At 39.5% G+C, this 105,860-nt stretch overlaps 6 protein-coding genes across 7 annotated transcripts; 4 read left to right on the top strand and 2 right to left on the bottom strand.

Annotated features, from left to right (window-relative positions):
- Positions 1-5,978: 5,978 nt before the first annotated feature.
- Positions 5,979-11,147, top strand: LOC149068634 (uncharacterized). The gene is made up of 4 exons (XM_089250968.1): positions 5,979-6,106; positions 10,197-10,307; positions 10,404-10,660; positions 10,951-11,147. Exons 1-4 carry the CDS (start codon positions 6,052-6,054, stop codon positions 11,023-11,025), a joined length of 498 nt encoding a protein of 165 aa, XP_089107094.1. The 5' UTR covers positions 5,979-6,051; the 3' UTR covers positions 11,026-11,147.
- Positions 11,148-15,973: 4,826 nt separating this feature from the next.
- Positions 15,974-31,582, top strand: LOC149068633 (uncharacterized). The gene is made up of 4 exons (XM_089250967.1): positions 15,974-16,112; positions 28,800-28,922; positions 29,206-29,453; positions 30,226-31,582. Exons 1-4 carry the CDS (start codon positions 16,058-16,060, stop codon positions 30,298-30,300), a joined length of 501 nt encoding a protein of 166 aa, XP_089107093.1. The 5' UTR covers positions 15,974-16,057; the 3' UTR covers positions 30,301-31,582.
- Positions 31,583-34,898: 3,316 nt separating this feature from the next.
- Positions 34,899-39,248, top strand: LOC149068632 (uncharacterized). The gene is made up of 4 exons (XM_089250775.1): positions 34,899-35,018; positions 37,018-37,137; positions 38,584-38,840; positions 39,035-39,248. Exons 1-4 carry the CDS (start codon positions 34,964-34,966, stop codon positions 39,116-39,118), a joined length of 516 nt encoding a protein of 171 aa, XP_089106901.1. The 5' UTR covers positions 34,899-34,963; the 3' UTR covers positions 39,119-39,248.
- Positions 39,249-43,980: 4,732 nt separating this feature from the next.
- On the bottom strand, positions 43,981-56,762 carry LOC149068631 (uncharacterized). 2 transcript variants are annotated; one of them, XM_089251045.1, is made up of 4 exons: positions 56,651-56,762; positions 46,510-46,629; positions 45,279-45,535; positions 43,981-44,202 (listed from the first exon to the last, which is right to left on the bottom strand). In XM_089251045.1, the coding sequence occupies exons 1-4, from the start codon at positions 56,703-56,705 to the stop codon at positions 44,125-44,127; spliced, it is 510 nt and encodes a 169-aa protein (XP_089107171.1). In that variant the 5' UTR covers positions 56,706-56,762; the 3' UTR covers positions 43,981-44,124. The 2 variants fall into 2 exon arrangements, with proteins under 2 accessions (XP_089107171.1, XP_089107173.1); XM_089251047.1 differs by lacking the exon at positions 56,651-56,762 and adding an exon at positions 52,966-53,069.
- A 1,213-nt stretch (positions 56,763-57,975) lies between these two features.
- On the top strand, positions 57,976-73,963 carry LOC149068630 (astacin-like metalloprotease toxin 1). Its single transcript, XM_089250955.1, has 10 exons — positions 57,976-58,242; positions 60,157-60,183; positions 61,762-61,802; positions 61,947-62,022; positions 63,495-63,612; positions 65,625-65,800; positions 68,375-68,602; positions 68,785-68,916; positions 70,498-70,748; positions 73,836-73,963. The coding sequence occupies exons 1-10, from the start codon at positions 58,188-58,190 to the stop codon at positions 73,926-73,928; spliced, it is 1,197 nt and encodes a 398-aa protein (XP_089107081.1). The 5' UTR covers positions 57,976-58,187; the 3' UTR covers positions 73,929-73,963.
- Positions 73,964-77,306: 3,343 nt separating this feature from the next.
- LOC149068629 (uncharacterized) lies at positions 77,307-85,253 on the bottom strand. The gene is made up of 4 exons (XM_089250710.1): positions 85,150-85,253; positions 83,093-83,215; positions 81,982-82,235; positions 77,307-77,455 (listed from the first exon to the last, which is right to left on the bottom strand). Exons 1-4 carry the CDS (start codon positions 85,202-85,204, stop codon positions 77,381-77,383), a joined length of 507 nt encoding a protein of 168 aa, XP_089106836.1. The 5' UTR covers positions 85,205-85,253; the 3' UTR covers positions 77,307-77,380.
- Between the last annotated feature and the right edge of the window lie 20,607 nt (positions 85,254-105,860).

Genomic DNA, 105,860 nt, shown 5'->3' with positions numbered 1-105,860 from the left:
TATAGCCTGCATATATCGAGAGGCTAAATTCGTCATCAAAAAGATACAAAATACGTAAAAAATATTCACATAATTTACAAAAAATATTGAAGAAAAAAAGCCTTGATAATTTTAAAATTATTGAAAAATAATAATTTCATAATTGATGAAAAGTTATAGTTAATGAAAAATAGTAACAGATTCACTGAATGTAATAACTGCAGAACTACTGAAAGAAAAAAAAATTCAGAATTATTGAGAGGAATCAGAGTTTTTAAAAATTCAGGGAAAACAATTGGTGAAAAAAATAATTTTATAGTTAATGAAAATTTATAATTATTAATTATAAAGAAAGAAATATTTTCAAAATTAATGGAAGAAATAATTAATACAAAAGTGGAATTGATGAAAAAAATTATTTCAAAATGAGTGAGAGAGAAAATTCAAAATAAATGAAAGTAAATGATTTTCAGAGTAAATAAAAGTGTTCAATTATTTGTGGGGAACCCTGTTTAATAACGACGAATACAACGATAATGACGTGGTGGCGAACGGGCCTCATGGAAATTTTTTATTTGGCCCGCAATATGCCTGAGAGGGCTGAGAGATCCTGGGTTAGAGGATTTATAAATGATTTTGTGGTGCTGGATTAGCCGCTGTGGTGGTCGAGTGGTTATAGTGACGGACCTCGCGATGCGAGGATCCGGGTTTGAACCCCACAGTGGTGGTCGGCTGAAGTTGGTTTTCTGTGGTTCCCAACTTCAAGGCGCAAATGCGAGCTGATCTCCCCGTTAAAAAGTCTCGCCACAGAGAGCAACAGTACTACAACGATAAATCATTCAATCATAACACTTCACTCATAGTTATAAAAACTGGTGGCAGATGGCAGCACTACTCATAACAAGCATTATAGAGAAACAAAAAACTTCACGCCAGGTTTCACTACACGCACATTCCCGCATATACCGATTAATTGGGGGTTCCGCGGGGTGCATGTGTGGTGTAGCAGTAGTAGGTAGGGCCACCAAAAAATGGCTCGGGGATCCATGATGTTCTTAAGTCAGCCACCTCGTTGGGCAGTTTGCCTGTTGTGGCGTTGTATTTGTATTGTATTGTATTTTGTATAAATTAAAAAATGTACTCTTCGTACATTTTTTAATTTACGGTAATTCATGAATTCGGAATTCATGTGGGATATCACCAAAAAAATTGTCAAATGCAAGTTTAGATTGCTACTTAAGAGAAAAAATTGACAAAATCACCTCAAGTTGCCACCTTTAGCTGAAATTGCTGAACAATCGTCGGAAAATAATAGCGGGAAATAGAGGGCTACTGCAAGTTGCAAATGGTAAAAATTCAATTCACTACAAAAAAACCATATGCAGTAAGACCTCGGTATAACGTCGAACACCTTTTGACGTCGTTACGTCTGCACAACTTCAGCTTTTAAACATAAATCTGCCAAGGTTGTTTTAAGTAATTTAAATCGACCATCACCGCTCACTGCTGGCAAGAGGCCCATAGATTTAAATTTCAGGAAGCGTGAGTTTTTCACAAAGTCCACGGCCTATTTGGCCTCCTACGAAGGCACATACATTCGGGCATTCAAAAATAAATTAGTAAATGACAATAACTTAACACCACCGATCGCAGCGACGTGGCTTAAATTTATTACAAGTGGGAATTTTAAGAAAATTCGAATAGACCAATCGGATAGCTTCATTTCGCAAGCCGCCAATCAGGTTGTTACAAAAGACTTATACAAATAAATACAAATACAAGGCCACAACAGGCAAAATGCCCAACGAGGTGGCTGAGAAAAAAAATCCCCATAACAAATATGGATGTCATATATTTCAAAAATACTGCAAAACAATTTTAAATACAATACGCAAGCGCTTCGCTTTATTCTTGCCACGACGCTTGACTTTGACAGACATATAGATTTTTCGTTCCAGTGAGCAACCGAGATTGAAGATTTGGTAATCAGTGGCGTCGGAGCACCCATTGTATTTAGTAGTATCGGTCTGAGCACCCAGAATTAATTCAGAAATCAAAATTTCCCACATAAAGATCAAGTCGAGCACCCACAGGTCTAAAACTCTTCCGACGCCTCTGAGTGGGATACTCGGTCAGCGGGATATTTTTATCCCCAGAAGACGACACCCATAGCGTGTCGAAATGCATTAGGAGTTTTTGGTATTTCCTGGTGTTTGCCTTATTCGTTGGTGAGTTTGTTTTTAGTATGCACGGGTTGTTTCAGCTAGTTTTGTGCAGCGTGAATTTAGAAATTTTTACCTGAAAAAAAAGAAGGGTTCAGTCACTACGTTCTACGGAAGTACTACTACTAAACCATACATACACCTCGTCCATATTCCTCTGCGGAATTTCCAACGAATTGGTATATGCGCGTACGTGTTGTGAATTTGCCTTTGAAAATATCTCAACATTTGTTTTTAACCAAATTTACATCCATGTTTAACCAAAATCGAAGGCGAAAAGTATCCAAGCAGAGTAGAATAGCTCCTACTAAGTTCCATTTGCTGGTGATTTGTTTAAAAAAAGGGGACTTGGTAGCCATCGTACACTCAGACAGTCCAAATGTACGAGTTGTCATTGATCATTTTTGTCGCACCACGGTCATTTTCTGCACACGAGGGCTAATTAGACCGGGACCTACAATTTAATGTTGATTCCGAACGGCAGGCTTATTTTTTATACTCGTCGATAAGTTGGTGCGCTAACCCCTCGATGGGGGACTCCCTGCGGTAGCAATTTTTTGCTGCGGTCAAGTCGCCGTTTTTTTTTTCTTTCTTGTACCTCTGTGTCAGGAAAGTTTTCTGACAAGGACGAACCGGGTATCGAACTCGCGACACCTCTAAACATCCTTTGGTACTTTAGGCGAGCATCTTAAGTACGAGTTGTCTTTCAACCACGTTGTTTTGTTGTTTGGAATAAGTATATTTCGGCACCATCGTTCTAGAATATGCCGTCGTCTTGAGAGAGAGAGAGGAAAATAAAGTTAAGACCAAGGAAATACCAATTTCAATCAATAGGGTGTCCTATAAATTTGTAAACAGTTTAAAAATTCATAAAAAATTGAAGGAGTTCAAAAATGCAGTTTGTGTGAAAAAGTTATGCTCACGAATGTTATTTATTTTTGTTATAGAAAAAAAATTTAGTTCAAATTTTTTCGATGAAGGGCGCTGCACGAAAGCGAATCACGGGAAATAAGCAAACCAAAGTCCTATAAAATGCAAAGTGTACGATTAACAGCTCATTTCGGAATTTTCCTGTTACTGACGCTTACGTAAGCTTTCCATTATGATGTTGACGTTGGGGGATAACGCAATATTGGTGAAGTTGTTATACCTCAGCCACGAATCAACGGCGCTGAACCCTTTCAAACGTTTCGGACACAAAAGTGATTAAAGAAAGGTTTAGGTCAAATCACTTCTTATTCGATTTCTCGCAGTGCCCTCCATTGACAAAAAATTTAACAATTGTTTTGTTGCAAAAGAAAATCCTCTTTCGTGAGATTTTTTTACTGTAAATCCTCTTGAAAAACATTGATGCTTCGATAAATACCACAGAGAATGTTCTGCTGACCGCGAAAAAATATCGTTGTACATGGGTTACCGTTATATCGAGATGTAGTCTTCTCATCAGTCGCCACCAAAATTATGCTGTTGTTGGTATCTCTTATGGATTCATTTTTTAGTTAACCCATAAAAAATGCACTTGTATGTATTTATACATACCTGTGTAGCTGTGTAAAAAATAACGTTATAGAGGGATTTTCGGAGTAAAGTATGTCGTGTTGTATCGAGAGGATTTGACATTATTAGTTTAACATTGGACTATATAGGCGATTCTAAACAAGATTAAAAAAAATCATTTCATAGGTAGTTACCGTTATATCGAGTGTCGTTGTAGCGAAGTTTCATTTTATATCGATTACTTCAGTTTTTGTGAGTTTTTAAACTATTAGGAATTTATTGGATACCCTGTATTTCCATCTCAGATAAACGAAATAAATTTTTCCGGATTTCGGAAACGGATCTGGTGAATTGGTGAAATTGAAAAGGCTGAATTGGTAGGGTGACCACTAGATGAGGTGCGTGTAAAATCGGGACAAATGCCGGGAATCGTTTTCAAAAACCGAGACATCCATTAATAATAACAGGGACATTTTCAAAACTCTTATATGGTGAGCATTACAGTGTAAAATTGCAAACTAACAATGTACTACGAAAATATTATCATTATTTCTACACAGGTGAGCAAAACGAAGTAAAACATCTTGATGGTCCCGTATATACATGATTGAAAGGCATATGCGATGAAGGGTGGCTTGCGTTATACATTAGGGGTCATTCAAGTATTACGTCACCATCGGGGGGGGGGGCAGTATTTTGCTGACTTTTGCTGACAAGGGGAGGGGGGTCAAAAATGGCTGAAAATCTGCTTACGTAATACTTGAATGTCCTCTTAGTACGTGGGGGGGGGGAATTAAGTACTTTTAGTCTTTATATTATAACGTCTATGCTTCTACGAACAGTCGACCCTCGGTTAACGAACTTACTACATGTAATTCGTTCCGGAAGTCTGTCTCGTAAACCGAAATCTTTCACACAGAAACCGAAATAGTTTCTCCCTCCCCATAGGAATCAATATAAAATTGATTAATTCTCGTTGCAAGGACTCCGAATATTTTTAGTGCCAACATTCACAGCAGTGATTTGAGCTCAAGTGCATAACGTAAAACCGATTGAAATCAGTAGATTAACACTGAAAATGATTTTCCCAAGAAGAGACAATCCCAACCATACGAGATAATGGGCTTATATCCCTTATCGGAGCAAAAGCGGCGGAGGGGGGGGGCATTTCTGGTTTCTTTACGGTAAAATATCTCTTTCGTGGACACCGGTGGGACAAAAAAATTCTTCCTTAAAAGAGGGGGGGGGGCGTCCATTAACAGGGATTTCACTGCATCATCTATAATATCGGTGTCAAAGTGCTGGAAATTTCTGCCTGCAAAGCAATCTGGCCACAATTCCTTCAAAACTGAATTCATAGTTCTGTGAGTCACTCGCTTCCAATCAGTATAATCAATGTAATCAATAAGTATACTGACATATAAATAAAAGCTATCAGTAATGTGGCACCGTATTAACATGATAAAAATGTAACAGTGAAATAACAAATTCTTAGCGTAATATTTAATGTAGCTAAAAAAAGTTAAACTGGAAAAAAAATTATTCAAATTAATCCTATTTCATTGCACAAGCATAAACCGGGACAAACATGTGCCCCGAAAAAAGGGCGAAAAATAGCAAAAAAAAAAAAAAAAAAACCAGGACATCTGGCCACTGTAATTGGTAGTCAAAGATATGCTGAGCTGCTTTATATCATCCCCAAGAAGGACGACAATGAACGCATGGACTTTGCCACCAGACTCATCCCGTCGCCGACATCTCTTACATCCCAGCTTCGTGGCAAAGTCTGGAACCAAATGGAAGAACCAGTGGAAAATGTTTTTTCTGGTTCTTTATGAAAGGTACAATCGTTGAAAAAAAAGAGAATCTTATCGCCATTGGCTTTCAGTCGTGTTGGAAAAAACTTACGTAATACTACTTGCGTTTAGATAGATTCGAACATTCGACAGCGATGATAAGGACGACAATGACGACGACCCCTGATTTCGCTTCGTGGCCGATCTTATTCAATTAATTCTTATCCATCAATCTTCAGAAATAATTAATTTTAAAAAATATGCTCGGACATGATTAACTTGCAATGATTAGTACCCATGTTATTGTAACAAAGTGAAATTTCTCTCTATATAATATCTTATTTTTTCTCCCGTGGATGAAAAGATATGGACTTTTACTATGACATTAATTCATATATTTTTAAACCTTGAAGAACGCACAAGTGTCACGTTTCTCACGTTTATCTATGAACGTGGCATTTGTTTCGTTAGAACTTTTCTCTTTTATCACCTCTATATATAGTCGAGCGTCACACTATGCCGATACTCCCACGCTGCCTTGACGTTTCGTGATCGAAATGAAGTCCGTTGCCGCATTCATCACCTTCGCCTTGCTGTTCTGTCTGAGTTCGGGTGAGTACAAACACGCGAAAGTTCTTTCTTCAAAACATTTTACATTAGAGTAAACATGGTGTATCATATCTATTAGCTGAGTCGGGATATTGTTCGGTGGCTGGACGGTCCTGTTGCACACGTATATAATCCATCGAAGGTGAATATCAGTGCTCCTGTAGAGAAATGGTCTAGAGCAGGGATGAGCAACTTCTTTCTGTTCGCAGGGCCAACATAATGGTCAGCTATAGCGTCGCGGGCCGCATCAGTGGTGCAACTTCGGTGTATAAGCCGCTACATTATTAATTGAATTAATTAGTTAGTTATTAAATTAATTTCATCACAAGAACCAAGAAATTTGTAAGTAGTTTGCTAATCAAGAAATCTGCTGTTGGAACCGATAGTTCAAATAATGATCACAAATTAAAATTTTTCACGGTACTTTTACCTTGTCGCGGGCTGCACAAAATCACTTCACGGCCGGCTGTTGGCCATCCTTGGTCTAGAGCACTAGTCCGATTTGCTAGGGTCCAATTCACTTTTTTCCCCCATCCGCTTAATTCCTTGCCTTGGTCATCGTTTGAGCTATATTCAACGCTCAGAGAACTTCTCCCTTTATTACAATTTGAATTCCGGATTTATGGTCACTGGGTACGAACGTTGTGCACGCTGGTTTCAGATTCTAAACAGTCGGTGCCGTTACGAATCGGTTAAAATTTTGAATTTCAGGTTTTTAACAGATCCATAACGGTGCCAACTTGCAGAATCTGAAAACCTTCCCAACAGCCAGTTGTTAAAAACCTTCGTATGGTAACGGAGAGTGACATCATCCTTTCAAGAATACTATCACTAATTATGCATACGTGCACCTCGGAAACATTCCTCTGCAGAATTTCTAATGAATTGGTACACGCCGGAATATGTGTTCAGAGTATATGTGTGACCCCTAACGTATTTATGCTGTGGGAGTCGTGGTGCTTGTTTCGTGTTACATCTGGTGCTGCCATCTGGCTCACATATTTTGAATTGAAGATGGTAAATGATTGAATTTTTGTGTTCTGTAGATAATACTAGAGAATTCCTCCGTCCTCTCCCGACCAATTAAGTGGCGTGCGGAAGCCATGGTTATTATACAGCAATATAGTGACAATTCAAGACAATTCATCACCGCCATGATTTGATGGCAATTCACGTCATCAAACCATGGAGGTAGCTGAAAGTACATCTCAACCCAAAGTGAGTACAATCAGACTCACCTTCTCGGCAATTAACTTAATAACACGGGATAAGATATGCAAAATGCAGATACTATATCAATGCTATACGAATAAAATGCTGATATGTATATAATAAAAAAATGGCAATGATGGAATTATGACGATGAGAGTGATGCATAACATGTTGCGCAATGTGTTGCTATACATATATATTATATATATAGTATGCATTAAAAGAGCAACTGACAAAAACCAGATTACAATGAAAAACTTCAAAAGTCAGATAAAGCTTGGAGCAATGTGGGGGGACGACCCTTGAGAACGACCTCCTCATTGATCCATATTTTTTCCAATTTTTCCTATTTTTCAATTCTTTCTAATTTTTTCGCCTTTTCATAATATCTAATTTATATTTTATATATATATATATACACTGCTCAAAACAATTAGGGGAGCAAGCAAAAAAGTGAAGAAAACCGTGCGAGACAGCCACGTATTGGCATACAATGGATAGTACACGCGTATTAATGCGCAATACAGAAAAAAGACGTAAAAAATTTTGGAATTAAGCTTTAATTCTTTGAAAATATGGAAAAAAGATGATTTAGGGCAACAATTTGGTTACATGTAAACGATAAAAAAAAGTACTGTTTAGACATGATGCATGAGTTTTAATAGGGCGTGTGGTCTCCTCGAACAGCTAAGACTGCTGCACACCTGTTTGCCATGGATGCGATGAGGTTATCGATCAGAGTTTGGGGAATACTGTTCCACTCCTCAAGAAGTGCAATCTGCAAGTCTCGGACAGTAACAGGCGGCCTTGGTCGCGCAGCAATGCGTCGTCCAAGGTCAGGAGAGCACGCTGGCCATTCCATACGCTGTATTGTTTCAGCTTCAAGCATGTTCTCCACCAGACGAGCTCTATGCGGTCGGGCATTATCATCCTGGAAAACAAAGGAATCTCCAATGGCTCCAGCGTAAGGGATGACATGAGGTCGCAGTATCTCGTCTGCATACCTTCGGGCCGTCAAAGTGCCATTCCGAATGATATGCAGGTCCGTACGTCCGCCTATGCTGATTCCACCCCATACCATCCAACCAGCTCGTCTGTATTGTGACCTTTCACGAACGAATGCGGGGTTATTTCGAGTGCCCCTGTCCCTCCATACCAGAACACGTCGGGTGTCACACTCCAGACTGAATCGGGACTCGTCCGTAAACAGCACTTGGCTCCAATCATGTTGCTCCTAATCTCGATGTTCAGCAGCCCATCTTCTTCGGGCCGCACGGTGGCGTGGGGTCAACGGAATGCAGACCATTGGCCTACGTGCATAGAGCCCTCCCTCATGAAGCCGATTACGTACTGTTTGGCTGGACACCCTTCGTCCTGTTGCCAAGAGCAACCATCTTTGCAGCTGCGTAGCATTCTCTGTTCTGTTTCGACGGGCTGTTAACCGTATATACCGGTCATCAGTTGCTGTAGTGGCACGTGGCCGACATCTAACATTTCCTGTTTCTTGGAATCGATTCCACAGCCTTGCAACAACACTTCTGGCGACTCCAACAGCGTCCGCGACACTACGTTGTGTTTGCCCGGATTCCAGTCTGCCTATAACACGCCATGCCATGGATTTCGGTAAATCACGTTGTTGAGACATCCTCAAGTCACCTTGTCTCAAAAAAATAATACTGCGCAATCGAATTTCACAGTTACGGCAGTAAAACAGACGTTTCTGCAACATCCCGATTTCTGCCCTTATCTCCTTTTTCTGGTTTTTGACGTCATGAACTTTGATTTGCATATGAAGTTTTCTTCTTCCGTTTCCTGCTAGGCTTTAAATTATGGATGATTCATTTTATGTTACTTATCGGTGTACATCTTTGCGTAATTTTGTTAAAACCATGTGCTCCCCTAATTGTTGTGAGCAGTGTATATATATATATATATATATATATAGGAGATATAAGAATAATACAAAACATATTTTAAAGATAATATAATACTCATATAATCTGCTGGCATGTATTGGAGGAAAACAGAACTACCTATCATAAGCATTGAAGTAATATCGACTGTTGGTTTCAATCCGATGCGCAGAATGTAAATTGAGTATTCGTGTTTGATATGATATGATGTTTTTTATTTAAATTTTTTCGGTGTATACCGATGTATATACTTTTATATTTGCCGCAGGACAATTTTTCGTAAGCACGAAGCGGGAAACATACAAATATAGTAACAGGCATTATATGGCTCATGAAATTTACATCATTGTAAAGCATAAAAATGAACAATATGATGTAGTATTCATTTTCATTCCGCACACCGATTTAAAACCAACAACAAATTTTGCTTCAAGAGTTTAACGGGTAGTTTTCTTTTGATTTCATAGGTGGCGACACGTAACATAAAGTATGAGATATAATATTTTTCGGTAAATATGATAAATCGATTATTATGCATAATAACTGAAATTTTTGTGGGTTATTATGCATAATAGTAAATAATTTATCACATTTATCGTAATATAATACCAGGAAATATAATAAGTGGGAAGATTAGGGGGAAAATTTGTTACACGTTATTTTTTTTTCTCCGGTTCGCAAGCTGTTCCTCTCATTCATTTAGTTTTTTTCGGTCCGCAAATTATTTCTGCCGGCCCGCAGCTGTAAAAAGTTTGAAGAACACCGCTTCAGGATGAACTTTGGTAAAAAAATTCGCTAGCAGTTCAGTAAGAGTATACTTGATTGTTGCGCCTGAACTTAATTCGGCCACAGGTACAAGCTAAAACTGTCTCCTAAACGCACAAAAAACGGGTATGCAAATTGCTTGTTGACTATAATTGCGTATTTCTTGTATAATTCTTCAAGATCCATTCACTTGCTTTTTCCAGCCAATACCTGGTACGAATGCAACTTCAGCAGAGATGACTGCGGATTCATCAACTTGCCTCATTCCACCGGCAGATGGGGAAGGAGTTACGTTAACGCCGGTGGAGCACAAGGTTTGTGAAATTTAAAACCATCGTGAGCGACTTCGACACAAATTGATCTCCTGCAGATTTCTAGATCCATAATCTTGATTTAATTTTCTATAACAGGCTACGTGATGCTCTTGGAATCAAGGTCTTCGCAATCCTTGAAGGCCATTATGCAGTCTCCTTTCCTCCAGACTGGCAAGAGCGGGTACGTCATGTGCGTTTCTTATGACATCTATTTGAGTGCAACCAATGCCGAAGTCAAGGTTATAGCCTCGGATGCCTCAAACAAGAACGTATGGCTCAGCAACTATGTAGTTCAATCAGAGACCCCTTGGACGAAGCGTTCCATGAGCTTGAACGTTGACAGAGCTATCAAGGTGATTTTTATTTTTTCAGAAAATATCATATTAAAAGACAGCATATTTAAAAAAAAAAATACTCCATCATGTTTTTCAATATGCTGACAAAGTGTCTCTGACTCTGACAAAAATATTATATGAATTCAATTTTAATATTTAACATGTAAAAAATATTATTTTACATGGAATTATGTATGCGGATATGAATTTGAAATTTGATGAAATTTGATGTCCTAATCGTTCAATTTCATTGATTCATACAAAAGTTCCATTGATACTGATTTTGATATATATCTCCTCTTTTACAGCTCGCCGTCGAAGGCACTGTTAAGAATGGAAAAGTTGCCGTTACAAACTTCAGGGTCAGATTCGGAAATTGCTAGAAGAACATTTTCTACCTCTCGGAAAAAAGAATCAAACGACCAAAAATGTTTCTCTGATAAAAATTATAATGTTCTTGAGATTCTGAAGAGTTTGTTTGCGAAATAAATGTTTTAATGAAATTTGGCTTTTGCGATCATAATCAATCAATTAGAATAAAACAACATCATACACACGAAAATTCATCAAAGCGTAATATCAATATCGCTCCATATCAAATAAGCCGTAACTATGGAGGTTGTCCTATAAGTCGTAATGCAGCGTTTATCTCTTCAACCGTGCATCGTAGAGAAATGGCTCCACTTTAAATAATGGTCAAAATGCGTAATGGACTCTCCCACTAACGGACACTTTTCTGATCCCCAGTCCCGTGGAATAAGGCGTTAATGTATTTCACTGCCCGTTAGCAGACACTCTCAATAACGAACTGTAAAAAATCGGGCAAAATAATATATTTTTTTAATATTCATAATTTATCATACTCAACCAAGATCATGTTTAATCCAAAATTCGTGTTGGTAAATATGATTAATGGTCAATTAATTGCTTAATTAACTGAACATTACTATGACATAGTATTCTAATGTTGGTTTTGTTTGCTGATTGTGTGAAGAAAACCTACTTAACAAGACTGATAATGTTGTTATGAATGGTTTTCATCTTCTTCACGCTTATTTTAATTCGTTTTTTATTGCAAAATGTGTGCAGTGCACGTATCATTTGCAGGTAAACATAACTAATTGGTTTGATGAAGAGAGAACCAAAGATTACAATTTTTTTCCATAATTATCAGCCTTTCCATCCTCATATTGGTGATTTTAAATGCAATGAAATTTAATCAAAATTTCCTCATCGAGAGAAATTTCGATCTCAAAATTTGATGATGCGTAACCACTTTTACATACAATAACATATATCTGAGGATGTGATGTCACTCCCCTATTCATACAAAGGTTTTTAACAGCTAGCTGATGCGAAGATATATTTTGGAAAGAGAAAATTCAACTGCCCCTACGGTAAATCGAACCCACGTCCTTTCACTTTCCGGGTGAACGACCTAGACCACTGGACTACAGAGGAAAACGTATATCTCAATCTTTCCTTGAAGCTCGTGTGCACTGAACGGGAAAGTGAAACGACGTGGGTTCGATTACCCCGCACAGGGGCAATTTTCTCTTTTTCCAAAATATATCTTCGCATCAGCCATCTGTTAAAAACCTTTGAATAACATATATTTTTACTGTTTAATATTAAAATGGATGGGAACCGATTGCGAAAGAAACCCGACGTCGTATAAATGAGGTTTCGCGGTATATCGTACCTCCCCATTAAGGGACAAAAGTTTTCGTCCCATGGGTGTTCGTTATCGAAAGGTTCTACTGAAGTAGTTTTGAGGGTGCAAATACAATCAGTCACGAAATAAAAAAATGTAATTTTTCATATGACATCCTGTTCTAAAAACCCAATTCAAAAGTTGTTGCTCTGTCTTTCCTGAGGACAAAAAAGTTTCTTAGTGCAATATACAATGAGCTATTTGGATTGAAAAATCTGAAAAAATTTTGGAAAGAACAACATCGACACTATAAGCTCTTCTTTCCCAGGTATTCATCCTATCCTTTCCTGACTTCCCTCTGTTTTTAAATTCAAATATCTCAGGGAATATTGCACTTGGAAAAGTGATTTTTTTTATTATTATTGGCGTCAGGAGAGACAGAGCAACTACTTTCTAATCGGAAGTTGGAAGACAGGAGAGATCGTATAAAAATTTAGATTTCCCATTTTGTGACGCACTGTATTTGTACTCTCAAAACAAGTACAAGGTGATTTCTGAACACATTTTGATAATTTTTTGAACGTAAAGCATACCTCTGCATTGAATGGTTGTTGAGATGAAATCTGCATTAGGACTTACAGGACACACCATAGATATCCATAAAATGGTTATCAAAAAACAAGCGGGGCGAAGTAATTCGCTGTGTTTTTAACGTGATCATTCTGCCATCAACAGCAGAATAACTGGAGTTATGTCTTACTGTTATTCTTCAACATTTGGCGCTGAGTCTCGGTCGAGAAACACTGGATACTGTTTGGTCTGGTGTGGGACTTTCGCTGCTGTGGTAGTCGATAGGTCACAGCTACGGACTTGCACCGCGAGGACCTGAGTTAAAACCCCACAGTAGTAGCAGCCACTCCTACAAATAGCAGGTTCCCGTACGCTGCTCGTGCCGTCACGCAAGTAGTCCATCCTCACTCAGAATATTCAGAGAAAAAAAATTCCGCTGCACGTGCTAGTATCATCATTATGCACAAAGGAAAGGATTGAGCACAGAGTTGACGATTTCAATGCCCCATATCCAATTACCGTGCGGTATTTTGGAGCCAACCCAGAAATTCTACGCCAAAGAAGAAACGGCATAGAATGTTGTGACTCAAAATGTGGCAAACTTGTCAGGTAGTCTTACTGGACCACTCTCATGACGTTCGAGATGAACTTGGAAACCCGTGTGGAAGCCTTCTATCTCCATGAGGTGTTGGTAGTAGTCGGCTGAAGTTAGTTTTCTGTGGTTCCCAACTTCAAGATTCGAATGCAAGCCGATAACGCCGTTAAAAAAATGTCCCGCCGCAGAAAGCAACAGGCCTACAACGATGCAATTATTCAATCATTCGATCATTAATTACACTTCACTCATAGATTGAAAAATTGATGGCAGATGGCAGCGCTATAACAAGCATTACACAGAAACAAGTTTCACGTTAGGTTCACAACACGTACATGCACATTTCCCAGCATTGTCCAGGTCTTCGACCACCTGCTAAAATCTCTTCATTGAGACATACATAACACCAGACATGGCCCTCGCTCTGTCCCTTGCGGGATATAAGCTGATTACCTTGCGGCTGAACCATGCTGGAAGAACTCTCCTGGCATCTGGGCCCGGCGAATATCCCCCGACTCGCAAGTCCCCGCCGGGGCCCCACTCCATTGCAAGCAGCAGCAGCCACACTCCGGGAAGCTCCCGGAAACCTCCGTCGGTCAAGAAGGAGCACAGGTGGACCGCCCGCCAGCATCGCACCACCTGATCTCCGACCCAGCAAAAACATCCCGGCGGCTCTCTTCTCCACCAGCCCACGAAAGAACTTCATTGAGACAGGGCGGTGGGCCTTGATCTGGTTAGGAGGAGGAGGTCTTTCTTGGCTTTTGAATGACGTTAGGTTTATTTCCACTGTGGCCCATATCCTCTGGACCAGAACCTTTCTGAACCCAAGGACCATTAAAGTGTATTAAACAATTCGACGGGGCATTAACTTGACTTTTGATGACAAGGGGAGAGGGGGGTTTGGATAATGCTTACGTCACCAACCACCTTTTATGAAAATATGAAATATTCTTAATGGCATCTTACTCGGACCGCCAAAAATGAGAAAAACCTTTCGTTAGTGGATACATAGCAGTGGTCACAGCCGGTTTAGTGGTGGTTGATCACCGAGAGAACCAACGAGAAGTTCCATTTCGTACTAAGAGCTAATTTCACTGCAACTCCATTGTCTTTTTCTTTTAAAAACGTTCCCGCGGACTACCTTTTGGAAATCACTGACCTTTATACAACTTATTTTTGCACAATTTTATAACTCTTAAGCCGGGTTCATATCGACCGCGCTTTACGATTTCGAGCTGCACAAAACCGGTTATTTGTGTGTGGCTAGCACAGAGCCAGATTTTGCATCGTCCACCCATAAACCGGTTTTACGCAGCTCGGGAATGCGTTGCGTGGAAAGTGGGGACCCGACTTTACGATTACAAATTGAAAAATTACACTTCTGAGAGGCATGGAACTCCAAGCAAACAATGAAATTTATCCGAATTCTGGTCGATACGTGGGCTATAAATTTCCGCTAAATTTTACACATAAAGGAAAGGTTCAAAGGTGCTGAAAAATTATAAAAAAATTCACAAGTACGTTCATCTCACCCAGAAACACATATAAACCAAAAAATTAGGGGCAGAGTACAATTAATAAAGCTGCAAAAAATTTATAAAAATGACAAATTTGGCTGTTCATCGCCTCTCGTACTTCTTTTGGTGATGACTATAAAAAAATTATCTTCGCACTTTTCACTCTCTAGCTCTTCTCTTTCTACTTTGTCTTTTTCCTCCTCTAGCGTTTCTCTTCCGAAGAAAATAGTCGTTTTTCTCTCTTTCTTTGTCTGTGTTGTACCAACACTATTTATAGCAGAAGGACTCCGCGCGGAGCTCGTGACGTCATTGAAGAAGGTCATCTTACCTATAACCATTCGGTATAGCAGGCCGACTCATGTTCTATCTTTACCGTTTTTTGTAGTATGTCCAATGGATGGAGGTGAAATGACCCTCTTCAGTGACGTCACGAACTTCGCGTGGAGGCCTCCTGCTATAGATGGTGTCTTTGTACTCGATCCTGTGTTGTTTGAATGACGACACTCAAAGACTGTAGGGGGTTGTGGGATTTTTAAATTCATTCTTGGCCTTTCTATTGGCCTTCAAAATATTAATATTTTTTAAAAATTTTTTGAGTTACCCACAGTAATTTCAGTGGATTTATTTTATATTTCTGTGCAAATTCAAATGAGTACAATCAGTGGCAATTTCTTCTAAACTTTTTGAAGGGTCGGTTTCCTTGTCGGTTTTTCATTTTCTTAAGCTAATTTTGTTCATGATTAAATGGGTTATTAGGAGCCAGCCATACAGAAACTATGATTGATGATGAGATATTGCGTCTCATAAAATATTGATAGGAAGTTTAAGTATTGATAGGAATTGATAAGTATTGAGAGGAAATTTATATCGATTTTCCTAATCATATCAAAAAAACAAATTACCCCTTCCGCAGTGAAATCTAATCACATTTACCTTCAACAACAAGTGCCAGTTTTCTCACGTCTATTGCCAAACGTATCACTTCAAAAGTTAGATCGCGAACTTCATCCATTGTAAGTACAGTAAATTGCTTTCACGCACAGCCAAATCCGTTCATTCAATTGTTTTGACGTCAAAAAATGATGTCTGTAGCCGTGTTCATCAGCCTCTGCTTGATGCTCTGTATGCCTTCAGGTATAGTATAAACTAGCTAGATATCTTGGAATCAGATTAGTAACCGTTCAATGATCTCTTTTATCATGCGATCTAGAGTTCAACATGAAACTACATGCTTTTTATTGCCTATTTTCAAACTGTTTTGGTAAAAATGTCTTTTATACATGAACTTTTCCTGCCCCATATATGTCTATTTTTTACATAGTTTTAAGTTTATCAATGAATTTCAGAGGCCATAATCTGCAAAACTTGGATACAGAACATTGAAAACAAAAGAATTACTCTTTTTAACATTTTCCCAATCCCAGTATTGATTATCATCTCAGGAAGCCCCCCCCCCCTCTTCCAGCCTCATTTAAACTCGAATAAGTGATCTGAGAGATAGGGAACTTGGTGTTGCCATGCATTGCTTGGTGTACCTAACTTTGCTTTGGCCGGATGGTGTTAGACGTGAATGATTTTGTTTCAAATGAACACAGCCCATGTTAGAAAAGCAGAAGAAAATTATAAATTTGTTTCTCCACATGCTTCACATAACGTGTTTCGTCCTAGGCATCGGACTGCATTGCATATGTATAGCTCGCTGACCGATGACAGTCCCAAGAGGTCATCAGGTGACGTCGTGGCCACATTCTTTATCATTTTCTGTACGGGCTCCGAGTCTGCTATTGGTGGAGGCCTGGAATTGATACACACACAACTAACATTTTATTTTGGGCTTGAAGTCAATTTAACTTGAATGATAATAATGAAGTTATAAACTGAAGAGTAAAAAAAAACTGGTACAGGCATGCGTATGCAAATAAAGAGATATAGAACCAATCAGAGTACGGCGCTGCGGTCGGCAACGCCTATATAACACAACAAGTGTCTGGCATAGTTGTTAGATCGGTTACTGCTGCTATAATGGCAGGTTATCGAGATCTAAGTGAGTTTGAACGTTGTGTTATAGAGATGGGACATAGCATCTCCGAGGTAGCGATGAAATTTGGATTTTCACGTACGACCATTTCACGAGTGTACCGTGAATATCAGGAATCCGGTAAAAAATTAAATCTACGACATCGCTGCGGCCGGAAAAAGATCGTGCAAGAACGGGACCAACGACGACTGACGAGAATCATTGAACGTGACAGACGTGCAACCCTTCCGCAAATTGCTGCAGATTTCAATGCTGGGCCATCAACAAGTGTCAGCGTGCGAACCATTCAACGAAACATCATCGATATGGGCTTTCGGAGCCGAAGGCCCACTCGTGTACCCTTGATGACTGCACGACACAAAGCTTTACGCCTCGCCTGGGCCCGACAACACCGACATTGGACTGTTGAGGATTGGAAACACGTTGCCTGGTCTGACGAGTCTCGGTTCCAATTGCTTCGAGCTGATGGACGTGTACGGGTATGGAGACAACCTCATGAGTCCATGGACCCTACATGTCAACAGGGGACTGTTCAAGCAAGTGGAGGCTCTGTGATGGTATGGGGCGTGTGCAGTTGGCTTGATATGGGACCCCTGATACGTCTAGATACGATTCTGACAGGTGACAGGTACGTAAGCATCCTGTCTGATCACCTGCACCCATTCATGTCCATTGTGCATTCCGACGGACTTGGACAATTTCAGCAAGACAATGTGACACCCCACACGTCCAGAATTGCTACAAAGTGGCTCCAGGAACACTCTTCTGACTTTAGACACTTCCGCTGGCCACCAAAATCCCCAGACATGAACATTATTGAACATATCTGGGATGCCTTGCAACGTGCTGTTCAGAGGAGATCTCCCCCCCCCCTCTTACTCCTACGGATTTATGGACAGCCCTGCAGGATTCATGGTGTCAATTATCTCCAGCACTACTTCAGACATTAGTCGAGTCCATGCCACGTCGTGTTGCGGCACTTCTGCGGGCTCGCGGGGGCCCTATACGATATTAGGCAGGTGGACCAGTTTTTTGGCTCTTCAGTGTATAAACTGTAATTGAAACAGTATACATACAAGACGGATTAAGTGCAACCAATTTTCTTTTCAGCTAGTTTCTTTGGGCCCTTACCTTAGTTGTTACATTTTCTTCCTTCCAATAAATTATAAATGCCTTTTCTTAGCGCCTATTTTAGGCATTTTTAGTGCTTCTTTGTGCCTGCCTATTTCGACCATTTTTAGTGCCTGAACTTCTGGGCTCTACTAAATTATATTAATCTGTTTTATTATCAATATATAATCATCTAATTTTATGGATCTAATTTAAGAGTCTTTTTTTTTTTTTTACGTAATGCATCGGTAATAATGTACCGATATTCTCTAAATAATTTATTTCACCTGAAGTAAACAGAAATGGACACTTTTTGTAATAATGGCAATACATATTCAACAGCTCATGTGAGGATCCCTACTGCTACCTATCATATGAAAACAGTGCCATTTGTTATACAGTCGAATCCCGTTTTAACGAATTCCGTTATAGCGAAAATCTCGTTTCAACGAACTTTTCTAATCCCCCAAATAAGTTTACATAGGAACAATGCTAGGTGACTTGGAATTCCCTTATAACAAAATTTCGTTTTAACGAAGTGATTCCTGCGGTCCCTTGGCGTTCGTTATAACGGGATTCGACTGCAATTCTTCAAGTGATATTGGTTGGTGGTTATCAACCAGTGTGCAACATAAAAAATAGATATATATAGCACGAAATATATTTTTACTTTATATATATATATATGCTATGCACGTGTAAAATTTTATGCTTCTTGATACCGGTTACCATGTTTCTATGTTTTCTGCAGGAGACAAAAAAAACGCTGCTCTAAAATTTGCTGCCATCTATCATATAAAAACAAATATGAGAATAAATATAATTGGCATAATTAAATATTTTTTATTTTAATGCTACACGCACATAAATTTTATTCGCCTTAATACTGGTTACAATGTTTCTACTTTTTTTTTCATACGACAATAAACTTCAATTTTAATGTATTACAATTGATCTTGAAATTAGAAAACTTTCGGTCACAATCAAGAAAGATTGGTTGTTGATTTTAACCCATGCGCAACATGGAAAAGGCATGATACTGAATATTTTTATGCTGCACAAATGTAAATTTTATATGATCCCTAATATTTTATTTCGCAGAATTTGAGCAATTTCCGCACATTAACGTGCATAAGGAACCCTCGTACATAAGTTGGAAATGTAAAATGAATATGGATTCTCTATGAAAACTACGCTCTCATGGTGCCTTAATCTACTAAGGCGGCCTCTACGAGTTTCTCGCCAAACTTGATGCGTTGTATTAGAACAATTTCGAGATATCTCGCGTCCTTAACCTATTAGTTACCATTATTCTTTTTCTGGGATGTTTGTTTTTTAATTTAGTTCTACCTAAGATGGCTCATTTACTGAGGATGAAATCGATTATGAATTTTATCTGATTTATTATTGATTTCAATATGTGATTTAGGACTTTATATTCGAATTAAGATTTAATATGGAATATATAGGATTATATGTTTGATTTCCGATTGTATACGTAGATTGGTGATCTCGCAATTGATTTTACACTTAGATTATGATTTTATAGTTGTTATGATTGTAATGTATATTTTGTAATGTATGCTTTTTTCATGAATAAATTGCCAGAGGTATCCAGTCCGTGTGGACAATGAGCCGATATTGCCATATGGCGAAGTGGCCTGGGTATCTTTCGGTTTGACGGTCACTAGGACGCTCACTTTGTCATTCGGTCACTGTTTCACTCATTCTATCATCACCTCACTAAGTTGCTAACTCTGCTGCTTTCTGATTACGTTGCTCATTCTATCACCAGGTCACTCGCTCACTCACTAACATACTGTATCATTTTTGATTAGCTCGGTCATTCCTCGCTCACTTACAGGCTCACTGACTCGTGTTGAAATGTTCATCTGTGAATTTTCCCAGTAAATCTTTTGTAAAATTTTCTGTAAATCACGTGTATTTTTTGCATTAAAAGGACCGTCGTAATGAATTCGAGAAAACAGGAACTAAAACAGTTTTTGAGGCCTATGATTTTATATACAGTGTTTCAAAAGGCAAAATCCGACATCAAAAAGACACAACATATGTAAAACATATTTACAGAATCTTCCAAAATATGAAAAAAATTAATGAAAGAAATACTTTTAGAATTATTGATAAAAATAATTTCATAATTGATGAAAATTTATAATTAATGAAAAGTAGTAACGGATTCACTGAATATAGTAACTGCAGAAATACTGAAAGAAAGAATTTCAGAATTATTGAGAGGAATCACAGAACTTTTAAAAATTCATGGAAAACAATTAATTGGTGAAAAAAAAAACTTTATAGTTAATGAAAGTTTGTAATTAAAGAAAAAATAATTCAGAATTAATAAAAGAAATAATGAAAAATCGAATCGATGAAAAAATGTATTTCAAAGTGAATAAAAATTCAAATTTAATGAAAGAAATAATTTTCAGAGTAAATAAAAGCGTTCAATAATTTGGGGAACACTGTTTAATAACGGGGAATACAACGGCATGGCGTGGTGGCCCACGGGTTTCATGGAAAATTTTTATTTGGCCCGCAATACATGAAAGGTTGAAGACCCTTGGGTTAGATGATTTCCAAATGGGTTCCCTGGGAACTTACGACACCGGGAGATGGGCAGTTTGTCCCGCGAGATAAAACTATTTTCAACGTAGTAATGAAGTTGTGATTCTAAATCAGAGTGTCGAAGCACTTGGGGATGTCCTTGGAGTGTCTCTCGAGAGATACGGCATTATCTTGCTACACATGAGATTCTATTTTCTGAGTTAGAATTTCAAGAGCCTTCGTACATTTTCTAGTACTAGACTTTAGAGAAAATTTCAACCTTCTTTCATTGGGTGAGGAGCAAAGTTCTTACTGGAAATGATGGGTAGCGCCAAACGAGCTGTAGTAGTCGTGTGCACAGTATAATTTGCGTAATCGTGATCGTTTTGGAAACGTTGAAGTGTGTTTTAGTACTACGCAAAATTTTGTTCGTTGTTCGCAACTTTTTGGTGCAATACGGGACGTGTAAAATGTATTGAAAAATCTAAAATTCGTCACATCATTTGGTTCCACTGAAAATCAAGATTTAGTGCTTTTAGGGCTGCTACAGCGATAAATTCCGACTTGGGAGAGTCCACTGTAAGTGCCAGAAGAGTACGATACTGTTTCTACTATGGACAATTCCCCTCGACAATCCAGAGGGAAATTGCCCTGTGCGAGGATAAAAAGGTCGCCAGACGCACACTGACACACAAGAAGGTCATATTGTCTGTCTGATGGGATCACAGTGGAATAATCTTTTATGACTTTCTTCCGAAAAGATATTCCTTGATTTCTTTCTGTATCCTTTTTATACAAATACAAATACAAATACAAAGCCACAACAGGCAAAATGCCCAACGAGGTGGCTGATAAAAAGATGCCCATAAAAATATGGATGTCATATGTTTCAAAAATACAGCAACCCAATTAAAAATGCAATTAACACAAATTATAAACAATATATACACATGATAAATATCATACAATGCCCATAAAGAATACTTATGGTTGTCTTATTCTAAGAATGGATAGAGTTTCTCGATTTACCCCAACATGTTTATCGTATTTCTTTTTAAACGTGTCAATTGTGTTACAATTTACTACCTCCGGGGGTAAGCTATTCCATTTATTAACAACCCTATTGGAGAAAAATTCCCTGCGACACCATAACCTTGCATTGTCCCTCACCAATCGATACTGGTGTCCCCTTGTAAAAGCAGTTGATTGGCGGTGTACTAAAAGTTCATGGTCCATCCTATCCATCCCATTGAAAATTTTGAACACTTCGATCATATCTCCTCGACTCCTGCGTTCATCCAATGTAAACATATTCAAAAAATGAAGTCTCTCTTCATAACTCAAGCCCTGTGTGCCAATAAGGACACGCGTAGCTCTTCTCTGCACCCCTTCAACCAAGTCTATGTCCCTCTGTAGGTATGGTCTCCAAAACCTTACAGCATACTCCAGTCCAGGACGAACTAAGCCTCGAAAAAGCGGAAGAATGACTTTAGGAGAACGCGAAGAGACCTTTTTGAAAATGAGACCAAGCATTCTATTCGCTTTTTTGACAACCGCTGAACAATGATCAGAAAACTTAAGTCGCTCGTCAATGAGAATTCCCAAATCGGTGACTCCAGTTGCATCCGGGATAGTGACACCATTCAACCATTATTTTTATTCCAAAAAATAAATTTCTGGCAAGAACTTTGTTCCCCACCTAATACTTTGAATAAATTTGATCAGTCTCCAGTCAGCCAAATGGGAATGTACAGGGATAACAAGTCAAAACCTATTCATATCTTTTACTAATTATTGCGTAAGTAAAATATCAAGTGGGGCATTTTGGAAACGCTAAAAATGGCAATTTCTTTTCATTTTCTATGGAAGTACCATTTCTTTTGATTTTGAAACAGGCTTTTTTTTGTTTATATGATGCTTAGATTCGAAGTTACGTCCACTTTGGTGTTGCATTTTTACATACAACTAATCTGTGAATATAGACTTTAAGCGCGTTTTACGAAGAATCCTGTTTTTGACATTTTCTTGAGTTTAAACACAAATTCAAAAAATATATTTATTGGATCATTACAAAATTTCAATAGGATATTTTGCCATATATTGCTAAGGTTATGAACTAAAATCTAATGTTTATCACATGTAATGTATTTTTCTAATTACAGTGTTTTATACGCGATATATAGGGTAAAATTTCAAAAAATTCACACGTGCATCAACAGATTTGAATGTAACTTATGTGAGCATACCATATAATCCTTTAAATTTTACTTCATATAGCTTGCATCGTCACTGGCTAAATACAGGGCGTCCATAATTAAAAGACGTTATTTTAAAGTAGCCTACAGGCGAAACCAGTCATCAGAAAAGTGTGAAATTTTTTGGAAGACTTCATGAAGCGATGGGACTTTGTTTTTGGGGGGGAGGCGATTAGTTGCATATGTCGCCACCAGAGGGCGTTTCACTTTGAATACTTGTAATAAACATGTAAATTTATATGATGTCAAGCAGCAGAAATAAGTATATAAAACCTAGAAACATGCGCTAAGATCTTGTTTCTCAATGTATTTGCTGCTCACAATGATGATAAGTTTGGCATGAAACCACTGGATCGTTTTCTGTTCGTACTGGAAGAGGAAGAAAACCCGTATCTATAGACGCAGTACAGGAGGTTTCGCTTCAGGTGGAAGAGGACATCACAGGTGTTGGATAGGCCGCGTGATCATGCCGAATATCCTCCGATATTATCCGTACAAACTTTCACTTGTGCAGCGATTCGTTCCACATGATTATGACGCTCGACTCCGGTTCTCACTGTAGTTTCTGGCTCGCGTTGAGGTCGATTCAGAATGGCCTTGGAATATCCTCCGGACAGACGAAACGCATTTTCACTTGGATGGTGCAGTCAATACTCACAACTGCCGGAACCAGAAAATCATTTATTCTCGGTCTCCACTTCTACGAGGAGTTACGTTCTACAGGTCCAGTGACATGTTCGATCACCAGGAAGCGATATGCATTGCTGTTACAGAAAGAAATTGTTCCGGCTCTACAAGAACGTCGCTGCCTTCCAGACACAATCTTTATGCAAGACGGAGCTCCTCCACACATTGCAGTGAGTGTTAAGAATGTTCTTAAAACACATTTTACAGAAGAACGTGTCATCAGCCGGCACTTCCGTAATCCATGGCCTTCCAGGTCCACGGACCAATGATCTATGCGATTTATGGCTTTGGGGGCATTTGAAAAGTCTGGTAAGTCGTGACAATCCAAGAACTTTACCTGACCTTAAAGGCAGCATTTCACGTTACGCGCTGAACATTTTTCCGCGTAGTACACTTCGGTCAGTTGTGGAACATGCCATCTTGCGATTTCACATGGTATCTGAAAGTGAAGGTGGTCATCATGTGGAACATGTTTTGTTGCAGTAACAATTGTAAAACTGTTTAACAATTGTTAAAATTGTAAACTTTTGCCTAAATGTGTCACTTTTTAAAACGTCATCTGGTGGCGACATATGCAACTATTCCCCCCCCCCCCCTGAAACAAAGTCCCATCGTTTCATGAAGTAATCCACAAAATTTCATAATTTTCTGATGACCGGTTTCGCCTGTAGGCTATTTGAAAATATGGTCTTTTAATTATGGACGCCCTTGTATACTACGAAAAAAAAACAACAGTTCATTCATAGAATTTTTTGCTATCGCGTTTCAAATATGACGTGAATTTCGTTTAGAATCTGTATGTATGAAATTGATTTTCTGTCTGTGTATGCGTATGTTCTCTATACAAATCTACAATTTTAGATCTATTGACGCCAAATTTTGCATATATACCAAACAGGACACGGATTGAACGATAGACTACTTTAACAGTTTGTCAGAGCTGGGCAATTTTGCCCGGAATGGACAAAACAAATGTCGGTCAACAATGATTTCTGAGCCCCAACAATCACTTTCGGAATTACTTTGGTTACCGTGGCTCCTTAGCAATGCGTTTCAGACTTGTATATGCCTTTACAACGTCTGTCCCTTCTTTAATCTTGTCAGTGCATGTGTAATAGTTTATGCCTTAATAATGGTTTGTCACTTTTTCAATCCTCCCAGTAATTGAAGAAAACCCTGGCAGTGCCGAGTATTATAGCTATTAAACATATGTAATTAATTTACGAAGGCAAATCCAAGACCTCGAAAATATATTACAGAAGCTTTGCATAGATCTGCATATAAACTGAAAACTAAATAAATAATAATCATCAAAAATACATTTATATACGGTTCACACCGTCTGGTACTTCGATATGCCGCTGAGAAAGACTAAACAAATGCAAATAAAAATTCGAATTCTGAAGCCAAGCAAATTTCCCAATAAAGCGAATAACATATTACAACACATGCCCGTGCAAGAAATTAGAACACTCAAGAAAAAAAAAATAGAGCAGTTTCGGAAATGCTGAAGCCCAAATTAAGTGTACGGTTGCAATTTGCACTTTCATCTTCTAGGGCAATGGCTCTTAACCAGGCGTGCATTTTTGGGATTAAAAGATGGAAAAAAATCACGTGTTGACTGATTATTTAGAAGAATTGAAATCATAATACAAATTGAATTTTGTATTCTTCAAGAAATGTGTATTATACTGATATTTCGACACCCTATTTTAGCTGTCGTTTCAAAAAATGTATGAAACGAAATTTACGTTGCAAAAGTTCAGACAATCGCCCTTGTTTTCTGTTTCGATTTTGAAAAAAAAACCAATGCTATTGATAATCAATTCGTCTTAGATCCGCCTGTCTCCGCTCGATTCGCAGCTGAAGATGTCTGTCTTCACTCCATTTTAAGTTGAGGAAGTCTGCCTTCTTTCCATTCGAAGCTGAAGATACCTACCTCCCTTCCATTTACAGCCGAAAAGCTGAAGATGTTTGCCTTCACTCATCGAATCTGAAGATGCATGCTTTTGCTCTATTCCATCTGAAAGTGCATGCTTTTGCTTCATTCGAATCTGAAAATGCATGCTTTTGCTTCATTCGAATCTGAAGATGCATGCTTTTGCTTCATTCACAGCTGAAGATATCTCCCTTGGCTTCATTCACAGCTGAACATGCCTGCCTCCGTTTCATTCACCGCTATAGAGATGAAGATGCCTGCCTCCACTTTTTAACGGGGAGATCGGCTCGCATTCGCGCCTTGAAGTTGGGAACCCGAACCCCACAGTGGTGGTCGGCTGAAGTTGGTTTTCTGTGGTTCCCAACTTCAAGGCGCGAATGCGAGCCGATCTCCCCGTTAAAAAGTCTCGCCACAGAGAGCAACAGGCCTACAACGTTACAAATATTCAATCATTACACTTCACTCACAATTTGAAGTATAGATGGCAGCACTGAAATATCATACGCAACACTAGCTACACATTCAGACTGTTAGGTGTACACACTCACTTTGTTCCAGACTCTGCCACGAAGCTGGGCTGGAAGAGATCTCGGCAACGGGATAAGTCCGGTGGCAGAGACCCTGGCGTTCATTCATGCCTCCACATAATTTGCAGCTGAAGATATCATTCTCTGCTTCGTTCACAGCTAAATGCCTCCACTCCATTCACAGCTAAATGCCTCCACTCCATTCACAGCTAAATGCCTCCACTCCATTCACAGCTAAATGCCTCCACTCCATTCACAGCTGAAGATGTCTGCCTTCCCTCAGGTGCGCACAGGGCCGGCGCCAGGCATGAGGCAACGAGACGGTCGCTTAAGGCAGCATGATTACGGTGGCGGCATTTTTTATTACAGTGTTTTTACTCTCGCGAATTTTTGCACATCGAAATAATTTTCCTTGGTATACGTGCTCCTGCCTGGCATCCCAAGACGAGTTCCATTAGATGTGATTCTATTTGTGATCTTCACACTACAAATTTCTATTCTAGGGGGGGAAGTGAAAAGTCTGACCTGGGGGCCCACCAAAGATCTCAGCCTAGGGGCCATACTGTGGGATATGGGGACATGGGTCTCCGGCACGAAGAACTCATGGTGCCGGTTGAACTCATGGTTGGTACTCGCGAGGTTGGAGCCCTGTAAGCCTATTCATGAATCAAGAGCTTTTATTGTAACCATTACCACACAAAAATCACCCATACAAGAACTCTGGCATATGGCTTTAACTGAAATAATTATGATACTAATGATGAATCATGGAGTGCTCATCTGAGTTGTCGGTGAATATCTCCTGAGTGTGAAATCAAATATTTGTCATCAATGATTTGAATGAGCACTATGATCCCTACAAGGGTAGGGCTGACAGGGTTCTAGCACGGGGGGGGGGGGGAGAAACCTCGTTTTTTTACGCTATAAATTCACTGTAGAGGAGGCCCCCACCAAAGGTCTCAGTCTTCAGGGACCTAGTTCCAGGATAGAGGAGAGGTGGCATGATGAATACCGAGCTGCTCGCGAAAGAAAAAAAATATTCTGACATGAAATGTACTCCTTAACTTTTTTTTCCCCAGATAGGGGGCATATTGCCTTTTATTTAACCTGTACAGACCAGTTTCTCTGCTCACAGAATTTCGATATCTGTGTGGGATGACAAAATAACGAGCAACCTTATACAAGATGGCAGATTTTTGTTTCTGCTCAGCAAAAATGTATACGCGGAAACATTCTCAGTAATTCTCAGACTCTTAAGAGACACTTAATTTGGGCTTCAGCATTTCCGAAACTGCTCTATTTCACTTTATTGAGTGTTCTAATTTCTTGACACGGACATGTGTTGTAATATGTTATTTCCTTTATTGGGAAATTTGCTTGGCTTCAGAATTCGAAATTTTATTTGTATTTGTTTAGTCTTTCTCAGCAGCATATCGAAGTACCAGACGGTGTGAACCGTATATAAATGTATTTTTGATGATTATTATTTATTTAGTTTTCAGTTTATATGCAGATCTATGCAAAGCTTTTCCAATATATTTTCGGGGTCTTGGATTTATTTGTAGAACGGAAGAGAAGAAACATCAGAATTTTTTTTTGGGAGTTTATATGTTTTTCTAACGCGTTTGCCTTCGTAAATTAATTACATATGTTTAATAGCTATAATACTCTTCACTGCCAGGGTTTTTTTCAATTACTGGGAGGATTGAAAAAGTGACAAACCATAATGTTTCAGAGACATTTTAAATTAACAGAAATAGATAAAGATAACATGCAGTATATATATAAAAGGTATTTTCGTTCGATATTTTAACTTTTTACAAAAATATTAAAAAAAAATATTCTTAATTTTTGATAGTCTTGGTTAGGGCACGGGCACTCAATGTTCTCTTCTGCGTAAGCCTCTGGTCATAAACGTATGAATTAAGGGATGTCACTTCGCTAGAGAATTTTACAGCAACGCATAAATAAAGAAAAACTTATCTTTACGCTACGCGTGTGTAGGCAGCATAACGCGGAGAATCACGATTTTAAAAACTAGGAAATGAGGAGAGCGATTCTTGGATTTTCAATTAATAATTTTTGTCTTTCGATTTAGAAGAAATACATTAATTAATTAATTTTCTTGTTGTCTCACACACACACACACACAAAAATGCGCAAAAGCACATTTGTGATACTTGAAGATTTCTCTTGAAATTATTTTCAGTGAACTTTATGTAGAATTTTGATGCGTTATATGATATATGTATGTGCTAAATAGCTCAATTAATCCTTTGGGCAGACATTTTTCCAAAACCCATAGGAAAAATGTTAAACAGTTGCGCCCACTGTGCCCCTCACCCCCGCCTCGCCTTCAGAGAAGAGATTTGATATATTTACTCTCACTAGGACGTTTTAATTTACGAAATTCTCTCGCGACATCTCAAATCATAAACGTTACCTACTCCCCCCCCCCCCGTCCCAGAATAGTATGCCGAATAGTATGTTTTTGAATTTATTTTTCACAGAAAGGAGGCTAAAGTATTGAGATAATTAATCTCAAGTGGGTGAGGAAGGGGATGAAGGTTACGAACCACTGTTCTAAGAGGTTCTTGTTGAGCATATGGGTGAGAAAGATTGAATGCGCCTTGGAATGCCAAACTACTTTTTACTCTTAGTTTTTAAAAAAAAATTAAATTTTTTTTTGTCTTCTTCCAGTTGTTGAAATGTACAGAGACATCTTTGAATGCAGATTTGACATGAGTGACTGCGGATTCAGCAATTTGCCAGGCTCAAGCGGTAAATGGGATAGAAGATACGTTGACATTGGAGGAAGAGAAGGTATGTGTTTTTCCCTAACACGTCTTGAATTCTTGGACATTAGAATTCTCAATACATGACTATTGATTAATGAGACAAATCCATTATCTCGAATTAAAATCCCCTCCTGTTTTTCCATAGAATTCCTCATTCATACATTCGGAACAATTATCAAGCTTATCGGTATTCAGAACTATTAGTTATGACAAATAAGACACAATTACAAATTGTCTTACAATTAATTGCATGTTTTCAGGATGTAAGCTATCCTTTCACATCCATTTACATGTTTATACTGTAATAGGAAATGTAATGTTGCTGCAGTCATCGATCGGTGACGTTACGGCCACCATGCAAGCTCCGTGGCAACGAACCGGTGGATATAAGATGTTCGTATGCCTTAGTTATGACGTCTCCATGACGGGTCAAGCCGAAATTACAGTTGTGCACTCGGATTCCATGGAAAACTCTTGGACTTCCAATTATTCGACAAAACCGGAAGCTTTATGGACCAAGCATAGCGTATCGTTGAATGTTGAGAACGCTGTGAAGGTGAGATTAATTAATTTAATGATTTAATGAGTCATATATAGAATTATTCAGATCTCTGAAAGTCTGAACATTTCACTATGCAGTCACTCCTCGACTTACGGATGACCTTACGACTTACTGAATCCTAGATCGACATCCGTGACATTCGGCAAAAGATTTTCACTTGATCATTCCTCCCCCCCAATTTTGGGTCAAGATTTATGTGCTTCTAATAAATATATAATCTGCAAAACTCAGTTATGAACCGTTATAAACTCAGTTTCCCAACTTCATGGCGCAAATGCGAGCCGATCTCCCCGTTAAAAAGTCTCGCCACAGAGAGCAACAGTCCTACAAACAGTACAAATATTCAGTCATTACACTTCACCTCTGAGATATAGATGGCAGCACTAAAAAAAAATCATACACAACACTAGATACGCACTCAGACTGTTAGGTACACATACTTACACTTCCGGCACAACTCACTAGGTAGTAAATTGCCCATGGCGACATACCTGAGTTGTGAAAAAAAAAACTTAAACCCCCCTCCAATGTTTTCTTCATGTCGGTGCCTCTGGGTTCAGTCGATTTCAGTCACTGTGCGTTCTACGAAAGTGCTACTACTAAAGTAAACAAAATACCGTATAAAATGGTTTTCCACATCGGACAGTATGACCACCCTTGCGAGACTTGGATAATCAAGTAATGATGTCCAAGTAATAATGTAATGCCCCTTAATATTTTATCAATTGCCTGATTTTAATACTGATTTTGTTCTTCCATTTCATAGACCGTCTTCCAGGGCAAAGTGAGAAATGGAAAAATCGCCATCACGAACTTCAAGCTCAGAACTGGACGCTGCTGAAATCACATTTTTCCGCACAAGACGAATGGATAACTATTAAAATGTACAAATGTAAAGCCAAAATAGAATTCGTTATTTGTAATCCATTGGTTCTGTAAATTTACGACTAAATATACTGAGTTTGCACGAACGAATGACACGATTTTATAAATTTGTATATTTTTGATACATAAAAATAAAGAAAAAAACATTCAAAGTTCTTCTTCAACATAGTTCAATAGATGGCAGCCCTTCCGTAAAAGATTTTGTGCGTTAGAATATGCAAGGGTTGCTTCCTCTACTTTTGTTCAGCATGCATTTAGAAATATTTACCTATAAAAAAACAAAAAAGGTTTCAGTCATAGGCGCTGGACCTGGGGGCTGAGACCATTTGAGCCCCTCCCCAACAAATTTTGTGAGGGGAACTGAGCCACCTTAATAATTAATGGATATACACATCAATGCACCTTCCCTCTCCTGCGTACGTGCTTAAGTCCCGTAATACGGAATGACCAGCAACTTTAAACCTTCTCCAATGTTTTCTTCATGTCGGTTCCTCTGGGTTCAGTCGATTTCAGTCACTGCGTTTCACGAAAGTGCTACTACTAAAGTACACACGCACCTAATCCACATTCCTCTAACGAATTGGTACATATTAGAATGGACTTGTACGTGTTGCGAAGCTAAACTGAAGTCTGTCTCTTTGTATTGCTTGTTAGGTGTAGTGCTGCCGTCCGCCATCAATTTTTCCTAATATCAGCGCGTTGCAATGATTGAATAATCGTGCCGTTGTAGACCTGTTGCTCTCTGTGGCGAAACTTCAGACCGGTTTTTTTAAAATTTTTCCAGAACCGTATTATAACTGCCACATTGGGAATAAAAGCACACTTTCACTTCGGAATGTAAAACCATCAAGGCTCTATCCCAACCACTAGCATTTTATAGTCCCATATATAATTCATTGAACGTGACGCCATGTTGGCGTCAACCGCCGGCTTGAGCAAGACATAGGTGACGCCACCATTTCATCACCAGCAGTGGAAGTGAAAGAACCTGAGATATTTCGGGACAGAAATAAAGCAGAAAAAGTCTGACGAGATATCTCGGGAATGCCACTGTATATGTTAGAGGGGAGATAGGCTGGCATTCGCACCTCGCAATTGGGAACCTACGGAAGTGCTGCCATCTTTTGAGAGATGGTGAAAAAAAACGTTGAATGTTTCTATTTTTATGTATCACAGATTATATCACGCCCAATAGTTTCGAAAATCTAAATTATGCAATAAAAAATTATTCAAATGTGACCAGACCAGACCAGCATCAGAAATTTCCCCCCATTCCCATCGCCAAAGGGCTGATAGTGGGAATAAAGACGGGCCAAGATAGGCCTATGATATTCAAATGTGAGATTATAAAACATTACACACCGTGCATAAAGCCCGTTTCCCCCGACTTACGATAAGCCTATTGGTTACATTCACCCAAATGTAACCGATGCGCTTATTGGTTGCATTTTTCAAGTTTCATCAAAGATCTTTTATCACACTTTTATAATGTAATCCCGGCCTTAGATTTGAAAGAAAAAAAAAGTTAAATGATCAAATTTTGGAATTAGTTTCTTGTTGATTATCCCGATGTTTGCTGCAATAATTTTATTATTGATCGATCATGTGATGATTCATATTGAGTTTTAGAAAAATATTTAATTTTAGAGTCCGATTTTTTATGTATGTATCGAATGTATCGATACCGATGTACCGATATTCGATTCAAAACCATTTTTTTTCCGCCAGTAATAAACAGAAATGAACACGTTTTGCAAAAATGAAGCACATATCCAACAGATCATGTTACGGACACCCTGCTGCTCTACCTATCACATAAAAACAGCAACATTTGCAGGGGTGACTCGTAATAAAAGCCCCAAAGCAACCCCCGCCCCCTCCAGGAAGATTTCTACCCTTAAGTTTGATGCCGTAAGTTATCTGAATGTTAATTCAATTTCTCTAAAAACTATCCCGTGGGTTCAGAATCTGAAAAATTATGTCCCGTGGGTTTTATTACTGTTTGATTGAAAAAAAATATTCTGAAGCGAATTGTGGTTTCCGTCTGCAGGAGAATAATTTAGAACTTCTAGGAAGCGATTCAGTTACACGACAAGTTCAGTTCATATTTTCGCCGCTCTAGGAGCAGCGCTTTGGCTGTGAGTGCTCTGTAAATAAGGATGTAGCATTAGACAGGTAAAGAGGTCCCAGCAGTTTGGTACAGTCGAATCCCGTTATAACGAACTTCAAGAGACCGGAGAAATCTTCGTTATAACGAAATTTCGTTGTAAGGGAATTCGAAGTTTTTTGCATTGTTCCTTTGTAAACTTATCTGGGAGAATCAGAAACGTGTTCGTTAAAACGGGATTCGAGTGTATATCTTCTCTGGCGCTCTAGACCAGCACCTTCTAGAGATAGAAGTCCTCCGCAGTCTACTTATGACGTCAGTAAGTAGTCCATTTTCCCTCAGAATATTCAGGAAAAAAAAATTCCCTGCTCGTGTCAGTATTATCGTTGTGAGGAGAAGAAATTATCTGTCTCAGAATTGGCGATTTCTATGCCCCACATCCAATCACTGTGGGGTGTTTGTGAGCCAATCAGGAAGATTCTACGCCAAAATAAGAAGACACGAAATATGATACTGTGTTTCAAAATGTGGCAAACTTGCTAGGTAGTCTTAATGACGTTTATGGCAAACAGTGCAGAGGCCTTCTATCTCTAGTAGGTGCTTTCTAGACTCCACGCCCCAGTGATGGCAACAACGGTAAATTTCCCATATTCGTGATAAAAATTAGCTAAAATTGATTCGCGAAGGAACTTTCTTGACCATTTGTGGAAATTTTGAGTTCATCAAACCAAAAAAAAGTGTTCTGAATTATACACATGTAGTTTAATAATTTACTAAGCGTACTTGACTACATATTTTCACCGATAGATAGCAGCACATTTTGCAAAATGTATGAGAAAATTTTTACTCAAAACAGAAATTTTTTGAGGGAATTTTTTTTCCAATAAATATCAATATGATGTTCAAAAAAACAAAAAAAAAAAAAATAAGGAAAAATTCAGTAATTCAAATAACGCGAATGATTAAGTTTGCACAGTAAGACAGGATTTGTTTAAATAACAAAATTTTGTTGTCAGAATAGTTCGTTTATTTGCCAACAGATGTCACAAAAGTTGAAAATACTACATGGCGTCATTTGTCGATATTAACTGTAACTATCTGGTCATTGAAATTTTTCGTTATTAAAAAACGTTACGATACACGCGTACAATGAATGTTAATATCCAAATCATTTTTTTTCGTTCACCTAATTGGTTTTCCTTGTTTGGTTAAGCTAGTGATGAGCTAACTACGGCCCGCGGGACAGATGCGACCGCTTAGACGTGCTATCCGGTCGGCCGCAGATTTCAAAATAGAATATAAGTTTTCAATTTCAATTTTTTCAAAAAATTCATACAAGGACTTTTTCTATTTTTTGCTGATAGAAAATAGTCTTGAGAATTTAAATAGAAATTGATTTAAAAACCTTTGCATATGCAAAAGAAAAATTTAACAAATATGCTATTCAACCAGGTTGAGCGTGAATTTTTTTCTATCTCAACAAACGTGTTGAAAATAAAATTTCAATACACAAATTATCGAATTAATTAAAATAAAAAAAAATTTACAAGAATCATATTTGTGCAAATTGACTATTGGTATTCTTGGAATGAAATTTTGTTTCGGCGCCCCCCAGAACATTAGACTACGAGCTGCACTGAAAATTTGTTATAATTCTCCAAGTAATATTATTTGGTGGTTACCAACCAGTATACAACATAAAAATAAATGCATATAGCCGGTAAACGTGTTTAATCTTTCCTAATGATCAGTACTACTATGCATTTTTTTTTCAAGCTTAACCTAGGTCTTTGATCATCTGCTTATATCTCTTCGTTGAGACAGCGGTGGGCCATGTTCTTGTTGGAAGGAGGGTAAACTATGCACAATTGCCGGTGAAAGTGATTAATATTCAGGGAAATTATCAAACTTTCCAAAATGCTTGGAGATTATAGTAATTACCAAATTTATCGTAACATATATATTTTTACGATACCAGTTTTTTCTAATTCACCCGAGGACCCCTTGCTCGAACATCGAGGGAACAAAGAACCCCCCCCCCCTTTCCCATGTTATAGTCACTCTCTTCACTTCCATGCTATTATATTTGAGTACATCCCATGAACTACGTTTAAAAGCCACATGTGCTAACCTTATTAATTTTTTTGCATAATTTTCTAATTCTTATATGATTTAAATTCATTGGGAAAAGCTCTCTCGTATGCGTTTCATTATTTCTAGAATGGTTTTTATAATTTTCAATATTTATTCTAATTTCATCATCATTAATTTTGCTCATGAATAAATGAGTTATCGCGTCATTCATAGGTTGGACTGAAATTTTCGAAGAAATATCCTAATTTTTTTCCCCTTGTCCTTATAAAAAAGTCTAAATCGCCTAACACACACACGTGTCGGTTTTCACACGTTTATCACCAACTATCGAGTCAATCATTGTGGAATCGTCAACTTCACCTACTTAGTACCTGTCGAACCATAGGTTTTGACACATCTTTCAGAGCTCACAATCAAAATGAAGTGCGTGGTCGTGATTTTCGGTTTTTATTTATTGTTCTGCGTGCGTACAGGTAAGCACCAAACACAGTTTTAGATTTGAAAAATGTGCTGCGATCAAATTTTGGAATTAATTTTTTGATAATATTCCAACATTTCCTGCGCCGATTTGAGATTCTTGAATACTTTGATGCAGCGATTGATCTTGATTGACTCGTGGAGTTCTTTTTAATATTTGACTTCTTTGGTGGAGGTCGAGTAGAAATCTTTGTTTTTAAATTTTATTTATCAATTTGTTTATTGATAAATTTACTGAATAATTTTATTTTCCTCGAGGGGCCGCTGAGGCCCTGAAAAGTCATTGGTCAAGAACCGCTGTTTTTTAATGAATCGTATTGAGTCATTTAAAGACCTAGTTTAATCATTTGATCATTTTTGTCGCACCACGGTCACTTTCTGCACACGAGGGCTAATTAGATCGGGACCTACAATTTATTGCCGATTCCGAACGGCGAGCTTGTTTTTTATACTCATCGAGAGGTTGGTGCGCTAACCCTTCGATGGGGTCTCCGTGGAGTAGCAATATTTTCTGCGGTCACATTCACCGTTTCTGTTGTAACCCTGTGTCAGGAAAGTTTTTTGACAAGGACGAGCCAGGTATCGAACTCGCGAAACCTCTAAACATCTTTTTGTACTTTAGGCGAGTATCTTATCGACCTTGGCTACCGCGCCCGACCTTGTTGAAGAGTCTGACCTACAAAATCAGACTCTTAGACCTGGTTTAAGAGTCTGATTTTGTACGTCGAAATGAAATGTATTTGGCCAGTAACAGAAATGGAAACTTTTCGAAAGAACTACCAATGCACATGCAATTACTCTCTTGAAGGTATCCGACTACGATGAAAATGTGATTATGGCAGAAAAATATCGATTTTTTTTTTTAATGCAAGGCCTCGTTTGAGTCCAAAAGAGACCTTGTTTTGTTCATATTATGCTTAGAACTGAAGTTACGTCCATTTTATGGTTGCGTTTTTATATACATGTAATTTGTGATTAAAAACTTTAAGCGCGTTTTACGAAGAACGATATTTTTTCTCTGTCGTTTACTTTACCCAAGTTTTAAACATGATTTCAAAAAATCTATTGATTGCATCATTACAAAATTTTGATATGATATTTTTCCATATATTGTTAAGGTTATGAACCGAAATCTAAGGTCCATCACATGTATTTATCTAATTACAGTGTTTTATGCACTTTCCCTGGGCGGATCATGCTTATCCCTTGGGAATACGTGAGGATCACGTTATTATTTAAAAAAAAAATATGTATATATATATATATATATATATATATAGGATAAAATTTCAAAAGTTCACATGTATATCAACAGATCTGCATGTAAATTATGAGCATACCATGCAATCCTTTAATTTATGGTTCATATAACCTGCATTGTCGCTGGCTAAATATACTGCAAAAACCAAAAAAAACAAAAAAAAACATAACATTTAATTCATAGAATTTTTTTGCAATCGCGTTTCAAATATTACGTGAATTTCGTTTAAAGTTCGACATAAAAATGACTTTTTCGTAGAAAATGACATAGATAGATAGATAGAACCACTCACAACCCACGGACTGATGTGAAGCAACTTACTTCGTTACCTCAAAAGAGGCTGGGTTGTGTCGAAAAAATTAACAAAGATTGAAAGTTGTAGCTCTCTTTCCCCGTGCTCGCAAGTAAGAAAATGACATGAGTAGTCCAAAATCGATTATAATTTCCCCCATTCTGAGACACTTTCTATCAAAAAAACTGTTATTATAGTTCACTCCAGTACCATTTTATAGAAAAGTGACAAGAAAGGTAGTCGGATACCTTAAAATACCTTTATGAGCACTGAATCATGTTAAAATTCCATTGTTACCGGGAATCCAATTTCTAAAATTTAGTGGTTTTTTTAAACCGATATACACATGATAATCATTTTTCTATTATTGTCTGATGAAATTGACGTTATGTTCATCGTAATTTTTTATTATGTTGGTCATTGGTAATTTTGTTTTCTTTAGTTGAGATGTTTAGAGATCTCTTCGTATGCAAATTTAACAATAACGATTGCGGATTCGTCAACTTGCCTCAATCTACTGGGAAATGGAAAATTAGTTACGCAGACATTGCAGACACGCAAGGTTTGTATATACCTGTTTCCTGTCTACCATGAAGATTTAAATACTTCGGTGTAAAAATATTAATCATTAACGGAACATGGTATGCCTTTAAAAAAGAAATTCGTGGAAAACATCTCATTGTTGCTTCTGTAATGCATTATTTTGTTTACTATTCTGTTCATCATGTTTTATTTTTGCTTCTATTCAGTGTATCATGTTTTTTTTTTCTATCATGAGTGTTTTTCTTTTTGCTTGCATCGTGTTTTATTTTTGCTTGCACCATGCTTTATTTCTTTACTGCATCATGTTTAAGGTGACCATACGTCCCGTATTTCCCGGGACAGTCCCGGTATTTTCTCTTTTTTTGGCCGTCCCGACTTTTTGGCAAAAGTGTCTCGGTTTTTCCCGTATTTCACACGACACCTACTTGAATTTTTATTCTTTATTGAAGTCGAAGATTGAGGTTATTTTTCAACTCATAAATTATTTTATGATAGTTACAACTATATATGGGATATTAATCTCCCACATTTGCTTTGGTAAACGTTTTTTTTCCCCGTGGAATACATTTTAATCCACTGCAATTTGCAGTAATGCATCATTTCCCGCCATTGTGATTTTTCCGTAATTTCAACAATATTTGGCAACTTTGTTTGGTTTTGGCATCGTTTTTGGCGATAATTGGCGATGTCCCGTATTTTCCCGTATTTGGAATCCCGATGTCCCGTATTTCTCTCGAGGAAATATGGTCAGCTTAATCATGTTTCATTTTTCGTTGTACGTGTTTTATTTTTTCTATTTTCGGTGTATCATGTTTTATGACTGTTTCTTTTTCTGTATACCATCTCATACTTCTGTTTTCATCTGCATATCATGTTCGTTTTTTTTGCTGTACCATGCTTTATTTATACAAATACACACATACAAGGCCACAACAGGCAAATTGCCCAACGAGGTGACAGAAAAGTTGCTCGTAACACATAACACATTTTTGTTTGTATAATGTCTCCTTCTCACTTTATTCATGTTGTGCGTTTTATGTACGGCACTAATACTTACGGCGCTCTATTAAGCTTTTTTTATTTTTGTTTGTGCTGGTTTGTATAATAGTTTACTTCTGTTTTCATTTGTGTATCGTGTTTTCTTTTTTGCTTGTATACAATGTTCCCCTCCGAATTTTTCTTTTTCTGCGCGGACCTGTTACTCTCTGTACGCGGAACGGTAATATGCCACGAACACCAAAGGCGTGTTTAGCTATTATGCGTGCAGGAACATTTTCACGGTATACTGTGGTGTATTGTATGTATCGTTCATATTAATGTGTCCTGTTTTATTTTTGATAGTGAAGGTTTCAATTCCTGTTCGTCCAAGCTTTGCCTGCCGAAATGTGTGTAAAGTGGAAATTAATAATGACATATCTTGTCGAAGTTCCTTTCACGATTCTCTCACTATCGTCTTAAAAAACAGGTAATGTGATGCTCTTGGAGTCATCGAATGACATGGAAAGTGTTACAGCCACCCTTCAGTCACCTATGCGAGGGACATTCGGATATAGGAAGTTCTTCTGCATTAGCTATGACGTCGCTATGACAGGAAACGCAGAAATCACAACCACGTACACGGAGGAATCATCAGAAGAGACCTACACTTCCAATTATTCAACTAAATCTGAAGCTTTTTGGAGCAGAAACGGCGTGTCACTGAGTCTTGAGAACGCTGTACAGGTAGGTATTCCGTTACGAGAATACAAAGAATACATCTAGAAGTTTATCCTATTAAAAATCACATAAGAATGTTTTCAAACATCACGCTTAATTTTGACTTATATAGTAGTACTAATACTCAGCGATCCATTCGACATCAATTAGATATTCAAATATCATGTCAATTCCATAAATGGCTTCTCTTTCATTTTCAGGTCAATATTCAGGGCAAAGTCAAAAATGGAAAAATTGCCATCGCAAACTTCAAGCTTACATCCGGTCGCTGTTTAGAGCCATAGAAATGTTCTTTTCTGCTGTTGCTGTTGTTTTTGTGCATGTGTTTCTTTGAGATTATTTTGAGCTACGCAAAATGTGTAAATAAAGTTCAAATTCACGCTTTCTGCCAGTTTATCAAAGAATAAGATTAGGACTTCATTTACTTCAAAAAGTGTATTTGTTTATGTGTGTGTACGAATATGAGTAACTCATAATATCAAACAAACTAGGAAAAAAAACACAAATGAGATAGAAAGAATGATGACAGAAAATTACAGAATTTGGGGGGGGGGGGGGTTTAGATGATGCTTACGTCATCAACTACTCTTTATAAAGATATGAGATATTTGTAATGGCATCTTGTTCGGTGCTCAAAAACGGGAAAAAACCTTCCAATAATTATTGGGCACCTGAACTAACATTCTTCCTATTGATAAGTCCCCTACAGAACCATTTCAGTGATCTCTAAATGTTTCACGGATCCTTCAAGTGCTCTGGAACTGTGCCCCGTATCACTCAAATGATCCGTAATTATGCCACGGATCACTTAAGTAATCTGGGAATGTTCCGCGGGAAACTTGAGTGATGTAGAACAGCACTGGGAACCACTTAAGTGCTTAATTAATTTTAAATTCTCACAAAATATATTTTACTTGCTATGTGCAGGGCCGTCTGTATGGCCCCCCCCCCGGTCAAGTGATTTTTCTGAGACCCCTACCCGGCAAATTCTCGAAAATTTCTACTGGTTCTCATTTTTTGTGAGGCCCGCATTCTCTTGAGGCCCTCCCGGACCGTGCTCGAGTGGGCCCATGCGCTAAGGCGGCACTGGTTATGTGCAGTGTTTGTGTTCGTTTTCGTCCAGCACTTTTATAGCGATGCCACGCCACAGTGAAGATACTGAATTTTTTTAAAAATTCAAATTTTCTTAGCAGGTTTTTCGCTCATAACTTGCAGAAAATACTGACTCAAGTATTGCAAAACTCACAGAAAATTCGACCACGTACGATAGAAACATTATACTAAAATTTTAAACGGAAGCATCAAATGTTTAATGAGATATAAGAATTTTTAAAGAATATAATGCTTAACTACTCATGCGCAATTATGTCATAGTTTGGTTGTCAACGTCCATCATCATGGCCCCCTACAAGCGTGGGGCCGACAGGGCTCCAGCCCGGGGGGGGGCGAGATGATTCTCTCATAATTTTTGTTTTCACATTATAAGTTCATAACAGACGCGCCCGTGAAGAGTTTAACCTCAGGGGGACCCACCAAAGATCTCTACGGGCCCTACTGCAGGATGCGGTGGTCATGCTGCGCCCGATTGAACTCAGAGTTGAAACTCACGAGGTTGGAGCTTCGTCGGACTATTGGGAGGCATATTCCCGAATCAAGAGCTTTGATTATATCCATAAGCCGAATAAGAGCTTTGATTATATCCATAAGCCGAATAAGAGCTTTGATTATATCCATAAGCCGAATAAGAGCTTTGATTATATCCATAAGCCGAATAAGAGCTTTGATTATATCCATAAGCCGAATAAGAGCTTTGATTATATCCATAAGCCGAATAAGAGCTCCTGTACAGAACCCTGACTCATGCTTTAACTGAAATGATCATGGTGCTAATCATTGAATCATAGGGGTTCATTTCAGTCGTCCGAGAATATCTCTGCTGAGTACGAAATCAACCATCTGTCCTCCATGGTTAAAGTGAACACCCCCGCAAGGATGGGCTGGCAGGGCTCTAGCACGGGGGTCCAGGACAAATCTCATTACGCAAGGATGACGTCCCTCTCCGCTACCATACCAAGGTTTTTAACAACTGGCTGTTGCGAAGATGGGTTTTTGAAAGACAGAAAATTCAACTGAATTTGCGGGAAATCGAACCCACGTCCTTTCACTTTCCGAGTGAACGCCCTAGATTACTACACTACAAAGGCAACGAATATCTCAATCTTTCCTTGGCTCACAAGGACGGCCGGACCTGACCAACGCCATCTGTAGCTAGAAGCTAAATGCTTTAGAAGATAATGGATGACTTGACTCAAGTCAAGCTCACAACTGCTGACGCTGCCACCAGATGGCGACTTAAGCAACGATGACGTCACTCTCCACTACCATACGAAGGAGTTTTTTTAACAACCGAAAAAATTCATCTTCGCAACAGCCAGTTGTTAAAAACCTTCGTATGGTAGCGCAGAGTGACGTCATTCTTGCATAAGTCGCCATCTGGTGGCAACGTCAGCAGTTGTGAGCTTGACCTGAGTCAAGTCATCACCTTCTAAAGCATTTAGGTTCTAGCTAAGGATGGCGTTGGTCAGGTCCGGCCGTCCATGTACGGTCCCTTTCAGCGTACACGAGCTCCAAGGAAAGATTGAGAGATTCGTTTACTTTATAGTCTAGCGCTTTCACCCAGAAAGTGAAAGGGCGTGGGTTCGATTCCCCCGCAAAGGCAGTTGAATTTTCTGCCTTTCCAAAAATTCATCTTCGCAACATCATGTTTTTAAAAACCTTCGTATATCTCATTACTTTTGCCCTATAAATTCACTATAGGGAAAATCTCGGTCTGGGGCAGGCCCGTCATTTGGGGGGTCGGGGAGGGGGTTCCGGCTTTTGAAAATACACTAAAAATGGTATATATATATGCATACATTGAGTACATGTTCTTTGCCCCCCCCCTCCCCCCAGAAAAAGTTGAAATGACGGGTCTGGGGGAAACCTGGCTTCAGGATTTTAAGGGGTGCAAAAACAGAGATGCTCACGGGGCAAGAAAATTTTTTATTCCTCCTTGAAATGCTTGCTCCCTGTTTGTTTTCTTCCAGATGGAGGCACATTCTCTTCAATTCCACCTGAACAAACGAGTTGTTTCTCTGCGCACATAATTTCGATATCTTTTGTGCGGAATGAAAAAATAACATGCGCTACTTTTTATACACAATAAGGTGAATTTTTTTTTTCTGCGCAGCAAAATCTCTTTGTACACAGAAGCATTCTCGGCGGCGTTTGCCAATACGAATCTAGATCCGTGATAAAGGAATCCAAATTCAATTTTACTCCCCACAAATTTTTCGGGGAGTGAAAATACTCCTTCAAAAATTATAGGCAATTCTTTTTTATTACAGTTATGTTATTGTTTTTCATAATAAAAATGTTCTTCTTTTCACAAAATTGCCCCTTGAAACTTTGGGGGTGGGGGAGTGAAATTACCCTTCAAAATTAATTTTTTCGGATAACGTTATGATTTTCAGCCATTTTCGAACTTTAAACGTCCATGTTTTGCAAACATTATGGAAAACCCAGTGTCCCTCTCAGTTACTTTTGTCAGTTACTAACAAACGGGTAAAAATAAAATTTCGTCAGCCAAAATGTGCCTTCTAGAAAATAACTGTAAGCTGTACAGGACGTATTATATTGAGGAAACATCATTAAACTAGAACTCTTCCTGCCACCTATTAGATAAAAAACACAACTATTATGATGGAGATTGGTGACCATTTTTTAATTGATGTGCCAAAAGAAAAGAAAATAATATAGCATAACGTTATATTTTAAAAATGATAATACAAATTAAATTCTTAAGTTTGCTGCAAAATTTTAACGGTTGATATTTGTAAAAAATAAAATAGTATAAATATTACTCTTAAAACTTTTTCGTTTAATGCAAAATCCATAATAGTGTCGTATGCTATAAAAGATTACACTTGTGAGGTGTAACCGATGTATGTCCACCATATCTAAATCTAACTTCTATTAATGGTTAATATTATGTCATTTTACTTTTTTTGCTTTAATACATCAATTAAAAGCCAATCTCAATCATAGTTGTATTTTTTATTTGATAGGTAGGTGGCAGACGGCATATTTTTTAGCTGACAAAATTTTATTTACACCCGTTTGTTGATAATAGACAAAAGTAACTAACAATGGCTGTTTTTTCATAGGATTTACAAAATATGGGCTTTTAGAGCCTTATTAGAAGGACCGAGAATCAATGTTATCCGAAAAACAAACATTTTCAAGGGTTCATATTGGCGAACAATGCTCAGAATGCTTCCATGCGTACAGAGTTTTTGCTGCGCAGAAATCAAATTCATCATATTGTATATAAGGGGGCATTCAAGTATTACGTCAGCATTGATTAGGGGGTTCTGATTTGATGACAAGGGGAGAGGGGTTTGAAGGATGTTTACGGCATCACCCATATTTTATAAAAATATGAAATATTCGTAACTCGGAGAGTCAAAAACACGAGTAAAACCTTTCGCTAGTTTGTGGACACCTAAACTAACAATCTCCCTATTGTGAAGTCCGTTACAGAGTCACTTTAGTGATCTCTAAATGTTTCGCGGATCCAAGTGATCCGGAAATGTGTCGCGGATCACTTAAATAATCTCGGAATGTGTGTGCCGCGGGTAACTTGAGAGATATAGAACCGCACTGGGGCTCTGAAACTGTTACATATGTCACTCACTTAAGGGATCGCTTAAGTGTTCTGAAACTGTGTCGCGAGTCACTTAAGTGATTTACGAATGTGCCACGGGCCTACTTGAGTCATCTGACAATGCGCCACGAGCCACTTAAATGGTCTAGAATTGTGCCGCGGGTGACTTGAGCGATCTATAAATGTGCCGCTTAATTCATATTTACAAAATTAGGTTTGAGGTACAGGGCACACCGTAACCCCCAGGGCCACGTTTGGTCAGCGGGTCAAGCGGGGATTTTTCAGGGGTTCCGTGGCATTTGATCATACGGACCCCCCCCCCCCCCAAAAAAAAAGCTTTCCCGGAACCCCGTGATTCCACGGAACCCCAGTTAGTAATCCGTTTTCCAAAGAGCTGATGAGACCTTTGTGCTCTGCTATTGTCAAATTTATAAACTAACATGCTTTCATAACTTATTTTTATTGATCTATTCATTCTCACAAGACATCAGAACATTGTTTGAAAATACAAGAACAATGGGTTTTTTTTTGTCGATTTGCGCATTTTTGAAGAGCCATCGATTGGTCTTGTTGGTGATAAGAATTTCAAACACATCCTCCAGATTTAACCCTGAAGCTGAGGAGAGCAACTTTTCCATGTTTCACTGTGCCTTGGAAGACGACCTAAGATGTAAGACGGCAGATTAAGAAAAAAGTTATTAAGTAAAAGGTGGCAACAAGAAATTAACATATACAGGGTGTCCCAAAAATCTACCGCTAAAAAAAAGAGGTATGATAGCAGATGTCAAGACAAACGATTTTTCTAGTGGAACCTAGAGTAGCAAATTGCAATATTTTTTTCGCCGCATGTTAAAATACGATGTACTAAACTGACGCTAAAAAGGAAGGAACGAAAAGTCCTAAAGTTACCCTGGGTGTGAAAGGGAAAAAAAATATTTCCCCTCCCTACGCATGAAATACCGTTAGCGTGTTTAGTCTCTAACGGTATTATACACACACGTGGGATATATTTTTACTTTTGGAAAAATAAAATAATTCTTTATTTTTTTACCTCGGTTATTACTAGTGACTGTAAGGAAGAATTTATAACATTTCCGTGCGATGTGAGCAAGGTTGCCATATTTTGGCGACTTCCTGAAGTGGGATTGATGCACATATCCCTCGAATAATAGGGTCACGATTTTGGGTCTTACAGCAAGCATTGTTTGCCTTGACGTGTACTATCACCCCCCCCCCCCTTTAAGCAATAATCTTCTGGGGCGGCGCGTCAATATATATACATTCCTGTATATTTGAGTATTATAACAATTCAATATATGCGATGTGGTTAAGAATCATTCAAAGTGCTCATGTCAGTTTATATCACAGTATATATAAAGGTAATTTTTTAACGTTGTATATATGACATGCACGTTGAAGGTGAATCCTAAGACATTGATGAGTTTTTAAGTCGTGCTTTCGTGTTTTGTTTTTTTTAAGGTCCGCAAATTTTTCCTGCAAATTTTTTATTATTTATTATAATTATTATTATAAATTATTTCTCCTATTTGTTTTCTCTCCCATTTTTTTTCTTTGTCGGTACGCAAATTATTTCTTTAATTTCTGCAGGTCCACGAAACTGTTGAACTACTCCCTTACCGATCCACTGCTGCATGCAAATAGGTGGAATAGCCAGTTCCATACGACTTATTATTATTATTTTTCCCTAATTATTACGCATGATAATAAAGCTGGCCCACCTTCAGGACATCATCGACATCCAGCGTCGTGACTCGCGTTCGCACAGAGCCCAGTGATCCGACCAAGTTATCAGTGTTGGAGTTGTCGTTGTTTTCGCCATTGCTAGCGACGACCTTGAGTCCGGCTTCTTTCCCAGACATGTAGTAAGTGTAACTAACGCACATCAGCACTTTGGTTCCGTCGGTTTGGAAGAAAGGTGAGTGCATGGTGGCAGTTACGCTCGTCTCATCCGTTGATTCCAAGATCATCGCATAACCTGTTGAGAAATAGACACATATGAGGAGCTTATTTTTAAAAGGGAGCATTTCCACTTTTGCGAAATTTACAGTAAAACTAAAAAAAATTTCCATTCTCCGGAATGGACTGCTTTACAAAAGTAGAAAAATAACGCAACATATAGAATAAGGAAGTGGTATAAAAATATTTAAATATTATGTTTTGTACTCAACATCTAAAGGAGTTATCTACATTCACATTTTGGAAATGTTCCGTTTTAAAAGAAAATTAGTGGAAATGATATCTTTTTTGATCAAAATTAGAGCTGGTTAAGTCCGTTGATTCCAGAAGGTTTCATCTTCCAAGTAAGATACTCTCACTTCCCTCTCGTGAATAACATAAAAAACAGGATCATTCCACAAGTAGAACTTCCGATAACCGACACTACCGTTAGCAGACACCTCCACCAACGGACACCCCTTTTTTGAATTAAGTCAAAATGGGACTCAATGTAGTTTACTATCCATTAACGAACACTCCTCGTTAGCGAACAAAATTTTCAGTCCAATGGGTGTCCGCTATTGAGGGGTTCTACTGTGAAATGCGGTTGTGAAAGCGCTTATGTGCCGTTTTGGAAAAAAAAAAAAAGAGACTCTTAACGTCTGTAGGACAACCGCTTTGTTATGTTCCGTTTTGAAAAAAAATACTGTAATTAATGAATAAGGTGAACATGTTCTGTTTCGGTAGAATCGATTAACTTTACACATTGTAATTTCGACCAAAAATATCCCCGTTTGAATGAACCCTGTTGCATAATCCGACAGAGCTCATCCTAAAGAAACCGACGAGAAGAGCATTTCAAAGAAAGAAACGCAAATGTTATTAACCTTTTTCGAAAATAAGCTCCTTAAATATAGGGAAATATAAATGGTATTTTTCGTTTTTACTCGTTTACAAAATTGTGGTTGCATAGGGAAATATAAACTTATGTAAGAAAGAAATTGAAATACGAACCTTTCCTTCCTTCCATGCCGATGTCCTGCCTCTGCCATTTGCCGCTGGAGTGAGGCAAATTACTAAACCCGCAGTCATCTTCGCCGAAGTTGCACTCGAAAACAGCCTCTTTCTTGTCAGCTGAGAAAATATCAACAAGATTAACAAGGATGACACAAGAAATACTTAAAATTCAAGGAATATATGAGGGGTTCACAACCATAGTGGACCAAGCCCATCTATCTTTATTATGGATAATAACAACTTAAAGTCCTTAATAGACAATTAATTCAGTTCAAGTGATGTAAAGAAATTAAATATGCCAAAGTTCAGTTCAAACTACCATTTTTTTAGTGCCCAACACCGGCTTTTACAAAAACTTTAAAGTGTTATTGTCCATGATAAAGAGGAATGAACTTGCTCAACTATGGTTGTGAACCCCCCTCATATTACAATCGTTTCCACGAATCCAAGAACTCCCGAAGTGTATGCTTGCTTTCGTTATGAAAACATTGAAATCGAGTGTAAAGTTTTAGTATGTAAATACTCAGTATAAAAAGGGAGCTTTAGAGTACAAAAAAGGGGTCTTCAACCTATGACTCGCGGTCCAAATGTGGCCCTCCGAGCTTTTTTCTGTGGCAAATTTTTGGTTTTGAGGGCAAATAATTTGGTTTTGAGAAAATATCAACAAGATTATCAAGGATGACACAAGAAATACTTAAAATTAAAGGAATATATGAGGGGTTCACAACCATAGTGGACCAAGCCCATCTATCTTTATTATGGATAATAACAACTTAAAGTCCTTAATAGACAATTAATTCAGTTCAAGTGATCAAGCCCTCACTGCATATTTCGAGAAGCAAAACTCGTCGTCCAAAAAGTATAAAAAGACAATTAATTCAGTTCAAGTGATCAAGCCCTCACTGCATATTTCGAGAAGCAAAACTCGTCGTCCAAAAAGTATAAAAAGACAATTAATTCAGTTCAAGTGATCAAGCCCTCACTGCATATTTCGAGAAGCAAAACTCGTCGTCCAAAAAGTATACAAAGTTAGGGGTCATTCAAGTATTACGTCAGCATCGATGGGGGGGAGGGGTTTCCGATTTACTGACTTTTGATGAAAAGGAGGAGGGGGTTTGGATGATGCTTACGTCAGCAACCACCCTTTATGAAGATATGAAATATTCTTAATGCCATCTTATTCGGTGCGCTTTTGGACACTTAGTTACGACAAAGCTCTTATTATTCTTTGTTTAAAAAGATAACTAAGAGGGTTATATTGCTTTCACATTTACTATGTATCCTTCGATTGCTCTGGAAATGTGTCCGAACCGCTTAAGTATAAAAGATGACACAAGAAATACTTAAAATTCAAGGAATATATTACAGTCGTTATCGTTTCCACTAATCCAAGGACTTCCGAAGTGTACGCTTGCTTTCTTGATGAAACATTGAAATCAAGTGTAAAGTTTAGTATGTAAACACTTGTAAAAACTTGGTATGAAAAAAATCTTTAGAGCAGTGATTCTCAACGTGGGCGTTAACGCCCCCTGGGGGCGATGGAATGTTGCAGGGGGCGGTAGAAGCTACGGGCATAGAATAGGATACTATGGAATAGGAAACTATGGGTCAGATTGCGTTGGGAGCGCTGGGAGAAAAAAATTTCTGAAGAAGGGGGCGATGGGACAAAAAAGGTTTGGATGATTTAGAGTCTAAAGCATTCAGAAATTTTTTCTCCCAACCTTCATAATGGCAGACGAGCTGAACACGAAGGATGGGCTGACAAAATCCAGCCTATAGGAGAATTCTTATAATTTTTTTTTTTTCCACACTGTAAATTCAGAATGGACGGCCGGTGAGAGATCCCAGCCAGGATCCCTGCTGCAGCATGAGAGGACCATTCTTCCGATGCCCTTAAGCATGGCCCCCCCACATCTTGCAGCCGGGCTCTCAGATTGGGATCTTCGACGGGTCACTCTAAAATGAATTTATAGTTGTAAAAAATGATTAGAATCATCCAGGGCCCCAGGGCTGGATCCCTGTCAGACATGCCCTTAAGGTGGCTACAGACGTAACTGAAAACTTCACAAGCATGCATGCTCAATCTTTTTATTTGTCACCTATTTAAAAAGCCCATACGAGTAGCTTCTGTGGAGAAAGTAAAAAAGGAAGATGATATGTCTATAAGAGAAGGTAAACAGAAGAAGAATGGCTAATTGCTAGCAGGTGACATTCTCTTGCTGCGGTATAGAAATTAAACCGAAGAAAATGCCATATAATTTACAGTAGTAATAAATTATTAGTATTATATTAATAATACTCCTTTTGTATTAAATTATTAATTTAAAGTAATTTTACTCCCTTCATAACTAAATGATCACTACTCCCTTCGAATTTTTTTTCTGTATCAAATATTTTAGTTTATACCTCGTAGTTCTCAGATCTCGTGATCTGAGAACTATAATCGACCTTTTTCTGCAAATTCCCTTAATTTCTTACACCAGTGTATTTCGAGACGCAAAAACTCGGCGTCCAAAAGTTATACATAGTTGCAGAATTTAAAGAAATGCTAAAAAAACACCAATAAAAAAAATTTCATAAAAATGATGAAAATTTAGTTACTCAGAATTACCGAAACAAAAAATTGCTTGTTCATTGAGAGTAATTTCAGAATTGTTAAAAGTAATAATTCCATGGAAATTTAAAATTAATGAAAAAATAATTTCAGTATTATCGGGCTAAATTCAGATTTAATAAAAGAATTCATCAATTGAAAAGAAATGATTTAATGAATTATTTAATCTTGATTCATTATTTAAAGAATTGATGAAAGGAAATTATTTGAAAACAAATACAAAAAAAAATCAAATTTAATGAAATAAATTCAGTTAAATTCATTCATTTTCAAAATAAATTGAGAGGAAATAAAAGTGTTCAATAATTTGGTGAACACACACCACCACCCTGTTTAATAACCGAGAATACCACGGTATATGATTTGGTGGCCCGCGGGCTTCGTGTAAAGTTTAGTTTGGCCCGCAATAATGAATGAATACTCCTGCCTCAGTAGGTTTTCGTTCGTATGAGAATGGGTCAACTGCTGGAATTCGTGTTTTACGGACAGCGTGAATGCGTTTGCGAAAAAAAAAATCATTTTTACGGAGGGGGATGGGAAAGGGGGATTTGGTATAGGAAAAAATTAATTCAAGTTTTTCGGTAGAGGGCGCTGCAAAGCACTAAAGAGAGAAATCTATTTTTTTATAAAATGTAGGGTGTACGATTAATAGCTTATTTCTGAAATTTCTGGTTACTGGCGCTTACATATAATTGTTTTCATTGCCATGCTGAAGATGATGAAGTTGTTTTACCCTCAGTCACGAAACTCTGTTTGAAGCGTTATTGTAGAAAGGTTCAGGTCAAGTGTCTGTGATTTGTTTCGATGCAGTGTCCTCTGTTGACAAAAAATTTAAACCAATTTGTTTTCCCCCTATAAACTGAAAAATCTCCGTGATAATAATTTCTTTACAAAGTGCATGCAGATAAATAAAATTTTTTTTTAATTTTTGGAAATTTTTTAAACTCTTTTTGAATTTAAAGAATGTTCATATATCAATAGAGCATTGAGATTCATTTAAATGTTATTCATTCTTTTGAAATTGGCAAAGTTCATTACCTCAAGGTATATGTACGTCGGAAGACAGCCTCCAAAGGCTAGGAACCGATGGAAATGCTCAGTTCTTATAAAATTCGTGCGATTCATATTTACGAACGATAACTGGTTGTCTAATAACAGTATATACGCAGTGTGAAATTTTCCTTCAATATCTAATATCAATGGATACTGCTGCAGACGCAATGCAACGTCGTTTATGCCAAAGATTAGTTGCCACATCTGCCTTGTAACAAACGTACTCAACTTTCCCCTTACAAGGAGAGAGGCCGTTGCGACAAAGCGGTCTGGCACAGTTTGGCAATATGTCTTCGATATAAAAGCAACAGAGCTGGATAAAACCTGAAATGCCTCAGAAGTCTTTCAAACCAACAGTGCCGCGCAGGGCACCAAGAGGCTTGTGGGACATCTGCGTTACATTACAACAAAGGTCTTCAGCCCTTTTCTCGTCACGAGCACACTTACGGCGAAATTGACATTCGAATCCATGAAATCCGGATGATTTCAATCCTTGAATGAAATCTGTACAAGGGTTTTAAGGAGATGTTGATCAAGTGCTCGCGTGCACGAAATCGGACACGAGCACTGTGGCGCTTACCATGGGCGAATTTACGGGGGGGGGGGGGGCAGCGTCAAAGGTGGAGTCGACTGATCTGTTGTATATATGAATTGACATCACGATCATCGTGGCTCCCCCCACACTTCCAAGTCTATCTCCGCCTATGGTGCTCACGAGCAAAGGGTTGAATATGCCTGCCTTACAACATAGTGAGGGGCCATTCAATTTTCTCGGTCAGCATCATGAGTGGAGGGGAGGTTCGGATTTGATGACAAGGGAGGCGGTGGGGGGGGGTTGTTTAATGATGTTTACGTCATCAACTAACCTTTATTAAGATATGAAATATTCTTAATGGCAACTTAAAATTATAGTGTGTTCACTGTTCAGTTTGTTATCATGTGAAAAATTATCCCTTTGCATTCATAGCAAAGTGAACTACAGAGTGTCAGACAATGGTGGTCGAACTCACTACGTGTATTCTTGATGGACAATCGGGAGAGTACGCAGGATCGACCTGCGTACAATGGAGAAGACACAATAGGCTTAAGGGTCAAGACACAATGAATTTCTCAATCAAGAAATTTTGAGTTGTTAGCCTTGAAATAGCATTGAAATTAACATAAATTTACTATAACAGGGCTAAAGATATTTTCTTCCTTCCCTTTTTTTTTAAATATTTTTTGCAATCAAAAATAAAATGTTTATCTTGGGGGAATGCGACCCTCTAGCCCACGCCCCTCCTCCGCATACGCCTCTGTATATAATACATGGTAGGAGATGGAGACGCAGTGATGAGACGAAATTTTGCTGACAAGGAGGAGGGGGGGAAATCAGAGTTTTGCTGACAAGTGGGAGGGTCAAAAATTGTGCTAAAAATCAGCTGATGTATTACTTGAATCGCCCTATCAAGATAGATAAGTCTTGCTAGGTCTTCCAGTATGCTAAAGAATGCAACACACTTCTATCTCCCTTCTCCCCACCCATACTCCGGATTTAATTCTTCAAGGTTATCGACCATTAGTATTGAAAGCCCTTCGGATATACATATATTTTGATTCAACATAAAATATGAAATAACCCCCTTCGTGGCATTCACTTTAGAGTAGACATTTTCAGGCATCAGATCGCTCAGCATTATCATAGGATTACATAGGCAGTGACAGCAGCACCTGACGCCAACGCTATGGTGGTCGAGTGGTAATAGTGACGGACTTTCATCGCGATGATCCGGGTTCGAACCCCACCACCGCCGTAGTGGTGGTCGGCTGAAGTTCGTTTTTTGTGGTTTCCAACTTCGAGGCGCGAATGTGAGCCGATCTCCCCGTTAAAAATCTTGCCACAGAGAGTAACAGGCCTACAAAAATACAATTATACTTCACTCATAGTTAGAAAAATTGATTTCAGATGGAAGCACCAAACAAGCATTGCTTAGAAACAAGGTTCAGTACGCATACACACACATTCCAACATGTACCAATTCGTTAGGAATTCCGCAGAGGAATGTGGACGATTTGCATGTGTAGTTCAGGAGTAGCATCTTACGCCTTTCGCATCCCTCAAAACATGTCCGAGTAATAATCACAACCGGGTATATACAGGTTGGTCATAAAATAAATTACGAGCCCCCAATCTGCCACTAAATTCAACGAATGCGAATGAAATTCGAGTTATAGGTGTTTCAGAATATGCACGAGAATGAGAACAAAAACCTATATCTGTCGTGGTTATACGACTATTTGTCAACATTCACTTCCATACATTGCTAAGTGAGAGGCGCAGTGAAAAACCTCGAATGGTGTTGGAACGGTAACTGCAGCACCATAAACGCAGGACGCAAACAACAACCCCCCCCCCCCCAAACTTTCTTCTATTTTTCGAATTCGAATATATCTCAGTGAATATTGCACTTAGAAAACATGGATTTTTTTTTTCCTGTTGGCATCAAAAGAGACAGGGCAACAACTTTCTGATTGGGTTTTGGGGCACACGGGGACTGTAATAAAAAGTTAATTTTGGTAATTTCTTTATTGATTATTATTTTTGTCATTTGAACGGCATTTACGATGATGGGTGACAACATTATTTGAAATATTGTTTTTCTATTTGAAAGTTGTCTCTAAAACCAACGGTTCAGGAAACAGCCTTTGGACAACGATATAAGAGTGGACACCCTAAAAATAACTGAATACTCCCTAAGAGTGATATAAGATATTTCTCTTCATACAAAGGTGTTTATAGAGCTCACCTGAACAAAGACAGAACAGCAAACCGAAACCGAGGAACACGGCAACGGACTCCATTTCAATTGTAATGTGCTACGACTGCGTAAAAGCAGCTACAGAAGTGATACTGGACTATATATATGTATAGGGATGATAAAAAAGGGACGATCCGGCGAGACATATGGCTTATAGACATATGCCTTACGTAGCAGATGTTCAGTGACGAACAAGAGGTAATTGACAACTAAGGTCGAGGGATACGGTATTTTCTTTCATAGGGAACACACAAGCCGATTCAATTATTCTTGTCATTCAGACAAAATCAGAAATACAGGGTGGATGAGAAGACCTGGACACATTTTAAAAACTAATAAGAAATCAAAAAATTGACATAAAAAGTTGCGGTTCGCACTAAAATGCTTATCAGGGACTAGAGTTTTTCTTTTAGTTTTGTTTTACAAATTTTAAGAAAAACTTTCACACACAGATGGCGTTGTAAAGCCAAAAATTCGACATAACTAGCTGACTACATTTCCTCGAAAGAAATACGGGAAATTGGGATTCCAAATACGGGAAATTGCCATATATCACCAAAAACGACGCTGAACTAAACAATTTTGCTAAATATTGCTGAAATTACGAAAAAATCACAATGGAAATGAAGCATTACTGTAAAGTGCAGTGGATTAAAACGATTTCCACGGAAAAAAAACCGTTCACCAAGACAAATGTGAGCGATTAATATTTTTATTTATAGTTGTAATTATCATAATATAGTTTATGAGTTGAAAAATAATTTCAATCTTCGACTTCAATAAAGAATAAAAATTTAAGTAGGCTTCGTGTAAAAAACGGGAAAAACCGGGACACTTTTGCCAAAAAGGCGGGACTGTCCCGGGGGAAATACGAGACGTATGGTCACCCTAAACGTAACACATACAATGCACCACAAACAGTCGATAACTGATATTTATGGCAATTTACGTTACATAAAGCTACCATAATTTAAAATTCGGGCGCTTATACTGAAATGCGATAGTTTTATGTAACGCAGTCATGAACACATGTTATACACTGACTGTTTTTGTTGCATTTTATGTCGAGTTTTTTTCGTATTACAGTGCCATCTACGAGTGAATGTTTTTTTCCTTAATTTATCAATTAAAAAGAAACCTCTATGCCATGACAAATACACAATCAATACATTATATTTAATTATTTAATGATACATTTAATTACATTTAGTTTATTGAATGAGAATTTTTATAATAAACTAGACTTTCATACTGTATTATGGAGACGGACGCAAAACACGATACTCGTATGAATGAAACGAATTATAAGTAAAGTGTATGCACATCATTTTCTGCCAAAAATGCAATGATTTTTGACTGTGTCTCTTTTTTTTTTTTTTTCTTTTTGTCCTTTTTACGTGAGAAAGTCAATCAATTTTTGCAAGCAGGTCCTAAATCCTAAATATGACATAGTGGCCTGTGGGTTCCGACTGAAATTGGCAAACAGTGCATACCCCTGAGTCATTTCTTAGCCATCCTGGACTAGCAGTGCGATTTTCGTCATGGTTGTATATGTTATTATTTTTAAACTACTTAGAGTTTAATATTACCCATATTGGGTTATTAATCTAGGGGTAAATGAAAGCTTAAGTAGGCTGGAGGGGAAATAAAAAGCAGAAAGTGTCACTCAACAGGGCAGTGACAGAATGTCACTTCATCAGCCTGTTAGGACGTCATTAAGTTATAATTAATGCTATTCTTTTAACACTACTCATTCATCATAATGTATATATTACCTACTCTCATTTTTATGTTCAGCGCGTCAACTATATACCATATTAATGAATGCGATTATATGTTATTAAATGCCGTTAATTATGATTATTTGATTAAATATATATTATCTAAGAAATTTTATATTTTGCAGTTGGTCTAATTATTTATACTATATATAGTTTTTTATATAAATTTTTCACAATCCCGGTACCTCCGGTCTTTTCATAACCAGAAATTTATATTTATTTTCTTATTTATATATAAAATTATTATATATATAAAATTCTATTTATAAATGCTAAATAATTCTATTATTTCAAGACGTCAGATTTACGACAAGGTTTCTTCAGACATTGCCCTATTTAGAAAGATGGATGGCTTTTTCTCAGCCCAAGATATATATCAAGGAAACATTTTATTTTCTGGATATGCTGAGGTAAACTCGCAAAGAAAAGTCATCTTGTCTCCGCCGGGACCCGAACCCAGACCCTCTTGCACACCGGGCAAGCATACCATCTACACCACTGGAGACACGACCCTGCCTTCCTTATTTCACGCACTGTGGCGTGAGGCACTGAAGTAGAGCCATTAGTAGCCTCTCAACTTTAGGAATTGGTCCCCAGGTGGTGACAGGGTGAGAGATAGATGGCTGTTAGAGTGATCTTGGGCTGAGAAAAAGCCATCTATCTCTCTAAACCGTCTCACCTGGGTGCCAATTCCTGAAGTTGAGGCAACTGTCTCTACTTCAGTGCCTCACGCCACAGTGCGTGAAATAAGGAAAGCAGGGTCGAGTCTCCAGTGGTGTTGATGGTAGCATGCTTTCCCGGTATGCAAGAGGGCCTGGGTTCGAGTCCCGGCGGGGACAAGATGACTTTCCTTTCCGAGTTCACCTCAGCATAATATCCAGAAAATAAAATGTTTCCTTGATATTACCCTGTTTGTTTTTGATTTTTAAGAAGACTTTTTTGCTGGTTTCTTCGAATATATTTCTTACACGAAATTGAATTAAAGCGGTTTTCTTTTTTTCTTTTTTGAACATTTCGCAATTTAGTGCGAAATTCTAGAACGTTCTGAAAGAATATTTAATGGCGCATAAAGTAAGTGCGGTTTTCATTTGAATTTTGAGTCGCGCGGATAGTTTTTAATTAAAAATCATTTAGATTTTTTTCAATTAGGTAAATTTATGCATTAACGCGGTTTAGCTTTCAGTTTAATAAGATAAACAGCATTAACTGAAAAAGAAGATATGAAATAATGCTGAAAATTATAATGTCATAATTTTCGTATTTTAAGGTCATATTTTTGTTTTTTAGGTCATAAATGAATGCATATTTCTAACATTTTTAGGTCATAAATGAATGCACATTTCTAACATTTTTAAGTCATAAATGAATGCATATTTATAACATTTTTAGGTCATAAATGAATGCACATTTCTAACATTTTTAGGTCATAAATGAATGCACATTTCTAATATTTTTAGGTCATAAATGAATGCATGTTTCTAAGGTTTTTAGATTATAACTGCCTGCGTATTTCTAGCATTTTTAGGTCATAAAAATCCGAGCTCTCTACTAATCAGTCAATGAAAGTTACCACAGCTGTGTGTGAATTGATTGCTAACAATTCTCTCATTCATGGTTGAACAACTGAATGAAATTGACATTCGAAATCGGAGTTCGTAATTACCCTGGGTAACAAGCTTCGAGGAGTTCTCAGGTGAGCTAATTACATGTTCAAAAAGTCAACACAACATGTTCTTGGTGATAATTTGCCTCGTGGTTCGGTCTAATTTGATACATACAGTGTAAGCAATTTATATAGATGTTTTTCCCCTATTACTACATAGCCGTACATGCACCTCTTGCACATTCCTCTGCGGATGTTTTTTTCTGCAAAATGGATGTTTATTGCTTACCTGAACACAGACTGAGCACCAAACCGAAAGCGACGAACACGGCAACGGACTTCATTTCGATTGCGATGCGTCGAGGACGGACGAAAGCAATATAATGGCGTGAATCCCTAGCTTATATGGATAATGATAAAATAGATGATTTTACCAGACACGCTCTGTGTTTGGTGATAAACGTGAGAAAACGGACACTTGTGTGCCAAGTTCAAGTTTTTATGATTAGTGCCCACCGAGGAAAAATCGTTCATCTGCATATAAAATTATAGAATATCCTCAAGGTGATACAAAAAGAGGGTCCTAGAGTCTCCAAAAATTTTAATAGATTTCCGTACGACCGTTGACAACACCTCTGCGAACCTCTGAAATGGTTTCTCATCTAATGATGCTTTTGATCTACTTGGTTAGAGCCGTAAATATACGACGTAATTAAATGATTATAATCAAAGTCCTCCTACTCAGACAGGTTTTTCTGAAGAACTACTAATCCGAATGCAGTCAAATTTTTATGATATTTTAATGGCACCATGTGAGAGACAAAATAGTTCAATTTACAATATCCAGGTGAAAAAGGGTGCTTTTTTTTTTTTATAAAATTTTCCTTTTTCCTATTGGCCATATATTTTATATACCAATTTTCAATGGAATACATACTCCAGAACGGGTGCTACATTGGCACGAGCAGTGTCAAGTATACTGAAACTACTCAGACCTCTTTTGCGCCCGTTCTGGTAGACGTATTCCATTGAAACTTGGTGTATACGCTATATGGACTATGGGAAGATGTAAAATGCAATGAAAAAGCTCCACCTGGTAGTAAAAAATGTGGAATCCCTCTCCCATGGTGTCATTAAGATATCCTGAATATTTGGCTGCTTTCGGATAAGTAGTTTTTCAGAGAAACTGCTCAGATTATGGGAACTTTAATTATAATCACCCTGTATTACCTACAAACGTTCATAAAGACCCTCGTCCTCCTACAGTGGATGGAAGGACATTCTCAACGGAAGGTTCCGCACCTCAGTGCGGCCGTTCGACCAACTAGCTGAGATATTCACGTTCTAGTGGCGTAATGGCAGATTTTTGTCGTCTACCACCGTTATGAACGCATCAGGGCACGATCAGGGTCATTATGTTCGGTCTCATTATGTGTTTTGGAACACATATTCATTTATCTAAATATTTCTTGAATTATCATTCATCATTATTTTAGTTCTTTATTTATCATCCATCAATTATTTATCTTCTTATGATGGAGAAAAGCTTTCAAGATTCTGCGGAATCGGGATATCGCAGCTGTTTATACGATATATCCTTTCAATTATTCACAGATAAGAGAGAGAAATTATATTTCAACTATTAATATTATTGTGTGCAAATTTTTTTTCTTATCTTAATTCACCTTCCGTTCAGTGGTAGAAACGCATGGAGATTTTCTCACGCTTTATCTCGTAGAATGAAGTCGACTTCATTAGTCTTAGATCGACTACAACATCTCGAGCTGTAGTCGTGGGTCCGAAAGCTTGGCGATCGCATCATCGGTATGGGTCCTATAATGTATCCGATCCTGATCCTACAGCTGATTGGATTTTCTTTAGGTGAGCCAAATTTTCTAAACTTATACAATTTAACGTACAGTAGAACCTCTCTATAACGGAAACCCGTAAAACCAAAACATTTTTGCCCTCTAAATGGGGAGGAACAGCCACTTCGTTGGGGAATTTTGCTGTTGTGGTGTATTTGTATTTGTAAGATGTACAGTAAAACCCCATCTTAACGGACACCCCCTCAGATGCGGTCACCCCTTTTTTTACGGCCGAAGAATATAATTTCCACTTGTATAATAAAAAAAGTATGCACCCACACACTGATGAACGGATGAATTCTTCTGTCCCGCCGGTGTCCGCAACAGTGAAACCTCGTTTATACGACGTTTGGCTCCGGCCGAAATTGGTTCCTATATATTAAAAATGTATATGTTCCTGCAAAAGTAATACACCGGTGATTATGCATAATCACCAATCATCTCGATAAAGAGAGTTTGATAAAATTTCACTGCATTTATCACTTTTACCGATGTATAAGTCCCAAATAAAGTTGGAAAGTGTGACAAATGTGGAAAAATTTATAACCTCTTCTCTTCATTAGACCATATAATTATTTTCAGCCTTACATGATACGTGCGCTCCACATATTTTGCCACAAAAATTGAATTGAAATAATGTGAAGAAGAGAAAACCTTCATAATAGCATTAGCGTCTTATAATGTTGACTTTCTTCACCAGTTTTTTATCAACAAACAAAACCAACATTTCCATTCGGAATCATATCCTGGACTATAGTTATGTTCGGTTAATCAAGTAATTAATTGACAATTTATCATATTTACCAACACGAGCTTCGGATTATACATAATTACCGTTCAATATGATAAACTCTCAGTTTATGACCAAAAATTAATAAATTTGGAAATAAAATTGAGTTAGCTTAGAGTCACTTTCCGCTATCTAGAATGTCCGGAGAGTGAAATACATTAAATCCCTATTACCCGGGAATGGGGATTAGAAAAGTGTCCATTAACGAGAGGTGCCCGTGAGGGGGAGGTTCCACTGCATTCGTACTGTCGCAATCTACACGCCCCGGGAGGAAAGTACTTAATATTGGGACACAGAAGGAAAAATTCGCAATAATTTCATGATTAAACCAATAATTCAATGGGATTGGACTTTATTTGGGAGCCAAAAAAGTCATTTACTTATCCTAAAGCAGTGGTTTTCAATCAGAGGTCCTTGAAGGGACTTCATGGGGGTCTATGACCTCAGATAACAATTAGCTCATTATCGTTTCATTGCTACATACGGAATATTGTTTTGTAAAGGGGTCCGTGTGGCTTACATTTTTCTTCATTTTATTGGCACAGGGAGGTCCGAGGACTTCTTCTTACTGGTACAAACTGTCCATGGAATGGAAAGTGTTAAACACCCCTTGGTCGAACCCCTTCCAAAGAATACACTGAAACAGGAAAAATAAAAGCTAGTGATCAAAAAAAAATTTAATAAAATTTAATTTAATAAATTTAATTTTTTTTTAAAGTATAAATTCAAACATAAAAATGGAAGTTCTTAGAAAAATTCAAGCCTCTCTCTCTCTCAATAGAAGAATCATTCCCGAACTGCCCCCCACCCCCGCATAAATCAAATTTCCCTCTTGTGGGGTCGCGGGCCCAATGTTGGGAATCACCGGTTTATACATTTTTCTAATTTTTTTTCACTTCTTTTAACGGATTTCTTGTAATCCAAGCGAAATTTTTCGAACTATCTCTTGGAGAATTATATGCAGGTTCCTGAAATGTTGCCGAATTTTCTGGAGAATAACATCAATGACCAGAGACAGAAAAAATGTCTTGCATAATAATACGTAGAAGCTTTTTTTTATATTCATTACCGTTATATTTGTATTTCCCTCTCCTCTACCATATAACTCAAATGAGTATTTCTCTTTCATCGTTCTAGCCAACAGAAATCCAATGGAAAATGAAGGTATGCTTTGTTTCTCTTTACTGTTCATTATACATAAGACGATAAAATGTGAAAACAATTTTTTTTTTTTAAATCCATAATTTATCTTTCGAACATTCGAGCTGCGAACTGAAGTAGTGGCGTAGGAACCGGAGGTGCTGCAGTTGCTCAAGCACCCCCGGTAATTTTTGGCACTGGTCCGAGCATCCGCAGAATTGATTCAGAAATCAAAGTATCCTATACAACGTCCAACACTAGCACCCACAGGTTCAAATCACTTCCGACGTCCCCGAGTTGAAGATTTAGTACTTTTGGCGATTGACCAGTCCTTTATTGTTCATCATTGGTAAAAGAGGTAGAGAGTTACTCCCTTTATATTTTGCTATTTTTGTGCCCCCCCCCCCCTCTTTATACTCGCCATTGGCAAAAGAGACAATGAGTTGCCATTGGTGACAAAGGTACTCACACTGAGCTGAATGGCCCCTTTATAGTCGCCGTTGGCGAAAGAGGCGTTTTATATTTTGCCGTTGGCGACAAAGGGATTCGCACTGAGCTGAATGGCCTCTTTATAGTCTCCATTGGCAAAAGAGTCAACGGTTTGCCATTTTTATATTTTGCTACTGGTGACAAAGGAATTCGCACTGAGCTAAATGGCCCCTTTATAGTCGCCATTGGCAAAAGAGGCAAAGAGTTACCCTCTTTAGATTTTGCCATTGGCAACAAATGGATTCGCACTGAGCTGTGTATGGCCTCTTCATAGTTTATTATTGGTGACAGAGGCTATTTATATTTTACTTGGCGACAAAGGAACTAGCACTGAGCCGTATGGCCTCTTAATAGTTCATCATTGGCGATAGAGACTTTCGCAAATACAGTTACCCATTCCAAACTTTGGAGGCCAGTACACTGGTTGGACGAATTTCTTCCAGAGAATTTTGAGTTACCAACCTTCACAAAACCCTTTTAAATCAACAGAAATTGATTAGGGTTAGCATATAAAGCTATTTGCTTTCGATATTTTAATTATTTTATAAAGATATTTGAAAATAGTTTTAGTTTTGATAGCCTTGGGGGGGGGGGGCACAGGCCCCCTGTGATCTGTATACATCTTTGCCCTCAGTCATTGATATGAGATAAGCGAACTGGCGCCAAATGTTGGTGGTTTTTGACTTGAGATTGATTCAACTTATGGACGATGCTAATAATAGATACTGTTTCCCTCTTGTCAGGGAGTGTCTGCATACAAAATTGCACATTTTCTCCAGATGTACCGTAGTTGACACCACAGTGGTGGTCGGCGCGAATGCGAGCCGATCTCCCCGTTATAAAGTCTCGCCACAGAGAGAGTAACAGGCCTACAAATAGTGCAAGTATTCAATCATTACACTTCACTTCTGAAATATAGATGGCGGCACTAAAAAACACAACACTAGATACGCACTCGGACTGTTAGATACACACACTTACACTTCCGACACAACTCACTAGGTAGTAAATTGTTCATGGCGATAGACCTGAGTTGTGCTCGGTTTGAAAAAAAGAAATGTACCGTACTAGCTACTTAGAAATTTAATACATTTTATGTGTTTTCACTGGCAGATTTGTTTGAAGGAGACATAACTGGCGTCGATCCCTTACTGGTGAGTACTGGCTTTTGAAGCACCTCCTACATATTTCGAAAATCATAATAGAATATAGATCATTTTTTTCTTTTGTTTTGCTCATGAATTTCTATCTATTCTTCAATGGAAGTTTGTCATGTTTTGTTTGGGTCTTTTCCTTAGGACAGAAACGCAGTCGTTGATCCAGCGGAGCTGTGGCCCGGAGGCATAGTTTACTATGAAATCGAAAGGAAATTCCGTAAGTACCCTTGTCGTATTCATTCATCAAATAATTAATCAAATTATTTGCAGATATACTCGAATCTAGTCAGAGGCGGGTTTATGGTTTTACCTCCTGTGGGCTTAACGAATTTTTCCGCTCTTCCCCCCATTCTACCATTCTAGTCTAATTTTCTCGACCACTCATTCGTCGAATTCGCCGCTCTGTGGTATAATCCACTTGGCTTCTGCTACTGTAAATACACCTGCGTTTCTAAGTCACACTTTTAATTGTTTCGGTCTCTCACATTCTTGCGTATTCTTTTCTTCGCCACTCCCATGTTCACGCACTCTCTAGGTCATTTCCATGCTCACACACTCTCTAGGTCATTTCCATGCTCACACACTCTCTAGGTCATTTACATGCTCACACACTCTGTGACACTATCCGGGTCACTCTTTTGGTCATTCTCATGCTTGCATGCTTGCATACTGTTTTTCTCTCTCCCATGCTCACACAAATACTTCGTCACCCCATACTCATACGCTCTCCAAGTCACTCTTTTGGTCATTCTCGTACTTGCACGTTGTTTTGACCATTAACATACTTGCACACTGTTTACGTCACTCGTCACTAACATACTTGCGCACTGTTTGGGTCACTCGTCACTAACATACTTGCGCACTGTTTGGGTCACTAATATACTTGCGAACTGTTTGGGTCACTTACATACTTGCGCACTGTTTCGGTCACTAACATACTTGCGTACTGTTTGGGTCACTCGCTTGCTTCTACACGCTTTGGTGCACTCTTTTAATCTTTCGCATGCCTTCACACTGTTTTGGTCATTCGCTCGCATGCCTGCATGTCCTCTGGGTCTCTCTTTTGGTCATTCGCATGCTAGTACGTTAGGTACACTCTAAGTTACGCTTTTCGTCACTCACTGACCTAGTCCCTCGCTTTGTAGGCCACTTTTTCGGCCATTAACATGCTCTTGATCACTCTTTTATTCATTCACATGCTTGCACACGCTCTAGATAATGCTTTTCATCGTTCCCTGACCTGATTCCTCACTCTCTAGGTCACTCTTCTGGCCATTCATATGCTTTCATGTGCATATGGTGTAGGTTACTATTTTGCTCAGAGAGTGACGAGCTTACACAATCTTTTGTTCACTCATTTGCTTGTGAACTCTCTAGACGTCTAGAGAACTCGTTTGGCCGCTCACTGATCTGGTCTCCCCCCTTTCTAGGCAGAGGTGGATTTATGGTTTCGGCATCCTTTCCCCCAGTCTACTAATTTCTCGACCATTCATTTCTGAAATTTGCCGCCTTCCTGCACTTACCGTCCTTGGGCTATAGCTTTACCCCCGGTAAATACGGCATTGCATCTATTGCAATAAAAATAATATATATTTTTTGTGAGAATTCCACGTATTGGAAAAGAAATATAGATATAGAAACCGTTTATTTATATGCGTGGTATTAATTCTGTAATTTAAATTTTGCTAGGCGACAACAACGATTTCATATTCGAAGCCATCGATGAATATCACAATAAAACTTGCATCAAGTTCAAGAAGAAGACCGCAGCGACCCCTGATTACATCCGCATCATTATATCTACTGGGTAAGAAATTTGAAATTTAATTCTAAGGCAAAGACAAATACACATTAGAATTCAATTTTAAAGTTTTCGGGGTTTTTTGGCCGACGTGACGTATAGTTTCTGTCTTTCGACGTTTCGTTCGCACGGGAGGCGAACGTTTTCGAGAATTGCGTAACCGTATCCGTATAAGAAGAATTCATGTCGGTGCCCAGCCCGATTGGGGCTGTTTGCCGGCTTCAGAATTGCCCCCCCCCCTCCCCCGCTCTGGGGACTCGTGTGAAGGGGAAAACTAGATCGTATATGCATGTGCTTGTGCGCAAAGTGCGTGAGTGTCAAAGTCTGGGAAAGGATTTAATTCGCAAAAATGATTTTTAAGGCGTTTAACTCAACATGTCCTTCCGAGCCTGTTAGTATTATTAATTATTAAATAAATTAGGCAGGAAAAGTGAACTCTGCTATGTTGACGTCACGACGTAGCGCCATGGTCTCACCGTACTGGCTGGTGAGTGAGGTCTAACAGCGCTGGCAGAAAAGGGGGAGAGATTATTACTGTACATAGAAAATCAAAATAATTAAAATGAAGACGAAGTCTCAGAAACGGGAATCGAACCCACGTTCTTTCACAGGGGCACTTGAATTTTCTCTCTCTCTCTCTCTCTCTTTCTAAAAATGTATCTTCGCATCCAGCCAGCTGTTAAAAGCCTTTGTACGGAAAGCGGAGAGTGACGTCATCCTAGGATAAGTCGCCATCTGGTGGCATCGTCAGCAATTGTGAGCTTTGGACTGAATTGTGTCCGAACGTCCATGTACGGTCCCGTTCAATGCACACGAGCTCCAAGGAAAGATTGAGATGTTCGTTGCCTCTGTAGTAAAGTGCAGCGGCTCTCAACCGGTGCTCCGCGGGGCAGTTGGGCTCCTTGTGTGCTCCCCAGGGACTCCACGGCTGCTCGAGGAAAATAAAAATGAAAGCAGTAATTTTTGAAAAAAAATCATTAGAATTACTTTAGAACAATAAAAATAAATCAGTAATTTTGCTGAATAAGTAAAAAATAGGCCCCGCCATAGAAATTTCATATGCCAAAAAGCGCTCCGCAACTCAAAAAAGGTTGAGAACCTCTGGTCTAGTGCGTTCATCCGGAAAGTGAAAGGACGCGGGTTCAATTCCTCGCAGGGGCAGTTGAATTTTCTCTTTTTTCAAAAATATATCTTCGCAGCATCAGCCAGCTTTTAAAAAACTTTGTATCCAAGTTGTGTCTGTGAAACGCGAATGTGCATCTCTACAGAAAGGAAAAGAGGATGAAAATCAACGCAGCTTGGTTTCCCGTTTCAAAGATGATGAAATTGGCACCACCGCACTATCCAGAGCCCTTGGGAACTACAACTTCAGCCAATGTCAAATCTTGCTCAAAGATTTTATTTCTTGAAAATGTTCGCCATCCGTGCGAACGAAACGTTAAGAGACGAAAACTTTCCGCCACAACGGCCAAAAAACACGAAAAGTTTGAATTTTACTTTACGCGATGGCCATGATAGCCTTGTTTGTTTCATTAATTTCTAATCATGTTAATACAGTCGAATCCTGTTATAACGAACTTCAAGAGACCGGTGAAATCACTTCGTTATAACGAAATTTCGTTATAAAGGAATTTCAGGTTTTTGTATTGTTCCTATGTAAACTTACCCTATGAGGGATTAGAAAAGTGTTCGTTAAAACGAGATTTTCGCTATAACGGTATTCGTTAAAACGGGATTCGACTGTATTAGTCTCATAGTTACTACCCTAAACTGTGTTATAGCATATTGTATAACTGGCAATACCCAAGCAAAATATGTATATTAATCGACTAAGGAGACGAAATTTTTCAACGTGTATATTCAAATATACTAATAAACTTGAATTTAATACTTATTTCTACTGCTTATGAGAGCAAAAGATGAGGAAAAACATACGTTGCATAGATGTCATTGATTGTGTGTTGAGAAAAATGCATTTTTATTATATCTTACATACGTCTTGAAATGGCATTTTACAGCTGCTGGTCTGCCGTGGGCCGTAAGGGAGGTGAACAAGAAGTCTCACTAGCGTATGGATGCCACGACAAGGTCTCGGCCATCCACGAGTTCGGTCACGCTCTCGGACTTTGGCACGAACACAGCCGCTCTGATAGAGACGACTACTTGGAAATTCTGTGGGATAACATCAAGCCAGGTTTGTCTTCTTTCATAGCCAAGACTCGGGTGTGGAAAATGAGTTAGTGATGGAACAAATGATGAAAGAGTGCCTGAGCAAATGAGTTGACAGGTGACTAAATGGGCGAGTGATTGAGCACGTGAGTGAGTGAGAAAGTTATGAGGGAGCCAGGAGTACGTGAACAAACGAATAGGCGAACGAGCGATTGAGTTGGTGAATGAGCGAGTGAGTGAACATATGAGCAAATGAGTTAGTCATACGGTGTCTGTCACTCACTCGCTCACTCATGCGGTCAGTTACTCATACGGTATAGTTAATGACTGAAACGGTCTCTCACTGAATCGCACACTCACTAGTTTTTTCTCCAGCTCATTCACTAAACTCATTCGTTTACACATTCACTCACTTGCTGAATCACTTGGTCACCCACTCACTGGTGACGAACTGTTGCCGGTGAATTTTCCTTGCAGGAATCTTCCGTAAATGTCAAGACTAGTATATTTTTATTAAAGCATACGAGGGATTTTTTTTTTAAATTGTTGACGCTTTTGTGGAGATGCATGTGGAGCTCAAGGAGGAGCACGTGGATGCTGTGGAGATTATACATAGACTGCGGCACCGAAAAATCAGAGACGACACTGAATACGCACTCAGACTGTTAGGTACACACTCTTTTTTCAAGACTCTGCCACGAAGCTAGGCTGGAAAAGACCTCGGCAACGGGATAAGTCCGGTGGCAGAGTCCTGGCGTATGTTCATTTGACGTGGATACGAAAGGCAATCTCTTTTGTACCCCAGGTTTATTACACCACCCGAGTGGCGAAGTTGTAAGATGCTCATCTACCGCCGTGAAGGTTGTCGTCACGATCCCAGTTTCAAACCCGGGGAAGAATATAGGTAAAATATTTTCTCTAACGAGTGAGTTGACCACCGATAGATGGCGCCTTCATTTCCAAACCAACTCATTAACGGCAGTAAATTGCAATATAGCGATATGGCCATAGGTGGTAATTGGTGAAGTAGGTTAAGTTACATTACATACCTACCCTGCCTCCAAGAAAATGAAGTAGCATACGGTGTTGTGCTAGTTGATTGACAGGACGGGGGGGGGGGGGAGAGGAAGGAAAATCCTGTTATTAGGAGAAGAAAACTTTTCTAACGTGTCTGCTCTCATCAATGCCGAAATGAAAGGGATTAAAGAAGACGAGATAATTCGGGATTGCCAAAATAAAGCGGATTACGTTTCGCGAGATATATCGAGATTGTCTCGTAAAGTTAAAGAAATTAACCAGAGGAATATTTACGATAACGGTGCTCAACCTCTAAGAGAAAGTGTACCTTTCATTGGTTTGAAAACATGTCTCGGACACTCATTCAAATGATCTGAAACAGCACCACAGGTTACATAAGCGATCTATACTGTATGTGTACCGCGGATCACTTAAAGGATCGAAAAATACTCCATGTGCCACCTAAGTGCTCTGAAACTGTTCCACGCGTTACTCAAGCGATGTGTAAATGTGGCCGCGGGAATCTTAAGTGATGTGCAACTACACAGCAGATCACTTAAGTCCTATATGCTCAACCCATGTGCGCTCCAAATGTCGGCCTCGGACTCATTTGATGTGGCCCGCTACCTCAAACAAAATTTCATAAAAATGAACCAAGTGGGACATTTACAGATAACGTCAGTGACCCGTTCCACAGTTTCAGGGCACTTAAACGGCCCGTGGCACATTTACACAGCATTTCAGTGACGTCCGGCACCAGAGGCGCCGACATGAAGGAAACATTGGAGGGGCTGAGAGTTGTTGGTCGTCCCGTATATACGGGACTCAAGCGCGTACGCAGGAGGAGGAAGGTGCATTGCATTGTTTTTTCAGAAATTATTGGGGGGGGGGGGGCTGAAATGACCTCAGCCCCTAGGTTCCTGCACCTATGTCCGGCACATAGTTCCAGAGCACTTCTGTGATCCGCGGCACATCTGCAGATCAGTTAAATACTCCGTGGTACATTTCCACATCACTCAAGTTTGGCTCGACACATTTCCAGATCATTCAAGTTTGGCTCGACACATTTCCAGATCATTCACGTGACAGTAGTGCAGTTCCAGAGCAATTACGTGACGTGTAACGCAGTCTCAGAGCAATTGCGTGACGTGTAACGCAGTCTCAGAGCAATTACGTGACGTGTAACGCAGTCTCAGAGCAATTACGTGATGCATGGCACAATTATAGAGCACTTAAGTGGCCCGCGCAGTAGTTCAACATCGCTCAAGGGGCACATGACACATTTCCTTATCACTCAATTGGCCCCCGGCACATTCCCAGATCACGTCAGAGACCCGCGGCACAGGTCCTGCGAACCTAAGCGGCCCAGAGTGCATTTCTAGATCACTTAGTGATCTGTTTATGTAGCCCATTTAGTTCATTTGCGCAAAATTTGATCCGAGGTCGTGGACCCACACCAGAAGACTCCGAGAGCCACATTTGGTCCTCGGGTTGAGCAAGTATGGCTTACGAAGTGTTAAAGTAATATTAGCAGCAATTTTACTGACAATATGATTTCGACGCTTTTCTTTCACTTCCGCAGGCTCAGAACACAACTTCCTGAAGCTGAAGCCATGGGAGAACAACTTGCTGGGTGAAAAGTTCGATTACAAGTCCATCATGTTATACGGCGAATATGCTTTCTCCAAGGACAGGAAATCCATGACCATGAGGCCCAGGGAAGAAGGAGCCGTGATTGGACTCATCAACAACAAACCTGGTCTCAGTGACAGTGACGTCAGGAGACTCAACAGATTATACGAATGCTTCGGTATTTCTCTATTTTCACTTTATTCGATATCCCCCTCAAAAATGGAATTTATTCAATATCTGATTGGTTATTTGGTGTCTAGCTTCCGCAACTATTGTCGACCACGAATAGATCAATTTTTACCTCGAGGTTTGGCTATCTATTGCCATGATCATAATCAAGCCTTTCTTTGCATTAATTAGGAGAAAAGAGACCGCCGCCACCCGAGGTGCCAGATTTCAAGTGTGACTTTGAAACTGATACTTGCGGTATGAGCCAGAGCAACGTCAACGCAAATTGGACGAGAGTGGAAGGAACGCTGGGTGGCAAAACTGGTATAGTACCATAACTAATAATGATCTTTATGATAGCCCGTACGTAATAAATAGTATTATATAGGGTGTACCCCCAAGAACTCCACGCTAAAATGAAAGGTTAAATTGCACGGCAGGACAAACAGTTTTTGCAGGGAAAACCAGTATGGCAACTCACTTATTCGAGGCATACGTGCAATACCTGAAGCTGAAGAAATCGCCAAGATATGATAACCCTGCTCACTTTTGATGAGGAATGATAGGAAAATTTCATATACGGGTTGTATCAAGGGAAAAAAATGTTTTACCTCCCACTCGTAGGTAACGACGGACGGAAAAATATCGTCCCTTTTCCCTCTCTAATATGTGTGCGTAGAAGGTGGGGGGGGGGGAACATTTTCCCCTTTCACTCTTAGGGTTACTTTAGGGGAGGGACATTTTCCACCTTTCACTCTTAGGGTTACTTTAGGGGAGGGACATTTTCCCCCTTTCACTCTTAGGGTTACTTTAATGGGGGTGGGGGGACATTGGTTATCAAACTTTTCTCATCTGTGGCTCCCTTGGAATTACCCATGATTTATTACTCCCCAGAATAATCTATAACAGTGATATTCAACCGCTGATCCGCCGACCAGTGCCAATCCACGAGAAATTTCGCCTAGCATATTTGTAGCCGCTACACAATTTCAGATTTAAAAACAAAAAAAAAATCGAATAGTCTGCGAATTGTTTTTCCTATTTACTCATCATTTACCCCCAGTCCGCAAATTATCCCCCCCCCCTATTTACACATTTCATATGCTGGCCCACAAATTATTTTTCTTCTATAAATGTATTTTTTTGCCGGTCCACAAAATATTTCCTAATAAATTTATTTCTTTTGCTGGTCAGGAAATAATCCCTTCAGTTTATTTTTTGCTGTTCGCAAATTATTCCTCCTATTCATTCATTTTATGTCAGTCCGTAAATTATTCGTCCTAGTTATTTGTTTTACACCAGTCCACAAATTATTCATCCTACTTGTTTTATGCTGGTCCGCAAATTTTATCCCTCCTATTTATTCATTTTGTCAGTCCACAAATTTATCCTTCTATTTATTGGTTTTACTTCGGTCCGCAAATTATTTTTTCTAATTTCAATCATTTTTCGCCTGTCCTCAAATTATTTCGCCAACAAATTTATTCCTTGCCAGTTCGCAATTATTCCCCCTATTTATCTTTTGCTGGTCCGCACGTTATTTCTCTCATTTCCACCGGTCAGCAAAATTGTTTATCTACGAGTATTTTTACCGGTCGGGTTTTTATTCGAGTATAAACAATGTTGAAGAACACCTGGCATAGAAAAGAATCCCTTCAAAGCATAGAACACACACACAAATTACTATGCCAACTCCACGTGACACCCATAGGAGCCGCGACGCACACTTTGAGAACCACTGCATACGGAACTTTCTCCATTCACCTTTCCCCCCCCCCCCCTACTTTTTTGTTGACAGTGGTTAAAATTGAATTCCAACCCTAGAGAAATATTTTCAGAAGGTATATCACAATATTATGTGGCACGTTTGCTGCACGAATGGGCGTAATGGTTTCCTTCTTACAGGTCACTATATGATGATTGATGCAAAGGACGCTGGATTCCGCAAGGTTAGGCTCGTGACGCCTTTCTTCGGGGCTTTCGGACGGAAGAAAGCGTGCTTCTCGTTCGACGTGTACTTCAGCGGTAAGGGTGCTCTTTCCCTGAACATCATGGTCCACGACATAAACTCATCGGTGCTCGTCATGAAACACGTCGAAAGGAAAGACGAGTGGCAAAACATTAGCCTGGACATTGATATCAAAGGAGACATCAAGGTGAGATTATTTTTCTGTTGTTAACTCCTCGATGTAATTATGGGGACTATCAAATGAAAGAGCGATGAGGGCTTAAGAAAAGATACATTTGACACCAACGGTTTCCAATCCACGAGAGTGCGGGCTACGTCATTGGTTTGAAAACGTTGTCGCGGGCCACTTAAGTAATATGTGAATGTTTCGCGGGCCGCTTAAACGCTCTGGAATCGTCTTGCCGGTAATTCAAGTGATCTACGAATATGCCGCGGGCCACTCGAGTCATGTTGAAATGTGACGTCACTTAAGTGACCTGGAACGTAAAGCGGATCACTTGAGTCACGTGGATATGTATCGTGGACCGCTTCAGAGATCTGACACTTTGCCGCGGGTAGAGTTATATCGCAATTTACTCAATTGATTTGATTCTTCATCTTTTTAAATATATCGGAGGCTATATACTTAAGTGATGTCACTCGAATGATCTGTAAATGTTCCGCGGGTTACTTAAGCGCTCACGAACTATGCGGCGGGCCACTTAAATCATCTGTTAAATGTACCGCTTGGTTCATTTCTAAATGTTAGGTTTCAGATCATCACTTACATCGCATGATTCCGATGCCCACATTTGGCTCCCAGACCATGGTGTTGAGCATGTACGTTTTACACCATTGAAATGTTGGCGCAAACTACGTCATCATTACATCACGCGCTCTATCAAAGGATATCTTTATAAGAACCAATACGAGTACGCGCGCGCCCTGACCATCTACTTGTCGCCTTCGATAACTCATGACAGTGGTTTATAAAATGGGGAATACCGCCCCCTTGGGGGGAAAGGGCGGTAGAAGCGAAATACAGTATGGAATCCTGTGGATTGGCTTAGCAAAGTGTGCTGCGCTGGAAGAATAAAAAATTTCTGCGGGGATAGGATGATGAGCCAAACGAGTTTAGAAGACTCTGGCCCAGGAACTTAATCAGCAGAGAGGTCAAGGTGGTCTGGGAGAGTTGCGGATAGAGCTGTCTTGAGCACTTTGCCGTGCCACAGTGGCCGATCGGACGTATTGATACCTTCACATCGTGCTGCACAAAACTGATTTTGATGAATGTTGACTGCAAGTATGTGGTGTGCTTTTGCGCACGTCAGTACATGGAATATCGCAGCAAGCAACCAATTTTCTCACCCAGATTTCGCTGGGAAGTACTATTATTACTACTACTTGACCACACATGTACCTCGTACATATTTCTCGGAATAATTTCTAATGCAACGATGCATTTCGGGAAAAGTTGGTGTTTGTATTATGCGTGGCCTTAACGGTATTATGATGTTACAGTTGTGAGTAGAGCCCGAAAGTCTAGGAATAATGTCATAAATGTCTTTTTTTTTGCATATTTTCAAACTTTTTTTTGTAAAAATGTTTGTTTTTTTTTAATTTTCCTGCCATAAATGCCTATTTCGATACTGCTTTATGTTTATTCGTGAATTTTAGAGGCCTTATTCTTTAGCATTTCGAAAGAGTTTTTATGCTTACAATCTTCATTCCTTAGTACGAATTAAAGGGGCTGGATTGATTGCCACTAAAATAATGGAAGGGTTTGAATTTGTGTGTTATTGATTGTTATTATTGTAGGTCAAGGGGAGCTCAACCTTTTGGAGAGTGAGGGCTACTTCATCGATTTGAAAACGTGTAGCGGGTCACTTAAATGATCTACAAATGTGCCGCCGTCCCCCTTCTGGGGGGGGGGGCCGAAGAGCTTACGTTGCTTCTTGCGACAGAGCCTGGGTGTCTCGCGGTTTCTCCATTTTCCGTCAGAAGTCATCTGTAAATGCGTTGTGGGCTGTTTAAGGGGTGTGAAACTGTGCTGCGGGTCACTTAAGTGGTCTGTAAACGCGTTGAGGGTTGTTTAAGCGATCAGGAAATGAGCCGTGGGTTACTTAAATTTGAAGGGAGAATATGGCTCGGGTCACTTGAATGATCTTTAACAGCACCCCAGGTCACTTCAGCGATCTATATATGTGCTGCGGCTCACTGAAGTGATATGAGAATGCGTCGTACTTAAGTGATGTGGAAGGTTTATTAAGTAATCTCGTGATGCGCCCCTCAATTAATTTTTACAAAATTAGGCTTGAGGTCGCGGGCCACATCAGATCACTGCGAGGGCCACATGTGGCCAGAAATTGGAAGAGCGAAATGCTTTGTTGCGTGTGCCAGAGAGGAAATGTTTTTACACACACACAAGCGCCCTCTGCCGTTCACTTAAAATATAAATTTCTGAATTGATGCATATCATAGGAATATTTTTAACTCTCTTTTTTTTTTATTATGTTTAAATTTATTATTGTGATGAAATTTGTTGCTCAATCATAGAGAAATTTGATGCAGGTAAATATCGGTTAATCCCAGCGTTGAAATAAATAAGTTTCGTTTTAGCGCCATCTATTTTTGATTATGAAAATCATATTCTAATTCTACACAAAAATTTTGGCCATGCATTGGCATTTTTTTTTTATCCGAGAAATCAATTTCTCAATAATTTGCAAAATAATTGATTAATTTGATGAATTTTGCTCATACGGTCAGGGCAGGTGAAATGTCGGGACGGAACATCGGGGATGAAACGTCTGGGGTGAAATTTCCGGATCCACCTTTGATATACGGTTTGCGAACTAATGCAATCTCTGCTCTCAGGCCAAAGGCAGTTAATTTAACTGTAATAAATATATTTTGTCATCGGGGGCTGCCGGCATATTTAATCTTTTCTAATACGTCTGAAATGAGAAATTGTTTGCTTTCACGCAATAAAAAATTGTAATTTAATGAAAATGTGTTATGTATATGTATCATATACAGTCAAACCTCGTTAGTGCGTCACCCGGTTTACAAGTCACTCCGCTTACCGGGTCACTTTTTGGAAGTCCCAATTGTCTTCAGGCAGGAATCGGCACATTTATGGCTTACTCCGTTTAACGAGTCACTCCGCTTAATAAGTCATATTTTTGCGCTCTCAAGAGTGACTCATTAACGAGGTTTGACTGTATATATATATATATATATATTTTATGATACATATAGTAATATAATAACTCTATATTATTTTCTGTCGTAGCTTTCTTTGGATGCCCACACTAGAAAATCAGCTGGTGAAGGAGTCGTTGCCGTGGACAATATCGTGTACAAATTAAGAGCCTGTTCCGAATGATGTGATAAGATAATAAAAATCATGTTGCCTTATTATTGCCAACGTCTATTATTCGAGATGTAATAAATTTAAAGTAATGAAATACGACATAAGAGCTTTTCGGCACATCCAGTTCGGTACCCAAATTCGTAGATCTACCCCCCCCCCCCTATTCGCATGATCGGGGTACCATTGGTCTCGCCTCAACAAAACTTGACTGTAAAGGGCCTGATACACATTCCGGAAAATAACGAGGAGAAACCTCCTACCTGAAACTGCAGTCCTGGCCTTCGGTATTTCCGGAACGAGTGTGGTGGAAAACTGGTCAGACTCGACGGACTTTCCAGGCGGCCTCATGAAAAAACGATTTTGAATAACTGCGCAATCTCGAACTGCACGGGTCGAGACTGTGGCTGGAGTGCATGTGACGCTGCGTCAGTTCAGTCAACATGAGCCGGCAGTTTCTGGAAGGAGTTATAGTTTCATATTTGAGATCTTCGTGGCTTCCGCCAGTTGCCAGAAATCCGAAGAACCAAAAGGGTGGAGCTAACAGGGATCCGGGTCAACTACCATCATTTTTATTTTGTTTTCCCACGCTGTAAATGACCTATAGACGGGCGGAGTCTGGCTTGGCCCCACCCCCATCAAAGATACCCGCATGGGGGCGCCTGTGCCCGAGTGGCGCAGTGGTATGATTCTCGTCCACCGCCGCATCAGGTGCGCACTGTCAGTTCTGTGAGTTCGATCTTAAGGAACAACATAAATATATCAAGTTATTTTCTCCACCGATCCTGAGGCGATCACCGATAGATGGCGCCTTGATTTCCTACCCAACTCGATCGGTAGTAAACTGCTGTATAGCGATATGACCGGAGTCGGTGTGTGGTAAAATAGTAGTAGTCTTGGGCCTTTCTCTAGTATGTGAGGGTCATGCAGAAATATTAATGTCGTCGTGAGCCTCTCGTGAGGTAAAATAGCCATTCGCATGAGAGTATATTCTTTAATGACTGGTGCAACCAGCAGGGCCGTCTTAAGAACATCATGGGCCTTCCGGACCAAGTGGTTTTTCTGAGGCCCTACCTGGTGAATTCTAGAAAATTGCAACTGTATCTCATTTTTGTGAGGCCCCTCTTCCCTTCAGGCCAGGGATCGCGATAATATCGCCAGGGAAACGACGATAAGTGACGAAACCAACGCAATAGCTTATACAAAGACAAAGGCCACAGCAGACAAAATGTCCAACAGGTGGATGAAAAAAAGATGCCCATAAAAAATGTGAAAGTCGAATATATATATGTAAACTATATCAAAAATTCAACAACCCGATAAGAGCAATAGAATAACCAATAATTATGATAAAATTTAAATATACTGCCCATAGATTGTCTCATAAGTATAGATAGAGCTTCTCGATTTACCCCAACATGTTTATCGTATTTATTTTTAAACGTGCCAATTGTGTTACAATTTACTACTTTCGGGGGTAAGCTATTCCATTTATTTACAACCCTATTAGAGAAAAATTCCCTGCGACACCATAGCCTCGCATTGTCCCTCATGTCCCCTTGTAAAAGCAGTCGATTGGCGGTGTACTAAAAGTTCATGGTCCATCCTATCCACCCCGTTGAAAATTTTGAACACTTCGATCATATCTCCTCGACACCTGCGTTCATCCTATGTAAACATATTCAAAAAGTGAAGTCTCTCTTCGTGCCATCAAGAGCATGCGTGGCTCTTCTCTGCACCCCCCTTCAACCAAGTCTGTATCCTTCTGTAGGTATGGTCTCCGAAACCTTACAACATACTCCAGTCGAGGACGAACCTAGCCGCAGAAAAATAGAAGGATCCCATTTGGAGAACGTGAGGAGGCTTTTTAAGAATGAAACCGAGCATTCTATTCAATTTTTTGACCACCGCTGAACAATGTTCAAGAATTGCCCCATGCCGCTGTGGTGGTCGAGTGGTTATAGTGCCGGACTCGTGATGCGAGGATCCGGGTTCGAACCCCACAGTGGTGGTCGGCTGAAGTTGGTTTTCTGTGGTTCCCAACTTCAAGGCGCAAATGCGAGCCGATCTCCCCGTTAAAAAGTCTCGCCACAGAGAGCAACAGTCCTACAACGGTAAATCATTCAACCATAACACTTCACTCATAGTTAGTAAAAACTGGGGGCAGATGACAGCACTACACATAACAAGCATTACACAGGAACAAACTATACGTCAGGTTGCACTACACGTACACGCACATTCCCGCATTTACCGATTCGTTGGGGGGTTCCGCGGGGGGGGGGGGGGTGCATGTGTGGTGTAGCAGTAGTAGGTAGGGGCTCGGGGATCCATGATGTTCTTAAGTCAGCCACCTCGTTGGGCAATTTGCCTGTTGTGGCGTTGTATTTGTATATTTGTATTTGTATTTGTAAACCTAAGCCCCTCGTCAATGGGAATTCCCAAATCGGTGACCCTAGTCCTAATTGCATCCGGGATGCTGACACCATTCAACTCGTAAGAGAAACGGGGGTTTTTTGAACCAAAATGAGTGACCCATACACTTCTCAACGCTAAACGTCATGCTCCATTCATTTACCCATGCTGTAGTCCTGTTTAAGTTGGTCTGGAGCAACTCCCTATCACTCCCCCCCCCCCCCCGATTACCCCCATTAGCCGACTACCGCCCCTCAGCGAATTTTCTAACAATTTCATCGATATTATATACCCATACTGAGTTGGCGTCTGACCATGACGTGCGAAGGGAGGGCTCATTTTCCAAGGAAGGGAAACGGGAGAGCAAAAGACGTCAACGGAAAATGTCAAACTGCTCCTTTTCCCTCCTTTACCGAAAGGAGATACAGGGAATCGCCCATCGTGACATTTCATGACGTAGTCAGAGGCCAACTCAGCGTGGGTGTACAATACCATTATCGAGTTTATCGATAAAAATTGAAAAAAGTATGAGGCCAATGACACTTCCTTGAGGAACTCCACTTGTGACACCTGGCCAACCAGGGAATTCCCCGTTCACCATTTTCCCGTGTGATTATTCTCTCAACCCCGATACTGTCCAATTCAGCAAGTTGCCCCTCCCTCCAATCCCAATTTCATGTAAACGCTTTAAGAGTTCACCATGTTGGACCCGATCGAATGCCTTCTGAAAATGAAGATGAAAACATCTTCGTTTTTGCCCTTCCCAAAGCCTTAGTCACGTGTTCATAGAAGCGAAGGAGATTGGTTACACGTGACTTCCCGTTCCTTAACCCATGCTGATGGGCTGTTTGTTAGATGTGTTATAAATTTTTAAATGCAACACCCTTGAAATTCTGAACCCCCCCCCCCCTCCGCATATAACTAAATAGTGTCATTTATTCGTCAGAGTCTTTCAGTAATACAAAAATAATGCACTCTTGTTTTGAGAGATTTCAGCATTAATTTTTATTCACATGGATTTTTGCCTTGTTACCACCGCACTGGGGGTTTCTTTAACACACTCCAGTTTTAACACTGAAGTTTGTGATTGCAATTTTTCCATTTTGAACCGTGCCATCGAAACTGGCCTGTGAAAAAAAACATGGAATTAGTGAAAAATTAGAAATATTTTTCATGTACTTATTTCAAATGAACTTCAAAATTTCAATAAATTAATATATATTGTGCATGATCTTACACGATTTGCCAGAGCGAAGGTGAAGATTACTCCGTTGTTATTATCAACAGGGGCTGCAGCGTAAGGTGCCTACAAATGTAACTGAAAGCTTGACAATCAAAATTTCTGTCCAAGCAGGCTTATACAGTGTGAAGGTGAAAGGGGTAAGTTGTGCAAAAAGATTGAACATGCATGCTTGTCATGCTTGCAGTTACGTGTGTAGTACCTTTAGGCAGGCCAGGGTCGTCTGGTGCAACGATTGCTGGGTCTGTAAGAGTAACGAGTTTAGTCTTTGTTCGCTTAAAATTACGGAAAAGTAGCACTGAAATGTATGACAGTAAATTTTTGTTTCCCGTCGTGGTCATTATTCCTATTTTGCCTACATTTGTAACAGGAATACTGATGAGAACAAAGACCAATGTGTCCAAAAAATTCACCGCCAACGATTCGCCGAAAGGAAAATTCCCCGATACGAAGATTAAACGGCAAACAACTCACTGCTGTACAGGGCAGTCATAAGAGCAGCGTGGGGCCCCTCCCAGGCTGTGATTTTTCGGAGGTCCCTACTGAGGTTGAAGCACTTTCCAAAGAATTACTGGAATTCACCGTTACCAGTTCACATACTTATTCTCAAAAATGATTCATTTTCATGAAACCCCTCTTCACTTATGGCCACGGGCACGCCCCCCCCCCCCCACATCCTGGAATCTAGGCTGAAATCTTTGGAGGAGCTCCCAAGCCGAACTTTTCACGGGCCCTGCTATAGTGAATTTATAGCATGAAAAATCAAAAAATGATGGTATTTGTCCCGGACCCCAGGGCTGGAGCCCTGTCAGCCCCGCCCTTGTGGGAGCCGTGCCTGAGTGGTTCCATGCGTTAAGACGACACTGACTCTGGAAAGATTCACCAACAAACAATTCACCGAAAGAAAAATTCACCGAAAAGAAAATGCCCCGCCGGGAAAATTTCACGACAACAGTTCGGGAAACCCAGTCAGTGAGAAAGTGAGCAACTGAGTCAATGAGTGAGCAATTAAGCGACTTGTTGAGTAAGCGAGTAAATGAGCAATATTGAGTGAATGAGCAATATTGAGTGAATGCCACTATAAAGTCGTGTGGGCATCGTGCTGGACTATCATCGCGAGGATTCGGGTTCAAACCCATTTGACACTAGTGGTAAAGTCGATTTTCTGTGGTTTTCCAATTTTTAAACATGAATCCAAGCCAGTCTCCCATCTGAAAATGTCTCTCCGCAGAGAACAGGCAGACCTTCAACACGATATTTACATAACACGAAAATTCAGACATTTGCCATTTCCACTTCAGAATATGGAAGAACGATGGCGCAGCATCAATTTAACACAAAACAAGCATGACTATATATTCATATATCCTCCCCCAAACGAATTTTTACGATTCGAATGCACAGTTAAGTGCTGTATACGGTCAGTGCTGCTATGAGTGGGTGAATGAGGAAATAACTGACCAAGTGAGCAAACTGTGAGTGGTCACTCACACGCATGCACACACACTCTAGCTCACTTTTTCCTTCGCTCACCGGCATGGTGCTACATTCTCTAGGTCACCCTTATGGTCACGCACATGCTTGGAAACTCCCAGCGTGACTCACTGACCCTCACTCTCTAGGCAGAGACCGATTTATGGTTTCACCACCTGAGACCTATAAAAATTTTGCCGTCCCCTCTCTCATTCTACTGCATAATTTTCTTGACCACTCGTTCCTCAAGATTTGCCGCCCTGGGCTATAAGTCTGTAAATACGCACGGCTCTGCATTGGTATTATTTTTATGGTATGTGCCATCAAGGGAGGGCTGCAATCAGGTGATGGAGTACGATGGAGTACGTCCAAATTAAGAGGAGTTACTGACGCCCGCGTGAAGGTGCAGCAGTCGGGTGAGGATACACAACTTGACGACGGCGAACCTATGACTACTGAAGACCGATGCCGACAATCGAACTGATATGTAGAAGCTGGATAATGTAAAAACATGGATGACTATGATTAGCTGATCCACTGCGATTCGAAATTTTATATTAATTATTGACAATCATTAGATCAACTGGCGATTGTTAGATTCTTTATGAGATAGACTATATGGCATAGACTTATAATCTTGTTTATAATTTTCATTGCCCATTGGCGTTTGTTGTTTATATTTCATATTGACGATAGTTTTATATATATATATATATATATATATATATTTCCATTTTTGAAAAATGCTCGAAATGTCTTCAGGAATCGCTCCGTACCAGTTTTAAGAGGGGGAAAATACAGTGTGTCATAAAATAAAATGTCCACATTTTTTATGTGATCCCCCTGTGTTCTTGAATTCCACTTAAAAAAAGGTTGTTGCCCTGACTCTTTCTCTCTCAAGGCCATCAAAGAAAATTCCACGTCTCTGAGTGCAATGTTCACTGAGGTATTTGGATTCGAAAATCGGAGAAAAATTGGGAAAAAACCGCATGAAAAGGAGGGGGGAAAAGCGCTGTCTGTTACTTTATGCTGTTCTTTCCCAACTTATCACCGATCTTTGAATTCAAATATCTCATCGAATATTGAAATCAAAAACGTGGTGTTTTTTTGGGCTCAGAAGAGACTGGGCAACAACTTCTTAATTGGAAGTTAGAGGGCAAGGGCACCGTATAACAATTTAGATTTTTATTTTTATTTTGTGACACATTGTACACTCGTGTGCAAAATTAAGAGAATTTGCACATTGTGTCTATTTTCACCGAAAGTACTGTGAACCAAAGGTACTAATAATTCCACCGAAGGAGTATGAAAATATTCAGTGCCGAATACGTAAGCGTACACGTGCGTGTGGGCGGAGCTGTGACCACGGAGGGGGATGATAAAGGCACGAGGCGTTTTCCACGATTCGAGTGCTCGTACTCCTCGGCGACATCCGCTGTGTTTATCGCCAGAGTTTGGTCAATTTTATAAGCTATCAGGCAAAATAAGTAGCCACAAACGTATGGATGACGGAATGAGATGGAGAATAATCGTCGGTAGATTGGAGGCAGGGCAATCACAAGTGCAGTTGGTTACGGAGCTCGATGTTACGTCCAGTGTGGCCTGCAATTTGTGGAAACAGTTTCAGAACACTAGATCCATATCGGGGAGACTTGGACAAGGTGGTCGAAGAGCCACGATGACCAATGAGGTTCGTTATTTGGGACTTCCAGCGTGTTGCCACAGGACTGCTACATCACAGCTCTCATGTGAGCTGCATGCTGGCTACTGGAACTCGAGTTTCACAGTTAACTGTTGCCCGAAGACTTCATGAGAGAGGGTTTTATGCCAGAAGAGACACGCGGTGTTTGCGTTCCGCTAACTGCAGCACACAGGAGAGCGCGTTTAGCATGGTGCAGACAACATAAGCCCTGGACCAGTGGAGTACCGTGCTCTTCACAGATGAGTCAAGATTCATCCTGGACACTGATTCACGACGTACACTCATCTGGAGAGAGTCTGGTACCCGATACCATGCTTCCCACGTCAGGGAAATGGACCACTATGGTGGTGGAGGTGTCATGATCTGAGCAGGCATCATGTTGGACGGCCGCACACCCCTCCATGTGTTTGGCAGATGGTCCGTGACTGCTAGATGGTATAGAGAGGAGATCTTAGAGCCCTATGTTCGACTTTGCAGGGGCGCAGTTGGCCCTCGGTTCCTGTTCATGGACGACAACGCTCGTCCACATCGGGCTCACCTTGGTCAACGATTATCTGGAAAGTGAGGACATTCGGCGTGTGGATTGGCCAACCATATCTCCTGACCTAAACCCTATAGAACATGTCTGGGACTCTCTTGGGAGGGCAATTGCATCTCGACATTCCCCTCGAGAACCATCCCGGAACTGAAAACTGCGTTGCTGCAGGAAGGGGACCGATTGCCACAGGGACTCCTCGACTGCCTTCTGTGCAGTATGCCGTCACGCCGTGCGACCTGTCTGACTGTGAGGGGGGGGGGGGGCATACTCCATATTAGACTCATTTTCGGTTCGATCTCGAAACGTGGATTTTGGACATTCCTACAATGAGGAGCTTTACTGACAATCATGCGTGCGTACTATGACTTTTGTATGGGACATCCTCTTTCTCTGTTATAACTGTGTATTCGTAAAAATTTCATTAAAATCTGTTCCCTAGTTTTTCAGAAATCCGAAAAAATACGCTAATTCTTTTAATTTTGTACAAGAGTGTATTTTCGCTCTCAAAACTGGTACAGGGTAATTTTTGAAGGAATTTTGAGCATTTTTTTAAATTGGAACCATACTTCTATGACTGACGGTTGATGAGCTAAAGGCCGCATTAGCACTTACAGGACACCCTGTACAATTTTTTCTTATGGCGGACGGGGACGGGGGGGCGTTTCTTGTGCCCGGATGAGATTGTTGGAACCACACTCACCTTCAATTCTTCTGCGACACTCAGTGTCGCGACACGCTTTTTCCAAGGATGCACCGTTCCAGATACACTTTCAGAAGTCGAGACTCTGTTTCCGCCAGCATCGATGAGGATTTTGTTACTGGCTCTGCCTCCAGTCATATACGTCTCATAACTGACGCACATTGTCATTTCGGTTCCGTCTGTCCTGAAGAAAGGAGACTGCATGATGGCCGTTACGGACGTCTCATCCGTTGATTCCAAGACCATGGCGTAACCTGTTAAAAGTCAAATAATGATCTTTCGTTGTCGAAATACAGTCGGACTCTCTCTAAATTTGAAACGGCCTAAGTTGGTAATGGTGATAGACAGAAAGATGAAACAAGTAGTTCGTTTACTGGACAGGCCTAGCCAGAAGAAATAATTGCATATCCATTATGAAAATTCAAAATTAATGAAAGAAATAATTCCAAATTCACAATTTACTGGGGGAGGGCGGGGGAATTCCAGAATTGATGAAAATTCAGAATTAATTAATTTTATAATTCCGCGATTGATGATAATTTAGAGTTAACGGTATGGAAAAAAATCCAAAATTGTTGAAAATTCAAAACTAATGCAAGAAATAAGTTAAGAATTTGTGGAAGCCTCCAATAAATTTACTGGAGTGTGTGTGTGTGGGGGGGGGGGCTATTACAAAACGTGAGCCTGGTGTGATAACACCGGTTGTACACCTCTGAGGCTGTACTCATAGTGGAGCGAAGAGGAACGAGTTCCAAGAATTGCGACTAGGAAGAAAAAAATGCATATGGGTGGAGGAAGAGATGTCCGCACATAGTAAAAGAGGAGGAAGATAAATAAAATGACCGGAGACGTTCTCAAATGTAAGGGTGTGATGATTATGATGATGATTCTTCCGCAGAAGAGGGAAAGAAAAAAAAAGGGGGGGGACTTTCTGTTCGTTGTCTCGCTCCTCGAATATGTGCAATGAAGAACAAAATAATATACAATTGCATTTGCTGCTAGTCTCTGTTATGCGCTCCTGTACCTCTTGGTCGCCGCACTATGTGCACGGTCAAATAGTCTCTCTGCCCAGCTTCTCTACAACCAACTTTTACGATAAAGATATACGAACCTTTCTTTTCCCCGATGTCGATGCTCTTCCTTTCCCATTTACCGCTGGAATGTGGCAAGTTATTGAACCCGCAGTCATCTTCGGAAAAGTCACATTCATACAGCGCTTCTCTATCTCCGTCAGCTGTGAAAAGTCACCAAAAAGAAAATATTAATTTACGAAATCAAGTTACTGAAATGTAGAACTTGCTCTGAAAAATCATTTGTAAAACATTTACAGAGAATTTTTACAACTTCGAATTCAATTTGTGAACCGTACCCATTGGCGACAAATACTGAAAACTTGAAAGTCAGGTATCTCCGTTAATATAGCATACAAAATTATGAATTTTTTTTGTAAATGACTTCTCAGAGCCGCATTTACATTTCACTAGTTGAATGTTTTAGCATGCAAGGTCTGCATTAAAAATTTGATTTTTTTTTTCTAGTTCTTCATGTATACGACCTAAAATTTAAGACGTTTTCAGTGACCGCGCGTCATTTGGAAACGTTTTGTAATTGAAAATATGTTTCTAAAATCAACTGTTTCAGAGATCCGCTGTGAAAGCACTTTGGGCAGTGCCGTCTTAAGGCATGGGTCCACCCGGGGATGGCCCGGGGGCCTCAAGAGAAAAGGAATCTCCCAAAAATTGAGATCTGGTTGAGATTTTCGAGAATTTGCCCTCAGAAAAATCCTTTGGCCCTGGGGCCCGTGATGCTTTCAAGACAGCCCTGACTTTGGGACAGCCTATATAGCACTCAGTTTTGTATATATGTTACGGTAAAAGCCCGAAGACTGGTAAAACACAGGGTTTACCGGTAAGACCTAGGTTTTACCAAGGTGAAGTAATGGTAGAAGCCCGAAAAAAACTTGTAAACGTTTTCATTTCGGACTTTCACCGAGTCTAAGCAGAAACTCCTAGAGATAGAAGGCCTCCGCACTCAGCTCGTGACGTTAGTAAGCAGTCCATTTTCCCTCAGAATATTCAGGGGAAAAAAATTCCCTGCTCGTGTCAGTATCATCGTTGTGAGGAAAAGAAATGATCGGGTTCAGAATTGGCTTTCACCGTGACATATACATAATGCCCACTATTATCGTTGTTCAATGGCTATTTCCTGAACTGTTGGTTTTAGAGCCAAAAAATGTTTCAAATGATGTCGCCCGTTATCCTAAATGCCGTTCAAATGAAGATAATTATTAATAAAAAGAATTTGACATTTTTATACGGTCCCCCCCCCCCAACCCGTGACCTCTAACTTCCACTTAAAAAGTTGTTACTCTATCTCGTCTGAGGCCAACAAGTGCAATATTCACTGAGATATTTGAATTTAAAAAAATTCAGAGAGAGAGAAAGAAAAAGGGAAGGAAGCATTAATGATTGAATAGGAGTGTTGTGTCCGTTAGTTTATATGCTGTTCTTTCCCCTTTTTTCTCTGCTTTTGAATTCAATTATCTCAGCGAATATTGCACTTAAAAACATGGAAATTTCTTTGTTGGCCTCAGACGAGATAGAGTAAACATTTTTTAATTGGAAGTCGCGGGCCGGGGGAACCATATAGAAATTTAAATTTTGTAACTTGTTTTATTAATCCTTTTTTTTTTCATTTGAATGTCATTTAGAATAATGTACGACGTCATTTGAAACATTTTTGATAATTGAAAGTTGTCTCTTAAACCAACGGTTTAGGAAATAGCCATTTCACAACGATAACAGCGGTCACTATGAATATACAGTCAAACCTCGTTAGTGCGTCCCCCGGTTAACACGTCACTCCGCCTACCGGATCACTTTTTGGAAGTTCCAATTATCCTCATGCAGGAATTGGAACAGCTATGACTTACTCCGTTTAACGAGTCACTCCGCTTATCAAGTCATATTTTTGCTCTCCGAAGAGTGACTCATTAACGAGGTTTGACTGTATATATAGGCCTATATATATATATATATTTTTTTTTTTTTTACTGAGAACCATGCTCAAAGAGCCCTTTAAATAATTGGCTGTTACTGGGAACCAAAACTCGTTGAAACCTTCGATCGTATGAGAGTCCATGTACAAAATGATGTGCTCAGTGCTTACCTGAAGAAAGACAGAAGAGCAAACCTAAACTCACGAACACTGCAACGGCCCCCATTTCGATACGTTGAATCGGATGAAAGCTTTAACAGTAATGTGAGTCTCCAGTTTGACGTGTACGTGATAAAGAAGTCGATTGAAAGCAAGCACGTGTTCACTGATTAAACGTGAGAAAAGTGACACTTGCCACTTCATTAGGATCGAGTTTCCACAATCTGACGGCGGTTCCCCTTATTTTCAATACCTCAAATGACAGTTAAAAATGCATAGGTAACGTATGCGTACCCCCTAGATCCATGGTTCCCTACCTTTGTGACTGACGGATACCCTTTTTGAATCTATTTTGTTTTTAGAAGCGTCTTGCAGCTCTTTTTTTATTTGTCGCTAACATTACTGATTTATTTTATTTACAGTATAGTACTGGCAGAAATGCATGGAAGATATGCGAACGCCTACAAATGCTCAAAAGGAGTACGAATTCCCAGAAATGCGTAGGAGGCTGGCGTGTTCCTACAAATACGTGGAAGGAATGTGAATTTCCACAAATGATTAGAATCTTACGTACTCCCAGAAATGCGGAAGAGGCGTGTTTCACAAATGTGTGAAAGGTATGAGAACTCCTACTGCTGCTTGGAAAGCGTACGTACTCCCAGAAATGCGTAGCAAAAACTCCTACAAATGTTTATATAGAAAGTGTACGCACACTCTCGGAAATGCATGAGTCTAGCGTGTTTCCAGAAATTCTCTTGAGAGGTACGCGAACACCTAAAAAAGAGGGCATACGCCCTCCCAGAACTTCGAAGGAGGATAGCGTTTTCTTACGAATACGTGAAAAGTGTGTGCATTCCTACAAATTCTTACAAGCGTACGTACTCCCGGAAATGTTACGTTCCCAGAAATGCGTGAAATGCATGCTAACTCTTACAAATGCATAGGAAGCTGGCATGTTTCCAGAAATGCATGTAAGGTATGCTGACTCCTGCAAATGCAATAGAGGGTTACTTGTTTCCAGAAATGCGTAAAAGGTATGCTAAACTCTCTCTCTCTTTCCTACAAATGCTTAGAAAGTGTGCGTGCTCCCGCTTAGTCAGCCAAGCACGTATTTTGATTATTTGATCATTTGTCGCTCCACAGTCATTTTCTGCACACAAGGGCTAATTAGACCGGGACCTACAATTTAATGTCGATTCCGAACGGCAGGCTTGTTTTTTATACTCATTGAAAGGTTGGTGCGCTAACCCCTCGACGGGGGACTCCCTGCGGTTGCAATTTTTTCTGCGGTCACGTCGCCATGTTTTTTTTTTTGTACCCGTGTCAGGAAAGTTTTTCTGACAAGGACGAACCTGGTATCGAACTCGCGACACCTATAAACATCCTTTGGTACTTTAGGCGAGTATCTTATCGACCTGGGCTACCGCGCACCACGTATTTTGGCTCTTAACCCTCTCCCCCCCCCCTTAACTTGTAATGCTGAAGGAGAGGTAAATAGGGGAAATTTGCGCCCTGCTCTCTCCTAGTTGCTGTTCTGGCTCCCAGAAATGCGTAGGAGGCTAGCGTATTCCTAGAAAGGTATGAAAATTATACATATACTTCTATAGAATGTATGAGTAGTCTTTGAACGATGTAATATCGAATTCTTAGGAAAGCGTAGAAGTTATGCTTACCCCCAGAAGGTGTGCCAGAAAAACCGAAAAATGCTTAGTAGGCGTATGTATTCCCAGTGCCTTCTGAACGCGTGGACCTACCCAGGCAAGGACAGGCACGGGTGGGGGGGGGGGGGGTCTAAAGTGCTCAGAAGCTGGCAGGTGCCTAGAAATACATGTTAAATAGTGTTTCTAGAAATCCGATGCTGTTAAGACGGTCCTGCGTATTCCTGGGAATGCGTGACAGACAGGTATGTTCCTAGAAATACGTCGAAGGCATACGTATTTCCTACCTGTTTACGTACTCTTACAAATGCGTAGAAGGTTTGCGTGTCCCTACACATGCGTACTTGGCAAGATATTGCAACCGCACGCACATATCCTTCTTTCTTTCAATCCGAGCACAACTCAGGTCTATCGCCATGGGCAATTTACTACCTAGGGAGTTGGGCTGGAAATGTATTTTCAGTGCTGCCACGGTTCGTATTCGCGCCTCGAAGTTGAGATACGGCACATATCCGCACGCCGCTTCTTGAATTCGTGCTTTGTCCTACATTATCAAGGCTAGAGATAGACGTTATCAAGGATAGTTAGAGGGCCATTGGTATATTGGTGACTACGAGATTTTCTTTCCTATGTCTGCATTTCCTGCAACGTTCTGTTTTTTTTTTATCATGCTCATTAGCAGTGGTTCTTAACAAGGGATCGATGAGCCCCTTTGGGGGGTTGTTGGAGAGGTTTCAATGGGTCCGTCAGCCTTGCATGAAAGAATTACTTACTCATTTGTTTTTACATTATTATATATTGAATAATATTTTGTAGATAGGTCCCTGTCCGTTTTGTTGGAACAGGGGTGGGTCCATGTAGCATAAAAGATTCCCATCCACTCTATAGGATGGGTTTTATGTATTTTTGAGGGATGAGTTTCATTTTCATCTTAATGTATGGGCCCATATGGGCTCAGCCCGAGGGTCGGAAATGCTAGGGAGTGTGTCGCGATAAAAAAAAAATACGGCAATGTGATTTTTTGAGCGTAAGCGGTTGAAACGTATGACTTCCACACATTCAACTGTTAATGTGTTGGATAATTGGTGAATCACTTTCATCTGGGTAATGGAGGGGGCCCTAAAAAATCCCCTTGTCCGGGCACCCATGTTTCTCACAGTGGTATTGCCCGTCCGAGATGCGCAAGAGCGAATTATTAATAATTCGAAAAATAATTCATAATTAAGAAAACTAATTTAAAGTGATGAAAATTTAAAATTCAAGAAAAGAAATCACATAACTAATGAGCATTAAGGATTGATGTAAATTTAGAATTACTGAAAAATTATCGCAGTTTACATTGTTATTACTCTGATATAGAACTGCTTCTGCCATCTATCGACAAATTGGAGAAGTAAAGGTTTTAAATGCTGCCGCTAGATCAGTGGTTCTCAACCTTTTTTTGTCCATGGCCCCCTTTCAACCATTTCTCATTCCTGTGGCCCCCTCTAGCGAACGTGAATAGTTTTCTACTCCCCCCCCCCCCCCATCCGTTTTTCCATTAGAAGATAGTTATCCAAAATTTGTCTGAAGTATATAAATATGTTTGAATTTTATTTGATTAATTTTCAATTTATGAAAATAACGAAAGAGCAAAATGAACGTAATAGAATACAGTAAAAAAAAATATATATATAACAAATTATTTTCAATCAATGTAAATTCTGAGCTTGAAGACGGTATAATGTCATCAAGTTACTGTACTGGATGAAATTTGTATTATTTCAAATTAGTTTATTTTTGTGTAAATTATTATGGTTTCGTTGAGAAAATGTCAGTTGTAGCTTCCAAAATACGCATTCTTGTAGTGATGAAAATCACAAAAAGTGATAGCAAGCAGTTTTATTAATTTTATTCTCTTCATGCGGATAAAAGTAGTAATGAGGGAGTAGCCACACAGAAATGAATCACAATTGAAAAGTTCAACCTTTCACATCGTTTTCAACAATGTATCAAGGATATAGGTCCATGTTGTAGCCATACTATGAACTTAAAAAAATGAACTAAAATACGTGTGAAAAATTTTTAAATATTTGTTCGGAACTTTCATCCCAGAGAAAGTCACAGGGCCGTATTAACCATTAAGCAAAATAAGCACGTGCTTAGGGTATCAGTACTAAAGGGGCACCACCAAAAAGATATCATATGGTATTTTATTTTTAATGCACGATTTTTTTTCAGCATCCATCCTCCGATAGAAGATCCTAAAATTGTAAGAACACTTGATTGTATTGTTGGAGGTCATTATCACAAGAATGGCACGAAAGATGAGAATCTAATTATATTGAAAACTAGACTTCACATTATTGCCAAGTTTTTCGATTAGCTTTTCACAATTTTCATAAAGCCCGCCCGGGACTGTCTTAACATTATCATACGCCCGCAAACAAAGCGACTTTTCTGAGAGAGGAACTACTACCATGCTAAATATTCCTACCTACCTATTTGCATATTTACTCTTGAAAATCGAAACCAGATCTAATTGTCACTTGGTTGCCAGAAGTGACCAGATGGGCCCCCATGCAGCAAACCAAGTTCTACAGAATAAGGACATGATTTTTATGTGTCATTAGTGGATCAACTGTGTACTTTTAATCCATAGAAGTAAAAGAAATGCTACCAGGTGTAAATTACAAACTTGACAATTTTATCTAAAAGAAAAAGTACCCAATATAACGGCGATTCGTCAGAAATAAGATACCTATTGGCAGGGCCGCAACTGCGTAACTGGATACTTGGTTAGCGAGGGCAACTACTCATTTAGGCACCCCCCCCCCCCGTAATGCTGAAGGATAGGTTGAAGTTGCGCCCCCTTTTGTAATGCGCCCAGGGCACCAGACTCGCCTGCCCTCCCCCCTAGTTGCGGCCCTGCCTATTGGTAATATTATGGCCATTATAAGATTCAATGGTTTCTCCTTGGAGTGTTGGTACATCCTTTATCTCATCAACCGTTCGTCGTAGCGGTATGGTTATAATTTTAAAAATTCTCAAAATATGACCAAAAATCACCCTGCACGAGTTTTGAGGATGAAAATACAGTGTACACGAAATAAAAAATTTAAATTTTTGTACGATCCCCCCCCCCCCCCTCTAATTTCCAATGAGACAGTTGTTGCTTTTTCTCTTCCGAGTCCAACAAAAAAATCACATGTTTTTGACTGCATTATTCCCTGAGATATTTAAATTCAAAATCGGACACAGGTCCGGACTCGGAAGAATTTCGCGGCCCAATGCAAAAAAAAATTTTTGCGGCTCCCTCTAAAAAAATTTTATGTAGTTGTTCCCGACTTACAAACTTTTCGAGTTGCGAACATAAATCTTGGAGGGAAATTTTTTTCCAGAAAGAACGCATTTTATTACTCTAATTTTTTTCATTATTTCATGAACGCGTTGATAGTCTGTATCGTAATCAAACACGACCCATTGAGAGAGAATGACATTTAAATTAATTTTATAAAATTCGTAGATCATTAATAATAATTAGCGCGTGGTCCACCTGCTGACACTTCATCGTGGCTCGAACCATATTGAACAGCCATAACATTTTGTCATACTTTTAAAGCGCTTCATCATCTCTTTATCAAATATACGTTGCAATTCGATAACTTTGATCATTTTTCGAATTTTTTATTGCTATTTTTGTGTAATTAATGTAAATTAATAGAAGTAAAGGAATCAATTACAGGAATTCCATGACTTCCACAAGAGTAGGACTGACGGGCAGGATCGTCGTAATAGCATCATAGCCCCCCCCCCCCCCGAGCCAAGGGATTTTTTGGAGGCCCTACCTGGAAAATTCTCGAAATATTAAACTACGTCTCGTTTTTCTGAGGCACCTCTTCTCTTGAGGCACTTCGGGCACGGCCCGGGGGGGGGGACGCATGCGTTAAGACGGCACTGCCTAAGGTTCGCACCAGGCGTTCCCCTTTTTCAGTTTTGAATCTGGTAACCCTATCCGAAGACCACATAATCCGTGGGAGAGAGTAGGTGGTCTCCGCCTTGGCAGTGCTGAGAACTGTGTCCCCCAATATCTTCCGTCGGAACATCACGTGACTCGGTGAAAACAAACACGACCCCCCCCCCCCCGCGTTATTTTCTTATGGCATAAATAGGAGTATAAAACAAAAAATGAAAAAATAATTTCACAGCATGGACGAGAATATTCCAAAATTAATGAAAGTTATAATTTCAAGTTATAGTTTCAAAATTAATGAAAGTTATAATCATTAATGGAAGAAAATATTGTAGAATTAATGTAAGAGAGAATTACAGCATTGATAAAAGCGATAATTCGAAAATTAGTGAAAGAATTAATGAAAGAGATGATGATAAAATTAATGAAAGAGATAACAATAAAATTAATGAAGGATAATAATAAAATTAATGAAGGATAATAATAAAATTAATGAAGGATAATAATAAAATTAATGAGACATTAATAAAATTAATGAAAGATAATAATAAAATTAATGAAAGATAATAATAAAATTAATGAAAGATAATAATAAAATTAATGAAAGATAATAATAAAATTAATGAAAGAGATAATTCCAAAATTAATGAAAAAGAGATAATTCCAAAATTAATGAAGGAGACAATTCCAGAATTCGATGAGATATCACAATCAGAAAATCAATGAAAGAAATAATTTCAGCATTAATAAAAGAAATAATTCCAGCATTAATGAAAGAAACAAATCCAGAATTGATGAAAGCAATTATTTCAGAAGTAATGAAAGAAATAATAATTAATGAAGGAAATAAAATTCTACAATTAATGAAAGAATATTCAAATAATAATGAAGGAAAATTCAAGAAATTATGAAAGAAATGATTCCGGTATTAATGAAATAAATAATTTAATCTTTTTTCACCTCTTTCTAAATGAGTTCTTCTCTCTATCCTTCTTTTAAATCTTTAAAACCCAATATTTAGAGACCGAACTGTACATTTCTTTGGAAAAATTGCCAGGCGAGAAGTTTGTTTTGACCGAGTCACGCGATTTCCTTGCATTTGATGTCGCTGCAGTCGCGGTGGCTGGATTCTCCCTCCAGTAATAAGTCCGACCAGTAATGTCGTCTGCTTCTCGCCGGGTTACTTGTTTTGATCGTCTCCTTGTGTTCTGAAAAAATAACTGAACTGGCAGTTCGAACTTCCAGTTCTGTTTGGGAGCTTAGCTTGTAGGGAACCGACTTCTTCTCTGTCGTCTGCTCATTCAGAGGTTCTTTGTTTTGGACGTCTCCTTATGCTCAAATAAAATAACCGAACTTTTAGTTTCAATTTCCAGTTCAGTTCATGAGCTTTGTTTATAAGGAACTGAGCGGAATAAAGAATATAGTTTTTTTACTTTAAACTTCATCATCACCACATGAGTCACTTTTAAATTTGACATTAGATGGCAGCACATTACTATAAAGTGGAGTGTGGGAAAATTCACTTTTTACGATCTTACCTGTCTTCTGTTTGTGTCGACGTCCTTTGTTTTGGATTTCTCTTTGGGTCTTGAAAAGTTACTGAACAGGAAGTTTGATCTTTCAGGTCAGTTTATAAGCTTTCTTTATAAGGAGCAAAGTTGAATGAAGACTTTAATTTTCTATACCTGAGCTTCGTCATCACCACATAAGGCACTTCTGATTTTGAAGTAGGTAGCTGTACCAACAATATTTTCAAAAATGAATGTCTTAAAGTGTATTCTAGTACTATTAAATTAATTTTAATTCCCTTAAAATTGTTAGTGCCATTGTGAATTCGCTGCAAATGCTACAAGGCAAAAAAAAAAAAACTGCTTTGGCGGACGGCGTAACATTTCAAGTCACCCGGTATATACGGATTTTGTCATTGTGTAACGCAGTGACAAAACTGTTCATATGAACATAATAATGATTCATTATCAGGATTTCAAGCCCATCGGAAAAGATAAATAAGGGGCCATTCAAGTATTACATAAGCAGATTTTCAGCCATTTTTGACCCCCCCCCCCTTGTCAGCAAAAGTCAGCGAAACACTGACCCCCCCCCCCTTCCCTCGTCAGCAAGATTTCGTCAGCAGCTTAGAATATTTTATATCTTCAAAAAGGGGTGGTTGATGACGTAAGCAACCTTCAAACCCCCCCCCCCCCCTTATCATCAAAAGTCAGCAAATCCGAAACCCCCTCCCTCCCTTCGATGCTGACGTAATACTTGAGTGACCCCTAATCAGATTTTCAAATAAGAAAATTATAAATTTTTTGACTTGAATTTCGATGCGGTGAAAATCTGATATTTCACTGGATGTGTGACAAGCTACCTTCAAGTGGATTTTTGGTTCATAATGTGACCGCTCTCTCGCAGGCGAACGAAGCAACGTGCGAGTTGGCTTAAACACAACACAATATTTCACATAACAGTCCGTACAATGTTTAATATACAGGACGCTTAGGTAACGGGGCATATGGCATTTTACTGGCGAACCATTGGTCCTAGAGCCATACTTCTAGTAGGAAAAATTACCCGAATAATGTGTTGTACTCAGATATTTGATTCATGTTGATAGGGGTTGCATAGTTATTAAAATAAAAATGTTAACTTTTTATGCGGACACCCTGTGCCCCAAAACCCAATTGGAAAGTTTTGTTTCCTGGTCTCCGACAAAAAAATTCAACGTGCCTAAGTTCAAATTTTCACTGAGATATTCGAAGAAAGTTGGAAAAAAAAACCAGCATTAGATGCGAGGAAACCATTTTACCAGCATTTAATGCAGTTTTTTTTCCCCAAATTTCCTCAATTTTTCGAATTCGCATATCTCGGTGAATATTGCACTTAGAAACGTTGGCATCGGAAAAGACAGAGCAACAACTTCTTAATTGGGTTCTTTGGCACACGGGGATGGTGTAAAAAGTTGTTATTTTTTTTTATTTTATAACTATACAACCCCTTACAACATGAATGGCATATCTGAGTTGGACACGTGATTTGGATACTTTTTCCAGCTGGGTATGTCTTTAAGACTAACTGCTCGCAAGTAGTGCCATACGCCCTGTTACCCATGCAGTCTGCATATACACGTAAAAAAATACTTCGAGACGAAATACAGTCGACCCTCGTTTCAACGAATACCGTTATAACGGAAAAAATACCGTTTTAAAGAAAACTTTTCTAATCCCCCCGGATAAGTTTACATAGGAACAATATAAAAATCTGAAATTTAACGAAATTTCTTTATTACTCCGGTCTCTTGGAGTTCATTATAATGGGGTTGACTGTATCCCCACCAAAAAAATCTGCAATTTGATGTGAAAACAGTCTTTTTTATAATGATTATGTCCTTTTTACTTTTATAAATTTAGGAAGGAAACAAAAGGAAGAAAGGGTGGGGGGAAAAAAAGAAAAATGGCCAAGAGGGGCTCGGTTGTGCGTAAATGCCTCGAAATTCCACTTGTGCGCAAGGGGATTCGGGCCTTACACTCAGTTTTATGACAAAATTTCACATTTATGAGATGTTTGACTACGGTTACGATTAACCTCTATATATATATAGCTTTCAATATTAAAATATTTCATTTATACGAAGCACAATTTCAATTATTTGGCATTTTCATTTTGACTCGAACTCCAAATCTTTGGCATTCAGACATCATTTCCAACTATCAAATAAAACGAGGTTTTTGAAGATTGTGAAAAATGCGTCGCTGAATTGGTTTTGCATGCGTATTATCAACACTAAAAACCACAAATTTTAGTTTGACAGATACAGACCAATACATTATCTGCTTGGATTGCATATAGAAACCAATCAGCAAACCAAATGACGTTAAGACCGTCTTAAATATGTTTAAAATCACGTTTTTCCTGTTAAATTGAAATGAATGGCATATGAACACTTGCGATTGAGACACAAAAGCAAATTTATGCAATTACAGTTTCTTAAGTTATACAGCAATGTAGTTGTGAAAAATTGAATTTCGCGGGTATTTTTTCTCATGTATGATTTTGTCGCTTGGAGTTCGTTATAACTGAATTCGACTTTATTTCTTTTCGGTGGAGGCAATGGGTGTTGGCACACCCCCTCCCCAAAAATTCATTGAAAAAATACCCCAGAGCAATCGTTCTTTATTCGATTTTTATAAATATATTCCCCATCAGACCACTCAGGTTTAGAGGTGCCGCGAGTTCGATACCCGGTTCGTCCTTGTCAGAAAACTTTCCTGACACAGGGGTACAACAAAAAATGGCGACTTGACCGCAGCAAAAAATTGCTACCGCTCGGAGTCCCCCATCGAGGGGTTAGCGCACCAACCTCTCGGTGAGTATAAGAAACAAGCCTGCCTTTCGGAATCGGCAATAAATTGTAGGTCCCGGGGTGTAATTAGCCCTCGTATGCAGAAAATGACCGTGGTGCGACAAAAATGATCAATGATCAGACCACTCAGTGCCTGTTGAAGATAGCTTTGAGCTAAACTAGATGGCTATCCGTCTGTAATTGCATGAAAACGATGGTTTTTTTTTTTACACACAGGCTTTCATTTCTCACCCATCTACTTCTTTGATAGCATTTACTACCAGCACTCAAAAATATGTCAATGAATGGTCAACAAATCTTTGTCTGTTTTCTTTATGGCAGCCCTCTTTGAATGAAAAGTCTTCGAACACACACAACTTTGTCTTTACAGTTACTCCATTTTGCTCTAAACCTCTTCTATAGTTTGTGTCAGGGCCTACTATCACCTCCAAGTCGTAAACCCACCGAGATTACATGAACCACTTTTTTTATTTCCTTCCTCATGTTAATGTTACTTGAATAGGGGAAAAATTGCGAAAAATATATTCTATGCATTTTTTGTTTGAAATTAAACTTTTTTAGTCAGAGTGACTAAAAAAATTTAATTCCACAAACTTCTTCGTGGCTACCGTATCAGTAGCCGTGGCTCCCCTTTTGCCAGATTTTCATCCGTGGCCCCCGTGGAATATCCTAGGGCCCCCCTGAGGTCATATGACCCCCGGTTGAGAACCACTGCGCTAGATGACAGAAGCAGTGCTATAAAGAGGAATAGAATTAGTATTATTAAAAAAGAATTGTAGTGGACAGGCGAAGAAGATATTTATAAATTTTTTGCTATTTCTAGTATTTCTATTAGAAATCACGTTTTAAATTTTTTATGGGATTTTTTAGAAAATATTTTCGAGAAAGATGGGTAAAGGAAGGGAAGAAAAAGATAGATTTTGCAAACTCTTAAGTTTGCTCAGTTAATTTGGAGCTGTTCGTTGCTCCTAGGCCTTCGCCGTCTATTTTGCAATTATATTGCCAGCTTCCTTCAAGAAGCGCTGAAGAATCGCTTTTTTATCTTTTTTGGAGTTGCGCTGAACAATATCTTGCATGCATGCCCTTGCGAATTTGAACAAGTCCTGGGCTGAGGTAAGGCTAGCCGAAGATTCAGAGTCCGAGTCAGTGCAAGTCGACGAAGATGCCGACGACGACGTTTCTTCCTGCGTCATGTGACTGGACTCATGGTGTTCGCTGCTTCCCTCATCCTCAGCGGCAGTGGCATTTGCGACGCCGGCACCTCCAACGGTTGACTTCGGGGAGCAACTTTGCCTTGGTCCCTCGTTCCCGGGACGGGGCTGGGTCGGCTGTTTCTTGCGCTGGCCTACCAAGTTATCTGCTCGCTTGGTTTGTTTAACGAAGTCCGTAGATTTGGACTTGTCTTTTTTGGCTTGCGTTGCTCTTCTGCCATGTCCGTAGACGGGCCTGTCTTCATGGGGGTAATAAGGGTTCCAAGATTCCAAATACGGTCAATTCTCGGTTTGCGAAACATTCAAAACGGGCTGAATCCCGAGGAAAGGGATATTTCAAATCTTTGGCCTCGTGACGAGAAATTGACTTCATCAAAGCAGTGTGTGTGTGTGTGTGTGTGTGTGTGTGTTCCCGCCCCCAGATACAATTTCTATTATACACCCCTAAGATCAATATGGCAAGAAGCTCTACATCAGCGAAGTTTCTCAACAATTTTCAATCGATGGCTCTCTTTGGATCATATTTCCTTCTTGTTGCTACCGTCTTATCCAGGACACCTATACTTATTCAAGAGCCAGGCCCTTTTTACCTATAGAAATGAATTTAATCAAAACTAAATTAAAAATGAAAATAATTTATAAATAAGATTTATTTATTTGCAATCGTGGACCAAGAACGGATCCAGAACGTGGGAAATTATCTCTCCCAAAAGCCGAATTATATGGGGGAGAAATAAATGGGCTTGAAATCGGGACGATCCAACCTACACAACAAATCGAACCTCACGACAAATCCTCGTGGGTTTACGCCTACCCTGGACTAGAATTCAGTAAGCTTCCGTCTTATGGGAATTTTATGCATGGCCGTCAACGGGCAAATTGATGTCCTGTGATCCCATACTTACTTAGAAGAAACAGCTTAAATGCTTACATTTGGAAATCATAGTACCACAGATCTCATTCTGTGGACCCCCCCCCCTGGATATGAGACCTCGTGTCATGCCCACATTGGCCCATAAGTTTTAAGATGACCCTGGTACTATGAACAGCTCTACCGGATTCTGAAAGAAGTAACATTTTTACCCATCTTTCACTTAAAAACTTTATTTCTTCACAGCTCTCTGTGGTTCTCCTTCACCACTTGTCGGGACTCCCCTTTCATCAGATTTTCATTCGTGGCACCCTCAGCAAATCCCAGTACCGCAAGGGGGGGGGCATATGTCCCCAGGTTGAGAACCACTGTTCTACATGCATCAAAGAACTTTTTCAAAAAATATTTTACAATAATTTTTGGCATAAAACGAACCCACTCAATAATCAGGGCCGTCTTAAGAGTATCACATGGCCCCGGGCCAAGTGGTTTTTTGGAGGCCCTTACCTGGTAAATCCTAGAAAATTTCAACCGGATCTCATTTTTGTGAGGCCCCTTTACTCTTGAGTCTCCCGGGCCGTGCCCGGGTGGGCCGATGCGTTAAGACGGCACTGTGAATAACTTCTCAAAACATTATCTTAATATTCTTCATTGCATAATGCAGGGATGGCCAACTTCTTTCTGTTCGAGGGCCAACATGATGGTCAGACGCAGTGTCGCGGGCCGCACCAGGAACAAAACTCCGGTATATAAGCCACATGTATGATGATTATACAAGAGGGTATCTGCGGCATATAAGCCGCAACCAGCAGTATGATTGCTTGCTATGGCATCGAGGGACACAAACGTCTTGACGGGATTTGTTAACTAAATTATTTAATTAAATACCTACTAATTACAAATAGTTATTGATGAATTATTTACTGAAGTATTCATTTTTTGGAAGCTAGTATGTATATGTTCCCTCATAAATAGTAAAATCAGCGAAGAAGGAAGATGCGCAAATAGCTGCTACTACTACGTACTAGCTGCATGGACTACAATGTTTTACCAGACCATACTCAAGTTTTTGCCCTTCCCTCCTTTCCCCCCCCCCCCCACCTTCATGTGGGATTATAGACGGGCTAGTAAACAGGCTAGGAAGATGTATTTTATTTACGTCATTACGTATGTGCTTGTGCGTGAGAAATATTGTCAAAATCTGAAAATTGCAAATTGCAGGGTGATTATAATTAGTTCCCGAACTCTGAGTAGTTTTTCTCCTCATCCGAGTACAGCCAAATTTTCACGGTATCTTAATGAGAACATCGGAGATAGATTTACGCAATAAAAATAGTTCAATTATTGACCACCAATCTCTAGCTCAGTGGTTCTCAACCTTTTTTTGGACCCCATTTCAACAATTTCTCATTTCTGGCCCCCCCCCCCCCTGCAACCGTGATTCATTTCCTCCTCCTCTCCCCTTCCGTTTTCCCGTTAGACGTTAGTTATTCAAGTATTGTTTAAAGTATAAATATTTTGGAATTTGATTAAATTAATTTTTAATTTATGAAAATATGTTAAAAGCAAAATAAAACCCTAATACAAAAAAATAAACAAAATAACATAACGCCCTTAAATTTATTTATTTAAAATGTTGCATATGTGTATTAATAAACATTCTCAATAATTTGGAGGCTCTTATTCTACTTCACACGGTATGAGACCCATTGTACCCATCCCCCTACGTTTTGTTAAGATGCCACTGTCTACAAGCGGCAACACTTGTCACAATAGCCGAAATTACTGTTCAAAAGCGGCCATAAGTAAAATTCAAGCAAATTGCAGTTTAATTACATTGTCATCATTCATAATTTTCCAGTGTAACAAGCAAAAGAGGAGGGATACATAAAAATATCTATATAAACCTAAAAATAATCAATTATTTCAGCTCTTTTTTTTCCATTTTGATGGGCAGATTGACAAAGAAGATAGAGTTAAACAAGATAATTCATGATAAATTTTATAGAGCTTATTTACTTCTACCATTTTCAATGATTTATAATGAGTGAATACTTAAGTAATGGTGTGTAACAACGTACCCCATTATCTGTGACGACTTGCCCTGGTTGTCAGTTGTCACACTCGACAAGAAATTTTTAAAAACTTATCACACAAGTACAACGCCACAACAGGCAAAATGCCCAACGAGGTGGCTGAGAAAAAGATGCCCATAACAAATATGGATGTCATATATTTCCAAAATACAGCAGACCATTACATGATAAAATATTATACAATGCCCATAATGAATACTTATGGTTGTCTTTTTCTAAGTATGGATAACTTCTCGATTTACCCCAACATGTTTATCGTATTTCTTTTTGAACGTGTCAATTTTGTTACAATTTACTACCTCCGGGGGTAAGCTATTCCATTTGTTAACAACCCTATTAGAGAAAAATTCCCTGCGACACCATAGCCTGGCATTGTCCATCACCAATCGATACTGGTGTCCTCTTGTAAAAGCAGTTGATTGACGGTGTACTAATAATTCATGGTCCATCTTATCCATCCCGTTGAAAATTTTTTGAAAACACTTTGATCATATCTCCCCAATACCTGCGTTCATCCAATGTACATATTCAAAAAATGAAATCTGTCTTCATAACTCAAGCCTCGTGTGCCAGTAATGACAAGTGTGCCCCAGTGGCATGGTGGTAAGATGATCGTCTACTATCGTGAAGGTTGTTGTCAGGGTCACGGGTTCTAACCTAAAGCAGGATATAGGTAAGATATTTTCCCTAACGAACTCGAGGCGACCACCGACAGACAGTGTCTTCACTTCCAACCCATCTCACTAATGGCAGTACATAGCGACATACCCAGAGTTGGTGTTTGGTGAAGTAGTAGTGACACGTGTAGCTCTTCTACACGGGTAGCCCGGGTGCGAAGCACCATACGTCGCCCTTAAAGGTGAGGAGGGGGCTGACAGGGCTTCAGTCTAGGGGACCTCGAGATAAACATGATTTTTTTTTCACAAAAACTCCGCACGCCATTGTTCACCGTACAAAATATTCGTGATCATACGTCCCGCTTTTGAAATATATTTTTTACGCTTTTTGATCCAAAATTATTTTATTATTCTTAATAATGCTAGATAACTAAATCCTCAAAACAGCACTTATTTTGGTGAGCCATCACTTGTCCAGTAAAGATGATGTATAACGAGGTTATTTTTATTAAGAAATTTATCTCAAATTGTTTCTGGTGCTCCAAGAACCGGACAAGTTAGAAGCCGAATTTTTCCTTTGTTTTAATTTCACGGTTCCCGAAAAAATATTAAGCGAGGGAACAAAATCGCACATTTTTTTCCTTTTTTTGATAAAGTACAGAACGACTCTCAGTTCAATGGCAAAAAAAAAAGTCAAAGAAAATCATTTCTGTCCGCTGTGGAGGGGCAACAAATCCGAGATGGGAAAACTTACCCCCCCCCCCCACCAAAAAAAAATTTTTTTTTTCGTCCTTTCAAGTTTTTTGTTAGGGAATTTGTGGAATAAGTCGTGCGGCAGGAGCATGTCCCCACACGGGGAGGGCTGACAGTGCTCCAAGCCGGGACTCTACCCTCTCTTTCTATATAATTTTTCTTTTCCACATGAAAATCAACTGAAATTTTTACAAATTTTGCAGTCTTAATTAAAGAGTTAAAGTCTAAGCTGCCGGCCCTCACCATAGGCGGAGATAGACTTGGAAGTCTGAAGGGAGGGCACGGTCATTATTGCTGGGGGAGCACGATGATGATGTCAATTCATATAAACATATATACATTAGGTCAGTCGACTCCACCCTTGACGCTGGAGGGGCGATGTCCCCCCACGCACCCCCCCCCCCGTATCTCCGCCCATGCCCCTCACAATCTGCCCCCTTGTAATGATGAAGGAGAGGTTTGAGAATAAAATTTGCTTCCCCCTCTGGTCCAGCGAGCGGGACACGAGATACGCCTGCTCCCCCCCCCCCTAGTTGCGGCCCTGCTAAAGCCGCCCCTGATTCGACCACATGTCAGTGAACACGAAAGAAAAAAATCTAAAGTCTAGGCGCTAGCTTCAAAAACAGATTTCAATATCCCGCTCATTCAACGACGGTGAAAAAGCACACGTACACTATCTTATCGCTCGACCTGTCATGCCGAAAAAATTCACGTGAACTCTCGGATTTGAGGAACAAAAAGGATTCTCCATCTGTCGTGATAGCAGTCCAACCCCGTGTGTATTCTTCGTGGCAACCGCAGTTCAGTCTCAAATAAGTGAGTCTATATAGTGAGTCTTGATTAGTTAAATATGCTCGTCCCAGGGCCGTCTCAACAGCAACGTTTGATCCCCGCCGCTACTCTTTCCCTCGTCTAGGAAAAATTGATGGTGGTTTGATAGCCTCAACCCAGCTAGAGAGAAAAAAAAAATCCCTTCCTACCTATCCCCATGATATTTACCTAGGGGTCATTCAAGTATTGTATTACGTCAGCATCAGCGGGGGGGGGGGGGGGGGTTGAAGGTTGCTTACGTTATCAATCACCCCTTTTTGAAGATATGAACTATTCTAAGCTGCTGACGGGGGGGGGGGGAGGTTATGGGGTGGGTCAAAAATGATCAAAAATCTGCTTACGTAATACTTGAATGGCCCCCTAGCAGGAATGGACAAATCTATTACCTAACATGACTGGGGAATGCAAATATTTTGGGCGGGATATATTGTTTTCAACTACACGCCTTATGCTACCATATAAAATATCGATTTTCACATGCATTATTTTAAGTCAGGCATGTAAATTTTCAGAGATTTCTCCCAACTCCCCCTGATACTTATTCCGAAAAATCAAATAATAGTATGAAATCTCATCATCACTAGCTTATACTCCCCACCCGCTCGCCCTCATCCTATGCATTGAGGCCTTCTGGTCATTTCCAAATGGGCCCATCGATTAAGACAGCCCTGACCTAAAGAACTTGACCTAAGTTTTTACCCCCTCCTTACAATGAGTGCACAACCTCTGGCCCGTGACCTAATTCCAACCCGCAAGGAGGGTTCAAACTTTCCCGCGAAAACAGCGTCATCATACCAACATAATAGGTCATCGACCTCTCCATTCGAGTCCTCTTCCATTCTACATATAATTGATAGCAATTGTTGGGCAAGATCACCAGAGGTCTTTCCTGCATCAACATGCCTCAGAACAATGTCCGGATGAGCTCATGCATCTCATCACCTGTTGCTCGCGAGCACCAGGAGTGCTCAATGCTCATGACAGATTTCGTGCCAGCGAGGACTTGATCAACTCTTCACCTAAGTACCCTGTAAAAATTGCATTCAAGGATTGCGATTAATGCTAATTTCAAGCACACGTATGTAAACGTTTTCGTAAGGCATATCCTGCTCAACTCGTGACCCTTAGAATAATATGATGTAGCCCGTGACTTCAAATCCTAATTTTGTGAAAATGAACTAAGCGGTACATTTCCAGATCACTTGAGTGACCTGGGGCATATTTACAGATGGCTTAAGCGACCTGTGGCACAGTTCTAGATCACACAAGCGGCCCATTGCATGTCTACAGCTCACTCAAGTGATCTGTGGTACAGCTAAAGCGATCAGTTCCATCAGACAGACGGCCCGCGGCACATTTACAGATCTTTTAAGTGACCCCAGAGCACATACAAATCACGGCTATCAAATACTTGAGTGGCCTGTGACAAGCTTTCAAACCAATGAATGACTCGCACTCTCCTAAGGGTTGAGCACCCTTGCCGTTAGGGGGGTGCTTCTTGTTTGATAATAAGTATAGACATGTTCGAGACTCTAGAAAGCTTTTTGCTTGACCCCTGATCTAGACGGCCCTGCACGAAGGTTATTACTGAAAGATATGCACGCAACACGAAATGTACACCAGTTTGTGGCTTGCAAAGGGCACCTATCTCGACCCTTATCTATATTACATTATATACCTCCAACTACGGTCACGACTCTTTTGGTCATTAATATGCTTGCACTCTCTAGCTCACTCCTTTGGTCACTCATGCTGACACACTCTCAGCGTGTGCACATTCACATGTTTGAACACGAGTGTTCCTAGCATAGGCGGAGATAGACTTGGAAGTCTGGGGGGGCACGGTCATTATTTCTGGGGGACACGATGATGATGATGTCAATTCATATATGCATATATACATTAGATCAGTCAACTTCACCGTTGACGCTGGTCCCTATCCCCGCCCATGGTTCCTAGGTCACTTAGAGAGTGTGTGCAAGCATGTGGTCAACCTATAAATCACTCTATTGGTTGTTCCCTAATCTATAGCCACTCACTCTCTAAGCGGAAGCGAATTTATGGTTTTCATCGCTGCTAATCAGAGCAGAATGGGAGAAGCTTCTTCCATCCTGCTCTGATTTGAAAACAAAGAAAAGAAATAATAACAGTCGCTCAGGCCATTGGGCTGGAGCCCCCTTTGGCATCATACCTTGTCGGCTTGGTGAGGCTGACACGGTTCCAGCCCTGAGGCCCGGAACGGTTATCGTCATATTTTGGTTTTTTTTACGCAATAAATTAACTATTGAGTGGCCCAGGAAAGGGATGGCGTGGGGGCCCACAAAAAGCCCCATCAGGCGCGGATCCAGGGTGATGTGTTGGGGGGGGGGGCGATTTTTCACAATGAAGATGTCGATCGGTGAGACCCAACCTAGTGTCCGCAGGTGCCAAACGTACTTAAAATAAAAAAACTAATAAAAAATTAATTAAGAATTAAAATTATTTAAAACTTTCAATTAATTTTCATTTAAAAAATTAATTAACATTAAAATTAATTACGATTACATTTTAATTGAAAATAAAAATTAATTAAAAATTGAAGGCAGTTAAAAATTAAATCTAAATTAAAATTTATATTTATAAAAATTATATTTTTTCAATATGCAGCATACTTATTTAAAAACTTGCTTGCAGCAACTGGTGTTACAATTAATGAATAAGCTGTTTTTGATAATAAATTTGAACGTTTGTGCCGGCTACCCTCGCAAAAAATACCGTACGAAAAAAAAGTTTGAGGTGCAGACTGAATAATGTGTGTTATATTTATAAACCTTGTAAGGAATTCTGATGCACATTACCAGTTAAAAATGTTTTTTTATTAACAGTATCATGAGCAATTGTACAAATAAATAAACACTTTGCAGATGAAAAGAGAGCAGAATATGAAAAGCGTATGAAGAATTGGTATTTTAAAATGTTCCTATAATACTATTTCTTCCTCCTTCGCTTGATAAAAATTAAGGCTCACAGTTAACTGGACAAAACAATGCGCACAAATAAAAATTCATCCGAATGTATTCGATAAATGCTTTTTTCCAGCTTTTCAAGTCAAAGTAGAGAGATACTTTCCGTTTAAATTTAATTTTTTTGATCCCTGTGAAAGTATTAAACGTTTCTCTTTGTGACGTTATGGTAACAATTAGGCAAATTAATATGAATAAAATAAGGATCTCGGTCAACCAGAGGAAATGAATTCTAAGCTAACTCGGATACAAGAAACCTCGTTTAAGAGAGACGATCCTTGAACATTTGAAGGAAAAAAAAATTATCTAAAGCCCTGACCATGGCCTCCACATCCTAGAGCGGGCCCCTAGGCTAAAGCCTCTAGTGGGCCCCCAGACCAGACTTTTCACGGGCCCCTTTATAGTTAATTTATAGCTTAAAAAAACAAAAAAAAATGATGAGAATCGTCCCCGGCCCTGTCAGCTCCACCCTTGGGAGCATGAACTTTACCCACAACAACAAAGTAGTTATCAAATAAATAGGTAGGCTACTACGCGCACACCGACAGCCCCTTTACCCGTAACGAGTCGCACTGAGCTTGCGAAAAATTCTTGTGACCGCTCAAACTTTAAATGACTTCATGGCTTCAGATAAAAAGCTGAACCTATGCGGCGCAGCTTTTGTCCTCTCATATGTAGGGTCCATGATAAGGCAGTTTCGGTTTCAGTACAGCACAGGGTAGATATTTTCCCTGTTCAGATTTTGAATGCCGGTGATGGGATCGGCCAAATGAGCTTTGTTTACATCAGTGATTCCAGGTGAGTCGTCTGTGGTCTGTCTCGTTCGATAGAGAATTCTATCTATTTGCCGGCAGATCCATGTGGGGCCCTCAACTGGCTCTGCTTGTCTCATACTAATTCATATCAGCTCAGTACTCCCCACTCGGCACTGGACCCGACCAAAGGGACTTTGTTTCCATCCATGGGGTCCCTAAGGTGGTCCCTCTTGTTTCGCTCAATACCTTGTTTAGTATTTACTCATGATCTGCTTGGCGTATGCACTGAAAAGGTTCGGAACCGCTGCTGGAAACTCAAGCATCCAAAGCCGAGCTACACTCACTCCAGCAACTTTTCGTGTTCACGTATACGCTTCGAGGACTTGGCGATTGATGTAAAGAACATTAAGCAGTCTTCTTTCAGTTACTCACGTTCTAGACAGTTAATTTTTCTTTCTGTGAACAATATTATAGCACACCAAACTTGTATCCTTTCTTAACTCTTTAATGCCCAGATCGCCCGAAGTCGGCCGAGTAGGTTAATGCCCATAACCGCCTCAAGTCGGCCCAGCTAGGGGGTATCGGTATGTTTTGGTGGGCTTTTGTCACCAACG

The sequence above is a fragment of the Pholcus phalangioides genome, unplaced genomic scaffold (genome assembly GCF_987345545.1).
Source record: "Pholcus phalangioides strain wild (caught in Gottingen) unplaced genomic scaffold, Ppha-v1.0 ptg000024l_1, whole genome shotgun sequence".
In the NCBI taxonomy this organism is placed as follows: domain Eukaryota; kingdom Metazoa; phylum Arthropoda; class Arachnida; order Araneae; family Pholcidae; genus Pholcus; species Pholcus phalangioides.
Note: the sequence above shows the minus strand (reverse complement) of the source record. Positions and strands in the feature narration are given on the sequence as shown.

What these genes read in the sequence shown, in the direction of transcription:
- LOC149068634 (XM_089250968.1), top strand. Translation starts at nt 6,052, where the DNA reads ATGAAGTCCGTTGCCGCATTCATCACCTTCGCCTTGCTGTTCTGTCTG. An exon ending in GCTGTTCTGTCTGAGTTCGG is followed by an intron (nt 6,107 to 10,196) that starts GTGAGTACAAAC and finishes TGCTTTTTCCAG; the next exon opens with CCAATACCTGGTACGAATGC. An exon ending in ACGTTGACAGAGCTATCAAG is followed by an intron (nt 10,661 to 10,950) that starts GTGATTTTTATT and finishes CCTCTTTTACAG; the next exon opens with CTCGCCGTCGAAGGCACTGT.
- LOC149068633 (XM_089250967.1), top strand. Translation starts at nt 16,058, where the DNA reads ATGATGTCTGTAGCCGTGTTCATCAGCCTCTGCTTGATGCTCTGTATG. An exon ending in GATGCTCTGTATGCCTTCAG is followed by an intron (nt 16,113 to 28,799) that starts GTATAGTATAAA and finishes GTCTTCTTCCAG; the next exon opens with TTGTTGAAATGTACAGAGAC. An exon ending in ATGTTGAGAACGCTGTGAAG is followed by an intron (nt 29,454 to 30,225) that starts GTGAGATTAATT and finishes TCCATTTCATAG; the next exon opens with ACCGTCTTCCAGGGCAAAGT.
- LOC149068632 (XM_089250775.1), top strand. Translation starts at nt 34,964, where the DNA reads ATGAAGTGCGTGGTCGTGATTTTCGGTTTTTATTTATTGTTCTGCGTG. An exon ending in ATTGTTCTGCGTGCGTACAG is followed by an intron (nt 35,019 to 37,017) that starts GTAAGCACCAAA and finishes TGTTTTCTTTAG; the next exon opens with TTGAGATGTTTAGAGATCTC. An exon ending in GTCTTGAGAACGCTGTACAG is followed by an intron (nt 38,841 to 39,034) that starts GTAGGTATTCCG and finishes TTTCATTTTCAG; the next exon opens with GTCAATATTCAGGGCAAAGT.
- LOC149068631 (XM_089251045.1), bottom strand. Translation starts at nt 56,705, where the DNA reads ATGAAGTCCGTTGCCGTGTTCGTCGCTTTCGGTTTGGTGCTCAGTCTG. An exon ending in CGGCATGGAAGGAAGGAAAG is followed by an intron (nt 45,536 to 46,509) that starts GTTCGTATTTCA and finishes ATTTCTCAACAG; the next exon opens with GTTATGCGATGATCTTGGAA. An exon ending in ATGTCGATGATGTCCTGAAG is followed by an intron (nt 44,203 to 45,278) that starts GTGGGCCAGCTT and finishes CTTACATCTTAG; the next exon opens with GTCGTCTTCCAAGGCACAGT.
- LOC149068630 (XM_089250955.1), top strand. Translation starts at nt 58,188, where the DNA reads ATGGGTCCTATAATGTATCCGATCCTGATCCTACAGCTGATTGGATTT. An exon ending in CAGATTATACGAATGCTTCG is followed by an intron (nt 68,603 to 68,784) that starts GTATTTCTCTAT and finishes TGCATTAATTAG; the next exon opens with GAGAAAAGAGACCGCCGCCA. An exon ending in ATATCAAAGGAGACATCAAG is followed by an intron (nt 70,749 to 73,835) that starts GTGAGATTATTT and finishes TTTCTGTCGTAG; the next exon opens with CTTTCTTTGGATGCCCACAC.
- LOC149068629 (XM_089250710.1), bottom strand. Translation starts at nt 85,204, where the DNA reads ATGGGGGCCGTTGCAGTGTTCGTGAGTTTAGGTTTGCTCTTCTGTCTT. An exon ending in GCTCTTCTGTCTTTCTTCAG is followed by an intron (nt 83,216 to 85,149) that starts GTAAGCACTGAG and finishes GACTTTTCACAG; the next exon opens with CTGACGGAGATAGAGAAGCG. An exon ending in CGACATCGGGGAAAAGAAAG is followed by an intron (nt 82,236 to 83,092) that starts GTTCGTATATCT and finishes GACTTTTAACAG; the next exon opens with GTTACGCCATGGTCTTGGAA.